The 144179-nt window shown below is 39.3% G+C and overlaps 1 protein-coding gene across 4 annotated transcripts; it reads left to right on the top strand.

Annotated features, from left to right (window-relative positions):
- Nucleotides 1-76186: 76186 nt before the first annotated feature.
- Nucleotides 76187-126127, top strand: LOC149127953 (zinc finger protein 717-like). Of its 4 annotated transcripts, none has more exons than XM_089327381.1 (4): nt 76187-76889; nt 101406-101522; nt 101766-101858; nt 104305-105491. In XM_089327381.1, exons 2-4 carry the CDS (start codon nt 101453-101455, stop codon nt 104781-104783), a joined length of 642 nt encoding a protein of 213 aa, XP_089183507.1. In that variant the 5' UTR covers nt 76187-76889; nt 101406-101452; the 3' UTR covers nt 104784-105491. The 4 variants fall into 4 exon arrangements, 2 of the variants coding, with proteins under 2 accessions (XP_089183507.1, XP_089183506.1); XM_089327380.1 differs by having other exon boundaries at nt 76191-76885; XR_016230131.1 differs by lacking the exon at nt 104305-105491 and adding an exon at nt 125755-126127 and having other exon boundaries at nt 76201-76885.
- Nucleotides 126128-144179: the final 18052 nt, after the last annotated feature.

The following is a 144179-nucleotide window of genomic DNA, read 5'->3' as shown; positions in this document are numbered from 1 at the left end:
CCCATAACTTGGGCTGTCATTGGCTGGTTTCCAAGGCCCAATATCAGGAATCTTGATCACAAGTGATGCAGCCAGGGTTCAAGTCAATGCTCATATGGGATCACAGCACTGCACTACAATACTGGTCCCTTCATGGGATCTTGGAGATGAATGCAGGCAAACTCTCATATCGCTAGTAGAAGGAAAGTGAGGTTCAGAAAGCCATGAGTTGTCCAAGGCCTTCAGCCTGCAACAGGAGAGGAACAGGCTGGAAGCAGTGTCACTGAGCCATAACCAGCTGCATATCAGGACAAGATTCTTTTACACATATTCCATTTTTGTTTTCCAGTAACTAGTATATTTTTTTCTTAGAAAAAGTTACTTTTATTTATTTGAAAGTGGGAGAGATAGGAAGACAAGGGTAGATCTCCCTTTTGCTGGTTCATTCCTCAGATTTCTTGCCTCTAGATTTATGAAACAAAAAAATACTGTGTTAATGTCACAGTTTGTGGTCATTTGTAGTGGTAGTTGTAGGAAATTAGGGTACTTGGGAAGCCCCTGTTATGTGGAAACTCTCCCAAGGAATGGTGATTCACAATTTATGAGACAGAACTTCAGGCCTTTGTGTCTTCTCATCCCTCAGGGATGTAAATTAGGCTGTCAAATTCTCCTTGTCAGCTTTCTCAGAATTGCATCAAAATGTTTTCTGCACCAGTGGATTGTTGGACATCTTCTTTATTTTCCTAAAAATTTTCATTTCTCTGTCTCAACACATCAATGGAGCAGGATTAAGTTGATGGAGGGAGGAATGGGAACTGCTGTCAGTGTGCAAATCTTGCCATTTTAAGCACTGAGCTCAGTTTCTTCTATTGATACACCATTTTCCAGAATCTGTTCCTAAAATGAAGCATTCACAGCTTTTATTCTGTCTTTCTAGAGCACTAGTGATGCCCAGACAACCTCAACAAAAGCCCTCAATATCCTCTAGCTTATTACTGGATGAAACAATGTTGTTAGAAGAGTTTGATAGAACAGTGAATCTGATTAACAATTTCTTGACTAACAGCTCTCTATGATGCCCTTTCAGGAGCTGTGCTGAGGAAGACGGATTGGCTCCAAAACATATTTTCAAGGTGACAATGGACCACATGTTTTATGTGTCTATAATAAAATAAAGGTAAACATACATGGACTTGCTTATAATTGCTATGCCAAATGCCCAATCCTATCCCACTCCTACTTATTTTCTCTGCTTTTCTATTTAGCATTCTCTAATATTGATATTTGCTTATTAAATAAAATCTATATTGTTACTAATACTAAATAAGTACTTACTTAACATAGTTATTGTCCATTGAGTAGAATGAAAATTCCAGAGTTGGACTTTGTTCATTGGTTTATCACTAGGATTTAGAATGGTGCATGGAACCAAGCTGGCACTGAGTATCTATTGGTTAAGAGAATGAGGCAATCATTGTCACCATCTACAGTGACTCAATAGGATACAGAGTCTATATGCTACCAGACTTGGGATGATATCACAGGCAAAGGAGCTTAACTGAATATCCCAGCCTTATTTTCATTTTAAAAATAAGTTACATTTCAATGCCATCTCACTAGTCCCAGTGATCAATTTATGTTCACAATTGATCATAATGATAGGACTAAGAACCAAAGGGATCACATAAACAAGAATAGTGTCTGCAAATACTAGCTGATAGGATAAAAAAGGGAGAGGGATCCAACATGGGAAGTGAGATACACAGCAAACCCATAGAATGGCAAATGTCCTAAACAGCACTCTGGCCTCAGAATCAGCCCTAAAGGCATGCGGATCTGGCTGAAAAGCCCATGAGAGTATTTCAGGCATGGAAAGCCAAGACACTCTGGCAAAAGATCTCTGTGAGTGAGATCTCAGTGGAAAGAACAGGTCTTCAAAGAAGGAGGTACCTTTCTCTGAAGGGAGGAGAGAACCTCCACTTTGACTATGACCTTGTCTAAACAAGATAAGAATCGGAGAACTCAGAGGGCTTCCATATCCTTGGAAACTCATGACTGGAGCATAGGGAGATTACTGATGCCATAGACAGGAGTGTCAATTGGTAAAGTCAACAACAGGAGTCACTGTGCACTTACTCCTCATGTAGGATCTCTGTCCTTAATGTGCTGTGCATTGAGATTTAATGCTATAACGAGTACTCAAACAATATATTTCACTTTGTGTTTCTATGGGGGTGCAAACTGTTGAAATCTTTACTTAATGCATACTAAACTGATCCTCTGCAAAAAAAAAAAAAAAAAAGAAAGAAAGAAAAAAAAAAGAAATTATCAACTCCCAACTTGACTCTCACTGGGATTAAACATGACAATAGGTCTGATCTGATTTCATCATCATTTAAAAAAATCATCTATTATTTTTCACTTTATGTTTCTGTGTGGGAGTAAACTGTTGAAATCCTTACTTAATGTATACTAAGCTGATCTTCTGTATATTAAGATAATCGAAAATGAATCTTGATGTGAATGGAAGGGGAGAGGGAGTGGGAAAGGGGAGGGTTGTGGGTGGGAGGGACGGTATGGAGGGGAAGCCATTGTAATCCATAAATCGTATTTTAGAAATTTATATTCATTACATAAAAGTTAATAAAATAAATAAATAAAATAAATAAATAAATAAATAAAAAGAGAGAGATTTACCACGCATAACCTGAGGGTGTCACCTTTGCACACCCTTAACCAGGAAGAACCAAGCAGAGCTCTCAGGCCGCACCCATCTCAAGCCTCCAAGGCTCCTCCAACAGCAGGCAGTCCACTTAACACGGACACAGTATAAAATAAAAAAAAAAAAACGCACAGTGACGCAAGAAAAATTAACTATGCCGAGTAACAAACACAGAAATAGAGGGAGCAAGATCAACGATGACACTATGATGCCTCCAAATAAGCAAAACACCCCAAGCCAAGAGTATGAAGATGATGAGATAGAAGAAATGCAAGATACGGATTTCAAAAAATTTATGATAAGAACATTTAGAAGTTTTCAAAAGCAAATCCTTGAACTACAGAAATCCTTAATGGACAAGATTGAAAATCTCTCTCGTGAAAATGAAATTTTAAGGAAGAACCAAAATGAAACTCAGAAACTAGTAGAACAGGAAAGTGTGATAGTGAAGAGAAATCAAAATGAAATGAAGAGCTCAATAGATCAAATGACAAACACATTAGAAAGCCTTACAAACAGAATGGGTGAAGCAGAAGAGAGAATATCGGACTTAGAAGATAGAGCACAGGAAAACATACAGTCAAACCAAAGAAAAGAAGAGGAAATTAGAAACCTAAAAAATATTGTTGGGAATCTACAGGATACTATTAAAAAAACCAACATTCGAGTTCTAGGAGTTCCTGAAGGCATGGAGAGAGAGAAAGGATTGGAAGGCCTTTTTAGTGAGATACTAGCAGAGAACTTTCCAAGTTTGGAGAAGGACAGAGATATCCTAGTACAGGAAGCTCATAGAACCCCCAATAAACATGACCAAAAGAGATCCTCACCACGACACGTGGTAATTAAACTTACCACAGTGAAACATAAAAGATCCTAAAATGTGCAAGAGAGAAACGTCAGATTACTCTCAGAGGATCTCCAATCAGACTCACAGCTGACTTCTCATCAGAAACCCTACAAGCTAGGAGGGAATGGCGAGACATAGCACAGGTGCTAAGAGAGAAAAATTGCCAGCCCAGAATATTATATCCTGCCAAGCTCTCATTTGTGAATGAAGGTGAAATAAAGACCTTTCATAGCAAACAGAAATTGAAAGACTTTGTGGCCACTCGTCCGGCCCTGCAAAAGATACTTAAAGATGTGCTACACTCAGAAACACAGAAACACGGCCATCAATATGAAAGAAGGGAAAGGAAGAACACCTACCAGTAAAAGAGCATGGGAAGCTCAAAGCATATACTAGAAAATATTTCCGGGAAAATGGCAGGGCAAAGTCACTACGTATCAATAGTCACATTGAACATTAATGGTCTGAATTCTTCAGTTAAAAGACACCGTTTGGCTAACTGGCTCACAGAACACAACCCAACTATTTGTTGCCTACAAGAAACACATCTCTCTAACAAAGAGGCATGCAGACTGAAAGTGAAAGGTTGGAAAAAGATATTCCATGCCAACAGAAACCAAAAAAAAGCAGGTGTAGCCATATTAATATCAGACAAAATAAACTTTAATACAAAAACTGTTAAGAGAGACAAAGAGGGACACTATATAATGATTAAGGGTTCAATTCAACAGGAAGATGTAACTATTATAAATGTATATGCACCTAATTACAGGGCACCGGTCTATTTAAAAGATATGTTAAGGGACTTAAAGGGAGATTTAGATTCCAATACAATAGTACTGGGGGACTTCAATACTCCACTCTCAGAAATAGACAGATCATCCGGACAGAAGATCAACAAGGAAACAGCAGATTTAATTGACACTATTGCCCAAATGGATCTAACAGGTATCTACAGAACTTTCAACCCCACATCAACACACTTCACATTCTTCTCAGCAGCGCATAGAACCTTCTCTAGGATTGATCACATACTAGGACATAAAGCAAGTCTCAGCAAATTTAAAAGAATTAGAATCATACCATGCAGCTTCTCAGACCACAGCGGGATGAAGCTGGAAATTAGCAACTCAGGAAACCCCAGAAAGTATGCAAACACATGGAGACTGAACAACATGCTCCTGAATGAACACTGGGTCATTCAAGAAATCAAAAGAGAAATCAAAAACTTTCTGGAAGTAAATGAAGACAACAACACAACATATCAAAACTTATGGGATACAGCAAAAGCAGTATTAGGTGGCAAATTTATAGCAATAGGTGCCTATACCAAGAAATTGGAAAGGTACCAAATAAATGAGCTTTCAGCGCACCTCAAGGACCTAGAAAAACTGCAGCAAACCAAACCCAAATCTAGTAGGAGAAGAGAAATAATTAAAACCAGAGAAGAAATTAACAGGATTGAATCCAAAAAAAACATTACAAAAAATCAGCCAAGCGAGAAGCTGGTTTTTTGAAAAAATAAACAAAATTGACACCCCATTGGCCCAACTAACTAAAAAAAGAAGAGAAAAGACCCAAATCAATAAAATCAGAGATGAAAAAGGAAACGTAACAACAGACACCACAGAAATAAAAAGAATCATCAGAAATTACTACAAGGACCTGTATGCCAGCAAACAGGAAAACCTATCAGAAATGGATAGATTCCTGGACACATGCAATCTACCTAAATTGAACCAGGAAGACATAGAAAACCTAAATAGACCCATAACTGAGACAGAAATTGAAACAGTAATTAAGGCCCTCCCAACAAAGAAAAGCCCAGGACCAGATGGATTCACTGCTGAATTCTACCAGACATTTAAAGAAGAACTGACTCCAATTCTTCTCAAACTATTCAGAACAATCGAAAAAGAGGGAATCCTCCCAAATTCTTTCTATGAAGCCAGCATCACCTTAATCCCTAAGCCAGAGAAAGATGCAGCACTGAAAGAAAATTACAGACCAATATCCCTGATGAACATAGACGCAAAAATCCTCAATAAAATTCTGGCCAATAGAATACAACAACACATCAGGAAAATCATCCACCCAGACCAAGTGGGATTCATCCCTGGTATGCACGGATGGTTCAACATTCGCAAATCAATCAATGTGATTCACCACATTAACAGACTGCAGAAGAAAAACCATATAATTATCTCAATTGATGCAGAGAAAGCATTTGATAAAATTCAACACCCTTTCATGATGAAAACTCTAAGCAAATTGGGTATAGAAGGAACATTCCTCAATATAATCAAAGCAATTTATAAAAAACCCACAGCCAGCATCCTATTGAATGGGGAAAAGTTGGAAGCATTTCCACTGAAATCTGGCACCAGGCAGGGATGCCCACTCTCACCACTGCTATTTAACATAGTTCTGGAAGTTTTAGCCAGAGCCATCAGACAAGAAAAAGAAATCAAAGGAATACAAATCAAGAAGGAAGAAGTCAAACTATCCCTCTTTGCAGACGATATGATTCTGTACTTAGAGGATCCAAAGAACTCTACTAAGAGACTATTGGAACTCATAGAGGAGTTTGGCAAAGTGGCAGGATATAAAATCAATGCACAAAAATCAACAGCCTTTGTATACACAAGCAATGTCATGACTGAGAAAGAACTGCTAAGATCAATCCCATTCACAATAGCTACAAAAACAATCAAATACCTTGGAATAAACTTAACCAAGGACGTTAAAGATCTCTACGATGAAAATTACAAAACCTTAAAGAAAGAAATAGAAGAGGATACCAAAAAATGGAAAAATCTTCCATGCTCATGGATTGGAAGAATCAACATCATCAAAATGTCCATTCTCCCAAAAGCAATTTATAGATTCAATGCAATCCCAATCAAGATACCAAAGACATTCTTCTCAGATCTAGAAAAAATGATGCTGAAATTCATATGGAGGCACAAGAGACCTCGAATAGCTAAAGCAATCTTGTACAACAAAAACAAAGCCGGAGGCATCACAATACCAGATTTCAGGACATACTACAGGGCAGTTGTAATCAAAACAGCATGGTACTGGTACAGAAACAGATGGATAGAACAATGGAACAGAATTGAAACACCAGAAATCAATCCAAACATCTACAGCCAACTTATATTTGATCAAGGATCTAAAACCAATTGCTGGAGCAAGGACAGTCTATTCAATAAATGGTGCTAGGAAAACTGGATTTCCACGTGCAGAAGCATGAAGCAAGACCCCTACCTTACACCTTACACAAAAATCCACTCAACGTGGATTAAAGACCTAAATCTATGTCCTGACACCATTAAGTTATTGGAGAACATTGGAGAAACCCTTCAAGATATTGGCACAGGCAAAGAATTTCTGGAAAAGACTCGGGAGGCACAGACAGTCAAAGCCAAAATCAACTATTGGGATTGCATCAAATTGAGAAGCTTCTGTACTGCAAAAGAAACAGGAGAGTAAAGAGACAACCGACAGAATGGGAAAAAATATTTGCAAACTATGCAACAGATAAAGGGTTAATAACCAGAATCTACAAAGAGATCAAGAAACTCCACAAAAACAAAACCAACAACCCACTTAAGAGATGGGCCAAGGACTTCAATAGACATTTTTCAAAAGAGGAAATCCAAATGGCCAACAGGCACATGAAAAAATGTTCAAGGTCACTAGCAATCAGGGAAATGCAAATCAAAAGCACAATGAGGTTTCACCTCACCCCGGTTAGAATGGCTCACATACAGAAATCTACCAACAACAGATGCTGGCGAGGATGTGGGGAAAAATGGACACTAACCCACTGTTGGTGGGAATGCAAACTGGTCAAGCCACTATGGAAATCAGTCTGGAGATTCCTCAGAAACCTGAATATAACCCTACCGTTTGACCCAGCCATCCCACTCCTTGGAATTTATCCAAAGGAGTTTAAATTGATAAACAAAAAAGCTGTCTGCACCCTAATGTTTATTGCAGCACAATTCACAATAGCCAAGACCTGGAACCAACCTAAATGCCCATCAACGGTAGACTGGATAAAGAAATTATGGGATATGTATTCTTTAGAGTAGTATACCGCAGTAAGAAACAACGAAATCCAGTCATTTGCAACAAAATGGAGGAATCTGGAACACATCATGCTGAGTGAAGTAAGCCAGTCCCAAAGGGACAAATACCATATGTTCTCCCTGATCGGTGACAACTGACTGAACACCAAAGGGGAAACCTCCTGAAGTGAAGTGGACACTATGAGAAATGGTGACTTGATCAGCATAGCCCTGACTGCTGATGGACAACTTCATACATTATCCCTCATAGTATTTTTTTTTGTCTGTTCTACTTGATATGACTGGTTTAATTCTGTAATTATCACACAGTTATTCTTGAGTGTTGAAAATTAACTGAAATGTGATCCCTGTTGAACGTAAGAGTGGGAATAAGAGAGGGAAGAGATGTGTAATTTGGGGCATGCTCGGGCTGACTTGCCCCAATTGGTAGAGTTGGAAACATACCAGGGGATTCCAATTCAATCCCATCAAGGTGGCATGTGCCAATGCCATCTCGCTATTCCAGGTGATCAATTTCAGTTCACAATTGATCATAATGAAAGGACTGAGAGTCAAGGGGAGCACATGGGCAAGTCTAGTATCTGCTGACACCAACCGATAGAATGGATAAAGGGGAGGGTGGTCCATCATGGGAAGTGAGATGCTCAGCAGACTCATAGAATGGCGGATGTCCTAAATAGCACTCTGGCCTCAGAATCAGCCCTGAAGGCACTCGGATCTGGCTGAAAAGCCCATGAGAGTATTTCAGGCATGGAAAGCCAAGACACTCTGGCAAAAAGATCTCTGTGAGTGAGATCCCAGTGGAAAGAACAGGTCTTCAAAGAGGGAGGTGCCTTTCTCTGAAGGGAGGAGAGAACCTCCACTTTGACTATGACCGTGTCCAAACAAGATAAGAGTCGGAGAACTCAGGGGGCTTCCATAGCCTTGGAAACTCATAACTGGTGCATAGGGAGATTACTGATGCCATAAACAGGAGTGTCAATTTGTGAAGTCAACGGCAGGAGTCACTGTGCACTTACTCCTCATGTAGGATCTCTGTCCTTAACGTGCTGTACACTGAGGCTTAATGCTATAACGAGTACTCAAACAGTACATTTCACTTTGTGTTTCTATGGGGGTGCAAATGATTGAAATCTTTACTTAATGTACACTAAACTGATCTTCTGTTAAAAAAAAAAAAATTATCAATTCCCAACTTGACTCTCACTGGGATTAAACGTGACAATAGGTCTGATCTGATTTCATCATCATTTAAAAAAAATCATCTATTATTTTTCACTTAATGTTTCTGTGTGGGAGCAAACTGTTGAAATACTTACTTAAGGTATGCTAGGCTGATCTTCTGTATATTAAGATAATCGAAAATGAATCTTGACGTGAATGGAGGGGGAGAGGGTGTGGGAAGGGGGGGGTTGTGGGTGGGAGGGACGGTATGGGGGGGAAGCCATTGTAACACATGAGTTGTACTTTGGAAATTTATATTCATTAAATAAAAGATAAAAAAATAAAAAATAAAAAAAATGTTAAAAAAAAAAGAAATATTTACTTAAGGTATGCTAGGCTGATCTTCTGTATATTAAGATAATCGAAAATGAATCTTGATGTGAATGGAGGGGGAGAGGGAGTGGGAAGGGGGGGGTTGTGGGTGGGAGGGACGGTATGGGGGGGGAAGCCATTGTAACACATGAGTCGTACTTTGGAAATTTATATTCATTAAATAAAAGATAAAAAAAAAAGTCTTAGAGACTTTCAAAGAAAAAAAAAATGAAACTCAGAAAATAGTAGAACAGGAAAGTGTGATGGTGAAGAGAAATCAAAATGAAATGAAGAGCTCAATAGATCAAATGACAAACACATTAGAAAGCCTTACAAACAGAATGGGTGAAGCAGAAGAGAGAATATCAGACTTAGAAGATAGAGCACAGGAAAACATACAGTCAAACCAAAGAAAAGAAGAGGAAATTAGAAATCTAACAAATATTGTTGGGAATCTTCAGGATACTATTAAAAAAAACCAACATTCGAGTTCTAGGAGTTCCTGAAGGCATGGAGAGAGAGAAAGGATTAGAAGGCCTTTTTAGTGAGATACTAGCAGAGAACTTTCCAGGTTTGGAGAAGGACAGAGACATCCTAGTACAGGAAGCTCATAGAACCCCCAATAAACATGACCAAAAGAGATCCTCACCACGACACGTGGTAATTAAACTTACCACAGTGAAACATAAAGAAAAGATCCTAAAATGTGCAAGAGAGAATCATCAGATTACTCTCAGAGGATCTCCAATCAGACTCACAGCAGACTTCTCATCAGAAACACTACAGGCTAGGAGGGAATGGCGAGACATAGCACAGGTGCTAAGAGAGAAAAACTGCCAGCCCAGAATATTATATCCTGCCAAGCTCTCATTTGTGAATGAAGGTGAAATAAAGACCTTTCATAGCAAACAGAAATTGAAAGACTTTGTGGCTACTCATCCAGCCCTGCAAAAGATACTTAAAGATGTGCTACACTCAGAAACACAAAAACACGGCCATCAATATGAAAGAAGGGAAAGGAAGAACACCTACCAGTAAAAGAGCATGGGAAGCTCAAAGCATATACTAGAAAATATTTCCGGGAAAATGGCAGGGCAAAGTCACTACGTATCAATAGTCACATTGAACATTAATGGTCTGAATTCTTCAGTTAAAAGACACCGTTTGGCTGACTGGCTCACAGAACACAACCCAACTATTTGTTGCCTACAAGAAACACATCTCTCTACAAAGAGGCATGCAGACTGAAAGTGAAAGGTTGGAAAAAGATATTCCATGCCAACAGAAACCAAAAAAAAAGCAGGTGTAGCCATATTAATATCGGACAAAATAAACTTTAATACAAAAACTGTTAAGAGAGACAAAGAGGGACACTATATAATGATTAAGGGTTCAATTCAACAGGAAGATGTAACTATTATAAATGTATATGCACCTAATAACAGGGCACCGGTCTATTTAAAAGATATGTTAAGGGACTTAAAGGGAGATTTAGATTCCAATACAATAGTACTGGGGGACTTCAATACTCCACTCTCAGAAATAGACAGATCATCCAGACAGAAGATCAACAAGGAAACAGCAGATTTAATTGACACTATTGCCCAAATGGATCTAACAGATATCTACAGAACTTTCAACCCCACATCTACAGACTTCACATTCTTCTCAGCAGTGCATGGAACCTTCTCTAGGATTGATCACATACTAGGCCATAAAGCAAGTCTCAGCAAATTTAAAAAAAATTAGATTCATACGATGCAGCTTCTCAGACCACAGCGGAATGAAGCTGGAAATTAGCAACTCAGGAAACCCCAGAAAGTATGCAAACAAATGGAGACTGAACAACATGCTCCTGAATTAACACTGGGTCATTCAAGAAATCAAAAGAGAAATCAAAAACTTTCTGGAAGTAAATGAAGACAACAACACAACATATCAAAACTTATGGGATACAGCAAAAGCAGTATTAGGTGGCAAATTTATAGCAATAGGTGCCTATATCAAGAAATTGGTAAGGTACCAAATAAATGAGCTTTCAGCGCATTTCAAGGACCTAGAAAACCTGCAGCAAACCAAACCCAAATCTAGTAGGAGAAGAGAAATAATTAAAACCAGAGAAGAAATTAACAGGATTGAATCCAAAAAAAAACATTACAAAAAATCAGCCAAGCGAGAAGCTGGTTTTTTGAAAAAATAAACAAAATTGACACCCCATTGGCCCAACTAACTAAAAAAAGAAGAGAAAAGACCCAAATCAATAAAATCAGAGATGAAAAAGGAAACGTAACAACAGACACCACAGAAATAAAAAGAATCATCAGAAATTACTACAAGGACCTGTATGCCAGCAAACAGGAAAACCTATCAGAAATGGATAGATTCCTGGACACATGCAATCTACCTAAATTGAACCAGGAAGACATAGAAAACCTAAATAGACCCATAACTGAGACAGAAATTGAAACAGTAATTAAGGCCCTCCCAACAAAGAAAAGCCCAGGACCAGATGGATTCACTGCTGAATTCTACCAGACATTTAAAGAAGAACTGACTCCAATTCTTCTCAAACTATTCAGAACAATCGAAAAAGAGGGAATCCTCCCAAATTCTTTCTATGAAGCCAGCATCACCTTAATCCTTAAGCCAGAGAAAGATGCAGCACTGAAAGAAAATTACAGACCAATATCCCTGATGATCATAGACGCAAAAATCCTCAATAAAATTCTGGCCAATAGAGTACAACAACACATCAGGAAAATCACCCACCCAGACCAAGTCGGATTCATCCCTGGTATGCAGGGATGGTACAACATTCGCAAATCAATCAATGTGATTCACCACATTAACAGACTGCAAAAGAAAAACCATATGATTATCTCAATTGATGCAGAGAAAGCATTTGATAAAATTCAACACCCTTTTATGATGAAAACTCTAAGCAAATTGGGTATAGAAGGAACATTCCTCAATATAATCAAAGCAATTTATGAAAAACCCACAGCCAGCATCCTATTGTATGGGGAAAAGATGGAAGCATTTCCACTGAAATCTGGCACCAGGCAGGGATGCCCACTCTCACCACTGCTATTTAACATAGTTCTGGAAGTTTTAGCCAGAGCCATCAGACAAGAAAAAGAAATCAAAGGAATACAAATTGAGAAGGAAGAAGTCAAACTATCCCGCTTTGCAGATGATATGATTCTTTACTTAGATGATCCAAAGAACTCTACTAAGAGACTATTGGAACTCATAGAGGAGTTTGGCAAAGTGGCAGGATATAAAATCAATGCACAAAAATCAACAGCCTTTGTATATACAAGCAATGCCACGGCTGAGAAAGAACTGCTAAGATCAATCCCATTCACAATAGCTACAAAAACAATCAAATACCTTGGAATAAACTTAACCAAGGATGTTAAAGATCTCTATGATGAGAATTACAAAATCTTAAAGAAAGAAATAGAAGAGGATACCAACAAATGGAAAAATCTTCCATGCTCATGGATTGGAAGAATCAACATCATCAAAATGTCCATTCTCCCAAAAGCAATTTATAGATTCAATGCAATCCCAATCAAGATACCAAAGACATTCTTCTCAGATCTGGAAAAAATGATGCTGAAATTTATATGGAGGCACAAGAGACCTCGAATATATAAAACAATCTTGTGCAACAAAAACAAAGCTGGAGGCATCACAATACCAGATTTCAGGACATACGACAGGGCAGTTGTAATCAAAACAGCATGGTACTGGTACAGAAACAGATGGATAGACCAATGGAACAGAATTGAAACACCAGAAATCAACCCAAACATCTACAGCCAACTTATATTTGACCAAGGATCTAAAACCAATTGCTGGAGCAAGGACAGTCTATTCAATAAATGGTGCTGGGAAAACTGGATTTCCACGTGCAGAAGCATGAAGCAAGACCCCTACCTTACACCTTACACAAAAATCCACTCAACGTGGATTAAAGACCTAAATCTACGTCCTGACACCATTAAGTTATTAGAGAACATTGGAGAAACCCTTCAAGATATTGGCACAGGCAAAGAATTTCTGGAAAAGACTCGGGAGGCACAGGCAGTCAAAGCCAAAATCAACTATTGGGATTGCATCAAATTGAGAAGTTTCTGTACTGCCAAAGAAACAGTCAGGAGAGTGAAGAGACAACCGACAGAATGGGAAAAAATATTAGCAAACTATGCAACAGATAAAGGGTTAATAACCAGAATCTACAAAGAGATCAAGAAACTCCACAAAAACAAAACCAACAACCCACTTAATAGATGGGCCAAGGACCTCAATAGACATTTTTCAAAAGACGAAATCCAAATGGCCAACAGGCACATGAAAAAATGTTCAAGATCATTAGCAATCAGGGAAATGCAAATCAAAAGCACAATGAGGTTTCACCTCACCCCGGTTAGAATGGCTCACATACAGAAATCTACCAACAACAGATGCTGGTGAGGATGTGGGGAAAAAGGGACACTAACCCACTGTTGGTGGGAATGCAAACTGGTCAAGCCACTATGGAAATCAGTCTGGAGATTCCTCAGAAACCTGAATATAACCCTACCGTTCGACCCAGCCATCCCACTCCTTGGAATTTATCCAAAGGAGTTTAAATTGACAAACAAAAAAGCGGTCTGCACCCTAATGTTTATTGCAGCACAATTCACAATAGCCAAGACCTGGAACCAACCTAAATGCCCATCAACGGTAGACCAGATAAAGAAATTATGGGATATGTATTCTTTAGAATACTATACCGCAGTAAGAAACAACGAAATCCAGTCATTTGCAACAAAATGGAGGAATCTGGAACACATCATGCTGAGTGAAGTAAGCCAGTCCCAAAGGGACAAATACCATATGTTCTCCCTGATCAGTGACAACTGACTGAACACCAAAAAGGAAACCTCCTGAAGTGAAATGGACACTATGAGAAATGGTGACTTGATCAGCATAGCCCTGACTGTTAATGAACAACTTAATACATTATCCCTCTTAGTATTTTTTTTGTCTGTTCTACTTAATATGACAGGTTTAATTCTGTAATTATCACACAGTTATTCTTAAGTGTTGAAAATTAACTGAAATGTGATCCCTGTTAAACATAAGAGTAGGAATAAGAGAGGGAAGAGATGTATAATTTGGGACATGCTCAAGCTGACTTGCCCCAAATGGTAGAGTTAGAAACATACCAGGGGATTCCAATTCAATCCCATCAAGGTGGCATGTACCAATGCCATCTCACTATTCCAAGTGATCAATTTCAGTTCACAATTGATCATAATGAAAGGACTAAGAGTCAAAGGGAGCACATAAACAAGTCTAGTACCTGCTAACACTAACCGATAGAATAAATAAAGGGGAGAGTGATCCAACATGGGAAGTGAGATACTCAGCAGACTCATAGAATGGCAGATGTCCTAAATAGCACTCTGGCCTCAGAATCAGCCCTAAAGGCATTCGGATCTGGCTGAAAAGCCCATGAGAGTGTTTCAGGCATGGAAAGCCAAGACACTCTGGCAAAAAGATCTCTGTGAGTGAGATCCCAGTGGAAAGAACAGGTCTTCAAAGAAGGAGGTACCTTTCTCTGAAGGGAGGAGAGAACCTCCACTTTGACTATAACCTTGTCTAAGCAAGATAAGAGTCAGAGAACTCAAAAGGCTTCCATAGCCTTGGAAACTCATGACTGGAGCATAGGGAGATTACTGATGCCATAGACAGGAGTGTCAATTTGTAAAGTCAACAACAGGGGTCACTGTGCACTTACTCCTCCTGTAGGATCTCTGTCCTTAATGTGCTGTACATTGAGACTTACTGCTATAACGAGTACTCAAACAATATATTTCACTTTGTGTTTCTGTGGGGGTGCAAACTGTTGAAATCTTTACTTAATGCATACTAAACTGATCTGTAAAAAAAAAAAAAAAAAAAAAAAGAAGAAGAAATTATCAATTCCCAACTTGACCCTCACTGGGATTAAACATGACAATAGGTCTGATCTTATTACATCATCATTTAAAAATATCATCTATTATTTTTCACTTTATGTTTCTGTGTGGGAGCAAACTGTTGAAATCCTTACTTAATGTATACTAAGCTGATCTTCTGTATATTAAGATAATCAAAAATGAATCTTGATGTGAATGGAAGGGGAGAGGGAGTGGGAAAGGGGAGGGTTGTGGGTGGGAGGGACGGTATGGGGGGGAAGCCATTGTAATCCATAAGTCGTACTTTGGAAATTTATATTCAGTAAATAAAAGTTAAAAAAAATAAAATAAAATGTAGTAAAAAAATTACTGTTTTCCAAAAGTTAAAGAAAAATTAAGATGAAATCTAGGGGCTGGCACCATGGCACAGTAGGTTAATCCTTGTCCTGTGATGCCAGCATCCCATATGGGTGCCAATTCAAGTCCCGGCTGCTCCTCTCCCAATCCAGCTCTCTGCTGCAGCCTGGGAAAGCAGTATAGGATGACTCAAATACTTATGCCCCTGCACCCAAATGGGGGACCTGAAAGAAGATCCTGGCTCCTGGCTTTAGATTGCTGCAGCTCCAGCTGTTGTGGCCATTTGGGGAGTGAGCCAACTGAAAGAAGATCTTTCTCTCTGTCTCTTCCTCTCACTGTCTATAACTCTACCTCTCCAATAAATGAATAAATTCTTTAGAAAAAGAAGAAATCTATTTATAATCCTATATATTTCTCTCAAAGCAATCCTCTTTATAAAATAAATTCCTAATGTTGGCTTTTTTAAAAATATTCTATTTATTTGTTTGAAAGTCAGAGTTACACAGAGAGAGGAGAGGGAGAGAGAGAGGTCTTTCATCTACTGGTTCTCTCCCCACCTGGCCACAATGGCCTGCTTTTCCAGGCCACAACAGAGATCTGGGTTGGAAGTGGAACAGCTGGGACTCGAACTGTCACCCACATGGGATGCTGGCACTGCAGGCGGCAGCTTAACCCACTATGCCACAGCACCAATCCCTGCTTATGTTTTTAATTTGAAATAATTAAACATGAAGAGCCAATTTTCCATCACTCTGAAGGAGTGATGGGAGTGTGATGCAGGAATGTTACTCTTCAAGGTCTAGCTGAGGAATGGGTAGAGCTTCAGAGACTGTCCATGAGAAGATTGCCAGGAAGATGGTCACAATCCTTCAGCCTGAAGGAGTCTTCAGATTTCACAGTATGATTGTAATAGATGCCCACATAGCACATTATTTAATGGGAGGATTGGGCACTTCCGATCTTGGATTACACCATCACTGAAGAGGCAAATTGTAGTCTGGGGTATGGGATTGGATTTCTGAACAAGAGAACAGGGAACACCTATATCAGATGGTAGCTGGTAGAGCTGTGTCCTGCAAAATAAGATATATGAGGACTGGAAAAATTGGGAGTACATTTGATTTGGAGACAGGAATAGAATGAAACCCCAAAGATGTGTATGCAATGTGCTATGGGAGAAAAGTATTAAGTTTTAATTTGAAATTTAAAACTGATGACAAGAATATGGGGTAGAAAATTGTCGGGGGTGGAGGGGGGGCTCATAATGAAATACCAGATCTCCCGTAGTTGAAGAAAAAGTAACGTGGATTTGTTAAAAGAGATCCTTAAACATGCTATAGACTCATATAGCATAGGACAGTAAACACGGCTGGGCTGCCCTTGTTGAGAGCCTCAGCTCAGAACTTCACTACTATCTCAGTTCAACTAAAGAGCAGGGAAGGCCGGCACTGTGGCTCACTAGGCTAATCCTCCACCTTGCGGCACCAGCACACTGGGTTCTAATCCCGGTTGGGGTGCTGGATTCTGTCCCAGTTGCCCCTCTTCCAGGCCAGCTCTCTGCTATGGCCCGGGAAATGCAGTGGAGGATGGCCCAAGTGCTTGGGCCCTGCACCCCATGGAAGACCAGAAGAAGCACCTGTCTCCTGCCTTCGGATCAGTGTGATGCGCCAGCCACAGCACGCCAGCCGCGGCGGCCATTGGAGAGTGAACCAATGGCAAAAGGAAGACCTCTCTCTCTGTTTCTCTCTCTCACTGTCCACCACTCTGCCTTTCAAAAAAAAAAAAAAGGCAGGGTAGAGGGTCACAGAGGAGGGTGTGTGGTCTAAATGCCAAATGGCCATGGCACAACTGTGAGAGCAGAAAGAGATTTCAGTTACTACCTTTTAATATCTAAACCATATTCTTAATGTAAGGATCCTGTTAAATAAAGCAGACAAGCCACGCTTCCTGTCTTGTTAAAACACACTAGCATTTCTCTCAAGTAAATGAGCAATTTGGAGGATGGAAGTGAATCTCTGTTTTAAATGCTATAATCATGAGCTACTCTAGAGTTAAGGCAACATATCGTCCTGCTTCTCACCATGAATTTATTAGGTGCTCTTATATAAGTTTCTTGTTGACTTTTAAAAGAAACTTCTGGTTTTGGTACTTACATACTTATGTTGTCAGCTGTCGGAACAGACACTGATATATGTCTCTCCTCCAGTGCAAATTATTTAGTCATTAGATAATTACTTTCCTCGGGAGTGCAGTTGGAGGAGCCAACCAGTGCTCTGTAGCTCTTTAATAAGTGGAGCAGACTTTTTTAAAGTGCTTATTTCTAATTATGAAATGTTTTAAATAGCAATAAAATGTTTTAGATTACAGAAATAATGTACCATTGCCCCTCGATATACATGGAGTTGGTTCCAGGAGCCTCCTAGATAATGCAGATTTACTGATGTGCAAGCTCTTTGTATAAAAAGGCATATCATTTGAATTTGGCCTGCATATATCCTGTGTATTCTATAATTCACCTCTAGATTACTTTTAACACTGACTACAATGCAAATACTATGGAAGTAGTTGTTCTACTTTGTTGTTTAGGGGTTAATGACAAGAAAAAGGCTTGTACATATCAGTACAAGCACAATTCTTTTTTCATATTTTATATCCTCAGTTGGTTGAATACACAGATGTGGATCCGTAGACATAAGGTGTTGACTATACAAACCACGCACAAACATATGGGATGCCCATATATGAAAAATGCAAACATGTTTTCTTTTTCTTTTAGATTATTTCTTTATTTAAAAAGCAGAGTTAAAGAGAGAGATCTTCCATCTACTGGTCCAATCCCAAATGGCCAGAGCCTTGCCAATCCAAAGCTAGGAGGTATTCCAAGTCTCCCATGTGAGTGCAGGTGCCCAGGTACTTGGGCCACCTTCCACTGCTTTCCTACACCCATTAGCAGTGAGCTGGATCAGAAGTGGAGCAGCTAGAACTTGAACTGGAGTCCATACATGATTCCAGTGCCACAGGTGGCAGCCTAAGTCACTTTGCCACAGTGTTAGCTCCAACACACACACACACACACACACACACATATATATTCTATAAAACAATGTCTCAGGGACCAATATTGTATAGCAGATAAATGCTTCCACCTGCTATGCTGGCATCCCATATGGATGCTGTTTTGAGTTTCAACTGCTCCACTTTCAATTCATCTCCCTGCTAATGGCCTGGGAAAAACAGAGAAAGATGGCCTGTCGGTCCCCGTCTTCATGGAGGAACGACACAGGACCCTGCGCTGTTCTTTTGTCTGCTCGGCCCTCCCCGGGTTTGCTGCTGGTTCTTCCCGGGTTGGCTACCGACCCTTCCACCTCCGTGGAAGGGCGGTTCCCCCTGCCACATTCCCCACTTCTGCGGGGGAGTGGCACACTGCCGGCCGGCTCTCTCGGGGGCTGCACAGGTGTTCCTCTTAGATGTTCCCCCTAGATGTTCCTGGTGCATGCCGTCTCTCTCCTCCTTTATAGTCCTCCTCCGCCAATCCTAACTCGGCTGCCCACATGCCGAGTATGCTGCTCTCCTCCAATCAGGAGCAGGATCAGCTCCTGGAGGTCATCACTCAAGTTGACAAGAGGCAGCTGCGTAGAAGCTGTTTTCTTCTCTCCCAGCGCCATATTGTGGGAGAGCAGATGCATAGAATAAGTCTTAATTCCAGTAACTCAGTCCAGTCCGGGTTGCTCCCCACAGATCCCCCTTTCTTTTTATTTTTTTGGCGTTGATACACGCCTGTCTTCAGTGTCCCGTGGCACACACTCTGCTCTGCTTGCTAGAGTTGCCCACAGGTGCTTACAAGTCCTACCAATCAGGCAAACCGAATCCGGGTCCTCTCTTCACCATGTTGTGAGGAGGTTTTTAGGCGCTGATGCGTGCCTGTGTTCGGTGCCCTGCAGCGCATGCTCTGCTCTGCTAGAACTGCCTGCAGGTGCTTACAAAACCTAGCAATCAGGCAAACCGAATCCAAGCCTTCTCATTGCCGTATTGTGGGGAGACTTATTGATGTTAATTTGTGCCTGTCTTCGGTGACCTGCGGCGCATAAGCTGCTAGCCACCCGCAGGTGCTTATCGTCCTAATCAGGCAGACCGAATCCAAGCTCTCTCATTGCTGTGTTGTGGGGAGGCCTTATTTTTCTCTATTTCTCTATCTCCAGGCATTCCTATTTCTCCTATTTTACTTCTATCTACCAGCATTCCTATTTCTCTCATTTTACTTCTAAACTTCTGTTTCTCTTATCCCTGCGGCTTCCCGGCGCCCGCCCCAAGGCTGCTTCTCGGCGGCTTCCCGGCTCTGAGCCGCTTCAGCCCGCGCTTCTCCCATCTGCGCGGCTTGGCTTCGCGTGCTCCGCGGTCTCCATGCCCTTCACGCCCGCACCACAGCCTCGCGCCAGCCCCGCGTTCCCTATCTATTCACACCCCATGCTCTCTCTGCACGTGGTGGCTTCCGCGAATCACACAGCGTAGCTCACGTTTCCGCTGCCGGCATTCAGTCCAAGTTCCCCGGACTAACCTGGCGAATTCCAACCTGGCGGCCCACGTCTCTGCCTCTGGTTCCAGATTTTCGCCTTTTGCTCCCCGGGCTGACTTGAAGAATTCCAAGCTGGCTTACGTCTCCGCCTCGGCCTGCACTCGCGGCTTCATCCTCCCTAACATTTTTCTCTACCCGGTATGTTTCCCTAAGTTTTCTTCCAACAATATTCCTCCCTCATTTCTCCTGGCCTCTCCCCACAGTCCGTATCCAAGTCTAAGTTTCTTATAGGTTTCACTTTCACTTTCAACCTGCAGTCCGTATCTGAGTCTGTTTCTTCTTGCTTTCACTTTAAATCCTAACTTCTTTCCCACAGTCCATATCCGAGTCTATGCCTAGGCTTTCGATAGCTTCTTCCGGCACCTTTTTCATCCGGCTTTTCCCTAGGCTCTTTGCTAGTCTCTCTCTCCGGTATTTTCCACTTCTTCCCGTTTCTTCCCTCCTAAGTTTGCTATCCGAGTCACGGCACCATTATGTCGGTCCCCGTCTTCATGGAGGAACGACACAGGACCCTGCGCTGTTCTTTTGTCTGCTCGGCCCTCCCCGGGTTTGCTGCTGGTTCTTCCCGGGTTGGCTACTGACCCTTCCACCTCCGTGGAAGGGCAGTTCCCCCTGCCACATTCCCCACTTCTGCGGGGGAGTGGCACACTGCCGGCCGGCTCTCTCGGGGGCTGCACAGGTGTTCCTCTTAGATGTTCCCCCTAGATGTTCCTGGTGCATGCCGTCTCTCTCCTCCTTTATAGTCCTCCTCCGCCAATCCTAACTCGGCTGCCCACATGCCGAGTATGCTGCTCTCCTCCAATCAGGAGCAGGATCAGCTCCTGGAGGTCATCACTCAAGTTGGCAAGAGGCAGCTGCGTAGAAGCTGTTTTCTTCTCTCCCAGTGCCATATTGTGGGAGAGCAGATGCATAGAATAAGTCTTAATTCCAGTAACTCAGTCCAGTCCAGGTTGCTCCCCACAATGGCCCAAATATTTGGGCACTTATCACCCATGCGAGAAAACTGCATGAAGTTTCTAGCTCGTGCTTTCAGCCTGGCTCAGCCATGGCTATGGCAGTCATCTGGAAAGTGAAACAGCAGATAGAAAATTTCTCTCTCTCTCTCTCTCTCTCTCTCACGTGCGTGCGTGTGTGTTGTGTGAGTATAACTCTATCTGTAAGTTATTTAAAGGTTATTTATTCAAGAGGCAGAGATACAGAGAAAGGGAGAGACATGGTGGGGGGAGAGGGAGAGAGATCTTCCATTCATTCACTAGCTCACTACTCAAATGGCTGCAACAGCTGGAGCTGGGCCTATCTGAAACCAGAATCCAGGAGCTCCTTCAGGTCTCCCTTCTGGGTGCAGGGACCCAAACAGTTGGGCCATCTTCTATTGCCTTCCCAGGCCACTGTTCAGAGAGCTTGATCAGAAGAGGGGCAGCTAGGATCTGAACTAGTGCCCATGCTGGTGCTGCAGCCAAAGGCTTAATCTACTACACCACAGCATAGGCCTCTCTCTGTATCTCTTTCTCATAAGTAAATTGATCTTTACAAAAAAAAAAAAAGAAAAATGAAACTTTCTCATGAAAATAAAAAACAACTAATGCTTTACCCTGGGCTGGCATTGTGGCACAGCATGTTAAACTTCTGCTTTCAATACAGCATCCTTATCAGAGTGCCAATTCAAATCCCAGATGCTCTGCTTTTGTTCCAGTTTCCTGTTGATGTACTTTGGAAAGTAGCAGAATATTGCTTTTATATTATAGTAATTGCCACCTATGTGGAAGACTTTGTTGAAATTCTGCTCCTGTCTTTAGGCTAGCCCAGCCCTAGATATTGCTGTAATTTGGGGGGTGAATCACTGTGGAAGCACTCTCTCTCTCTCTCTCAGTGTGTGTGTTCCTCCCTTTCAAATAAGTATTATTTGTAAAAAGCAAAAGACTACCCATCTGCTTCCCCAGAGTTACACTTCATCCTGAAATAGACACATGTCCTCATAATTACTGTGCATGTTTAATTTTACTAAATAGGTATAACTAACTTGTATTAGTTATTTATTGCTGTGTAACAGTCTTCCCCAAAACATAGCAGCTGTTTGCCACCCTGCACTGTTCCTGAGAGTCAGGGATGGATGAGTGGCTGGGATGGTTGAATGGATGACTCTGGCCCTGGGTCTACAGAGATCACTTCTATTTCCTAACCTATTGGCTGGAAGAAATGCTCCATTCCTCATCATGTGATCATCAGCACAACTGCCTGGATATCTCCAAAACAGGGCACTTGGTCATCCCTTAGCAAGTCATCTCAGAGACAGTGCAACTGAGCATCAAAGACAGAAACTATCATTTTACTATAATCAAATATTGAAAGTGACAGCCACCATGTTTGCCATATTCTGCTGGCTGCACTGGGCAAACATTTTGCATGTGGGAAGGAACTAGAAAACCTAAACACCAGCAAAGAGGGTTCTTTGGGAGTCACTGTGTAGCTGTTGATTTTGTTATTAAAATTAGATTTTCTTAACATATGTTGCTATGAATGCAAGATCATTTGTTTTCACTGCTGTGTCGTAGCCCATTGTATGAATAGAACTATATTAGGTATTCTGTCTGTATTGACTGATTTGAGGGTGGTTTCTATTATTTGCAGTTCTAAATAGCATTGCAATGAACAGATTTGTGTTGTGAAAGGAATTTTCTTTTTTTTTAAGATTTTTATTCATTTATTTGACAGGTAGAGTTACAGGCAGTGAGAGAGAGAAAAGTCTTCCTTCCATTGGTTCACCCCACAACTGGCCACCATGGCTGGCTCTGTGCTGATCCAAAGCCAGGAGCCAGGTGCTGCCTCCTGGTCTTCCATGTGGGTGCAGGGACCCAAGCACTTGGGTCATTCTCCACTGCCCTCCCGGGCCACAACAGAGAGCTGGACTGGAAGAGGAGTAACCAGGACTAGAACCCGGCGCCCATATGGGATGCGGGGACCACAGGAGGAGGATTGGCCAAGTGAGCCACGGTGCCAGGCCCGAAAAGAATCTTCAGGAATTGAAAACTTTAAGTGATTTAGTATGTCAGTTTTCAGCATTACAACTGTCACATTTTACTTCAGAATAATTAGATCACCAGAATTATATAGGAATTTCAGTTCCTTCAAACTATTACCATATTTGCTTTTTTTGCTATGCTTTGCCAATCTATATGTGATAGAGTGTCCTGTTTCAGGTGGTATTTTCAAGATCACATATCTTGGGATATGTTTATGGGATGCTAAGATTATTCTCTGAAGATGAGGGTTTTTGTTAGTCTTATGTATGGTTTTCTACTTTTTTACTGGTATGTATGGGTTTCTTGAGATATTAATCTTTCCAGGTTGTATCTTTTAATTACTCTGAGTTTTCTGTTTATCTGTTTTTGGTGTTTTTACTTGCATCTTTTTAAATTTAGTATAATCAATCCCATCTTTCTTTCATGACTTGTACTGTTTGCCTTAAGAAATTGTCTGAATCTGAGAAAATATATTTTTTATAGATACAATATATTTTTTCTTATTTTCTCCTAAAATGTGAAGTTTCTAAGAACACTTGATTCTCTCAGAAATATTTGTTGAGGGCTGGCGCCGCAGCTCACTAGGCTAATCCTCCGCCTAGCGGCGCCGGCACACCGGGTTCTAGTCCCGGTCGGGGCGCCGGATTCTGTCCCGGTTGCCCCTCTTCCAGGCCAGCTCTCTGCTGTGGCCAGGGAGTGCAGTGGAGGATGGCCCAGGTGCTTGGGCCCTGCACCCCATGGGAGACCAGGAAAAGCACCTGGCTCCTGGCTCCTGCCATCAGATCAGCGCGGTGCGCCGGCCGGCCGCGGCGGCCATTGGAGGGTGAACCAACAGCAAAGGAAGACCTTTCTCTCTGTTTCTCTCTCTCACTGTCCACTCTGCCTGTCAAAAATAAAAAAAAATAAATAAAAAATAAATAAATAAATAAATAAAAAGAAATATTTGTTGAGTTTATAATGTTCTCCCTTATTTTTCCAATATTTTATTATGAAGATTTAATATATAGAAACCAAATATCATACAGTGACATTCTGCATATCAGCCATAGATTTAGGAATTTCTAACATTTTGCTGTGCATCAGTTGGTGTGTGGGCACATTTTTTGGCTGAACTATTTGCAAATAAATTGGAGGCATCCTGACATGTATATCAGTATATCAGTATCCATATTAAAATATGGACAGTCTCTTAAATAAGCACAATATTATTTTTTTGGACATAAAAGCATAACTTTATTTTTTTATGCTTTTCGAAAACTTTAATAAACACTGAAAATATTTTACATGTTAATGGGGGAATACTACATGATGTTTCAACACATGTCTATACCATATATTCAAACAGGGTAACTTGCTTTTCTCCTTACAGAATACTACTTTTTTACTACTATATTTCAAATTCCCATCCCACTTTTTTTGTAGAGCTTAACTTATTTCACCCTTTGCATTTTTTTAACTTTTATTTAATGAATATAAATTTCCAAAGTACAGCTTATGGATTGCAATGGCTTCCCCCCATAACATCCCTCCAACCCGCAACCCTCCCCTTTCCCTCTCCCTCCCAGCTTCCATTCACATCAAGATTCATTTTCAATTCTCTTTATATACAGAAGATCAGTTTAGCATATATTAAGTAAAGATTTTAACAGTTTGCACCCACATAGAAACACAAAGTGAAAAATACTGTTTGAGTACTTGTTATAGCATTAAATCACAATGTAGAGCACATTAAGGACAGAGATCCTACATGAGGAGTAAGTGCACAGTGACTCCTGTTGTTGACTTAACAAATTGACACTCTGGTTTATGGCCTCAGTAATCACCCTAGGCACTTGTCATGAGTCGCCAAGGCTATGGAAGCCTTTTGAGTTCACCAACTCTGATCATATTTAGACAAGGTTGTAGTCAAAGTGGAAGTTCTCTCCTCCCTTCAGAGAAAGGTACCACCTTCTTTGATGACCTGATCTTTTCACTGGGATCTCACTCGCAGGGATCTTTCATATAGGGTTTTTTTTTTTTTTTTTTTTTTTTTTTTTGCCAGAGTGTCTTGGCTTTCCATGCCTGAAATACTCTCATGGGTTTTTCAGCCAGATCCGCATGCCTTAAGGGCTGATTCTGAGGCCAGAGAGAAAACAGACTTCATGTTTTTTAGTACCAGACTGTTTTGATTGTAACTGTCCTGTAGAATGTCTTAAAATCTGGTGTTGTGATGCTTCCAGCTTTGTTTTTGCTGTTTAAGATTGTGTTTGCTATTTGGTGCCTCTGTGCTTACATCTGAATTTTAGCATTACTTCTTTAGATATGAGAAAATGTCCATGGTATTTTTATTGGAATCTCAATGAATCTGTAAACTTCTTTTTCTAGTATGGACATCTTGGTGACACTAATTCCAATTTTTTTTTCTTCTTCTTTTTCTTTCTTTAAAGTTTTTATAAATTTCACATCCTTGGTTAAATTTATTTAAAGCTTTATAGATTTGAAGTAGCTACTCTGAATGGTAGTGATATTTATGTTCTTTCTCAGCTGTGGCATTGTGTATTCAAAGGCAATTGATTTTTTTTAAGTTTTTATTTATTTTTTTGACAGGCAGAATGGACAGTGAGAGAGTGAGACAGAGAGAAAGGTCTTCCTTTCCGTTGGTTCATCCCCCATAATGGCCGCTATGGCCGGTGCACTGCAGCCAGCGCACTGTGCCAATCTGAAGCCAGGAGCCAGGTGCTTTCTCTTGGTCTCCCATGTGGGTGCAGGGCCCAAGCACTTGGGCCATCCTCCACTGCCTTCCCAGGCCACAGCAGAGAGTTGGACTGGAAGAGGAGCAACCGGGACAGAACCAGTGCCCCAACTGGGACTGGAACCTGGGGTGCCAGCACCACAGGCAGAGGATTAGCCAAGTGAGCCACTATGCTGGCTGGCAATTGATTTTTGAGTGCTGATTTTATATCTTGCAACTTTACCTAGCTCTCTTATGAGTTCCAATAGTCTCTTAGTGTAATTTTTTTGTTCCTCTCTATATAGAATCATGTTTCCTGTAATGAGGGAGAGTTTGACCTCTCCTTTCCAACTTGTGTCCCTGTGATTTTTATTTCATGCCTAATGGCTCTGGCTAAAATCTCCAGAATTATATTAAATAGCAATTGTGAAAGTAGGCATCATTATCTGGTTTCAGATTTTAGTGGAAATGATTCAATATTTCTCAAAATCAATATAATGTTGACTGTGGGTTTGTCATAGGTGGCCTTGATCCTCATGAGGTATGTTCCTTCTGTGCCCAGTTTTCTTAAGGCTTTTATCATGAAAGGATGTTATATTTTATCAAATACTCACTTTGTATGTATTGAGATAATCATGTGATTTTTGTTCTCAACTTGTTAATGTGATGTATCCTATTTATTGATTTGCATATGTTTAATCATCCCATATGTTCCATATAAATGATGTGATTTATTGTTGGATTAGATTAGCTTGTATTATATTGAGAATTTTTACATATATTTTCATCAGGAATATGGAAGTATACTTCTCTTTCTCATAGTTTTTCCTTGTTTGGGAATTAAGGTGATGCTTCCTTTTTTCTTTTCACATCCCTGAACCAGTTTAAGTTAGTTTGGCTATACCTTTTTCAGCCATGTTGAATCCAATCAGGAGTATGGAATTCTTAAGTAGAAATTTGAACAAACAAGATTTTTACAAATAAAATCCTTATGTTTTCTTTTCATGAAGCATCTTAATGTAAAAGCTCAGTTTCTCCTTGATATTTATCTATCTCCAAGAGTGTGACAGGCTATCACTGAACTAATTAAAAGCATAGTTTATAACTTGTACTGTAGAAGAAATATGGAGGCCGGCACCGCGGCTCACTAAGCTAATCCTCAGCCTTGCGGCGCCAGCACACCAGGTTCTAGTCCCAGTTGGGGCACTGGATTCTGTCCCAGTTGCCCCTCTTCCAGGCCAGCTCTCTGCTGTGGCCTGGGAAGTGCAGTGGAGGATGGCCCAAGTGCTTGGGCCCTGCACCCCAAGCTTTGAATAGTGGCTGCTCACATTAGCTAGTGAAACAGCTACCTAGTGTTACCTTGTCTAGGGAGGGAAGATGTCCTAAGTTTTGCTTTTGTAAACTCCATTCACAAATCTGTCCTAATGAATCTGCCCCTGGTATCTCTTTTACAAACATACAAGACCCACCAACCATTGAAACTGGTCCTAAGTCAGGTACGCTTAATTTAACTCTACCAATGTTGTAACAGGTAAAGCATGATGCTTCTGAACCTATAAATATTGTAATAAATTTGGGATTGTTGCTCATTTTTTCAGGAAATTATTCCAGCTGAGCCTACTGGCATTATAAACTGCTTGGATTCTCTACTGTCTCTGATGCTTGTTTGAATGAGGGATTTTCCCACCCCAGGTTTCTGTAACAGTACATATTACAAGTTATAAGAGCTGGGCTTAGTAACCAGAATCATAAATCTTCTCCTTCTGAAGATCCATATTTCTTTTGAAAAGAGGAAATGAAGTGGCCACTTTCTTTGAAAATGAAAAATAGTGACCAAAAAGAAATAGCATGAAGTCCTTAAATGATTTCCTGATAGAGTCAGTAAGACATATTTCTTCATTGAAAACAACTTTCAGAGGGTTTTTGATCAGAAGGAAATCCCAGGTTGCTGACGGCAGCAGGCTCAGAAAGCAGCAGCTGCACTGACCCTCTGGTAGCATTGAGTGTCAGGTATCTGATTCGAATCACCTGATTCTGGCTTCCATAGGAACAGTTCACTAACAGCTAAACACTCTCTGGAGAGGAATAAGTAATAACATGGGAAGTGACAAAAAGCACCTACTGGGTGAAATAGAACAAAATAACAAATCTGAGTCTTATGCTAGAAAGATTTTTGTATGTCATGGTTCTAAAATGAGAAAAAGTTAATAAAGTTATAGAAATCATAAATTATGTATTAATGGTAACAATGATTATAACAACTGATATTCTGAATATCAGAATAAATATAGTAGAAGGATTAATTTACATGAAGGTGAATTGAGTGATCTGATGAGATGTCAGTTTAAAAGAGTAAATTTAAAAAAAAAATCCTCCAAAACCGAAACTTGCATTAAGAAAAAAAGTGCAATAAACTATTAGGACTTGATAGTGCCTGATCATGACAAAAGACAATCTACTGTTACAAACTGAAGGCAATAAATAGAACTGTATGATTTATATGTCCAACAATTCAGAATCTGTAAAATGCATAATTTTGGAAAATAAAAACTTTGGGAAAATTTTCTCAACTATATCTGGAAATGAACCATGACAAATTATTACAGTTGTATAACTCTGATGATTTTGTTCCCAAATTTACCATGGGGATAATGAAAATTGCACATAAATAAAGAAATATAAATCACTGTAGTATACTGTCATAGTACACAGTATATTCCTAGGAAATATACTAAACTATATGAATTTACTGCTTGGTGGAGATCCTCAGTTTGATTATGGAGACAAAGGAGAGAGAGAGAGAGAGAGAATCTTGCATGTATAGATTCATTCCCCAGATGGCGGCAATGATTGGAGCTGGGCTAATCTGAAGCCAGGAGCCAGGAGCCAGGAGCTTCTTCTGGGTCTTCCACATGGATGGTAGGGGGCTCAAGGACTTGGACCATCTTTTGCTGTTTTTCCAAGGCACATTAGCAGGCAGCTGGACCAGAAGTGGAGCACTCAGACTCAAAACAGCACCCACGTGTGGTACCCAAGTCGCAAAGAGCAGCTTTATGCACTATACTAAAATGCTGGCCCTAAGATCCTCATTTTTAACTTTTCTACAAAGCAAGTAAACTTCAACAATTACTTGAGTGTTTAAATAAAAAAATACACTTAAAAATGTAGCTTAATTTCTCTAAGACTTTTTTAACAAGAATATCAATGAAAATTTTAAGTTATTGATAACAGTTTAAAGAAAACACCCTAATATTTTTTATCTTTTATTTAATGCATATAAATTTCCAAAGTACGACTTATGGATTACAATGGCTTCCCCCCATAACGTCCCTCCCACCCACAACCCTCCCCTTTCCCACTCCCTCTCCCCTTCCATTCACATCAAGATTCATTTTCGATTATCTTAATATACAGATCACCTTAGTATACATTAAGTAAGGATTTCAACAGTTTGCTCCCACACAGAAACATAAAGTGAAAAATAATAGATGATTTTTTTAAATGATGATGAAATCAGATCAGACCTATTGTCATGTTTAATCCCAGTGAGAGTCAAGTTGGGAATTGATAATTTCTTTTTTTTGTTGCTGTTTTTTGTTTTTGTTTTTGTTTTTGTTTTTGTTTTTTTACAGAAGATCAGTTTAGTATACATTAAGTAAAGATTTCACCCGTTTGCACCCCCATAGAAACACAAAGTGAAATATACTGTTTGAGTACTCGTTAGAGCATTAAGCCTCAATGTACAGCATATTAAGGACAGAGATCCTACAGGAGGAGTAAGTGCACAGTGACCCCTGTTGTTGACTTTACCAATTGGCACTCCTGTCTATGGCATCAGTAATCTCCCTATGCTCCAGTCATGAGTTTCCAAGGCTATGGAAGCCCCTTGAGTTCTCCAACTCTTATCTTGTTTAGACAAGGTCATAGTCAAAGTGGAGGTTCTCTCCTCCCTTCAGAGAAAGGTACCTCCTTCTTTGAAGACCTGTTCTTTCCACTGGGATCTCACTCACAGAGATCTTTTTGCCAGAGTGTCTTGGCTTTCCATGCCTGAAATACTCTCATGAGCTTTTCAGCCAGCTCCGAATGCCTTTAGGGCTGATTCTGAGGCCAGAGTGCTATTTAGGACATCTGCCATTCTATGAGTCTGCTGAGTATCTCACTTCCCCTGTTGGATCACTCTCCCCTTTATTTATTCTATCGGTTAGTGTTAGCAGGTACTAGACTTGTTTATGTGCTCCCTTTGACTCTTAGTCCTTTCATTATGATCAATTGTGAACTGAAATTGATCACTTGGAATAGTGAGATGGCATTGGTACATGCCACCTTGATGGGATTGAATTGGAATCCCCTGGTATGTTTCTAACTCTACCATTTGGGGCAAGTCAGCTTGAGCATGTCCCAAATTATACATCTCTTCCCTCTCTTATTCCCACTCTTATGTTTAACAGGGATCACATTTCAGTTAATTTTCAACACTTAAGAATAACTGTGTGATAATTACAGAATTAAACCTGTCATATTAAGTAGAACAGACAAAAAAAAAATACTAAGAGGGATAATGTATTAAGTTGTTCATTAACAGTCAGGGCTATGCTGATCAAGTCACCATTTCTCATAGTGTCCATTTCACTTCAGGAGGTTTCCCCTTTGGTGTTCAGTCAGTTGTCACCGATCAGGGAGAACATATGGTATTTGTCCCTTTGGGACTGGCTTACTTCACTCAGCATGATGTGTTCCAGATTCCTCCATTTTGTTGCAAATGACTGGATTTTGTTGTTTCTTACTGCGGTATAGTATTCTAAAGAATACATATCCCATAATTTCTTTATCTGGTCTACCGTTGATGGGCATTTAGGTTGGTTCCAGGTCTTGGCTATTGTGAATTGTGCTGCAATAAACATTAGGGTGCAGACCGCTTTTTTGTTTGTCAATTTAAACTCCTTTGGGTAAATTCCAAGGAGTGAGATGGCTGGGTCAAACGGTAGAGTTATATTCAGGTTTCTGAGGAATCTCCAGACTGACTTCCATAGTGGCTTGACCAGTTTGCATTCCCACCCACAGTGGGTTAGTGTCCCTTTTTCCCCACATCCTCACAAGCATCTGTTGTTGGTAGATTTCTGTATGTGAGCCATTCTAACCGGGGTGAGGTGAAACCTCATTGTGGTTTTGATTTGCATTTCCCTGATTGCTAGCGACCTTGAACATTTTTTCATGTGCCTGTTGGCCATTTGGATTTCGTCTTTTGAAAAATGTCTATTGAGGTCCTTGGCCCATCTCTTAAGTGGGTTGTTGGTTTTGTTTTTGTGGAGTTTCTTGATCTCTTTGTAGATTCTGCTTATTAACCCTTTATCTGTTGCATAGTTTGCAAATATTCTTTCCCATTCTGTCGGTTGTCTCTTCACTCTCCTGACTGTTTCTTTGGCAGTACAGAAACTTCTCAATTTGATGCAATCCCAATAGTTGATTTTGGCTTTGACTGCCTGTGCCTCCCGAGTCTTTTCCAGAAATTCTTTGCCTGTGCCAATATCTTGAAGGGTTTCTCCAATGTTCTCTAATAACTTAATGGTGTCAGGACGTAGATTTAGGTCTTTAATCCACGTTGAGTGGATTTTTGTGTAAGGTGTAAGGTAGGGGTCTTGCTTCATGCTTCTGCATGTGGAAATCCAGTTTTCCCAGCACCATTTATTGAATAGACTGTCCTTGCTCCAGCAATTGGTTTTAGATCCTTGGTCAAATATAAGTTGGCTGTAGATGTTTGGGTTGATTTCTGGTGTTTCAATTCTGTTCCATTGGTCTATCCATCTGTTTCTGTACCAGTACCATGCTGTTTTGATTACAACTGCCCTGTACTATGTCCTGAAATCTGGTATTGTGATGCCTCCAGCTTTGTTTTTGTTGTACAAGATTGCTTTAGCTATTCGAGGTCTCTTGTGCCTCCATATGAATTTCAGCATCATTTTTTCTAGATCTGAGAAGAATGTCTTTGGTATCTTGATTGGGATTGCATTGAATCTATAAATTGCTTTTGGGAGAATGGACATTTTGATGATGTTGATTCTTCCAATCCATGAGCATGGAAGATTTTTCCATTTGTTGGTATCTTCTTCTATTTCTTTATTTAAGATTTTGTAATTCTCATCGTAGAGATCTTTAACGTCCTTGGTTAAGTTTATTCCAAGGTATTTGATTGTTTTTGTAGCTATTGTGAATGGGATTGATCTTAGCAGTTCTTTCTCAGCCGTGGCATTGCTTGTGTATACAAAGGCTGTTGATTTTTGTGCATTGATTTTATATCCTGCCACTTTGCCAAACTCCTCTATGCGTTCCAATAGTCTCTTAGTAGAGTTCTTTGGATCCTCTACGTACAGAATCATATTGTCTGCAAAGAGGGTAGTTTGACTTCTTCCTTCTCAATTTGTATTCCTTTGATTTCTTTTTCTTGTCTGATGGCTCTGGCTAAAACTTCCAGAACTATGTTAAATAGCAGTGGTGAGAGTGGGCATCCTTGCCTGGTACCAGATTTCAGTGGAAATGCTTCCAACTTTTCCCCATACAATAGGATGCTGGCTGTGGGTTTTTCATAAATTGCTTTGATTATATTGAGGAATGTTCCTTCTATACCCAATTTCCTTAGAGTTTTCATCATGAAAGGGTGTTGAATTTTATCAAATGCTTTCTCTGCATCAATTTAGATAATCATATGGTTTTTCTTTTGCAGTCTGTTAATGTGGTGAATCACATTGATTGATTTGCAAATGTTGTACCATCCCTGCATACCAGGGATGAATCCGACTTGGTCTGGGTGGATGATTTTCCTGATGTGTTGTTGTACTCTATTGGCCAGAATTTTATTGAGGTTTTTTTTGTCTATGCTCATCAGGGATATTAGTCTGTAAGTTTCTTTCAGTGCTGCATCTTTCTCTGGCTTAGGGATTAAGGTGATGCTGGCTTCATAGAAAGAATTTGGGAGGATTCCCTCTTTTTCGATTGTTCTGAATAGTTTGAGAAGAATTGGAGTCAGTTCTTCTTTAAATGTCTGGTAGAATTCAGCAGTGAATCCATCTGGTCCTGGGCTTTTCTTTGTTGGGAGGGCCTTAATTACTGTTTCAATTTCTGTCTCAGTTATGGGTCTATTTAGGTTTTCTATGTCTTCCTGGTTCAATTTAGGTAGATTGCATGTGTCCAGGAATCTATCCATTTCTGATAGGTTTTCCTGTTTGCTGGCATACAGGTCCTTGTAGTAATTTCTGATGATTCTTTTTATTTCTGTGGTGTCTGTTGTTAACGTTTCCTTTTTCATCTCTGATTTTATTGATTTGGGTCTTTTCTCTTCTTTTTTTAGTTAGTTGGGCCAATGGGGTGTCAATTTTGTTTATTTTTTCAAAAAAACCAGCTTCTCGCTTGGCTGATTTTTTGTAGTGTTTTTTTTGAATTCAATCCTGTTCATTTCTTCTCTGGTTTTAATTATTTCTCTTCTCCTACTAGATTTGGGTTTGGTTTGCTGCAGTTTTTCTAGGTCCTTGAAATGCGCTGAAAGCTCATTTATTTGGTACCTTTCCAATTTCTTGATATAGGCACCTATTGCTATAAATTTGCCACCTAATACTGCTTTTGCTGTATCCCATAAGTTTTGATATGTTGTGTTGTTGTCTTCATTTACTTCCAGAAAGTTTTTGATTTCTCTTTTGATTTCTTGAATGACCCAGTGTTCATTCAGGAGCATGTTGTTCAGTCTCCATGTGTTTGCATACTTTCTGGGGTTTCCTGAGTTGCTAATTTCCAGCTTCATTCCGCTGTGGTCTGAGAAGCTGCATCGTATGAATCTAATTTTTTTTAAATTTGCTGAGACTTGCTTTATGGCCTAGTATGTGATCAATCCTAGAGAAGGTTCCATGCACTGCTGAGAAGAATGTGAAATCTGTAGATGTAGGGTTGAAAGTTCTGTAGATATCTGTTAGATCCATTTGGGCAATAGTGTCAATTAAATCTGCTGTTTCCTTGTTATCTTCTGTCTGGATGATCTGTCTATTTCTGAGAGTGGAGTATTGAAGTCCCCCAGTACTATTGTATTGGAATCTAAATCTCCCTTTAAGTCCCTTAACATATCTTTTAAATAGACCGGTGCCCTGTAATTAGGTGCATATACATTTATAATAGTTACATCTTCCTGTTGAATTGAACCCTTAATCATTATATAGTGTCCCTCTTTGTCTCTCTTAACAGTTTTTGTATTAAAGTTTATTTTGCCTGATATTAATATGGCTACACCTGCTTTTTTTTTGGTTTCTGTTGGCATGGAATATCTTTTTCCAACCTTTCACTTTCAGTCTGCATGCCTCTTTGTAGAGAGATGTGTTTCTTGTAGGCAACAAATAGTTGGGTTGTGTTCTGTGAGCCAGTCAGCCAAACGGTGTCTTTTAACTGAAGAATTCAGACCATTAATGTTCAATGTGACTATTGATACGTAGTGACTTTGCCCTGCCATTTTCCCGGAAATATTTTCTAGTATATGCTTTGAGCTTCCTATGCTCTTTTACTGGTAGGTGTTCTTCCTTTCCCTTCTTTCATATTGATGGCCGTGTTTTTGTGTTTCTGAGTGTAGCACATCTTTAAGTATCTTTTGCAGGGCTGGATGAGTAGCCACAAAGTCTTTCAATTTCTGTTTGCTATGAAAGGTCTTTATTTCACCTTCATTCACAAATGAGAGCTTGGCAGGATATAATATTCTGGGCTGGCAGTTTTTCTCTCTTAGCACCTGTGCTATGTCTCGCCATTCCCTCCTAGCCTGTAGTGTTTCTGATGAGAAGTCTGCTGTGAGTCTGATTGGAGATCCTCTGAGAGTAATCTGATGATTCTCTCTTGCACATTTTAGGATCTTTTCTTTATGTTTCACTGTGGTAAGTTTAATTACAACGTGTCGTGGTGAGGATCTCTTTTGGTCATGTTTATTGGGGGTTCTATGAGCTTCCTGTACTAGGATGTCTCTGTCCTTCTCCAAACCTGGAAAGTTCTCTGCTAGTATCTCACTAAAAAGGCCTTCTAATCCTTTCTCTCTCTCCATGCCTTCAGGAACTCCTAGAACTCGAATGTTGTTTTTTTTAATAGTATCCTGTAGATTCCCAACAATATATGTTAGATTTCTAATTTCCTCTTCTTTTCTTTGGTTTGACTGTATGTTTTCCTGTGCTCTATCTTCTAAGTCTGATATTCTCTCTTCTGCTTCACCCATTCTGTTTGTAAGGCTTTCTAATGTGTTTGTCATTTGATCTATTGAGCTCTTCATTTCATTTTGATTTCTCTTCACTATCACACTTTCCTGTTCTACTAGTTTCTGAGTTTCATTTTGATTCTTCCTTAAAATTTCATTTTCACGAGAGAGATTTTCAATCCTGTCCAATAAGGATTTCTGTAGTTCAAGGATTTGCTTTTGAAAACTTCTGAATGTTCTTATCATAAATTTTTTGAAATATGTATCTTGCATTTCTTCTATCTCATCATCTTCATACTCTTGGCTTGGGGTGTTTTGTTTATTTGGAGGCATCATAGTGTCATCGTTGATCTTGTTCCCTCGATTTCTGTGTTTGTTACTTGGCATAGTTAATTCTTCTTGCGTCACTGTGCGTGGTTTTTTTTTATTATTATTTTATACTATGTCCGTGTTAAGTGGACTGCCTGCTGTTGGAGGAGCCTTGGAGGCCTGAGATGGGTGCGGGCTGAGAGCTCTGCTTGGTTCTTCCTGGTTAAGGGTGTGCAAAAGTCACACCCTCAGGTTATGCGTGGTAAATCTCTCTCTTTTTATTAATTTATTTATTTTATTTATTCAGGGGGTAAGTAACGCCGCACGGCATGGCTGTGCAGAATTGATGGTATTTAGCATCCAGTCTCTGGGTTCTACCCCCAGAGTCCGTTTAGGCTCCTCTGGACTCCCACTGGGTTGCCTAGGCTACTGAATTGTAGTGACTCAGTTCCTTAGCTTTCCGCTTTTGATATGTAAATCCAGAGAGGGGGCCTGATCTTTGTCTCTTGGGAATTCTTCAAGCCTTGCAGCCTTGCGACCTTTGCAAGGTTAGGGGGAAGAGAAACCCTGAAGCTTTTTTTTTTCTTCTTTCCGGTAGTGAGTTTGTTGCACTTTCTGGCCCCCCTCTAGATTCTGACACCCGTTTCCCCACCAATGTCTTGGGTTATTGAGCTCACCTCCCCTTCCATCGCCATTGTGTGGACTCGGAGCCCTGGACGTCCCAAGTCTCCCCGCTGTTGTCTGTGTGGCACGCACTCCCCTTGGAGCACTGGAACGCAGACCCTGCGGCTTCCGCGGCTCGGTCCCGCGGCTCGGCTTCCGCGGGGTGGGCGACATTGTTCTCCCAGTAGGTCCTCCGATTCACGGCCACTCGATCCAGAAGAGTTTCCTCTGCAATATTTTCCTGGTTCTTTTTTCTGAGGCAACCGTAACTCCCCTTTTATTAAACTAAATTTTCCTGGACTATCGGTGCGCGCCCTCACTATTCCGCCATCTTGGCTCTGCCCCTCCCTAATTTTTTTTTAAAAATCTGAATTGTAATGTATAAAATCTGCCCATGAATAATTTTATAGTTGTCCACTTACCATTTCATCTCATTTCTTTTTTTTTTTTTTTTTGACAGGCAGAGTGGACAGTGAGAGAGAGAGACAAAGAGAAAGGTCTTCCTTTGCCGTTGGTTCACCCTCCAATGGCCGCCGCAGCCGGCGCACTGTGGCCGGTGCACTGTGCTGATCCGATGGCAGGAGCCAGGAGCCAGGTGCTTTTCCTGGTCTCCCATGGGGTGCAGGGCCCAAGCACCATCCTCCACTGCACTCCCTGGCCACAGCAGAGAGCTGGCCTGGAAGAGGGGCAATCGGGACAGAATCCAGCGCCCTGACTGGGACTAGAACCCGGTGTGCCAGCGCCGCTAGGCGGAGGATTAGCCTAGTGAGCCGCGGTGCCGGCCATTTCATCTCATTTCTAAAAATATTATAAATATGTAAGTGCTTTGATGAACTTGAAGTTACCATGATAAAATTAAATGAGCATAAAATACAAGTCTGTACTTAAACTTTATAGCATTTCTTAACATTAGTGCATCCTATAGTACAAGATTCATTGACATTTTATATTCATAAATGGGAATTGGCTTTCAGAAGAACTTTGGCTTTTTAATGAATATAAATTTGTAGAGGGGCCGGCGCTGTGACACAGCAGGTTAATGCCCTGGCCTGAAGCTTCAGAATCCCATATAGGTGCCGGTTCTAGTCCCGGCTGCTCCTCTTCCTGTCCAGCTCTCTGCTATGGCCTGGGAAAGCAGTAGAAGATGGCCCAAGTCCTTGGGCCCCTGCACCCATGTGAGAGACCCAGAAGAAGCTCCTGGCTCCTGGCTTCAGATTGGCGCAGCTCTGGCTGTTGTGGCCATCTGGAAAGTAAACCATCAGATGGAAGACCTCTATCTCTCTGCCTCTCCTCTTTTTGTATAACCCTGACTTTCAAATAAATCTTAAAATAAATTTGTAGACTGGAAAGTACCATTTCAGGCTCCAGTGTTCAGAAGGCCTGGAAATTCTAGGCATGCTTACAGGGTCTGGTTTTCTAATTCTCTGTTAATAAGTTGATAATTATGCCATGTCAAAAATTGTCAATTGGTGACACTTTGTTGTTTTGACAAGGCTCAAAATTCTAGGAGTTTAGTAACTTCATGAAAATTATTTTTCCTCTAGATATATTGGAAATATGTAATCCTATGCATGTACTATCTGTTTGAAATGAGTCTCTGTCTCTGTCTCTGTCTCTCTCTTTTTAGTTTCCAAGATAACAGGGCAATGCATTGATTACTTTTGCTTTTCTCTATCATCTGCACATTAAAGAGTGAAGAATGTCAGTATTACTGTTATGACACTGTTTTATGCAATTTATTTGTCATCAGAGAAGTTAAAAAACCACTCTGAAGGTTTCCCACTATTTCAGATATGCAAAACACTTTATTAACTATTATATTTATGTTTTCTTTATCTAGCATTTAGCTGATTTTAACTCAAGTGTGTGTCATTATACTTCTGATTTAAAGGAGAAACACTTCCTCTAATTGCTCAACTTTGGATAGTCTATAAAAGGGAAACAAAAGTTTTACAGGATTATTTCAGAAGCAAGTGATAAATGAATATGTAATGGAATGGTATGAAATTTTATCTTTTGTAAAACTGCTTGCTCTCCATCAGCTGACCTATCTTAGTTCCAGCAAAAGGGCAGTGGTCAGAGGCCAGGTTCTACGGCAGTGTGACATAGCTGTTAGCATGATTCCAATCTGTGTTGTTTCTGGAGTGTGAGACCCTCTCTCTGTTTATGATAAGAACATATGTCTTCTTCTGAGGATAACATAGCCAGCATATAGAAAAATGGGCTTTTTTGCCTCATGTGCAAGCTCTCTGTATAAGAAATGCATTTGTAGTATCACTCTCCAGAGCATCTGGATAGGTAAAGATTTCACAGACGTGTCTTACACTTACACAATTGTTTAGTATAGAAGTTTAAAAATTAATGTACACTTTGAAATATATGGATGATTTAAAAACATGATATTTGTGCAGTATTAGATATACTTTTCACAAATTAGTTAACAAAAATTAAATTTCAAAAAGCAGTTTAGTTTGAAAGAATATGAAAAGAATGGTGATATCTCAGAAGTTGAGAGAATTTGGGAAGTGAAAGTATTGCTGTTTTTGAGTAGAATTATATAGGTTTTATTCATGAAGTGAAATTTGATTGAGGACTGTGAAATCAGATTTATGGTCCCTAAACCAATGACTTCTTAAAGTGATACTATCTTCAGTTATACAAAAGAATGACAGGGAATATTATACTAAATGCAGATTTCTAAGTTCTGAGTCAGTCCCACTGAACCTAACATTCTATACAGGGAGATGTAAACTCTTAATTTTAAGGTCAGACACCACAGAAATAAAAAGAATCATCAGAAATTACTACAAGGACTTGTATGCCAGCAAACAGGGAAACCTATCAGAAATGGATAGATTCCTGGACACATGCAATCTACCTAAATTGAACCAGGAAGACATAGAAAACCTAAATAGACCCATAACTGAGACAGAAATTGAAACAGTAATAAAGGCCCTCCCAACAAAGAAAAGCCCAGGACCAGATGGATTCACTGCTGAATTCTACCAGACATTTAAAGAAGAACTGACTCCAATTCTTCTCAAACTATTCAGAACAATTGAAAAAGAGGGAATCCTCCCAAATTCTTTCTATGAAGCCAGCATCACCTTAATCCCTAAGCCAGAGAAAAATGCAGCACTGAAAGAAAATTATGGACCAATATCCCTGATGAATATAGACACAAAAATCCTCAATTAAATTCTCTCCAATAGAGTACAACAACACATCAGGAAATTCATCCACCCAGAACAAGTGGGATTTCTCCCTGGTATGCAGGGATGGTTCAACATTTGCAAATCAATCAATGTGATTCACCACATTAACAGACTGCAGAAGAAAAACCATATGATTATCTAAATTGATGCAGAGAAAGCATTTGATAAAATTCAACACCCTTTCATGATGAAAACTCTAAGGAAATTGGGTATAGAAGGAACATTCCTCAATACAATCAAAGCAATTTATGAAAAACCCACAGCCAGCATCCTATTGTATGGGGAAAAGTTGGAAGCATTTCCACTGAAATCTGGTACCAGGCAGGGATGCCCACTCTCACCACTGCTATTTAACATAGTTCTGGAAGTTTTAGCCAGAGCCATCAGACAAGAAAAAGAAATCAAAGGAATACAAATTGAGAAGGAAGAGGTCAAACTACCCTCTTTGCAGACGATATGATTCTGTACGTAGAGGATCCAAAGAACTCTACTAAGAGACTATTGGAACGCATAGAGGAGTTTGGCAAAGTGGCAGGATATAAAATCAATGCACAAAAATCAACAGCCTTTGTATACACAAGCAATGCCACGGCTGAGAAAGAACTGCTAAGATCAATCCCATTCACAATAGCTACAAAAACAATCAAATACCTTGGAATAAACTTAACCAAGGACGTTAAAGATCTCTACGATGAGAATTACAAAATCTTAAAGAAAGAAATAGAAGAAGATACCAACAAATGGAAAAATCTTCCATGCTCATGGATTGGAAGAATCAACATCATCAAAATGTCCATTCTCCCAAAAGCAATTTATAGATTCAATGCAATCCCAATCAAGATACCAAAGACATTCTTCTCAGATCTAGAAAAAATGATGCTGAAATTCATATGGAGGCACAAGAGACCTCGAATAGCTAAAGCAATCTTGTACAACAAAAACAAAGCCGGAGGCATCACAATACCAGATTTCAGGACATACTACAGGGCAGTTGTAATCAAAACAGCATGGTACTGGTACAGAAACAGATGGATAGACCAATGGAACAGAATTGAAACGCCAGAAATCAACCCAAACATCTACAGCCAACTTATATTTGACCAAGGATCTAAAACTAATTCCTGGAGCAAGGACAGTCTATTCAATAAATGGTGCTGGGAAAACTGGATTTCCACATGCAGAAGCATGAAGCAAGACCCCTACCTTACACCTTACACAAAAATCCACTCAACGTGGATTAAAGACCTAAATCTACGTCCTGACACCATTAAGTTATTAGAGAACATTGGAGAAACCCTTCAAGATATTGGCACAGGCAAAGAATTTCTGGAAAAGACTCGGGAGGCACAGGCAGTCAAAGCCAAAATCAACTATTGGGATTGCATCAAATTGAGAAGTTTCTGTACTGCCAAAGAAACAGTCAGGAGAGTGAAGAGACAACCGACAGAATGGGAAAGAATATTTGCAAACTATGCAACAGATAAAGGGTTAATAAGCAGAATCTACAAAGAGATCAAGAAACTCCACAAAAACAAAACCAACAACCCACTTAAGAGATGGGCCAAGGACCTCAATAGACATTTTTCAAAAGACGAAATCCAAATGGCCAACAGGCACATGAAAAAATGTTCAAGGTCGCTAGCAATCAGGGAAATGCAAATCAAAACCACAATGAGGTTTCACCTCACCCCGGTTAGAATGGCTCACATACAGAAATCTACCAACAACAGATGCTTGTGAGGATGTGGGGAAAAAGGGACACTAACCCACTGTGGGTGGGAATGCAAACTGGTCAAGCCACTATGGAAGTCAGTCTGGAGATTCCTCAGAAACCTGAATATAACTCTACCGTTCGACCCAGCCATCCCACTCCTTGGAATTTACCCAAAGGAGTTTAAATTGACAAACAAAAAAGCGGTCTGCACCCTAATGTTTATTGCAGCACAATTCACAATAGCCAAGACCTGGAACCAACCTAAATGCCCATCAACGGTAGACCAGATAAAGAAGTTATGGGATATGTATTCTTTAGAATACTATACCGCAGTAAGAAACAACAAAATCCAGTCATGTGCAACAAAATGGAGGAATCTGGAACACATCATGCTGAGTGAAGTAAGCCAGTCCCAAAGGGACAAATACCATATGTTCTCCCTGATCAGTGACAACTGACTGAACACCAAAAAGGAAACCTCCTGAAGTGAAATGGACACTATGAGAAATGGTGACTTGATCAGCATAGCCCTGACTGTTAATGAACAACTTAATACATTATCCCTCTTAGTATTTTTTTTGTCTGTTCTACTTAATATGACAGGTTTAATTCTGTAATTATCACACAGTTATTCTTAAGTGTTGAAAATTAACTGAAATGTGATCCCTGTTAAACATAAGAGTGGGAATAAGAGAGGGAAGAGATGTATAATTTGGGACATGCTCAAGCTGACTTGCCCCAAATGGTAGAGTTAGAAACATACCAGGGGATTCCAATTCAATCCCATCAAGGTGGCATGTACCAATGCCATCTCACTATTCCAAGTGATCAATTTCAGTTCACAATTGATCATAATGAAAGGACTAAGAGTCAAAGGGAGCACATAAACAAGTCTAGTACCTGCTAACACTAACCGATAGAATAAATAAAGGGGAGAGTGATCCAACATGGGAAGTGAGATACTCAGCAGACTCATAGAATGGCAGATGTCCTAAACAGCACTCTGGCCTCAGAATCAGCCCTAAAGGCATTCGGATCTGGCTGAAAAGCCCATGAGAGTATTTCAGGCATGGAAAGCCAAGACACTCTGGCAAAAATAGAAAAAAAAAAACCTAAATGAAATATCTCTGTGAGTGAGATCCCAGTGGAAAGAACAGGTCTTCAAAGAGGGAGGTATCTTTCTCTGAAGGGAGGAGAGAACCTCCACTTTGACTATGACCTTGTCTAAACAAGATAAGAGTTGGAGAACTCAAGGGGCTCCATAGCCTTGGAAACTCATGACTGAAGCATAGGGAGATTACTGATGCCATAAACAGGAGTGTCAATTTGTAAAGTCAACAACAGGAGTCACTGTGCACTTACTCCTCATGTAGGATCTCTGTCCTTAATGTGCTGTACATTGAGATTTGATGCTGTAATGAGTTCTCAAACAGTATATTTCACTTTGTGTTTCTATGTGGGTGCAAACTGTTGAAATCTTTACTTGATGTATACTAAACTGAACTTCTGTAAAAAAAAAAAGAAGAAGAAGAAGAAGAAATTATCAATTCCCATCTTGACTCTCACTGGGATTAAACATGACCATAGGTCTGATCTGATTTCATCATCATTTAAAAAATCATCTAGTATTTTTCACTTTATGTTTCTGTGTGGGAGCAAACTGTTGAAATCTTTACTTAATGTATGCTAAACTGATCTTCTGTATATAAAGAGAATAGAAAATGAATCTTGATGTGAATGGAAGGGGAGAGGGAGTGGGAAAGGGGAGGGTTGTGGGTGGGAGGGACGTTATGGGGGAAGCCATTGTAATCCATAAGCCATACTTTGGAAATTTATATTCATTAAATAAAAGTTAAAAAAAAGGGAAATGAAGAAAAAATTTCTATGAAATGTAAATCAAAGATCAAACCAGTTAGTATAATAATCTTATAGAAGCCAGTACCTAGATATATTCTATTGAAATTTTCATACATTGATGGCAAATATAATCTCATAGAAATCCAGATAAGTTAAAAATGTTTTATATAGAAAGTTGAAATATCAGGCAGGCCTAAGATGCCTTGGGAATATAAGTACATGTTGGTTGTCAGAACAACATGAAATTTGATGGAATGCATGACTTCATCGCAAAAACTCAGTCAATTTGGCTGCAGGTTTAAAAAGTACAACTGATTTTATTATAGGATGTGATGGTAATCTCAAAGACAAGATAAAAAATGGATACTTATGAAGTAAAATATATTGTAGTTAAGTGAGTAGAAACGACTAACTCAGTGGAAGAAATAGATTGAAAAACAGACATAAGCAACATGGGTGAAAAATAGACCAATGAGATTCATTTAAAAAAGGAAATTAAAAACAACACTTAAACTACTTTAGAAATTAAAGGAATACTTAGAATCCCATATATCTCTATAAAAGGTAAGCAACATATTTCCTGGCCTGATGGTGAGGCCATATGGGGACTGAAACAGCAGATGGAAGATCTATTTCTCTCTGTGTCCTTTCTCTATGACTCTGCCTTATAAATATATCAAATAAACTTATTTTAAAAATATATCCAGTTACAAGATTAATATTCAAAGCAGTTATATTTTATTTGCAATTAATGAATTCATTTTAAAACCAAACCAGTGCAATTACCATAGCAAAAATGTCCTTTATATGTGCTGAAAACACTGACAAATACATCAAAGAAAGTGCAATATGTCACAGATACAAATTCATGTATGAGAAAGTTCAATATTGCTAAAATGCCAATTTTTTCCCAAAGTACACTAATTTACAGATCCAAAACAACTTCAGTTGAAATGACGTAGGATTTAATGTGAGTATATATTGACAGTATGATTCCAAAAACAATACAGAAAAACCCTAAAAAGCAAAATAAAAATAGATAACAATCAATTTGTAAGTGAAGCTGAATTTAAGGAAGACATTTGGTACTTGAAAATGTAAATTTCCTAAGAATACATCAAGAGAAATTGTGATGTTCTTCATAGATTCATAAACATTAACACACTTTATCTCCTTATAGACATTTTGAAATATTTTATAGATAATATCTTAGGCCCTTCAGGATGAAGAATACCTTAGGGCAATTCAAACAGAAAGTTGTAATTCAATTCTAGAGGATGTAAAATCTGAGATTAAGGCACTAGCCCATTCTGTCTTGTAACAGCTCATTTTCTACCTACTGAAAGTCGTTATATGTCCTCCTATCATGGGAGTAGCCAGAATTTTCCAGCGCAGCTTTCATAACATCAGATTCAGGACCTAATAGCCCCATAAAGACACAGCTTTTTCAATATTGTCATACTGGGTATTGAGTTCCAACCTGACATTAAAGACATAGCCACCTGCAGACTGAAGCCAAAAAATAAAATGAAATCTAAAGAATCATATTGCCTGGAAACAAATAACAATGTAGGAGAACTCAGAGTTCTGATTCATAGGACTGATCAGAAATTCTGATAACAAAATACTGCACTGTATTACATCAAAGCTCTAAATGCTGTAAAGTTGGAGTATGCAATATTATTTACAAACCTTGAACCCATGAAAAGAGAATAAGGGTATGGATTTGCAAATTCAGATGCTTATAAAGTTTAATAAAATGGTATTGTAGGTATTTATATTGCAGTGTAGCAAGTTAATCTGTTCCTTCTGAGGTTAGCATCCCATGTAAGAATGCTAATTTGAGTTTACAGCTGCAGCATGCTTACGATCCAGCTCTTTCTGAATATGACATGGTACATGATCCCTTTGTTAATTTGAAAAACTCAAGTAAATGAAGGGAATGCTTCTGATCATGCTATTTTGATGAGAATATAGTTCTCTTTAGTTCACAAATGATTTTAAAATCATTTAAAAACAATTAACAGTTATCACAGTATTGGTCTTAGGAGTATTAACAATTCAGGTATAGAATCCTTGCTCTAAGCTTTCATCTAGCTTCTCTCCTTTGCTGCATTAAATTAAGTTACTGGGCTGGTGTTTTAGTACAGCAGGTTGGGCTGCAGCCTGCAATGCCAGCATCCTATGTGAGTTCTGGGTTGTGTCCTGAATGCTCTGTTTGCAATCCAACCCCCAGATTATGTGCCTGTGAAAGAAGCACAAGAAGTCCCAAGTTCATAGGCCCCTGCCAGCCATGTGGGAGTCTGGCCCACTGCCAGTCCTTTTGCCACTTGGGAATGGATAAATAGATGAAAGATCTCTGTCTGTCACTCTATATATCTCCACTTTTTTAAATAAATGATTCTTTTTTTAACTTTTATTTAATGAATATAAATTTCCAAAGTACGAATTATGGATTACAATGGCTTCCCCCCATAACGTCCCTCCCACCCACAACCCTCCCCTTTCCCACTCCCTCTCCCCTTCCATTCACATCAAGATTCATTTTCTATTCTCTTTATATACAGAAGATCAGCTTAGTATACATTAAGTAAGGATTTCAACAGTTTGCTCCCACACAGAAACATAAAGTGAAAAATAATAGATGATTTTTTTAAATGATGATGAAATCAGATCAGACCTATTGTCATGTTTAATCCCAGTGAGAGTCAAGTTGGGAGTTGATAGTTTCTTTTTTTTTTTTTTTACAGAGGATCAGTTTAGTATGCATTAAGTAAAGATTTCAACAGTTTGCACCCCCATAGAAACACAAAGTGAAATATATTGTTTGAGTACTTGTTATAGCATTAAATCTCAATGCACAGCACATTAAGGACAGAGATCCTACATGAGGAGTAAGTGCACAGTGACTCCTGTTGTTGACTTTACCAATTGACACTCCTGTCTATGGCATCAGTAATCTCCCTATGCTCCAGTCATGAGTTTCCAAGGCTATGGAAGCCCTCTGAGTTCTCCGATTCTTATCTTGTTTAGACAAGGTCATAGTCAAAGTGGAGGTTCTCTCCTCCCTTCAGAGAAAGGTACCTCCTTCTTTGAAGACCTGTTCTTTCCACTGAGATCTCACTCACAGAGATCTTTTGCCAGAGTGTCTTGGCTTTCCATGCCTGAAATACTCTCATGGGCTTTTCAGCCAGATCCGAATGCCTTTAGGGCTGATTCTGAGGCCAGAGTGCTGTTTAGGACATCTGCCATTCTATGAGTCTGCTGAGTATCTCACTTCCCATGTTGGATCACTCTCCCCTTTATTTATTCTATCGGTTAGTGTTAGCAGGTACTAGACTTGTTTATGTGCTCCCTTTGACTCTTAGTCCTTTCATTATGATCAATTGTGAACTGAAATTGATCACTGGGACTAGTGAGATGGCATTGGTACATGCCACCTTGATGGGATTAAATTGGAATCCCCTGGTATGTTTCTAACTCTACCATTTGGGGCAAGTCAGCTTGAGCATGTCCCAAATTATACATCTCTTCCCTCTCTTATTCCCACTCTTATGTTTAACAGGGATCACATTTCAGTTAATTTTCAACACTTAAGAATAACTGTGTGATAATTACAGAATTAAACCTGTCATATTAAGTAGAACAGACAAAAAAAATACTAAGAGGGATAATGTATTAAGTTGTTCATTAACAGTCAGGGCTATGCTGATCAAGTCACCGTTTCCCATAGTGTCCATTCCACTTCAACAGGTTTCCTTTTTGGTGTTCAGTCAGTTGTCACCAATCAGGGAGAACATATGGTATTTGTCCCTTTGGGACTGGCTTATTTCACTCAGCATGATGTGTTCCAGATTCCTCCATTTTGTTGCAAATGACTGGATTTCGTTGTTTCTTACTGCGGTATAGTATTCTAAAGAGTACATATCCCATAATTTCTTTATCCAGCTCGGAATAAATGATTCTTTAAAAGAATTGGGTGACAAACATTTCTTTTGAATTCACAGTCAAAAATAATGATAATTGTCGTAATATAAATCAAGGAAACACCACATCATATGAGTTTAAATTTCAAAATAGGTACCTTGTTATGAAAATAGGCTTTGGGGCTTCTAAGGACTTTCTGAGGCACTGAGCATGGGGATGTAAGGGGTTTGAGATATGAGAAGTTCAGGTGTTCATGAGTGCTTCATGTGCACAGTAAGGAATCTAATTGGCTATGTTAGAGGGTGCATTCAAAAAGGCTAGATCCTTGAAATGAGGAAGAAGAGAAATCTTCTGAATTTGGAATAATACAGTGATAAGGACAATAGATTGGGGGCCCAGATTCACAGTATCTATTCAATGGACTTCAAGAGACCTTGGGGAGATTCATGGAAGGTTGTATTTGCAGAACTATCTCTAGCGTGATGGCATTGATTTTGTGGGAGATAAAGACAATGAGTTCTTTAAGGATATGTGAACCAGGAGAATGAGAACTATAATAGGGATAAAAATGTCCAATGGGATTCCAAATTAACCCTTTAAGTACCTATAACAGAGTCCTCCACCTAGTGTCGTGATTGAGATTTTTGTTCAAATAATTATACACCTTAATGAGGTTTAATCTTTTTGGGCTGGTTTCTACCTTTTGAGAGTTATTTATCCAAAAGCAACAAGTTTTCTTGAACAAGGCAGAGGTACCCCACCTGCCTTAGCTTATAGTGTTGAGGGTACAACAATTTTTTAAAGATTTATTTATTTATTTGAATGTTGGAGTTACACACAGAGAGAAGGAGAGGCAGAGGCAGAGGCAGAGGCAGGTGGGGGAGAGAGAGAGAGGTCTTCCATCCTCTGGTTCACTCCCCAGATGGCCACAACAGCCAGAGCTGTGCTGATCTGAAGCCAGGAGCTAGGAGCTTCTTTCAGGGCTTCACATGGTTGCAGGGCCCCAAGGGCTTGGGCCATCTTCTACTGCTTTCCCAGGCCACAGCAGAGAGCTGAATTGGAAGTGGAGCAGACGGGACTCAAACTGGCAGAGGGCACAGCAATTTTACAAAACTACCTTTACCAGGGAGTTGAGACACTTGTGTGGTGCCTTGATTTCCTTGACCATAATCTCCTAGGATGCCTAGAATTCTAAGGAGAAATGTCAGCCAGAAATATCCTTGAAGCATTTCCCTTTTGAGCCCCACTCATTTCAAGGCTGGGTTGTCCATCACCAAAACTCAAAATCCACCAGATGAGAATTGCACATAAGAGGGGACTTTGGCAGACCTTTTAAACCTCTGGTTAGTGAGAAATTGAGAAAGCACCCCAAGTTGGAGAATGACCCAAAAGTTGGGCCCTTTATAAAAAAAAGATCTCTGGAATAACAGAGGCCACCACACATTGTCCCTTCCACTAGGATGGCAGGGTGCGATATACATAGGTTCCACAGAGAAAATAGAACATGGTACTCAATAAGGTGACCTCTGCTGAGATATGGAAGTATTTTGTGTAATACTTTGTAGATATGACTAGACTCAGAAGCAAGATAGGATGAGTTTGGTTGCCAAAGACAAGGTTCCTACTGGAGAAAAAAAAATTCTTCAAGGCAAATAGGGGGATTTTCCCTTGAGTGTGAGGAGCTTCCCAAGCCCGTTTCAGGTGATAAAAGTAAAGAGGCAGATTTTGGGGAGATAAAAATGGGACTGTTGTTAGCATTAATGGCCATACTCATTCACTGGGAAAGTTAACCCAGGTGATGACATTGGATGGATCAGAAGACTCACTTCTGGAGGACTGTGAGATTATTTTTGGTGACATTGTATGCCTCATTTTCCCTGATAAAGGAGAAGTAGGATATTCCTCTAAGTCTGTTTCATTTTCCTTTGGAATCCATTGGGGTCCTGGGTTATAATTCCTGGGATCCACTGGTACTCAAGTGATTGATTACAGTAAGTCATATTAAGAATTCCCAAACAAGGGCCTGTGCTGTAGAAATGAGAGAATCAAAAGTCAGTGTAAGCATGAGAGCAGTTTCTTGCCTAGAAGGGAAGTGAACCTCTCCTGGTGGAATGTATAACCAGATGCCATTCAGAGGAGGGATTATCACCTTTAGTTGGAACAAATTGGTGCTTTGTTATATACCCTACCAGATGTCTTCACTAATCATTTTGCCCACAGCCCTGAATTGGGAATCAGCAAGGTATCTACTTTATTTTATGGGCATAACCAATAGTTAGAATGATTTTCTATGGTGGTCACCTTTTCTAGCAAAGGAACAACAGGTTGGAGGTCTGTACTGATCTTAACTGAAAGGAATAGGGATAGGGAGATTAAAAGTAGCAAGTTAATATCAGAACCAGTAATGTCAGACATCCTGTGAGGAAAATTAGCCCAAGGATGGAAGAATTTTTTCTGTTAGGATTAGTAGATGGCATCTACTTACTTGACAATTATTTGAAGAGATATCTGAGGCCCTCTATTTGTTCAAGAGACTGGAGATGCTCCATTGTGGATTCTGGAAATGTGGCACTATTGTTGGTATTGGTCTCAGAGTCCACTGTGGCTGTCCAGGATTTTATCAGTAATTGTAGGTCCATGAGTCAAACCATACAAGCTTGACTGCAGTGGGGGTGCTTGAGGAGGCACTCCAATGGAGAGCTGCAGGGAAACTTGGACTGGGTGGTCCCATCTGTGGAGAGAGAACATGTGAATGAGTGACACTTAGCATTCCCAAATCACTCATCCTTTCTCTTGGTCCGGCTATATGTCAACAGCCTTATTGAAAAGAGGAATAATGCATGACTCTAACTCCCACCTGAGATGACCCCCACCAGTTTTGAGGACTTAGCTGCACAATACCCATATATAGTGTTCAGGAGTCATCATTATTCTTTACTTCTACCACATCCTACTTTTCCCACCTCACTGATAAATGTTCCATGATAGATAGCCTTGTTGAGGGGGTCTTTGACCCCAAGAAATTGAAAGAAACCTATGAGTGTTCTTTTGTTCTCTCAGTGCCATTTATGGCTAAGAGTTAGCATGAATCTGACATGAGTCTGACTCCAGATGGAGGACGGGAAGAAACTCTCCTTGTCTTCAGCAACAAAATGTGTGTCAGGAAAGAATCACCTGGTTCTTGATTGCTTTCAGAATAACAATAAAGAGAGTTCAAGGTTCAATGCCTTTTTTTTTTTTTTGAATGAGCAATAAAGAGGAACAAAGGTCTCTGACTCATTGGAGACAAGCATTACAGAGAGAGGCCCCAAAGCTGTGTGTTTTTTGAGAAAGTGGGGCCCTGTGTCTTAAATGGGGATTTGTGGTTTTTTTTGATTCATTATTTTGGAATGATGTTAACAGCATGGACTTTGTGGCTTGTGAGGATTAGTCTAAGATACTGACGAAAAATACTGAGTGGGGTTGTGGTAGTAGTTCAAGTGTCCACATGTGCTTCCTGAATGCAGGACAGAATCTAATTGACACATTAAGGTATGTATGCAAACAGACTAGGGACTTGAAATCAGGAGGAAGAAGGGAAGTTCACCACCCACAGAAGAAAGAAGAAGCTTGTCACTGGGACCCCCTATCTATCCCTTAGCCTTACAACAGCACTCATATACATATTTTCTCAAGACCTTGGTTAGTGAACTCTTTCATCCTCTGGAAGATGTATATTTGAGGAGGAGTTTGAGCTTATATTGAGTTTATATTTAAGTTTATATTGATACTATTACATCTTTGCTTTAAAATTAAGTAGGATGAGTTAGTATGGATTTATGTTCTTGCCATTTATATGTATTTATTTGTAAATTAAATTGACAAATTTCATTTTAAAACTTTTAGAAGTATTTTAGAAGTATTTTGCAAAATATATCCTTTGCTTGAAAGTTGATAAATTCTATAAAATTACAAATTTATACTCACAAAATTATAATATTATATATAAGGTTATATGTGAATGACTTTTAATTTTTAAATCTTTTTTTCAAAATTATTTGAAATGCAGTGGCACAAAGGGGGAGACACATACATGCACACATACAGAGAGAGAGAGAGAGAGAGAGAGAGAGAGATTTCATCAACTGGTTCAGTACACAAATGAATGCAATGACTGACTCAGTCAGACCAATTCCAGGAGCCTGGGAACACATCTGGGCCTCCTGTGTAGGTGTCAGTGGTCCAAGTATTTCGGTCATCTTCTTTTTCCCTCATTACCAGGGAGCTTGATTGGAAACAGGTCTGACAGAACTGGAACATGTACTCTGATATGGACTATTGGTAATGCAAATGACAGCTTAGTCCACAGTGCCAAAATACAAGCCTAGCTTATTTTTCTTTTTATTCTTTTCTGCTGACTTCTTTTTTAAAATAGTAAACAAATTTCATGTATTTCAATACACAGATTTAGGAACATAGCAATACTTCTCACCCTCCCTACCCTCCCCCATACTCCCTCTATTCTTCCTCCTCTCTTTTTTATTAGCTTAATTTTAATTGTGAGGTTGACAGTGACCTGCCCATTCTAGAAATTGTCTAGCTAATTTTGTGTTCATAAATTTTCATCTGCACTTAGAATCTGTTTTCCTGCTCATTTTCAGATGACCTTTACTTACTTTTGAGGAATTTTGATGTAACTAAGTTTTTTTTGAAATCCCCCAAAACACAATTTTCAATACAAGTATCTTTAAGTCTAATATTCACCAGGAGTGATGGCATTCGCTATATAAGAGTTAGAGTGATTTTGCTTATATTTTTTATATGTGTAAATTTAATCAATAATTCTAACCATTTCCCATATAATTGTTTCTCAGTGTTATTGCTATTACCATTTTTACCCAGTTGTACTCACAGAAATACCAGGATCATTTTATATTATTATGTGCATTCTATTTTTAATTCTAATTATCCTCTCACTTTGTTGCATTCCACTGTAAATAAATGTCCCTGTAAAATAAAAATTAAGCTTTTGCAAAACATGATTAGGGTTTTTACCACTTTCATTTTTGTTAATAATGTCAATAAAAATTTGTAAATCAGCTAATGATGTTTTAGTTGCACATTTTCTGAAAGTTGGATATAGGATTCATTCATACTTTAAATGATATATGTTCTTATTTCATTTTTTTTTATTTGTAGAAACACCAAATTGAAATTGGTATTTAATTTTTCTTTTTTTAGTTTTTTTTCTTTTTGGTTAAGATATATTTATTTATTTGAAAGTCAGAATTACATAGAAAGGAGAGGCAGAGAGAGAGAGAAAGAGAGAGAGAGAGAGAGAGAGAGAGAGGTCTTATTTCTCTTCTATCTGCTGGTTCACTCCTTAATTGGCCACCACAGCTGGAAAAATTAGTATTGAATTTTTCAAAACATTAAATTTAGACACTGATATGCTTAGTTTATTCTATCAAGTTGCAAGAATGGTTCTCAATTTATGTTCCTACAGCTTTCTACTTTGTAAATGAAATTTTAGGGATTTTTAAAAATATTTCAATTATTTGGAATTTTTGGACATATCTGTAGACATTTCTCTTTGTTACTAATAGCAATAAAAATATAATATTTAATATATCTGAATCATTTCTAGTTTGTGTTAACTTCCATGTATAAGATGAATAATGAGTAATCTGTCTTATGCAAATTCTGGCAGAGGGGACTTGGGCTGATTTTCATCTATGATTTCATATGAGATTATCAATGACATGGTTACTATGGAAGCTATGCATGTTATCTTCTCATTCACGACTTTGCAGAAGTCACTAGGTCCTACTGTCATAATGTGTGTTGCAAGATCACATATATATCATATTTACACCCTATATATTATTTATTATTTATACTACATATTATGTATATGTTACATATTTATCCTAGCCACACAAACACATTATTCTGTCATTTTCATTATGATGTCATGAAATTACTCAATTTCCATAAGATACACTATCAACTTCCATGTACTTTGTTTCTCAGAAATGTGCTGGAGCAGTCTCATGTTCTGTTTCTAATTTCTAATTTTTTTTCTTTGAAGCTTTAAAAGCTAATTTTTGGAATTTTCAAAATAGTAAATTAAGACCTTCTTAGATTCATGAGTATTATTTTAAACTGTGTGATGCTTTCCTTATTTCAGGTCTTCTAATTTTTCTGTATTTTTTAAAATGTAAATTTGTAGCTATTTTTCCCACATCCTCTAAATATGCTTAGATTTAATTTTTATTACAATATTGTTCATTTGTATTTCCAGAAACCATAATATATTGTGCATTATAATTCAACACATTAGTATGACTTTCATTTTATTTTTGAATTTATTCTAATAACCATCATTTTTTATATTTATTAAGAGCATGGCTTATGCCAATCTCAGGACAAGTTACCTGTGGGCACGTTGGTGTACTTTATCTTTCTAATGTCATCAACTTTCTCTATATTCTGCCACTTATATTACAGTGTTCAAGAACAACATTGCACAGTCATCTAGCATCAGTGTCATCTTTCTCCTTTGTAGGTGATATAGATGATATGATTGTGGACTCTTGGATCTCTACATTGACATTTGATTTTGGAAGCTATATAACAAGTTTTTTTGTGTGTTATATTTCAAATATGTTCTGTTAATGTACTTAAAATATTCTTGATTTAAGCTCTCTGCCAACTGTATTTTCTTTTGTGATTACATGAGTAAGTCTCTTTATCACAAAATCCATGAATACTTTGTTACTTATGCTCTTGCTACAAGAGTACTCACTTCCACTCAATATCAAAATGCATGTATAGTCCTGAAAATACTTGTCTTCCTATTCAGCATGCTTATGTTGAAGTTATGAAATGGCCCATATTTCTTTCAGTTGTCTAACTCCTTCTATGATTGCAGCTTTGGAAACTTGTGCAACAATGGACATTTTGAGATGTTCAAGTTAGTGTATTCTCTCTCTCTATGTATATATATATTTTTTTTTTATTTAGATTATAAAAATTATAAAAATGTCTGTATCAAGGTTAGCCAAAATGTTAGCCAAAATATTAGTGCATTAGACAGCATGATCTTTTCTTGCTTTGAATTCTTGAAATATTCATGAGTATTTTTCAGTGTAACTCTAAAAGTTTTATTCATCATAAGATTGTAACATTGATTACAGATTCTACCAAGTTCATATTTACAGTCTATAATCAAAAATTGAATGCCAGGATGGAGCCGTGGCATAGTAGGCTAATCCTCCTCCTGTGGCACTGGCATCCCATATGAGCGCCGGTTTTAGTCCCAGATACTCCTCTTCCAGTCCAGTTCTCTGCTGTGACCTGGGAAAGCAGTGGAAGATGTCACAAGTCCTTGGGCCCCTGCACCCAAGTGGGAGACCGAGAAGAAGCACCTGGCTCCTAGCTTCTGATTGTTGCAGCTCCAGCCGTTGCAGCCATTTGGAGAATGAACCAATGGGAGGAAGACATTTCTCTCTGTCTCTCTCTTTGTAACTCTACCTCTCAAACAGTTGGATGAGACCTTTATTTATTTATTTTTTTGACAGGCAGAGTGGACAATGAGAGAGAGAGAGACAGAGAGAAAGGTCTTCCTTTGCCGTTGGTTCACCCTCCAATGGCCGCCGCGGCCGGCGCACTGCGGCCGGCACACCGCGCTGATCCGATGGCAGGAGCCAGGAGCCAGGTGCTTTTCCTGGTCTCCCATGGGGTGCAGGGCCCAAGCACCTGGGCCATCCTCAACTGCACTCCCTGGCCACAGCAGAGGGCTGGCCTGGAAGAGGGGCAACCGGGACAGAATCCGGCGCCCCGACCGGGACTAGAACCCGGTGTGCCGATGCCGCTAGGCGGAGGATTAGCCTAGTGAGCCGCGGTGCCGGCCATGGATGAAACCTTTAAAAAAATTAAATGCCTTCTGTAAAGTGCCTATTTTTTTATTTTGTTATATATTTTATTACTGCCACCTGAGTAGGTAATTCATATACTAGTTTATGACAGACCTAGCTCCAAGAAAGTATATTTATTTTGGTTTGCTTTATCATTGGTCATCAATTTGCTGGAAATGCTGGAAGTCATCCTAACAACTGTCCAGTTTTCAGGATTTGAGCACATTCTAGGTCCAGAATCATTCTCATCAGCAGCAGATACATGCTGCAGTTTTTCTGGAGATTCTTGGAATTGTTAATTAACATCTGCTTTTTGGGAACTTTTCAAAATTCATTTCCATATTGTGCTGTAATTTTTACAGTTTATTCTAGATACAGTTTTTACCAAATATGCATGTGTATGCTTGTCTTTTATTATGGCTCACCATACAATAATATTGTTACTAAGGGCAATCACAGCAGAGTTTTACCTAGCCCTGTATATCAGTTATATTTTTATTTTATCTTTCATTGTATCACTTTAACTTGTGTATATCATCACTATCCACATGCATGCCATTCTTACACTGTGCACCTATAGCACCTATGGTCCTTTATTGAGACATTTACATTGTGTTGTCATGAATCGACTCAAAACTGTTCAAGTTGTCCTCACAACTTCAATCTTCATGGTCTGTCATATAATTTGGTGACAGTACAATCTTTACACTTTTTTTGAAGATTTATTTATTTATTTGAAAGGCTGAGTTACAGAGAGGAAGAGGCAGAGAGAGAGAGATAAATAGAGAGAGAGAGGGGCCGGCGCTGTGGCTCACTAGGCTAATCCTCTGCCTTGCGGCACCGGCGCACCGGGTTCTAGTCCCAGTTGGGGCGCCGGATTCTGTCCTGGTTGCCCCTCTTCCAGGCCAGCTCTCTGCTTGGCCAGGGAGAGCAGTGGAGGATGGCCCAAGTGCTTGGGCCCTGCACCCCATGGGAGACCAGGAGAAGCACCTGGCTCCATCAGATCAGCGCGGTGCACCAGCCACAGCGCGCCAGTCATGGCAGCCATTAGAGGGTGAACCAATGGCAAAGGAAGACCTTTCTCTCTGTCTCTCTCTCTCTCACTGTCCACTCTGCCTGTCAAAAAATAAAAAAATTTAAAAAAAAAGACTCCACTTCTAAAAAAAGAGAGAGAGAGAGAGTGGGAGAGAGCGCTAGAGAGAGAAGTCTTCCATCTGCTGGTTCACTTCCCAGTTGGCAATAATGGCCATAGAGCTAGAAACTTCTTTCATGTCTGCCATGCATGTGCAGGGGCCCAAGGATTTGGGCCATCTTCTATTGTTTTCTCAGGACATAGCAGAGAGCTAGATTGGAAGTGGAGCAGCCAAGATTCAAATTAGCACCATATGGGATGCCAGCACTGCAGGCAGCGGCTTTACCTGCTATGCCACAGTGCTGCCTCCTCTTTACACTTTTGAGGACACATATTTGCTTCAAAGGTTGCTTTATTTTCAGATACTCAAAATTGGTCATTCGCTTTAAAGGGCCCATACCTTAAATTGAGGCACTCTTACCTTAGCTTCAAGATTATTTACTTAAACTGGATAAGACTTTCTGGATTTAAGCACCTGCAATTTTTTGTATTTTTCAATGTAGGTTTATGACCATTTTTATCTATATCCATTACATCTACTTGTGACTCTGTTTCTGCTTCTAATAAATTTTCCATTAGCAGACCAGTCAAAACACAATGAATATTTTTCATGTTGTATTTGAGTTTGCTACTACCATCTGAGTACATGGAAAATAATCTAATTCAAGCCAATTCTAGCACACGAAACTTCAGGCTACCTTGCCTTGCCTGATTGTTGTTAAAGTATCATCTGTGTAGATTCTGGAAATGTCCAAGCAAATTTTATGTCCATAGTATCCAAGCACATTCTAGGGTTAGTTCTTAGACTTTATGTATTTTTATGTTATAGAATTTAAATTCAACTTTTTGCTTTGGAAATTGAGGTTAATTTTGTTTTTCTTTGAATTAATGTTTTTCTTGTGGATTTGCTCTTCTTTTTACAATGACATACTTTGAGTTTATTTTATAATCACAAACTTAACAATAGGCCAATCCCAGCCATATGAATATCATTGTGAGATCATCATCACTGACAAAATTCTATAGGTGTCCTGGCAACTTTCTGGTACACAGGCAGAGTGGACAGTGAGAGAGACAGAGAGAAAGGTCTTCCTTTTGCTGTTGGTTCGCCCTCCAATGGCTGCCACGGCCAGCGCGCTGCGGTCAGCGCACCGTGCTGATCTGAAGGCAGGAGCCAGGTGCCTATCCTGGTCTCCCATGTGGGTGCAGGGCCCAAGCACCTGTGTGGGGCCCCATGGGCTGGCCAGCCATGGGGTCCCCATGTCAGGGTTTGATCTGATAGCTGTCATTGTGTCTTTATTGCAAGGCGGATGTTGCTAGTTTCAGTTAGGGCAATGCTTTCCAGCAGTTGGGACTTTCCAGAGAAGTTGAGTCTGTCTCATAAACAACAAGATGGCGCCGAGGACTGTGCAGTAAGCCTGCCTACTGCATGACACTTCATCTGATTGGCCCAAGGACGCGTGCACACCACTTGAACAAGCAGCGGATTGGAGTGTTCCGTGCATGGACTAGAGCCCGCTAGCGATTGGTTGAATTTCGTATATAAGCTGTGTGTCCAGGAAGGAGGGGGCTTTTTTCTCTCTCCTCTCTTCCTCCTTTCATGCTTTCTCTGTCACTGTTATTTTCTCAATAAAAGTCTACTGAAGACCAATAAGCTTCGAGCAATGTTTTTCCTTTGCGGGCAAGGGAACGGCACACCTGGGCCATCCTCCACTGCACTCCCTGGCCACAGCAGAGAGCTGGCCTGGAAGAGGGGCAACTGGGACAGAATCTGGTGTGCCGGTGCTGCAAGGTGGTGGATTAGCCTGTTGAGCCACGGCGCCGGCTCTCAGAGTTCTCTTAATCAGAGGTTATCATTCTCTCTCCTCAAGGTAACACACACATGTACACATATTTGTAAAAATAATATACACAAAATCATATGTATGTATTTCTTAATTTTTGTTGTACTCTGAATCATTGAATATTCAGTTTTTTGATGATTCAAATTTTCTTCTATAGATCTAGATACTGGTACACATTATGACATTTTGACAATTATGTAAGGGCAAGGATCTTGACCTGGTTTTTAATCCTACAATTTAATTTCTGGTTTATTTAATTTTAGAGATTGTTAGATAGGTGAATGCAAGCAGGGTATGAGCTACAATATGATGTTTTATTTATATTACTGTAATGACAAGAGAGTGCGTTATTAAGGGACTCTGAACTATACCATTCCGATGAAAAGTAAGTTATACAAATTTTGAATGTGTAACTCTAGATTAAATATATACACTTTTATGTTTTCTGGTTATTGGCATAATTTTGTTTTATTTGCATACTTTTTTCTTATTTTCTATTTTTAATTTATATGTAATGGACTATTATTTACAAAAATCCCTTATATGTGCTGGTCACATTTTTATTGTTATTTTCAAATAACTGAATTCACAGTAATGTAATTATAATTATTTTGTAACAAGTATACATCTTTTGCATATTTTGTTTTATCTTTGAGTTTATTTTTCCCACCCGTGTATATGAAAAGTAACCCAATGGAAGCCTATCCTAGGAATAAACCTATTAGTATGTTGCTTGGCTTTTAACATTGAAAGGCTATCAGCCTACTCAAAACTTTGTTAATTTTCTTTTTTTTTTATTTAGTAAATATAAATTTCCAAAGTACAGTTTATGGATTACAATGGCTTCCCCCCCCCCCATAATTTCCCTCCCACTCGCACCCCTCCCATCTCCTGCTCCCTCTTCCATTCCGTTCACATCATGATTCATTTTCAATTGTCTTTATATTTTGGCCAGTTTTATTTTTATGGTTGATCAAAGGCACTTCTAGCCCATATTATTATTCTACCTCCAGATTATATATTTTTAATTTTTGGTGGTTTATATGAGTGTAAGTAAATCATTGGTTCTTGATATATTCAAAGTGTAGATGTAAATGTATCTTTTATTTAAGGTTTTTTTATATAAATGATATAGTGTTTTCATTCTCATTGCTTTTTATTTCATTTCTCAAGTTAAGTGCACATTTAATAGATGTTGGTTCACCCAATTCTCTTGTATATGTTGTGATACTATTATTGCTCCTTCATTATTGACTACTGCTACTTCCAGTGACTAGAATTTAGGTTATATAGAAATGTACATTTCTAGGTTGTGCATTGTTTTAGTTATTGTTGTCTTTTAATTGATTATTGTGACCTGTTTATATCATCAACATCCTATTATAAGGCAGGTCTACTACTATATTTAGGCCATCTTTGCTGATTTTTTTTTTTGTGACATCAACAAGGTAGAAATTATCTGAATTCTTTTGCATCTATTTCATGTCCCCATATTTTCAAAGCCTTCTTGACCCACAATTCTCAATTTGCAGGGGAATTTCCTGGTTGTTCAGAGGACTATAAATTTTTGAACTTCCTAAGTGTATCTGTAAATAGAAATATCTTTCCTTGAGATTTGCATAATTTCCAAGATCTTTGTATTATTTTCATTCATTTATCCTTATTTCCCATATGAAATGTACTTTAACAGATTCCCTTAAATTTTCTTATCACTTTGTTTTCTCTCCTACAAGATAACAATTCTACTAATAGTAATCACCCTATAATTTACACTCTAGTATGAGGAATATTTTCATCTTTGCTTTGGATTGGAATTTATGAATATTGCCCAATTATGTCATCAAATCATAGTATGTACCAGTAGTAGCACTGTGAATATTTGGATAAATTTGTTCAATTTTTTATTGTCTTTTCTTTTCTTTTCTTTTTTTTTTTTTTTGACAGGCAGAGTGGTGGACAGTGAGAGAGCGAGAGAGACAGAGAGAAAGGTCTTCCTTTTGCCATTGGTTCACCCTCCAATGGCTGCCATGACTGGCGCGCTGCGGTCAGCGCATCGTGCTGATCTGATGGCAGGAGCCAGGTGCTTCTCCTGGTCTCCCATGGGGTGCAGGGCCCAAGCACTTGGGCCATCCTCCACTGCTCTCCCTGGCCAAGCAGAGAGCTGGCCTGGAAGAGGGGCAACCAGGACAGAATCCGGTGCCCCGACCGGGACTAGAACCCAGTGTGCCAGCACCGCAAGGCAGAGGATTAGCCTAGTGAGCCATGGCGCCAGCCCATTGTGTTTTCAATTCCTTTAAAATTCTGAAAGTAACAACTACTTTTTATATTCAAAACTTCTCAGAGCCATCTAGGTCTGGGTACTATTTTATTCTTTCAAGGATTTTTTCTAACTCTGTATGGATTTTTATGGAATTATATATCCCACTGATGTTGAAATTTTTAATAGTACACTTTTAGATGCAGGACTTGTTTCTTTAAGATTACTTGGGAAGGAACATGATATTTTGTGGAATTTAGTTCCTGCAAAGTTTATATGATTTTTACATGTCATATTAATGTAAACTTAATTATTATATTTGCTCATATTTTATTTGTATTCACCCATTTTCCTGAAATATACAGTTTTCACTCACAGTTGCCTTATTTTTGTCATTACATTTACATCTCTTTTTTTTGCCTTTGAATTCAATGCTATCGTCAATATATAATTTCAGTATATCTTCTTCCTAGCATCTTCAGTCTTCATAGATCTTGATTGGCTTTTTCCTTGTAGATTGACAGCTACTTAAAAAACTTTTAAGTTTCTTTGGATCTTTCCCATGCACATTATCTCTGAATGATCATACACCAATCTTCTTTGCCTTGGTTTGAGAATCACACATCTTTTTTCCAATTTTGGAGTTTTGGAAAACTCCAAATTTATTAATTACATTGAAAATTTTCAGTTTCATTCTAGTGATAGAATCTTCCCTTTAGGATTTTCTGTAATGCGACATTTTCTCTCAATGTAATTCCTTTAATACGTAATATATTGGATCTGTTAAAACTGAATAATTGAACGTAATAATGAAATCAAAAAAAGAAAAAAAAAGACTTTTAATTAAATTCCCTTGCATTTGCTTGGCACTTAGTAATTACTACTACCAAGTTACTCAGTTCTGTACAAATACTCACAATTTATACGGCAAAACAAATGGCATTTTTATTTTTCTTTGATTTTATTACTTTCACCATTGCATATCATAAGTGCCCTAGTCTAAGCAGGAAGTAAGACTACTAGTTACTGGCTTTTATTCTTTCTACAAAGTGTGCATACTTACATATCACATTCTTTTTAACTTTTTAATTATATACATTGAAAAAATCATTTATTTCATATATGCAGTTTTAAGAAAATAATACTTCACATGCTTCCCTCTTTCCTACCCATTCTCTGAACTTTCCTCCTTTTTCCTTTACTATTTTTCCCCTTAATTTTTACAATGACTCATTTTCAGTTTGTATTGCACAAGCTTAGCCTCCACTAAACAAAGAGTTCAACAAATAGTAAGTAGAAAAACCCCTGTTCCTCAAGAATATAATCAACTTTTAAGATGTTAATTTTGATCATATACATTACATTTTTAAATCACAAATCAGGGAAAGCATGATATTTGTCTTTTTGGACCTTGTCGCTCCCCCTCTTCGTGGAGGAACGACACAGGACCCTGCGCTGTTCTCTCGTCTGCTCGGCCCTCCCCGGGTTTGCTGCTGGTTCTTCCCGGGTTGGCTACTATCCCTTCCACCTCCGTGGAAGGGCAGTTCCCCCTGGCCGCATTCCCCACTTCCGCAGGGGAGCGGCACACCGCCGGCCGGGTCTCTCGGGGGCTGCACGGGTGTTCCTTCAGCTAGATGTTCCCCATAGATGTTCCTGGTGAATGCCGTCTCTCTCCTCCTTTATAGTCCTCCTCCGCCAATCCCAACTCGGCTGCCCACACGCCGAGTACGCTGCTCTCCTCCAATCAGTAGCAAGTCCTGCAGCTTGTCAAGTTGGTGAGAGGCAGCTGTGCGGAAGCTGTTTACTTCTCTCCCAGCGCCATATTGTGGGAGAGCAGATGCATAGAATAAGTCTTAATTCCAGTAACTCAGTCTAGTCCGGTTTGCTCCCCACAGACCTGGCTTATTTCATTAACCAAAGTGGTTTCTAATTGTATCCATTTAATTGCAAAGACAGGATTCCATTTTCTGAATAGAAGAGTAGTATTCTATTGTATGTGTGTGTGTGTGTGTATATATCTGTATATGTATATATATCTATAAGCAAACATATGTATATACAAGTAAACATATATATGTATATAAGTAAACCTATATAAACATAGATATGTATATATAAGTAAACATATATGTATATATGTAAATATATGTTTTTAGGTATATATTTATATATGTAAATTTGTTCATATTTAAATTGACATATATGTAAATGTGTGTATATGTAATGTATGTATATGTAAATGTATGGAGTTTCTATTATGTTGTATGTATTTACATATATGTATAACATATATACATATGTGTATAAATATATGTAATTATATATATTTATACATATATATAAACTTTTTATCCAGTCTTTAGTTTATGGCTATTAGGGTTGATTCCATATCTTAGCTATTGTGAATTGAGCTGAAAAAATCATGGGGCTACACATAAGTCTTTCATATGTTGATTTTATTTCATTTAGGTAAATTCCCAAGAATAGGAAGGCTACATCATATGGTAGGTATATTTTTAGATTTCTATGGAATCTTCATTCAGTCTTCTATAATGATTGTACTAGTTTACATTCCCACCAACACTGTTTAAGGATACTTTTTCCCCTCACATCCTTACCAGCATTTACTGGTTTTTACTTTTATTTTTGGGTGGTAGCCATTCTTGCCAGTATCACGTGAAACCTCATGTTGTTTTTTGTTTCCATTTCCCTGATGTGTGGTGATCCTGAACAGCTTTTTATGTGTCAGCCATTGGAATTTCATCATTAAAAATGCCTATTCATGTCCTATGCCCATTTCTTGACTGGATTGCTTTGCTTTTGTTGAGTCTATTGAATTCTTTATATATACTGATGGGATATTTTATCAGTTCAATGGTTTTCAAACATTTTCTCCCATTCTACTAATGACCTCTTTACTTTGTTGATTGTTTCCTTTAAGCTTCTAAGGTTAATGTAATACCATTTATCTATTTTTGCTTCGATTGCCTGTGTTTCTGGGGTCTTTTCCAAGAATTTCTTCCAAATGCCAAGATTTTGCAGAGTTTTCCTCTAGTAATTTGATGAAATCAGGTTATGGATTTAGATTTCTGATCCATTTAGAGTTGATTTCTGTATAAGGTGTAAGATTGGCATCTTGTTTCATCCTTTGGCCATGAGGGGATCCAATTTCCCAACATCATTTTTTGAAGACTGCCATTTCTTCAGGAATTGATTTTAGTTCATTTGTCAAAGATCAATTGATTATAGATGTATGGAATGATTTCTGGGGTTTCTATCATGTTGCAGTGCTCTATATGTCTATTTTTCTGTCAGTACCAGGCTGTTTTGATTATAGCTGCCAGTATTATATCTGATATTGTGTTGCATTGTTTTTGTTATATAATACTGATTTTACCATATTGAGTGTGTTGTGTTTCCATATGAATTTTAGAATCTTTTTTTCTAGATGACTGATATTTTGATTTTATTTAACTTATACAAGTATCATGTATTTCATATATACAGATTTAGGACCATAGTGATACTTTCTATCCTACCCTCCCTCTTGAACATGCTCCAACTTTTCTTCATCTTCCATTTCCCATTAACACTCAAAATATTTACAAAAAACTTTCAGTTTATTTAATGATTGCAAAATTAACCTTACATGAAGTTAAATAGCTCAACAAATAGTATGAAGAAAACAAACTACCCAAGAGACAAGGGCCGAAGCAATCATTAAATCTCAAAATGTCCATTTCACTCCAATATATTATATTTTAGGAACTGTATTAGTCATCTCAAATCATGTAAAATATAAGGAATCTATCTTTCTGGGAATGGCTTATTTCACTAAGTATAATGGTTTCCAGTTGCATCTATATTGTTGCAAAATACAGGGCTTCATTTTTTATTCAGCTGAGTAGTACTGCATAAGTTATATATTTATACCTTGATTTCTATATCCTTTCATCAGTTGATGAACTGGACACCTATGTTGACTCCACATCTTAGCTATTGTGAATTGTGCTACAATGAACATGGAAGTACAGATGATTCATATGCTGATTGTATTTGATTTTCCAAAAGTGGGATGGCTGGATCATATGGTATGTCTATATTCAGATTTCTGAAGTATCCCCGCACTGCCTTCCACAGTGGCTGGAAGAGTTTAAATTCCTACTAACAGTGCATCAGGGTACCTTGTTCACCCTATTCTCACCAGCATATGTTGTTTGCTGATTTCTTTATGAAAGCAAATCTATCAGGAGTGGTGAAACTTAATTGTGGTTTTGATTTGCACTTTCCTGATGACTAGTGATCATGAGCATTTTTCAAGTGTCTGTTGGCCATTTGAAATTCCTCTCTTGAAAAATGCCTATTCAAGGTCTTTGCCTATTTCTTAACTGGATTATTTGTTTTGTTGTTGTTTTTTAATTTCTTGAGCTCTTTATAGATTCTAGATGTTAACCTTTTATATATTGCATAGTTTGCAAATATTTTCTGTTGGTGTGTCTTCACTTTGGTGAGTTTTTTTTTTTTAGAGGGCAGAAGCTTTTCAGCTTGATGCAATCTCATTTATCAATTTTATCTTTGATTGCTTGTTCCTTTGGGGTGTTTTCCAATAAGTCTTTGCCTGTGGCAATGTCTTCATGAATTTCCTCAATATTTTCTAGTGATTTGATGGCATCAGGTCATAAATTCAGGTCTTTGATAGATTTTAAGTGTTTTTTTTTTTTGTAAAGTGTAAGATATGGTTATAGTTTCATACATCTGCATCCAGAAATCCAGTTTTCCCAGAACCATTTGTTGAAGAGACTGTCCTTGCTCCAGGGATTAATTTTAGCTCCTTTGTCAAAGATAAGTTGGCTATAGATGTGTGGGTTGATTTATGTAATTTCTATTCTGTTCCATTTCTCTACACATCTGTCCATGTGCTAGAACCAGATTGTTTTGATTATAATTACCATGTAGTATGTTTTGAAATCATTTATTGTAATGCCTCCAGTTTTGTTTTTGTTGTATAATAAATATTGCTTTAGCTACCCAGAGTCTCTTGTGTTTCCATATGAATCTTAGCATCATTTTTATTAGTTCTGCAAAGAATATCATTGTTATTTTGATTGGGATCACATTGAATCTGTAAATTGCCTTAGGTATTATGGAAATTTTGATAATGTTGATTCTTCAAACACATGAACATGGAAGATTTCTTCAATTTTTACTGTCTTCTTCTGTTTCTTCAATGTTTTATAATTTTCAGTGTAGAGATCTTTCATATCTTTGGTAAATTCATTTCTTTTTGAGCCATTGTGAATGGAGCTGATCTTAAAAGTTGTTTCTCAGCCATGGCTATGTCTTTTTATAAAATGCTATTGATTTTTGTGTGCTGATTTTATATCTTGTGACTTTACCAAACTCTCTTGTGAATTCAAATAGTCTCTCAGTGGATCCCTTATATATAGAATTATGTCATATGAAAACAGGGATAGTTTGACTTCTTCCTTTCCAATTTTTATCCCTTTGATTTTTTTCTTATCTAATGGCTCTGGCTAAAAGTTCCAGGATAATGTTAAATAGTATTGATGAGAGTGATCATCCTTCTCTGGTTCCATATTTTAGGGGTTATGCTTTCCATTCAATATGATGATGGCTGTGGGTTTGTAGTAAATTGCCTTGATTGTGTTGAGAGGTATTCCTTCTATACCCAAATTGTTTAAGATTTTCATCATAAAATAATTTAGTATTTCATCAAATGCTTTATCTGCATCTATTGAGATAGTCATGTGGATTTTTTTCTTCAGTTTGTTAATGTAATGTATCATATTTATTGATTTGCAAATTTTTGAACCATTGCAGCATACAAGGGATAAATCCCACTTGACCAAGGTGAACACTTTTTCTGATGTGCTAGATTAAGGTGATGTTGGCCTCATAAAATGAGTTTGGGATGATAGCCACCATTTCCATTGTTTTAAATTGTTTGTGAAGAAAGAATTTTTTCTTCTTTAAATGTTTGGTAAAAATCCAGCAGTGAAACAATTGAGTCCTAGACATTTTTTTTGGTGATGATCTTTATTACCGGTTCAATCTGAATTTCTTTAATTAATCTACTGAGGTTTTGTATATCTTCCTGACTAAATTTTTGTAGATTGCTTGTGTCTGAACTCTATTCATTTCTTTTAGAATTTCAAATTGTTTAGCATATAGCAATTTGCAATAATTACTTATTCTTTTTATTTGTGTGGTATCTTCTTATAACATTTTCTTTTTTCATAACTGATTATATGAATTTGGACCCTCTGTTTTATTGGTTATTTGGATCAATGGTACACCAATTTCACTTATTTTTTCAAACAAATCATCATGTCACTGATCTTTTTTTTTTCAATTTTGTCTACTTCCTCTCTAATTTTGATTATTTCTTTCCTCCTATTAATTTTTGTTTTTTTTTAAGATCCTTTAGTTTCATTGTTAAATCATTTCTTTGAATCCTTTCCAATTATTTGTGTAGGCATGATTCCTATGAACCTTCCCTGAAATATTACTTTTTCTCCATCACAAGTTTTTATATGTTGTGTTGCCATCTTCATTCACTTGCAAGATTTTTTTTACTTTCTTTTTATTGATTCTATGAATCACTGTCCATTCAGGAATATGTCATTCATTTTCCATGTGTTTGTATATTTTCTGGAGTTTCTTAAGTTGTTAATTTCTAGTGAAGAACCAAAGTGACTCTATTTTCTAACAATAAAAAAGCACCCTCTGTTTCCCATAGCAGACCCAGGTCCTCATAAAACAGGCATTCAGGCATTCCAGAGATATCAAAGCTTACCAGGGACAGCTAGCTGGGTAGACCAAGGACAGCACAGTAGAGATTGCTGAACAAAGTAACTCCCTGTGCCCAAAGCTTCCATGCTGTATGTAACTCTTTTTTCCTGCTGATGTAGCCCTTTTTTTCCTTTAAAAACTCTCCCTAACAAAGACCAGGGCCTGACTCCTTCCTCCGCTGTGTCAGTTGGTTAGATGGGGTCCCTGTCATGGCTTGTACTCCCGAATAAACCTTGCTTTTGCAGTTTGGTGTGATCGACTCTCTGGGGGTCTCTGTGGGGATCTAACGATCTGGGCACAACATATTTTTTGGTGCCCAACACTAGCTCCATTCCAAACTAATTATTAAAGATATATTTATTTGAATGTTCTGAAACTTGCCTTATGGCCTAGCATATGGGATATCCTAGAGAAACTTGAATACAATGATAGAAAAAAAATCTAATCTAAAGCTGTGTGATGAAATGTTCTGTAGATATCAATTAGGTGCTTTTGCTTCTGAATGTAGATTAGGACTGTTCTTTCTTTGTTGATTTTTTTGTGTAGTTGTTCTATCCATTGATGAAATTGGGGTGTTGAATCATGTTGTTAATATTGTATTAGAGTCTATGTTTCTCTTTAAATACATTGTCATTTGTTTTAAATAGCTAGGTTCCCTGGCAGTGGGTGCATATCCATTTATTTTAGACAAATCATCACACTGAATCCATCCCTTAATCATTAATTAAGCAATAATTCCTTTCTATATCTCTTTTAACATTTTTTCTATTACTATGGCCACTCTGCTCTTTTTTACTTTACATTATCACATAATATCTTTTTGCATTCTTACACTTTCAGTTTTTGTATATCTTTTTGTTAACGTGTGTTTCTTGTAAGCAGCAAATAGTTGGGTCTTCTTTTTAATTTGTTCAGCCAGGTTATTTCCTTTAATTAGATAGTTTAGGTCATTATATTCAAGGTTATTATTGATAAATAATGTCTCCATTCTGTCATTTTCCCAAAAATATTCCTATTTTTTGCTTTGGGTTACCTTTATACTCTTTCTAGGATATTTTCTCCCTTCACACTCTTTAATGTTGACTATCTTTCTCTGGCTCTCTGTGTAGCCTATCATTAAGTATCATTTGTAAGGCTGGATGAGTGTTGACAATTTTTCACTTTTTTGTTTGTTTTGGAAGTTATTTCACCTTCATTTATAAATGGGAGAGAGAGAGAGAGAGAGAGAGAGCGAGAGAGAGAGAGCTTAGTTGATCTAGTCATTAAAACAAATACCTAGAAGTTATATGCCAATTGAAAGAAAGCCTCTTTCCATCATTGCAGATAATTTTTGCTGAATTGATTTCAAAGGCATGAAATTAATGGTTGACAATAAAAGCTAATCCAAAGAGCATTATTTTTTTAACTTTTATTTAATGAATATAAATTTCCAAAGCACAGCTTGTGGATTACAATGGCTTTCCCCCCGACCATAACTTCCCTCCCACCCACAACCCTCCCTTCTCCTTCTCTCTCTCCCCTTCTATTCACATCAAGATTCATTTTCAATTATCTTTATATACAGAAGATCAATTTAGTATATATTAAGTAAGGATTTCAACAGTTTGCACCCACACAGAAAAACAAAGTGTAAAATATTGTTTCAGTACTAGTTATAGCATTAAATCACAATGTACAGCACATTTAGGACAGAGATCTTACATGAGGAGTAAGTACACAGTGACTCCTGTTGTTGACTTAACAATTTGACACTCTTATTTTTGGCGTCAGTAATCTCCCTAGGCTCTTGTCATGAGTTTCCAAGGCTATGGAAGCCTTTTGAGTTCACCAATTTAAATCTTATTTAGACAAGTTCATAGTCAAAGTGGAGGTTCACTCCTCCCTTCAGAGAAAGGTACCTCCTTCCTTGATGACCTGTTCTTTCCACTGGGATCTCACTCACAGAGATCTTTCATACAGGTTTTATTTATTTTTTATTTTTTATTTTTTGCCAGAGTGTCTTGGCTTTCCATGCCTAAAATAGTCTCAGGGGCTTTTCAGCCAGATCTGAATGCTTTAAGGACTGATTTTGAGGCCAGAATGCAAAGAGCATTATTTTACAAATATTTTTGAAGTAACCTTGATTTTGGTCCTCTTCATAAGCAGAGCTGATTGAAGTGGCAGCATATTCTAGCCACAATGGCAACAGTCTCTTCTCACCCATTGGTATGTCCCCCCAGGTATATTATCTACTGTAATTAACATTATTTTTTTTAACCAGGCTACACACATATATCTTCACATCTAGAACATTGATTTCATTATTATTATTCACTTCACTACCCAATCAAACACAATTCTGAGAAAATTATTTTGTTAGATCAGGAAAGATTGTCTTTGAAAAACTAATAGATAAATATTTTCCTTTAAGAAAAAAAGTATAGAAACTTCCATTTCTTTTTTGACAGGCAGAGTTAGACAATGAGAGATAGAGAGAAAGGTCTTCCTTCTGTTGGCTCACCCTCCAAATGGCAGCTACGGCTGGTGCACTATGCCAATCTGAAGCCAGGAGCCAGGTGCTTCCTCCTGGTCTCCATGTGGGTGCAGGGCCCTAGCACTTGGGCCATCCTCCACTGCCTTCCCAGGCCACAGCAGAGAGCTGAACTGGAAGAGAAGCAATCAGGACAGAATCCGGCTCCCCAAAGAGGACTAGAACCCAGGGTGCTGGTGCCACAGGTGGAGGATTAGCTTAGTGAGCTATGGTGCTGGCAAAACTTCCATGTGTTTTTTTTTTTTTTTTTTTTGACAGGCAGAGTGGACAGTGAGAAAGAGAGACAGAGAGAAAGGTCTTCCTTTGCCGTTGGTTCACCCTCCAGTGGCTGCTGTGGCAGGCGCGCTGCTGCCATCACACTGCGCTGATCCAAAAGCAGGAGCCAGGTGCTTTTCCTGGTCTCCCATGAGGTGCAGGGCCCAAGCACTTGGGCCATCCTCCACTGCACTTCCCTGGCCACAGCAGAGAGCTGGCCTGGAAGAGGGGCAACCGGGACAGAATCCGGAGCCCCGACCAGGACTAGAACCCAATGTCCCGGCGCCGCAAGGCAGAGGATTAGCCTATTGAGCCACGGCACTGGCCAACTTCCATGTTTTTAAACAGTAATTTCAAGGAGCTTTTCTGCGCAAGCAAAAACAACTTTGAAAGTATTTTCTTGATAATTAATATTAATTACCAATAATCAATTTTTCAATAATCCTATGTGTTCTTACCTCTTCTTCCTCGTTGTGAGTCCCAGTGCTGTCTTCTCTTCAGTTTCCTTCCTAGGAATAAAAATTTTGTTTAATTTGGGCAAGAAAGAGCAGGATAGACCTCTCAATAGTAATCAACCAGTAATTGACAGTTTTCAGATTTGTAGTCCGGTAATCTTGTGCTCAGAGCTTGCATTATTATGCCACATTTTACCAGTAAAAGTAGTAACCATAATTATGTGGATATAATTCTTAATATTTGTCAAATACTTATTAAAAGCTTCATATATATATATATTCACATATATATCACCTAACAGCTATGTGACATAGCTATTGATGTCAACATTTAATAGGGTAAGATAGGGAGAACTCAAGTGAAGGTTTACTGGTCAACAGGAAAGGGTTAATTTTGCAGAATCCATGAACTTTCTTTTTCAATAGACTCATGCTCCATGATCTTCATGACCTATTTTTGCTCACACTTAAACTGTCTTCAGCGTTAATCCAGGTATAATAAAACTACATTACCGAGACACATAGAGGCAATATTTAGAGAATTTTTTCCATCAAAGATAATTAGATATACAGAAGACTGAATGTTTGTTCAGGATGGAAGCATGCGATCTTCTTACATTTGATCACATATCCATTCATTGAATGCCATCAGTGCTTAGCCTGAGAAAGCTGAGCTGAAGTGTCCTGTTGAATGGGGAAAAGTTGGAAGCATTCCTACTGAGATCTGAAACCAGAAAAGGATGCCCACTCTCACCACTGACATTCAAGATAGTCCTTGAGGTTTTAGCCAGAGCCATTAGGCAAGAAAAAGAAATCAAAGGGATACAAATTGGGAAAAAGGAAGTCAAACTATCCCTATTTGGAGAAGACATTATCCTCCATGTAGGGGATCCAAAAGACTCCATGAAGAGACTGTTGGAACTCATAGAAGAGATGGGTAAACTAGGAGCACAGAAAATCAACACACAAAAATCAACAGACTTTATATACACAGATAATTTCAAGGCTGAGAAAGAACTTCTAAAATCAATCACATTCACAATAGCTTCAAAAAATTTAAGTATCTTGGAATAAATTTAACCAAGGATGTCAAATATTTATTTGATGAGAATTACAAAACTTTAAGAAAGGAATAGAAGACACAATAAAAATAGAAAACTCTTCCATGAACATGGTCTGTAAGAATCAAAATCATCAAAATGTCCATACTACCAAAAGCAATTTACAGATTCAATGCAATACCAATCAAAATGCCATGGACATATTTTTCAGATGTAGAAAACATGATACTGAAATTCAGAGGAAACACAGGAGACCCCAAACAGCTAAAGTAATCTTATACAGCAAAAGCAAAGCCAGAGGCATCATAATACCAGATTTGAAGACACACTACAGAGAAATTATCATCAAAAGAGCCTGGTACCGGTACAAAAACAGACAGATTAATGGAACAGCATAGAAACTCCAGAAATCCATCCAAGCATCTACAACCAACTTATCTTTGAAAAACAGTTAAAAACAGTCTCTTCAACAAATGTTGCTGGGAAAACTGGATAGCCACATCTAGAAATATGAAGCAAGACTCCTCCACCTTAAACAAAAAATCCTCATTAAATGGATTAAAAACCTAAATTTGTGACCAAATGCAATCAAATTATTAGGGAAAATGGGAGAAACCCTGCAAGACATTGGTATAGAAAAAAATTATTAGAAAAGACTCCAGAGGCACAATCACAGCCAAAACTGACAAATGAGATTACATCATATTGAGAAGATTCTTCACTGCGAAAGATGCAATCAGCAAAGTGAAGAGGAGAAAATATTTGCAAACTATGCAACTGATAAAGAATAACCAAATTATATAAAGAGATCATGAAGCTCAACAATGACAAAACAAACAACCCAGTTAAAAAATGGTCAAAAGACTTAAACGAACATTTTTCTTTTTTTTCAAGATTTATTTATTTGAAAGTAGGAGTTACACAGAGAGAAGAGGGCGGGGGGAGAGAGAGAGAGATCTTCATCCAATGGTTCACTTCCCAATTGGCCACAATAGCCGGAGCTGTGCCAATCCAAAGCCAGGAGCCAGGAGCTTCTTCCAGGTCTCCCACATGAGTGCAGGGGCCCAAGTACTTGGACCATCTTCTAGTGCTTTCCCAGGTCATATCAGAGACCTGGATTGAAAGAGGAGTGGCAGGGTCATGACCTGGCACCCATATAGGATGCCTGTGCTTCAGGCCAGGGTGTTAACCCACTGTGCCACAGTACCAGCCCCCGTTTTTCAAAAGAGGAAATCCAAATTGCCAACAGACACATGAAAAATCCTCAGTATCACTATCTGTCAGGTTAATAGAAATCAAAACCACAAGGAGGTTTTATCTCAGCCCCATTAGAATGGTTTTCATACAAAACCCAACAAACAACATATGCTAGTGAGGATTTGTGGGAAAAGGTACTCTAATCCACTCTTGGTGGGAATGTAAACTGGTAAAGCCACTATGGAAGACAGTATGAAAATAACTCAGAAATATGAATATAGACTTTCCATATGACCCAGCTATCCCACTCCTAGGAATTTAACCAAGGGAAATGAAATCAGCAGTTGAAAGAGTTATCGTACCCCAATATTTATTGAAACTCAATTCACAATAGCAAAGAAATGGAATCAACACAAATGCTTGACAAAGACTGGATAAAGAAATTAAGGAGTTATGTACACTATGGAATACTACACAGAAGTAAAATAAATGAAATCTGGAAGTTTGCATCAAAATGGATGAATCTTGGAAACACCATAATTAGTGAAACAAACCAGAACCAAAGGGAAAAATACCATATGTTCTCCCTGATCCACGATAACTAACAGAGTACCTAGAAGGCAATCTGCACAAGTGAAATTGACACTATGAAAAGCAAAGACTCTGAACAGCCCTTGTCTCTAGTACTGAGGAACACTATTTTCTTTTTTTTTTTCTATTTGCTGAACTCTTCTCTTAACATAGAGTTAATCATATATGTATAAAGTTAAATTAAAATATATCCTAGTCAAAAATAAAAGAGGGAATAAGAGAGGGAGGAGGAAGAGGGGTGGGGATGTGGGTGGCAGGACAGGCAGAGTGGAAAGAATCACCATGTTCCTAAAGTCATAATTATGAAGTGTATGAAGTTTGTAACTGCAAAGCTGCATAATTCTGTATACATTACCACAGATTTATTTCTAAGGGTATAGTTTAAAAATTTGACATGACACCCCAAGTCCTCTTGTGCTAAGAGGGAAAATAGCATTTTAAGTGTTAAAGTGATATCAATAGGATTAATAGGTAAAAAATAATAGAATTAAAAAGGAGTAAGGGCTCCAACATGGGAAGCAGTCCAGACAGAAGACTCATAGAATGGCAATCAATATAAGTAGCACTCTGACCTTAGAATCAGCCCTTAAGTCATGCTTGTCTGGCTGAAAGACCATGAGAGCATTTCAGGCATGGAAAGCCAAGACTCTGTGGCAAAAAGTTTCTTACATGAAGGACCATCTATGCTTGAGAGTGCAGTGGAAAGAAGTGATCATTAAAGGAGGTACTTCTCTCTGAAGTTAGGAGAGAACTTACACTTTGCTTATGCCTTTGTCTAAATACTGACAGACTGTGTGGATTCAAAAGACTTCCATAGCTGAGGCAGTTCATGTCAAGAGCCCCAGGTGATCACTGAGGTCATATTTACGAGTGTTAATTGTTTGGGCTTGTGCCATGGTGCAGTAGGTTAATCCTCCACCTGTGGCGCCAGCATCCCATATGGGCACCGGTTCTAGTCCCAGCTGCTCTTCTTCCAATCCAGCTCTCTGCTATGGCCTGGGAAAGCAGTAGAGGATAGCCCAAGTCCTTGGGCCCTGGCACCCACATGAGAGACCGGGAGAGAGTACCTGGCTCCTGACTTAAGATTGGCACAGCTCCAGTTGTTGCAGTAATTGGGGAGTGAACCAACAGATGGAAGACCTTTCTGTCTCTCCCTCTCACTGTCTGTAACTCTAACTCTCAAATAAAATCTTTTTGAAAAGAGTGTTGATTGTTAAATTAACAGGAGTCACTGTGCACTAACTTCCCATGCAGGAATTCTGTCCTCGAAGAGCTGTATTAGGGAAGTTAGTAATAAAACTTACTTTCAAAGATTTACTCCATATTAGCATATTAAGTTGAGAATATACTTATGTATCTTATAATTTAGGCCAATGTGTACAGCTCCACTGCTTGTTTTTATAGGTGCTTCATTAAAAAACAGCAAAATTGTTCCCAAAGACTTATTTTCTATAGTGTATTTTTTTTTTATTTTTGACAGGCATAGTGGACAGTGAGAGAGAGACAGAAAGGTCTTCCTTTTCCATTGGCTCACCCCCCAATGGCCACTAAGGCCGGTGCACCACTGTGATCTGAAGCCAGGAGCCAGGTCCTTGTCCTGGTCTCCCCTGTGGGTGCAGGGCCCAAAGAACTGGGCCAAACTCCACTGCATTCCTGGGCCAGAGCAGAGAGCTGGACTGGAAGAGGAGCAACTGGGACAGAATCTGGCGCCCCAATTGGGACTAGAACCCAGTGTGCCAGTGCTGCAGGTGGAGGATTAGCCTAGTCAGCTACGGTGCCAGCCTCTATAAGGTATTAAATAAAGGATATTCTTACATCTCATAACCTACTGCTATGTCTGAGTGCTCCCAAAAGATGTTATCATGCTTTTTTGGCTTTTTAATTTTTTTAATAAAAGTTCACTATGCTTTATTATATATAAAATTATATCAATATTTTTATGGTTACACATAAAATACAAATATTTAATTTTGATTTCTGTCTAATGCTAAACACAAATACATGCATATACATCTATAAGCACATGTATATATATATATATGGAGGTTTCAAAATATTCATAAAAAATTCACATTGTTTAGTGACATGTTTCCAAGAACTCTCTGAAGTCCTCTCAAGCATACATTAATGTACATTTTTTACATTTATATAGTAATGAACAACATAAAATCATTCAAATGTTAAGATATAACATAAAAAGCTAAGTACAAATTAAAATGTTTTAAACTCACTGTGTAAATATTACTCTTTACTCCAAATTCCTCTAGAAGAACTCCTTTTTATTGGACTCAAATACTGAAGAGTTCCCATATTCACACATTTGCGCCACAATTTTTATAGCTGTTGATTGTGTCATCATGGATGACAGTATTTATTGGTGAAAATTTATTAAAAGAACACATAATGATTATAAGAATAACTATTCACTTAGGCAATAAAATATTTCTCTTTTTTATTAAACTTTTATTTAGTAAATATAATTTTCCAAAGTACATTTTATGGATTACAATGTCTTTTGCACCCCCAATAACTTCCTTCCCACCTGCACCCCTCCCATCTCCCGCTCCCTCTCCCATTCCATTCACATTAAGATTCATTTTCAATTATGTTTATATACAGAAGATTGATTTAGTATATATTAAGTAAAGATTTCATCAGTTTGCACCCACATAGAACATAAAGTGTAAAATACTGTTTGAGTACTTGTTATAGCATTATTTTACATTGGACAACACATTAAGGACAGAGATACCACATGAGGAGTAAGTACACAGTGACTCCTGTTGTTGACTTAACAATGTGACACTCATGTTTATGGCGTCAGATACCTCCCTAGGCTCTAGGCATGAGTTACCAAGGCTATGGAAACCTCTTGAGTTCGCTGTCTTTGATCTTATTTAGACAAGGTCATAGTCAAAGTGGAAGTTCTCTCCTCCCTTCAGAGAAAGGTACCTCCTTCTTTGATGGCCCATTCTTTCCGCTGGGATCTCACTCGCATAGATCATTCATTTAGGTGTTTTTTTTTTTTTTTTTTTTTTTTTTTTTTTTTTTTTTTTTGCCAGAGTGTCTTGGCTTTCCATGCCTAAAATACTCTCATGGGCTCTTCAGCCAGATCCAAATGCCTACATTTCATTTTGGTTGCCCTTTAACCTAGATTTTTTAACCATATTTCCATGGGTAAATTCAATTCTAAACTCTTTCCACCTCAGCTTTCTCTTTGCAAATTGATAATACTGTCTCCAGAATTAACCTAAGGTATAATTGATACAAAGTAAGGCATTTACTCTGTTAATCTGGCCCCTAGAAGATACTTGGCAATGTTAGTCCTGTATCCAGTTTTTCTTTTCTTTTCTTTTTCTTTTTTTTTTTTTTTTGTACTTGGTGAATTAGAGGGTGGTGTAAAATAATTTGAAAAAAAAATAAACATCAACAAGACACAAATAAAAATTAAACTATGCTGTGTACACCTGTGCTGAGAGTTACATTGAAATCCTTGTCATTCATTACTTGAGAGAAGCTGTCCAGGAATAAAGCAGCAGGGGGATTTTTCTGAGGGAAGCAGTTTGTGTGAGGGAACCGGGATTTGGGACTCAGCAGCAGTGGCTCTCACTTCTTAAGATTTTGTTCAAGAAAGCAAGAACAGCACCTGACCCTTGAGATCTGTGGGGGAAGGAAGGGAAGGAGGGATGGAAACAAAAGCAAATGCCCTCTGGTTCCCAGCATGTCTCCACCCACCCCACACTGAAGCCCTAGGAGAGGGCCAGTAAGTCTATCTAGGAATGCCCTGGCCTGGACTCCATTTCCTAGAGTCACCCGGTACTCTAATGCTTTTTGTGCTCTGAACACCTGTGCATGTGAATGTGGGAGAACATGCGCATGCGCGTGCCTTTCCCCATGGCTCCGGGTTGGGAACAGATGAAGTTCATTTACTGATCAGAGAGGGCCCTGAGAGGGTGCGCTGCTCCTTCTCCCACATTCACTGGGGAGTCTTGCTCTGCAAGTGCAATTGCAGGCAGTTGGGGAGCACACACCCGCCCACTGCTTCTGTGCCTCTGCATCTGCCACCGTGGGTCCCAAGTTCCAGCGACTTCTCCTGTCCCACACTCTCTGCTTTGCTCCCTGTGTGTCCTGAAGAAAGGGGACGTGCTCCCGAGATTTTCCACGGCAAGTATGCAGAACAGGAAGGGGCATCTATGCGTGTATGGGAGAGGGGAGGGTGCGCTGGTGGGAGGTGGCTCCCAGACATTGATCAGCTCTCAGTGATCCTGGGAGCTTCTCCAGCAGAGTCAAGGCTGGGGCCCAGGTGTTGTGTCTCCCACCACCGCTTCCCAGTCTCTCAACACTCGGCCAGTTTTATGGGCTGCCAGGCTCAACGGCACAAACAGGGCAGTTGAGAGCCTGGGGAAGGAAGAAGTCCCATTCCCTACATTTAAATAAGCCCAGTTCTTATTTAGGGTGGGTCAGAGAATGCCTTGTGGCTGGGCCTCCGGCTATATCCCCTGGTAGTTCCAGCTGGGCGGGGCTCAGTGGCCCTCAGCTGGGAGCCCGAGGCAGTGGAGAGGTGGAGATGGAAGATTAGAGTAGGATCTGGCTCATGGCCCCCATGCTGGACCCTGTGGACACATCTGACAGCTGGGGCGCTATGTGTTTGGCTGTATTTCCCAGCAGCAATGTGAAGCTTGTGCAGTAGCTTAGTAGATTGATCTCTCCTCCGTGTTTAATTAACAGACTTTCAATCTGGAGCTTGAGGCCATGGAAATGTAGCTGATTTATTTTCCTGCTTTTCGATTTCTGTCTTCACCCCTTTTTTCTTATGTTATTAGGGATGTCAACTATTATTACCTGCTGCTAACCCCTTTGTAAAGTGAGAAGTGAACTGAAATTAATGCAAGTCTACCGTGTGAGTTAATAATGAGCTGCTTTAAAATGGATTTTCATAAAGTGGAGAGCTATGAAAACATAAATACAGAAAAGTAGCAATTTTTCTCTTCTAGTTCTTTACAGTCACTCAATGCTCCACCAAGCTGATTATCTTATAGTCCATATGGTTTTAACTAAGAGGGTCAGTTACTTTATAAAATTTTTTTTATTTATTTGAAAGGCAGAGTTGCAGAGAGGCAAAGGCACAGAGAGGTCTCCCATCTGCTGGTTCACTCCCTGGATGGTCACAATGGCCAGAACTGCATGGAAGTCAGGAGCCAGGAACTTCTTCCAAGTCTCCCACACAGATGCAGAGGACCAAGCATTTGGGCCATCTTCCACTGTTTTCCCAGGCCATAGCAGAGAGCTGGATCAGAAAGTGCAGCAGCCAGGTCTCGAACCAGCACCCTTATGGTTTTACCCGCTCAGCCACAACACCAGCTTCAAATTACTTTTCTTATTCTGAGTTTTGTGTTTAATCTATGACATTTTCAACATGGGAGGATATTAGTGACAGATTTTCATAATGACTGTGGTCTGTGGAAGCCTTTGTACAGGTGTTAATGTGAAGACGGGTAAGGAAGAAAAGAGAAAATATGCTCCCCTCCCCCCACAGAGATGCACACACAATACAGTAAAAGATGTGGCTTTGGGCTGGCACTGTGGCTCAGTAGGTTAATCCTCTGCCTGTGGTGCCAGCGTCCCATATCGGCACCCGTTTTAGTCCCAGCTGCTCCTACTCTGATCCAGCTCACTACTATGGCCTGGGAAGGCAGTAGAAGATGGCCCAAGTGCTTGGGCCTCTGCACCCATGTAGGAGACCCAGAAGAAGCTCCTGCCTCCTGGCTTTAGATCAGTGCAGTTCTTCTGGCCATTTTGGCCAAATGGGGAGTGAACCAGCAGAAGAAGAACCTTTCTGTCTGTTTCACTATCTGTAACTCTACCTCTCAAATAAATAAATAAAACATTTTTTTTTTAAAAAAAGAGAGATGTGGCCCTAAAAACTATTGCTATAGACTTTCAGTATAATGAAGTTTTCACTGGGTTAACTGAGTGATTCATAGATTCCATTACAGTCCTGTTGTCACCAGATTACTAATTTGTGAAACTCATTTAGCATAGTAAGGTTACCTAGGAAGTAAAAATAGAAAGGGACTCCTGGATAGAGGTTGCTAGGGTGACAGCATTCTTCCTCTCAAACCCAGTGTGTTTTTTACCTTTTCTCGCATGTACTCCCTATCACAGTGCTTGTGAGTGGACAAGCAGTGATGTGTTTCTGCTGAAAAGAGCTACTTCACACCCAGGAAACAACTGTAAGACACTTTCTCAGCAACTATGTTGTGTGTACATTAATACGAACTTGAAAACAGCCAAGAACAGGATTCCTGGACTATTCAGGATAACTGTCTGTTTGGCACATCATTCCCTGCTCTGCTATATGTTTCTGGCAAGTTCTTTAAAATTTTTAGGAGAGATATGTTTCATATGAGAGACATAATCTGGTAATGAGGCAGTGATGTCTTTAAGAAAAGGTGCCATGTGAGGAAGCAGTCTGATGGTGTCCATTCATCTTCCCATTTTTTTTTTCTGACAGGCAGAGTTAGACAGTGAGAGAGAGAGAGACAGACAGAAAGGTCTTCCTTCCATTGGTTCATCCCCCAAATGGCCACTACAGCTTGCATGCTGCACCAATCTGAAGCTGGGAGCCATGTGCTTCTCCTGGTCTCCCATGCTGGTGCAGGGCCCAAGCACTTGGGCCATCTTCCACTGTCTTCCCAGGCCACAGCAGAGAGCTGGACTGGAAGAAGAGCAACTGGGACAGGACTGGTGCCCCAACTAGGACTAGAACCTGGAGTACTGGCACCACAGGTGGAGGATTAGCCTAGTGAGCCATGGCACCAACCCATTCATCTTCCCATTAATAACTTTCATTGATGTCTACCACAGGGTGGCAGAAGGCAATCCTCCTTCTGAATTGCATCAAGCCAGGAGGATTCATCTACAGTTTATCTGAGTTTTCTTTGTATGAGGGAATAACCAAAATACTACATTGTATACAGTGTATTTTCTTTTAGATTCATTTTATTTACTTGAAAGCCAGATTTACAAAGACATTGAAAGAGAGGTCTTCCATCCATTGCTTCACTCCTCAAATGGCCACAGTGACTTGGGCTGGGCCAGGTGAACCCAGGAGCTAGGAGCTTCTTCTGGTTCTCACACTTCATTTCAGGGACCCAAACACTTGGGCCATCATCCTCTGCTTTCCCAGGTGAATTAGTAGGGAGCTATATTGGAAATGGAGCAGCCAGGTCTTGAACCAGTGCCCATGTGGGGTGCTGGCACTGCCAGGGTCTGCTTAACCTACTATACCAGTCCCATGTGCATTTTTTCAATAGGGGGAGGGGTTAATTTTTTTCTAATATGACTCTCAAAGATTATAATGTGTAGTAGATGATGATTTTGGTTATATTTTGAGTTTCATTAAATTTCTATATTTTTAAGTTAATGAGTACTAGTAGTTATTTTTTTAAAGATTTATTTATTTTACTTGAAAGTGAGAGTTACACACAGAGTGGAGGAGAGGCAGAGAGAGAGAAGTCTTCATCTGCTGATTCACTCTCCAATTGGCTGCAGTGGTCGCAGCTGTGCTGATCCAAAGCCAGGAGCAGGAGCTTCTTCTGTGTAGTAGTTATCTTATGTTATCCTTGCTTTGGATAAACAAACTCTCTCCCATCCATTTAAAATGCTTTTTAAAATAGGTTTATTTTGAGGACTGGCACTGTGGCATGGCAGGTGAGGCTGCCACCTACAGTGCTGTCATCCCGTGTGGGTGCTTGTTTGAGATCCAGCTTCCTGCCGTGGCCTGGGAAAGCAGTGGAAGATGGCCCAAGTTCTTGGGTTCTGCACCGCATGGGAGACCTGACAGGAGCTTCTGGCTCCTGGCTTTAGATAAATGCAGCTCTGGCCATTGCAGCCATTTTCTTTTTCTTTTTTCTTTTTCTTTTTTTTTTTTTTTTTTGAACTTTTATTTAATGGATATATATTTCCAAAGTACAGCTTATGGGTTACAATGGCTTTCTCCCACAATGACTTCCCTCCCACCCGGAACCCTCCACTATCCCTCTCTCCCCTTCCATTCACATCAAGATTCATTTTCAATTCTCTTTATATGCAGAAGATAAATTTAGTATACATTAAGTAAGTATTTCAACAGTTTGCACCCACATAGAAACACAAACTGAAAAATAGTGTTTGAGCATTAGTTATAGTATTAAATCTCAATGTACAGCACATTAAGGACAGAGATCCTACATGAGGAGTAAGTGCACAGTGACTCCTGTTGTTGACTTAACAAATTGACACTCTTGTTTATGGCATCAGTAATCTCCCTATGCTCCAGTCATGAGTTTCAAAGGCTATGGAAGGCTTTTGAGTTCTCTGACTCTTATCTTATTTAGACAAGGTCATAGTCAAAGTGGAAGTTCTCTCCTCCCTTCAGAGAAAGGTACCTCCTTCTTTGAAGACCCATTCTTTCCACTGGGATCTCACTCCCTGAGATCTTTCATTTAGGTTTTTTTTTTTTTTGCCAGAGTGTCTTGGCTTTCCATCATTGCAGCCATTTTCAGAGTGAATCAGTTCATGGAAGACCACTATCTTTGCCTCTGCCTCCCTGTAACTCTGCCTTTTAAATAAATAAATAAATTTTTACATGCTACACCACTGTGCTTGCCCCAAGACCTAACAGGGTTTCTGGGTGCTTATCCTGGGGTTCACTTTCAGCACTAAGCACAGTTATTCTGTGTGACTGAATAGTTCATGTTCCTTCTTATGGAAAAGTTTTTCTCATGTTCTGAGTGATTGGGCTACATATGCCCATAGTGGAAACTAAAACTTAATTTGGCATTTGAACACCCAGAGTACTGATTCCTGTAATCTTCTGAATTTAATCAGAAAATGTGTTTTGAAACATTTGGTCTATGGGTAGGCAGGGCAGTTTTCCTGGATCCCTGTGAGAATTGATGAACTGATGGTGTTTTTCTACCCCACATTATATTCTGAAATTTACTTCCTTTTGTTTTCTTAAAATAACTATATTTGTAATTTGCTTCCCCTTCTGAAGTGTTTGTGCTTCTGTCCTCCTTATAACCATGCACATTAATAGCCCTTTTCCTTCCCTTTATGATACTACAAGAATAATAGAACATTGCAGCTCTCTCCCCTGGCAGCACATCTCCCTCAGTACGTCTCTTTGAATTAGACCCTGGGTTAACTTAGCTGCACAAAAGGCATATATCTAAACCCAGTGTACCTAATGAATGAAGTCATCATAAAGTCAATATGCCTTGTAAACCTCTTATCTCTTATTTTGAAATATGTTGTGAATGTGTCTTTTATGTCAGTATCTGTAAGCTGGAGATTTTCTTAAGGCAGAAGGCTGCTGAGGGACAGCACAACTGTAGCTTTGCTCTGTTACTTTACTGTGGCTACTCTCTCACCCTCTCTCTTTATTTTATTAAGATTTAAAAATTTTATTTTAAAGGCAGAGTTACAGAGAAAGAGGCAGAGACAGAAGGATGGGGATCTTGCATCTGCTGGTTCACTCAAGAGACTGCAATGAATAATGCTGGCCCAGCCTGGAAGTCCAACCCAGTGTCCCACATTGGTGCAAGGACCCAAGTGCTTGTACCATCTGTTTCTGCTTCTCCAGTTGCATTAGCAGAGAGCTGGATCAGAAGTGGAACAGCTGTGGCTCAAACTGGAACTCATGGGGCTGGCATTGTGGCACAATGGGGAAAGCCACCATCTGCAAAGCCAACTTCCCAGATGAGCAGCAGTTCATGCCCCAGTTGCTCCACTTCTAACCTAGCTCCCTGCTGATGGCCTGAGAAAAGCAGATGACTCAAGTGTTTGGGCCATTGTAACCCATGTGGGAGACCCAGATGAAGTGCCTGGCTCCTGGTTTCTATGTGCTTCAGCCCTGGCCATTGCAGCCATTTCAGATGGAAGATCTCTCTCTTTTTTGGCATTTATCTATTTATTTGCAAGGCAGAGATAGAGAAAGGGAGAGAATGAGAAAGAGATTTTCCATCTGCTGGTGTATTCCCTAGATGGCTGCAATGGCCAGAGCTGGGCCAGGCCCAAGCCAGGCACCAAGAGCTTCATTCAGGTCTCCCACTTGGGTGGCAAGGACCCAGGTATTGGATCATCTTCTACTTTTCCAGGGCCACTAGCAGAGAGCTGAATCAGAAGTGGAGCAGCCAGGACATGAACTGGTGCCTATATGGGATGCCAGCATTGCAGGCAGCAGCTTTACCTGCTAATTCACAATGCCATCCCATCTGACTCTCCCTCCTCTCCATAACTCTGACATTTTTTTAAGATTCATTTTATGTATTTGACAGAGTTGCTGATAGAGATGGACAGATAGAGAGGTCTTTAGTCTGCTGGTTCATTTCCCAAATGGCCGCAGTGGCTAGATCTGAGCTGATCTGAAGCCATGAGCCAGTAGCTTCTTCCAGATCTCCATGTGGATATATGGCCAAGGACCTGGGCCATACTGTGCCACTTTGCAAAGCATATTAGCAGGGAGGTGGATTGGAAGTGGAGCAGCCAAGACCCGAACCAGGGACCATATGGGATGCAGGCCAGGACCTCAACCAGCTGTGCCACAGCACTGGCCCCCAAAACTCTGACTTTCAAATAAATAAATCTTTTTTAAAGGGTGGACACACGTATTGGATCCCAGCATTTTATTTGGTGGTGGCTTAATCCACTGTGCCACAAAGCCAGACCCACCCTTTATCCTTCTGATGACTTGTGTATCAAGATCTTGGTGATATCTGCTAAACAACTGTTGGTATTATGTTAGCCTCTTCTGTTTTATTTTGGTTCTGATTTGTTGAGTTTATTTTGCCACTTTTGGGTAGCAAGCTGTGATGTCATCAGTGGCTAAAGCTGCCATGTGTTAGGATGGTACTGATTCTACCTTTCTATTTCTTCAAATAGAAGTGGAAAATGAAATCCTCTCAAAACTAACATGCTACAAGTAACAACTGGAAATCAAGCTTCCTTTCTTCTCACCTAACAGACCCAGCTGGTCTCTGTGTTTCTCATTTTAGCCCAAACCTATAGATTCCTAGAGCAGAAGGAAGCTTATTTTTACAAGGAAGAATTCATAGATATGGTTATCCATTCACCTCTGAGAATTAAAGCCATAACTGCTTTTTGACTGGTTTTCAATTTGTGGTGGTGCCATCTCTCACAGGAAGACAGATTCCTCACATAAGAATACACCGAGGTGGAGAAAACTTTATGGAGTGGGTTTTCCAAAGTGAAATGGAATTCTGGCCTGGACATCCTTGAGCTTATGATCAGCAGAGTGGGGAAATTCTTAGCTATGTCCATTCACATCCTTTCCTTTTTGTTCATTGTATTCCTCCCTTACATAGTGCTCTGTGCTCTCCTTCTGTTGCACACACACAAGGAGTGTTTGTGATTGAGGCTGTTTGTGCACCACTGCAGTATCTGGAGTTGCCTTTGTCTCCATGCAGAGTGAGGAGGGGACTGCCAGCCTGCCACACAGTGTTTGGGCCCCTTGCTTCTTTACTTCAGTGCAGGAGCAGCCTTGAACAGAGTTGCACTGGGTAGTATTATTTCTTTTAGATTTGAGTGCTTGGATAGCAAAAGAAATAAATATTTTTTTGCTTATAGAACAGATTGAGGAGGCACTACATAAAGTCAGCAGCAACTTTCTTGGTTCCTGTTACATGTCAAGATGAGTCAGAATATTTAAGGCCATTTGTTAAATTTTTTAAAAAATTAAAAATATTTATTTATTTTTTTTGACAGGCAGAGTTGACAGAGAGAGACAGAGAGAAAGGTCTTCCTTTTTCTGTTGGTTAACCCCCCAATGGCGATTGCAGCTGGCACACCATGCTGATCCAAAGCCAGGAGCCAGGTGCTTCTCCTGGTCTTCCATGGGGTGCAGGGCCCAAGCACTTGGGCCATCCTCCACTGCATTTCCTGGGCCACAGCAGAGAGCTTGACTGGAAGAGGAACAACCAGGACAGAATCTGGTGCCCCAACCGGACTAGAACCTGGGGTGCCAGCACCACAGGCAGAGGATTAGCCTATTGAGCCACAGCGCCAGCCAATATTTATTTATTTGAAAGGCAGAGTTACAAAGAGAGAGAGAGATGTAAATCATTTATCCACTGTTTCACACCCCTAATGGCCACAGCACCTGGGGTTGGAACTGGATTAAAGTCAGGAGCCAGTATCTTCTTCCACATTTCCCATGTGGGAGTAGGAGCACAAGTACCATTCTTTGCAGATTTCCTAGGCATGTGAAAGAGCTGGATCAGAAGTAGAGCTGCTGTGGCCCAGGAGTACAGTGGAGGATGGCCCAAGTCCTTAGGCCCTGCACCCGCATGGGAGACCAGGAGAAGCACTTGGCTCCTGGCTTCAGATCAGCACAGTGTGCCGGCCACAGTGCACCAGCTGCAGCGGCTATTGGGGGGTGAACCAATGGGAAAGGAAGACCTTTCTCTCTCTCACTGACCATTCTTCCTGTAAAAAAAAAAAAAGAAGTAAAGCAGGTGGGACATGAACTCATGCACAATATGGAATACCAGCATCAGAGGCAATGGCTTTCCCACTCTGCTCTACCATCTTTTTTTATTTTTATTTATTTTATTTTATTTGAGTTAAAAAGATGCAGAGGCAGAGAGAGAGGGAGAAAGGTCTTCCATCTTCTGGTTTACACCCCAGATGGCTGCAATGGCTGGAGCTACCCTGAAGTGAAGCCAAGAGCTGGGAGCCTCTTCCAGTTATCCCACATAGGTGCAGGGGCCCAAGGTCTTGGGTCATCTTCTACTGCTTCCCCAGACCTTAGAAGAGAGCTGGATCAGAAATGGAGCAGCCGAGACTCAAAGCAGCACCCATGAGGGATGTCAGCAATGCAGGCAGCAGCTTTTTCTACTAGGACACAGTACCAGCCCCTCTATCATCTGTTTTATGGAAATACATATTTAAGGGATATTAGAAGGCCATTCAGGCCCTCCCTACAAAACATTTTTAAATAATGATTGGCAGTATACAAGACTGTTTCCAAAGGGAGAGAGCTGCAGGGACAGAGAGGGCAGTGATGTAGAAAGGGTATGACAAATAAGGGAAGATGGGAAGGCCAGAAGAAATCTTGAAAAGTATTTCAAAGGATAAAGTAATAGGACACAGATCATTTGTGCAAATGGCCAAAATTAACCATTTCTATTTTAGGGTTTTCCTTTTTTATTTATTTTTAAATTAGAGATAATTTCTAACATAATTTGTGATATACTTGACGCAATTTTCAGTTTTTTTCTTACAGATAAGATGTGCTTGTAAGATGTAGAGGGGCCTGGCACCTATATGGGCTCCCAGCTGCTCCTCTTCTGATCCAGCTCTCAGCTATGGACTGGGAAAACAGCAGAAGATGGCTCAAGTGCTTAGGCCCTTGTACCCAAGGGGGGACAAAGAAGAAGCTCCTGCCTTCAGATCAGTGCAGCTCCATCTGTTATAGCCATTTGGGGAGTGAACCAGCAGATAGAAGACCTTTGTCTCTGTCTCTTCCTCTCACTGTCTATAATTCGACCTCTCAAATAAATAAAATCTTAAAAAGTAATATATAGAGATGTACTGTAATTAAATCCAATGGTACACTCCTAAATATGCAATTAGCATTAAATTTTTAACTTTCATTTAATGAATACAAATTTCCAAAGTACAGCTTATGGATTACAAAGACTTTCCCCCCGACCATAACTTCCCTCCCACCCACAACCCTGCCCTCTCCCACTCCCTCTCTCCTTCCATTCACATCAAGATTCATTTTCAATTCTCTTTATATGCAGAAGATAAATTTAGTATATATTGAGTAAGGATTTCAACAGTTTGCACCCACACAGAAACACAAACTGAAAAATAGTGTTTGAGCATTAGTTATAGTATTAAATCGCAATGTAGAGCACATTAAGGACAGAGATCCTACATGAGGAGTAAGTGCACAGTGACTCCTGTTGTTGACTTAACAAATTGACACTCTTGTTTATGGCATCAGTAATCACCCTAGGCTCTTGTCATCAGTTGCCAAGGCTATGGAAGCATTTTGAGTTCACCAACTCTGATCATATTTAGACAAGGTCATAGTCAAAGTGGAAGTTCTCTCCTCCCTTCAGAAAAAAGCACCTCCTTCATTGATGAACTGTTCTTTCCACTAGGATCTCACTCACAGAGATCTTTCATTGAGGTGTTTGTTTTGTTTTGTTTTGTTTTGTTTTGCCAGAGTGTCTTGGCTTGCCATGCCTGAAATACTTTCATGGGCTTTTCAGCTGGATCTGAATGCCTTAAGGGCTAATTCTGAGGCCAGAGTAGTGCTGTTTAGGACATCTGCCATTCTATGAGTTTGCTGTGTATCCTGCTTCCCATGTTGGATCATTCTCTCCCTTTTTTTATTCTATCAGTTAGTATTAGCAGACACTAGTCTTGTTTATGTGAACCCTTTGACTCTTATTCCTAACATTATGATCAATTGTGAACAGCAATTGATCACTTGGACTAGTGAGAAGGCTTTGGTACACGTCACCTTGATGGGATTGAATTGGAATCCCCTGGTATGTTTCTAACTCTACCATTTGGGGCAAGTCTTATTGAGCATGTCCCAAATTGTTCATCTGTTCCCTCTCTTATTCCCACTCTTATATTTAACAGGGATCACTTTTCAGTTAAGTTTCAACACTTAAGAATAACTGTGTATTAATTACAGAATTCAACCAAAAGTATTAAGTAGAATAACCAAAAAAAATACTAAAAGAGATAAAGTATGAAGTTGTTCATCAATAGTCAGGACAAGGGCTGATCAAGTCACCATTTCTCATAGTGTCCATTTCACTTTAATAGGTTGCCTTTTTGGTGCTTGGTTAGTTGTCACCGATCAGGGAGAACATTGATATTTTTCCCTTTGGGACTGGCTTATTTCACTCAGCATAATGTATTCCAGATTCCTCCATTTTGTTGCAAATGACCAGATTTCATTGTTTTTTTGACTGCTTTATAGTATTCTGTAGAGTACATGTCCCATAATTTCTTTATCCAGTCTACTGTTGATGGGCATTTGGGTTGATTCCAGGTCTTTGCTATTATGAATTCAGCTGCAATAAACATTAATGTGCAGGCTGCTTTTTTGTTTGCCAATTTAATTTCCTTTGGGTAAATTCCCAGGAGTGGGATGGCTAGGTTGTATTGTAGGATGATATTCAGGTTTCTGAGGAATCTCCAGACTGACTTCCATAGTGGCTTGACCAATTTACGTTCCCTCCAACAGAGGGCTAGTGTCCCTTTTTCCCCACATCCTCACCAGCATCTGTTGTTGGTAGATTTCTGAATGTGAGCCATTCTAACCGGGGTGAGGTGAAAACTCATTGTGGTTTTCATTTGCATTTCCATGATTGCTAGTGATCTTGAACATTTTTTCATGTGCCTGTTGGCCATTTGGATTTCCTCTTTTGAAAAATGTCTGTTGAGGTCCTTGGCCCATCTCTTAAGTGGGTTGTTTGCTTTGTTGTGGTGGAGTTTCTTGATCTCTTTGTAGATTCTGCTTATTAACCCTTTATCAGTTGCATAGTTTGCAAATATCTTTTCCCATTCTGTCGGTGGCCTCTTCACTTTCCTGACTGTTTCTTTTGCAGTACAGAAACTTCTCAATTTGATGCAATCCCAAATGTGAATTTTGGCTTTGACTCCCTCTGTTCCCAGGGTCTATTCCAATAAGTCTTTGCTGGTACCTATATGTTGCAGGGTTTCTCCATTGCTCTCTAATAATTTGATGGTGTCAGGTCGTAGATTTAGGTCTTTAATCCATGTTGAGTGGATTTTTGTGTAAGGCATAAGGTAGGTGTCTTGCTTCATGCTTCTGCATGTGGAAATCCAGTTTTCCCAGCACCATTTATTGAATAGACTGTCCTTGCTCCAGGAATTGGTTTTAGATCCTTGATCAAATATGAGTTGGCTGTAGATGTTTGGGTTGATTTCTGGTGTTTCAATTCTGTTCCATTGGTCTATCCATCTGTTTCTGTACCAGTACCATGCTGTTTTGATTACAACTGCCCTGTACTATGTCCTGAAATCTGGTATTGTGATGCCTCCGGCTTTGTTTTTGTTGTACAAGATTGCTTTAGCTATTCGAGGTCTCCTGTATCTCCATATGAATTTCAGCATCATTTTTTCCAGATCTGAGAAGAAGGTCTTTGGTATCTTGATTGGGATTGCATTGAATCTATAACTTGCTTTTGGTAGAATGGACATTTTGATGATATTGATTCTTCCAATCCATGAGCATGGAAGATTTTCCCATTTTTTGGTATCCTCTTCTATTTCTTTCTTTAAGATTTTGTAATTCTCATGGTAGCGGTCCTTAACGTCCTTGGTTAAGTTTATTCCAGGTATTTGATTGTTTTTGTAGCTATTGTGAATGGGATTCATCTTAGAAGTTCTTCCTCAGCCATGGCATTGTCTGTGTATACAAAGGCTGTTGATTTTTGTGCATTGATTTTATACCCTGCTACTTTGCCAAAATCTTCTATGAGTTGCAATAATCTCTTAGTAGAGTTCTTTGGGTCCCCTAAATAAAGAATCATATCATCTGTAAATAGGGATAGTTTGAGTTCTTCCTTCTCAATTTGTATCCCTTTAATTTCTTTTTCTTGTCTGATGGCTCTGGCTACTTCTGGAACTTCCAGAACTATATTGAATAGCAGTGGTGAGAGTGGACATCCCTGTCTGGTACCAGATCTCAGTGGAAATGCTTCCAACTTTTCCCCATTCAATAGGATGTTGGCTGTGGGTTTTTCATAGATTGCTTTGATTGTATTGAGGAATGTTACTTCCATACCCAGTTTGCTTAGTGTTTTCATTATGAAAGGGTGTTGTATTTTATCAATTGCTTTCTTGGCGTCTATTGATATAATCATATGGTTTTCCTTCTGCAGTCTGTTAATGTGGTGAATCACATTGATTGATTTGCAAATGTTCAACCATCCCTGCATACCAGGGATAAATCCCACTTGGTCTGGGTGGATGATCTTTCTGATGTGTTGTTGCATTCTATTGGCGAGAATTTTATTGAGGATTTTTGCATCTATGTTCATCAGGGATATTGGTCTGTAATTCTCTTTCAATGCTGCATCTTTTTCCGGCTTAGGAATTAAGGTGATGCTGGCTTCATAGAAAGAATTTGGGAGGACTCCCTCTTTTTCGATTGCTCTGAGTAGTTTGAGAAGAATTGGAGTCAGTTCTTCTTTCAATGTCTGGTAGAATTCAGCAGTGAATCCATCTGGTCCTGGGCTTTTCTTTGTTGGGAGGGCCTTAATTACTGTTTCAATTTCTGTTTCAGTTATGGGTCTCTTTAGGTTTTCTAGATCTTCCTGGTTCAATTTAGGTAGGTTGCATTTGTCCAGGAATGTATCCATTTCTGATAGATATCCCTGTTTGCTGGCATACAGGTCCTTGTAGTAATTTCTGATGATTCTTTTTATTTCTGTGCTGTCTGCTGTTATGTTTCTTTTTTCATCTCTGATTTTATTGATTTGGATCTTTTCTCTTTTTTTAGTCAGTAGGGCCAATGGGGTGTCAATTTTGTTTATTTTTTCAAAAAAACAGCTCCTCATTTGGCTGATTTTTTGTAATGGTTTTTTGGATTCAATCCTGTAGATTTCTTCTCTGATTTTAATTATTTCTCTTCTCCTACTAGATTTGGGTGTGGTTTGCTGTAGGTTTTCTAGATCCTTGAGGTGAATTGAAAGCTCATCTATTTGGTGCCTTTCCAATTTCTTGATGTAGGCACCTATTGATATAAACTTTCCTCTTAACACTGCTTTTGCTGCGTCCCATAAGTTTTGGTAGGTTGTGCTGTTATCTTCACTTACTTACAGAAAATTTTTGATTTCTCTTTATATTCTTCTATGACCCATTGTTCATTCAGGAGCATGTTGTTCAATCTCCATGCGTTTGCATAAGCTCTAGGGATTCCTGGGTTGCTAATTTCCAACTTCATTCCTTTATGGTTTCAGAAGCTGCAAGGTATGATTCTAATTCTTTTGAATTTGCTGAGACTTGCTTTATGGCCTAGTATGTGGTCAATCCTAGAGAAGGTTCCATATACTGCTGAGAAGAATGTAAAGTCTTTAGCTGTAGGATTGAAAGTTCTGTATATATCTGTTAGATCCATTTGGGCTATAGTGTCATTTAAATCTACTGTATCCTTGTTGTTCTTCTGTCCTGTTGATCTGTCTATTTCTGAGAGTGGAGTATTGAAGTCCCCCAGTACTATTGTATTGGGGTCTAAGTCTCCCTTTAAGTCCTTAACAAATCTTTTAGATAAACCGGTGCCCTGTAGTTAGGTGCATATACATTGATAATTGTTATATCTTCCTGTTGAATTGATCCCTTAAGCATTATATAGTGTCCCTCTTTGTCTCTCTTAACAGTTTTTGTAGTAAAGTTTATGTTGTCCGATATTTTTTTAAGTTTTTTTTAATGAATATAAATTTCCAAAATACAGCATATTGATTACAATGGCTTCCCCCCCATAACGTCCCTCCCACCTGCAACCCTCCCCTTATCCACTCCCTCTCCCCTTGCATTCACATCAAGATTCATTTTCATTTCTCTTTATATACAGAAGATCAGTTTAGCATACATTAAGGAAAGATTTCAACAGTTTGCTTCCACACAGAAACATAAAGTGAAAAATACTGTTTGAGTGCTAGTTATAGCATTAAATCTCAATGTACAGCACACTAAGGACAAAGATCCTACATGAGGAGTAAGTGCACAGTGACTCCTGTTGTTGACTTAACAAATTGACACTCTTGTTTATGGCATCAGTAATCACCCTAGGCTCTTGTCATGAGCTGCCAAGGCTATGGAAGTCCCCTGAGTTCACTGACTCTGATCATATTTAGACAAGGCCATGGTCAAAGTGGAAGTTATCTCCTCCCTTCAGAAAAAGGTACCTCCTTCTTTGATGACCCATTCTTTCCACTGGATCTCACTCATGGAGATCTTTCATTTAGGTTTTTTTTTTCCCCCCCCAGAGTGTCTTGGCTTTCCATGCCTGAAATACTCTCATGGGCTTTTCAGCCACATCCAAATGTCTTAAGGGCTGATTCTGAGGCCAGAGTGCTGTTAGGACATTTGCCATTCTATGGGTCTTCTGTGTATCTCACTTCCCATGTTGGATTGTTCTCTCCCTTTTTGATTCTATCAGCTAGTATTTGCAGACACTCTTCTTGTTTATGTGATCCCTTTGGTTCTTAGTCCTATTATTATGATCAATTGTGAACAGAAATTGATCACTGGGACTAGTGAGATGGCATTGGTACATGCCACCTCAATGGGATTGAATTCGAATCCCCTGGTATGTTGTCCGATATTAAGATGGCTACGCCCGCTCTTTTGTCATTTCTGTTGGCATGGAATATCTTTTTCCAGCCTTTCACTTTCAGTCTGTATGGATCTTTGTTGGAAAGATGTGTTTCTTGTAAGCAGCAAATAGATGGGTTTTGTTCCTTAAGCCAATCAGCCAATCCGTGTCTTTTAACTGGACAGTTCAGGCCATTAACGTTCAATGTGACTAATGATAAGTGGTAACTTTGCCCTGCCATTTGCCAAATAAAAGTTCTAATATATGCTTTAATTCCCTGTGATCTTTTGCTGTGAGGTTTCCTTCCTTTACCTTCTTTCATATTGATGACCGTGTTTCTGTGTTTCTGTGTGCAACACATCTTTAAGCATCTTTTGCAGGGCTGGATGAGTGGCGACAAATTCTTTCAATTTCTGTTTGCTATGAAAAGTCTTTATTTCACCTTCATTCACAAATTAGAGCTTTGCAGGATATAATATTCTGGGCTGGCAGTTTTTCTCTCTTAGTACCTGGGCTATATCTCGCCATTCCCTCCTAGCTTGTAGAGTTTCTGATGAGAAGTCAGCTGTGAGTCTGATTGGAGATCCTCTGAGAGTAATCTGACGTTTCTCTCTTGCACATTTTAGGATCTTTTCTTTATGTTTCACTGTGGAGAGTTTGATTACAACTCTGCCCTGCCATTTTCCCAGATATATTTCTAATATATGCTTTGAACTTCCTATAATGTTTTCCTGGGAGGAATTCTTCCTTTACCGTCTTTCATATTGATGGCCATATTTCTGTGTGACATATCTTTAAGCATCTTTTATAGGGCTGAACAAGTGGTGACAAATTCTTTCAATTTCTTTTTGCTATGAAAGGTCTTTATTTCACCTTCATTCACAAATTAGAGCTTTGCAGGATATAATATTCTGGGCTGGCAGTTTTTCTCTCTTAGTACCTGGGCTATATCTCGGCATTCCCTCCTAGCCTGTAGGGTTTCTGATGAGAAGTCTGCTGTGAGTCTAATTGGAGATCCCCTGAGAGTAATCTGACGTTTCTCTCTTGAACATTTTAAAATCTTTTCTTTATGTTTCACTGTGGTGAGTTTGATTACAACGTGTCGTGGTGAGGATCTCTTTTGGTCATGTTTACTAGGGGTTCTATGAGCTTCCTGTACTAGGATGTCTCTGTCCTCCAAACCCAGGATGTTTCCTGCTAGTATCTAACTAAAAAGGCCTTCTAATCCTTTCTCCCTCTCCATGCCTTCAGGAACTCCTAGAACCCTTATGTTGGGTGTTTTAATAGTATCCTGTATATTCCCAACAATATTTTTTAGATTTCTAATTTCCTCTTCTTTTCTTTGGTCTAACTGTATACTTTCCTGTGCTCTGTCTTCTAAGTCTGATATTCTCTCTTCTGCTTCAGTGACTGTTTTTAAGGCTCTCTAAGGTGTTTGTCATTTGATCTATTGAATATTCTTTTCATTTTGATTTCTCTTCAATATCACTATTTCATGTTCTATTAGTTTCTTCATTTCATTTTGATTCCTTCTTAAGATTTCATTTTCACAAGAGAGATTTTCTACCCTGTCCAGTAAGGATTTCTGTAGTTCAAGAATTTGTTTTTCAGAACTTCTAAATGTTTTTATCATAATTTTTTAAAATCTGTATCTTGCATTTCTTCTATATCATCATATTCACAATCTTGAATTGGGATGTCTTGTTTTTTGGAGTTGTCATGATGTCTTCCTTGTTCTTGTTTCCTCTGTTTCTGCATTTGTTGCTTGGCATTGTGGAGATATTCTTGGGTTTCTTTCTTTCTTTCTTTCTTTCTTTCTTTCTTTCTTTCTTTCTTTCTTTCTTTCTTTCTTTCTTTTTTTGCTGTGGTGGTTTTTCTGTTATCTGTTATACTATGACTCCAGATTAAGTGTACTGTCTGCTTTGATGGATCCTTAGAGGCTTGTGATGGGTGTGACCAGAGAGCTCTGTTTGGTTCTTCAGGGTTTAGGGTGACACACCCAGGTTAGATGGGGTAAATATTCTCTCTCTCCTTTTTTTTAATTCTGCACAGCTGAGCAGAATTGAGGGCAGTCAGCTCTGGCCCTTGTGGGTATAATATTCCCCTGGTCTGTCATAAGGGCCACACAAAGGATCTGTGCAGTCCTCAGTGTAAGCTCAGATTTCCCTGCAATCTCCCACCAGGTTGCCAAGTTTACCAAGTTTGTGGTGTCTCTCAAGAGTACTCATGTCTCAGGCACTCCATGAGTTCTCTCACACACCCTCATTTTTTTTTCACTGTCTCAGTTCATAAGCTCCACACATTCCCTAGATCCTAGCCTCCTGTTATTTCTCACCACCAGAGTCAGGTTTTTCTGCTTGGCTGAGGGCAGGCACAGCCCTGAGGTGGTGCAGCTTTTACATATGTCCAAAATGTCCCCTGCTCTTTGTCTTGCTCACCTTTGTAAGGTGAGTGGAGAGAGAATCGTGTCCATACTGGTCCCTTTTATTTTATTTCATTTTATTTTATTTATTTTTTCTCTCTTCTAGTTAGTCTGGTAGACTTTCCCCCATGGGGTTTCAAGCCTTGTTCCCTCTAGGCTCTTCCTGCCACTTCCCCACCAGTGTCTTGGGCTACTGAGGTTTTGCCTCATCTCCCTTTCAGCGCTGGTGCATAGACTTGGCAGCTGGGGTCCTGAGCCATGGGTGACTGTGCCCTCCACATAGGTTCACTGTGTCCCTCTAGTTCTGGAAGAGTTTCCTCTGCAGTTTTTTCCCTAACTCTTCCCTGAAACTACAGTATCTCCACTTTTATTAAACTATCTTTTCCTGGACTATCAGTGTGTTCCCTCCCTATTCCACCATCTTGGAAGACTCCTGCCCCTTGTATTCTAATAGTCCTTCCTGGTAGCTCAATGAAGTTTTGCCAGGATCTCTGTAAAAAAGGTGAAACAAATTGTATTTCAGGAGAAAATTGCTTTGTGTAGCCTCACATGATTTGTAAATACCCGACACCCTAACTTCTGTCTAATGTTCTCTATCTTGCCACACTTAATTAAAAAACATTTATTTTTCAGATCCATTTCAGAAATTGTCACCAGTTCAAATAGTACTGCTGTAGAAAACTTTCCTGAGCATGTCTTCCCTTTTGCTACTAATGCTATGTTTGGAGTGTGTGACTTCAAAAAACATATCATGAGGCCAATGCTGTGGCATAGCATGTTAATGCCCTGGCCTGAAGCACCCACATCCCATATGGGCATGGGTTCAAGACTCGGCTGTTCCACTTCTGATCCAGCTCTCTGCTATGGCCTGGGAAAGCAGTAGAAGATGGCTCAAGTCCTTGGGTCCCTGCACCCATGTGGGAGACCTGGAAGCAGCTCCTGGGTCCTGGCTTTGGTTGGTGCAGCTCCGGCCATTGCAGCCAATTGTGGAGTGAGCCATCAGATGGAAAAATTTCTCTCTCTCTCTCTCTTGCTCTACCTCTCCTCTCTCTGTGTAACTTTGACTTTCAAATAAATAAATAAATCTTTAAGAAAAACAAAACGCATATCATAAAAATTTTCCCCCTTTCAGTAATTTCTTCTTGAACATATACGGTATACATGCAGCTACATAAAATTACTGTGAACTTTTATCCTGCTCTGAAATAGTAAAATTATATTAAATTAGATTTCATGCAATAATAAGCTTCTTAAAATATAAACCAAAAACACAATGACCATATATAAGCTGAAATGTGAAGAACAACCTTATGATCTCCAGATAATTTATTTGTATGAATCCCAGGACTTTTTTTTTTTAGTGTCAACGGCTTTCCTAAGGTCTAATTGATTTGCAAAGATTGTGTTTATAGGAGCTTTTTTCTAAGCTTTTAAAAAAGTTATTTGAAAATATTGTATATAGAGGAGAGACCCAGAGAGATCTTCCTTTTGCTTGTTCATGTCACAAATGGCCTCGTTGAGTAGGGCTGGGACAGAATGAGGCCAGGAACCAAGATCTTCATCTGGATCTCCCACATTGGTAGCATTTGCCCAAGTATGTGGATCATCTTTCATTGTTTTTCTCAGGCCATCAGCAGGAAGCTGGATCAAAAGCAGAACAGCCAGAAAATGAACCAGTGCTCACATGGGGTGTTTGCATTGCAGATAGCAGGTTTACTTGCTATGTGACAATGCTTGCCCTGTTTTAATGCAACTTCTAAATGAAATTTTGAAGTTGTATGCATTGTAGTTTGCATGTAATTCAACTTTCTGCCATACTTACTGATACGTATCAGCATTTGATGTAGGACAAACCAGAAAACACAATGGCTTAACAAATAGCCATTTGATTTACAGTTTTTTTATTTTATTTATTTATTTATTGACAGGCAGAGTGGACAGTGAGATAGACAGAGAAAGATCTTCCTTTTCTGTTGGTTCACCCCCCAATGGCTGCTGCGGCCAGTGCACTGCACTGATCTGAAGCCAGGAGCCAGGTGCTTCTCCCAGTCTCCCATGTGGGTGCAGGGCCCAAGGACTTGGGCCATCCTCCACTCCACTCCCGGGCCAAAGCAGAGAGCTGAACTGGAAGAGGTGCAATTGGGACAGAATCCAGCACTGCGACGAGGACTAGAACCTGGGGTGCTGGAGCCGTAGGCGGAGGATTAGCATATTGAGCCACAGTGCTGGCCCTGATTTGCAGTTCTAACTCCATGTTATGGGCTGCACTCAGCTGGGCAGTTCCTATGATCAGTTCAGGAGCAGAAATGAGAGTTTAGTCATTTGGGGAACTGATTGAGGCTTCACTTAAGTGTCTGGGGTTTCTGGTGAATCTTGGCTACATATTATCTCTCTCTTTTTTTTTTTTTTTTTTTTGACTGATAGAGTTAGTGAGAGAGAGAGACAGAGAGAAAGGTCTTTCTTCCTTTGGTTCACCCCACAAATGGCCACTATGGCCGGCACACTGCGCTAATCCAAAGCCAGGAGCCAGGTGCTTCCTCCTGGTCTCCCATGTGGCTGCAGGGCCCAAGCACTTATGCCATCTTCCACTGCCTTCCTGGGCCACAGCAGAGAGCTGAACTGGAAGAGGAGCAACTGGAACAGAACCAGCACCCCAACCAGGACTGGAACCCAGAGTACCGGTGCTTCAGGTGGAGGATAAGCCTAGTGAGCTGCAGCACCAGCCTGCATACTATCTCTTCAATAGGCAGGCCCCAGGGTTTTTCAGAACATAACTGTCAGAAAAAGAAAATCTGAGAAGGCAAATACTTTACAAATTGTCTATTTCTGGGGCTGATTCTGTGGCATAGCAGGTAAAACCACCACCTGCAGTGCCAGCATCGTATATGGGTGTCAGTTCGAGACATGGCTGCTCCACTTCTGATCCAGCTCTTTGCTGTGACCTGGGAAAACAGTAGAATATGGCCCAAGTCCTTTTGCCCCTGTTCCCATGTGGGAGACCTGGAAGAAACTTGTGGCTCCTATCTTTGGATCTACAAAGCTCCAGTCATTGCAGCCATCTGGGGAGTGAACCTGTGGTTTGAAGACCTCTCTTTTTCCCTCCCTCTTCCCTCTCTCCCTCCCTCTCTCTCTCTCTGTCTCTCTCTTTGTTTCTCTGCCTCTCCTTCTCTCTCTGTGTAACTCTTTCAAATAAATAAATCTTTTAACAAATTGTCTATTTCTATCACATTTACTGGTATCTCATGGGGTAAATCAAGTGAAATGGTAAAATTCAGGGTCTTTTTAAAAAAAAATTATTTATTTATTTGAAAGAGTTACACACAGAGAGAGGATGAGGCAGAGAGAGAGAGGCCTTCCATCCACTGGTTCACTTCCCAGTTGGCTGCAATGGACAAAGTTGTGCCAATCCAAAGCCAGGATCCAGGAGCTTCTTCTGGGTCTCCCACATGGGTGCAGGGGCCCAAAAACTTGGGCCATCTTCTACTGCTTTCCCAGGCCATAGCAGAAAGCTGGATCAGAAGTGGAGAAGCTGGGAATCAATCCAGTGTCCATATGGGATGCCAGTCTGCAGGCAGCAGCTTTACCCGGTAGGCCACAATGCCATCCCCAATCCAGGGTTTTGTGAAGGGATGAATACAGGGAAAGGTGCTACTTGGAATCATTACTGGTAAAGTGCACTGCATTAAATATACATTATGTATATTTGTTCATTTTCTTTAGTATAAAATTAATAACAGCATAATGTTTATCTCTGATAACCTCATTTATTTGAACACTCTGAACATTTCTTTTTACTTTTACATTATTATTTTGAAAAATTTGTAGATAATGCTTTCGTTAAACCAATGATAACTTCTGTTTAATCTCTGCCACTTAATATAGGTGGATGCATTTTCCTATATACTTCCATTTTTACAGGTTTATTCCTCCACACTGAAGCTGATGTTTTCTTGGTTAATATATTTATTATTCTTTATTCATTTTATCATATTATTTTTCCCACTGTTCAGTGCAGAAGGAAACCAGAGGTTTTATTTTAAGATTTCATTTATTATTGAAAAAGTTGCAGAGAGAGAGAGAGAGTCTTCTATCTGCTGGCTCATCCTCCAAATTACTGCAAAGGCTGGAGCTGAGCTGATCCAAAGCCAAGACCCAAGAGCTTCTGCATTTCCCATGCAGATGCAGTGGCCCAAGGACTTGGACCATGTTCCACTGCTTTCTCAGGACATAGCAGAAAGCTAGATTGTATATTGAGCAGGCAGGACTTGAACCAGCCCCCATATGGAATGCTGGCACTGCAGGCAGCAGCTTTCCCATTATGCCACAGTGTTGGCCTCCAGCGTTTTCTTTGAACTCCTTCCATTCACCTTCTCTCCCAGGTATGATTCTGGGTCCTCCACATGTTTCTAAGAAGAAAGAAAATTAATATATCACCTCTAAGTGTTTTTTTTTTAACTTATTCCCCAGCTTGTCAGTACTCACTTTAGGTGTTTAATCCTAGTTTATTTATTTTTTTTTTAGATTTTTTTATGTATTTGAAAGTCAGAGTTACAGAGAGGCAGAGGGAGAGAGAGAGTTTTCCATCCACTGGTTCACTCCCCAGTTTGCCACAATGGCCAGAGTTGCACTGATCCAAAGCTAGAAGTGAAGAGCTTCTTCCAGGTCTTCCACATGGGTGCAGGGTCCCAAGGACTTAGGCCATCTTCTACTGATTTCCCTGGCCATAGCAGAGAGCTGGATTGGAAGCAAAGCCACTGGGACTTGAACTGGCACCAATATGCCAGTCCCAGTATGCTAGTTAACTAAAATGGAAAAATATGGGGCCGGCTCTGTGGCTCAGTGGGTTAACACCCTGGTCTAAAGCATCAGCATCCCAAATGGTCACCAGTTTGAGACCCAGCTGCTCCACTTCTGCTCCAGCTCTCTACTATGGCCTGAGAAAGCAGTGGAAGATGGCCCAGGTCCTTGTGCCCCATCACCCATGTGGGAGACCCAGAAGAAACTCCTGGTTCCTGTCTTCAGATTGGTGCAGCTCTAGCCATTGCAGCCAATTGGGGACTGAACCAGCAGATGAAGACCTCTCTCTCTCTCTCTCTCTCTCTCTCTTTCTCTCTCTCTGCCTCTACTCTCTCTATGTAACTCTGACTTTCAAATAAAGAAATAAATTTTTTAAAAAAATTTTAAATAGAAAAATAAACATAAAATTTGTTGTCATGGAATATACAGAAATGAATGATGAATTTGGTATGATTATGAAACATTACTGTCATATATAATAATGCAGTTTGGTCTCTTGTCTTTCTGTTGCTATAGCAAAATATATATTTGTTACACAAATTGAGTTGAAACTAAGCACAATAAGCTACATTTTTGGGTCATGTTGTCTGAAACAGTCCTTATTGTCATATAGATGATGTACTGAGCAGTGTTTTAGTGCTACCTATGAAGTTAACACTTAGCATTCTGCAAGAGGAAGTTACCGAGTGTTAAAACACAAATCAGTTAAGTTTGTTTTTGAATTTTTAGAGTAATGGATTCCTTAATACCTTTGAGAAGCTGAATTGGATTCAGGAATAGGATAAGGAATGTGTGGGGTAAAGATTTTACTAGAGGCTCATTTGTTTTTTTAAGATTATTTATTTGAAAGTGAGACTTACAGAGATTGGGACAGATAGGGAGACAAAAGGTGATATCTTCTATCTACTGTTTCATTCCCCAAATGCCCACAATGGCTGGGACTGGGCCAGGCCAAAGCCAGCAGCCTGGAACTCCATCTAGGTCTCCCATATTGGCAGAAGGGTCCAAATACTCAGGCCATTTTCACTGCTCTTTCAGTCACATTAGCAGGGAACTGGATTTTAAGTGGAGCAGCCAGGACTCAAATCCTCTGTTTACATGGGATGCCAGCATTGATGATGGAGGCTTAGCCTTCGGCATCACAATTCTGGTGACTATTGCAGGTTCTTAAACAAATCTCTAAGCATGTTTCACAGTGAGTCACAAATGCAGATTGTACTGCAGACATTTCCAGGTTCTCTTTTTGGGAAAGAAATTCCATTGCTTTCACTTTAATTATGTATAATGTTATTTCAGTTGGTTATCAGTAGAATAATCATAGACAAGGGCAAAAACTAATTTGTATTCTTTGTCTTACCTATATTTCCTCTCTTACTTAAAAATATTATTAGCTTGATAGAGAAAGAAGTTGATGGACTGAGAAATAGAGAGCTTTGACACATTAATTCACTTCCTAAATAACCATACCAAACAGAGTTGGGGCAGGACTGAAGTCAGAATTGAGGAATTAAATCTAGGCCTCCTTCATTGGTGACATCACCATTGCTTCCCCAGGTCTGCATTATCTGGGAGCTAAAAACTGAAGCTGGCATTGGAAATCAAACATAGACACTCTGAGGTGGCATCATAAACACTAAGCTAAATGTCTGCCCTGCTTTTTAATATATTTTTTCTCTGACATATTGGAAATGATATGCATGGTATTTTTCTGGAAATTATTTTCTGTCCATTCCCATCATAGTTTCACTGATGGTTTCTTGCCTTTTTTTCTCAATGCTTCTACATACTTCTCCTTAACATTGCCCATTCAAGAGTCAGTATTGCCCCTCTTTTAGCCTGCTGTGCAATTCCCCCTTGACAGATGTGGCCTTTGTTATTTGAACTTCCTGTTTCCCTCCAGCTTGGGCATTTCTCACAGCCTGTAGATCATGGGTTTGACTTTGTTGAATGCTCTGCATGGCTTTCTAAACACTCAACAAGTCTAATGTGAAACCATATCCTTCCTTTTTTCCTTCATATCCATACATAATTGTCAGTGTTTGTTTTGTGACAGAGTTAATATGTTGACTGAAAGTGTAATGTTACAGGTAATGATAGCATTTGAAGACCTGGCTGTGTACTTTATGTGGGAGGAATGGCAGAAAATGAACAATGCTCAGAAAACCCTGTGATGCTGGAGACCTACAGCAAGCTCTTCTCCTTGGGTGAGTAATACCCATCACATGCCCAGTGATAACATTTTCTTGCTATTTGAGAATTAGGGAACACTTTATAATGTTTAATATTGGGCAGGATTAGAATTTGAGTCCATGAATAATCTGAATATCTACCATCTAACAAAAGATTCAAATTGGAACATTTGTTGCATAGCTCCTGAACCAACCTGTAGTCCTTTAAATAACCCAGGATAGTTATTTCACAAAGTCTTACATTGTTTCCTTTAATAGGGCACTGCACTACCAAACCTGACTTGATCTTCAAGTTGGAGCGAGGAGCAGAGCCATGGATGGTGGAAGAATGCCTGAATCAGAGCCTTTCAGGTCAGTCTGCACATAAGATACAGGGAGGCCAAGGCAGAAAGAGTGCAGATGTTGACTGGTGCTCTTTCCATGAATTTTTCTCAAGCCTTACTCCTGATGACAGCTGGTTTTGTGCATCAGACACAGGAGTTCTACAGTATTTAGAGATACCAGTATCTTTCTAACTTCTGTTCTTAGTGAAGATGTTCTTTGATTTAAAAAAATCCAGTCATTTTCTGCTATTACTAAGGCTTTTATCTAGGTTTGATACATTCCCCAAATTCTAACTTGTCCTTCTCTACACTTTCATACTTTTTACTTCATGCACTTACTAGTTCCTTCAGTGCTTGTTAATTAGGCAATGTACAGAAACTTTTTTTTAAGATTAATGTTTGGTTTTGTAATATTTATTTATTAATTTGAAAGTCAGAGAAGGAGAGGCAGAGAGAGAAAGAGAGAGAGAAAGGTTTTCTATCCTCTGGTTCACTTCCCAATTGGCTGTCATGGCTGGAGCTGTACTGATATGAAGCTAGGAGCCAGGAGCTTCTTCCAGGTCTCCCTCATGGGTAAAGGGGTCCAAGGACTTGGGCCATCTACTGCTTTCCCAGGCCGTAGCAGAGTGCTGGATCAGAAGTGGAGCAGCTAGGACTTAAACTGGTGCCTATAAGTGATGTTGGCACTGCAGGTGGTGGCTTTACCTGCTATGCCACAATGCCAGCCCCCAGAAACTTATTTCTAACTCATTGCTCAGATTGAGTTCCCACTCATGATTGTACCCAGGCATAGAACTTTCTCAGGACTGAATCAATAAATGTGAACTCTATCTTTCTTAGTCTCTTTATTTTTTTTCCTCTGTGCCTCTCAAATAAATAAGAAAATTATAATTTGTTGGAAACATTTGAGGAGTGGGCCAATAGCTGGCAAACCTCTGTTTCAGTTTGTCTTTATCGCTCATTCTGTCTCTCTAACTCTCAAATATGTAAATAAGTAAATGCTAAAAGATGGTGATGGGGCTGGTGCTGTGGCGCAGTGAGTTAACACCCTGGCCTGAAGTGCTGACATCCCATGTGGGCACCAGTTTGAGACCCAGTTGCTCCACTTCTGATCCAGCTCTCTGCTACGACCTGGGAAAGCAGTAGAAGATGGTCTAAGTCCTTGGACCCCTGATCCCGAGGGAGACCCAAAAAAAGCTCCTGGCTCCTGGCTTCAGATCAGCACAGTTATGGCCATTGTGGCCAATTGGGGAGTGAACCATTGGATGGAAGACCTTACTCAATCTTTGCCTCTCCTCTCTCTGTGTAACTCTGACTTTCAAATAAATAAATAAACCTTAAAAAAAAAAAAGATGGTCATGAGTAAGCCTCTGTGCTGTGACATCAGAAATTATGAAACTGGGAATGATACTGTGGTGCAGTGTGTTAAAGCTCCAGCCTGCAGCACTAGCATTGCATTTGGGTGCCAGTTCAAGTCCCAGCTGATCCCCTTCTAATCCAGCTCTCTGCTAATGCACCTGAGTAAGGAGCAGAGGTTGGCCCAAGTCCTTGGACCCTTGTACCCATGTGGGAGACAAGAAAGAAACTCGTGACTCCTAACTTCATCTTGGCCCAGCATTGGTTGTTGTGCCCATATGGTGAGTGAACCAGCAGACAGAAGACTTCTCTCTGTCTCTATCTCATAGATTCAAATCATTCTCCTTAAAAGTTGTCCTGCTTAAAGTACAGGCACATTTCACTCTTCTCCACCTGCAAGTAAATGATCAGTAAAACTTTTTCATGTTTATGGTTGAAATATCAGAGATGCACAAAACACACAATTTTTGTAAAAATAAACTGGAGAAAAAGGACAGGGAAAAATGGTTGCTAGGTAGTGGGTGAATATTTTTATTAAACATTTGTCCATTCTTTAAAATATTTTATAGGTATTTCATCTTTGTGAAAGGCAGAGTGATAGTGAGAGGAGAAAGAGAGAGAAAGAGGTCCTCTAATAGCTCACTTCCTAGATGCCTGCAACACTTAAGTCTAACTAGTCTGAAGCCAAAACTCTAGAATTCATCTAGTCTTCCCTGGTGTCTCATGGGTTCCCAGACACATGAACCATTATCTGCTTCCTCCCAGTTTACATAGGCAGAGGGCTGTACTGAAAGCAGAGTAGCCAGGGCTCAAACTGACACTGTTTTGAGATGCAGGCATCCCACACGTCATAGCACAAAAGTCATTCTACCATCCTTGAAAAATTCCCATAGTAAAAAGAATCATGTTTGAACATTGGGAAACCTCATGGTACAATTTAATATATTAATGTATTAAGGAGAAAAACCATATAATGGTCATAAATAAGTACCTCATACTGATTTTGTGAAAATCTTATGCCACTTGGATAACAAGTAACTTCATTCTCTTTACATGAGTATGCCAGGAGAAACAGTTACATGTGATTCAGTTACATGATTGCTTTTTTCTCATTTCAGTGGTCATGAAAAGGGATGACCTGATTAGGATCAACCAGGAAAGTCAGGACAAAAATCTGAATCGGGATTTTATGAAAAATAACACAACATCAGCTCTCAAGAGAGTTGAATTAAGAAAACCACTTAGTTTAAATTCAAGCCATATTCCAACACTGATTATTAAAAAGGGAACAAATACAGGATTGAAGCCTGAGGAATGCAGTAAATATCACACTGTGTATCCCCCCAGTGGGCCTGATAAACTACAGGCTGGAGAGAAATTTGATAACACCAAGATACCTGGAAAATCTCTCCAGTTCTGTGAACCTCTTAGTCAGCATGACAATATTCACATCATGAAGCAGCCATTTGGACCCACTGGACAAGCAAAAGTCTTCACAAGAAAGGTGTTCTGTAAATCTGAGAGGGTTCATGTGGCAGAAAACTGTAATAAATCAACTGTCATTTTTGGGAAAGCAAATCAAATAGAAAAGCTATAGAAATAGCCTTATAAATGTAATGACTGTGGAAAAGCCTTTTTCTATAAATTATACCTCATATCAAACAGATTTCACACAGGGCAGAAACCTTATGAATCTAATGAGTGTGGAAAAGCCTTTATAAACTGTATGTTATAAATCATAGCTCATATCCCACCAGAGAATTCACACCGGGGAGAAACTTCATGAATGCAATGACTGTAGAAAAGCCCTTGGCAATAAGTCACGTCTCAGAATGCATCAGAAAATTCACATGAAGAGAAACCTTTTGGACATAATGACTTGGAAAGCTTTTTCCCATAGTTCAGCCCCCATTGTACATCATCTAATTCATATGGGGGAAAACACTTTGGATATAATACATATGGAAAAGCCTTTATCCATAAGTAACACCTCATAAAACATCAGAATTCACATGGAGGAGAAACCTTGTGAATGGATTGAGTGTTGGAAAACTCCACCAAAATAACACAATATAACATCAGAGAATTTATTACATGGTGGGAATCTTGTAATAAATATGAGAAAGCCTTTTGTCAAAAGGAATACCTCATAACACATGTAGTTCAAACAAGGGAGAGAACTTAAGAATATAATGAATGTGAAGGACTTTTTCCAAAATCAACATAACCATGTGACAGAGCCTTTTGCTGGAAATTTCATCCCATACAATAGGCACTCCCATAAGGGAGAAAGGTTGGGACCAGTGCTGTGGCACAGTAAGTTGAAGCCCTGGCCTGAAATGCTGGCATACCTTGTGGGCACCGGTTCTAGTCCTGGCTGCTCTTCTTCTGATCCAGCTCTCTGCTCTGGCCTGGGAAAGCAGTAGAAGATGGCCCTGCACCCACATGGGAGACCCAGAAGAAGCTTCAGACTCTTGGCTTTGGATCACTGCATCTCCAGCAATTGCATCCATCTGGGGAGTGAACCAGTGGATGGAAGACCTATTTCTGCTTCTCTGTCTCTCTATAACTCTGTCTTTCAAATAAATAAAGTAAATCATTAAAAAAATGAAGAAGTTCAAAAATATTATTAGTGTGACAAAAAGACACTTGACAGAAATCGATCATTATACATCAGAGAATTCACACAAGGGGTTTCTTAGGAGTGTAATGAATGTGGAAGTATATTTTCATGGAATTCAGGCTTGCATAAATATGCAACTCAAAAAAGGTGGTATCCTTCAAGTGCAGTAGATGTGAAAAAACCATAGCCAGAAATTAATCATCGGTCCAGAACTGTGGAGCAGTAGGTTAATCCTCCACCTGCTATGCTGGCATCGCATATGGGTGCCAGTTCTAGTCCCAGCTGCCCCTCTTCCAATCCACCTCTCTGCTGTGGCCTGAGAAAGCAGTAGAAGATGGCCCAAGATGGCTCCCTGCACCCACATGGGTGACCAGGAAGAAGTACCTGGCTCCTGGCTTTGGATCAGTGCAGCTCTGGCCATTGTGGCCATTTGAGGAGTGAACCAACAGAAGGAAGACCTTTATCTCTGTCTCTCTCACTGTCTGTAACTCTACCTGTCAAATAAATAAATAAAAACCTTAAAAGAAAAAACAAAAACAAGAAATTACCGGAGCATAGGGAGACTACTGATGCCATAGACAGGAGTGTCAATTGGTAAAGTCAACAACAGGAGTCACTGTGCACTTACTCCTCATGTAGGATCTCTGTCCTTAATGTGCTGTGCATTGAGATTTAATGCTATAACGAGTACTCAAACAATATATTTCACTTTGTGTTTTCGTGGGGGTGCAAACTGTTGAAATCTTTACTTAATGTATACTAAACTGATCCTCTGTAAAAAAAAAAAAAAAAAGAAATTATCAACTCCCAACTTGACTCTCACTGTGATTAAACATGACAATAGGTCTGATCTGATTTCATCATCACTTAAAAAAAATCATCTATTATTTTTCACTTTATGTTTCTGTGTGAGAGCAAACTGTTGAAATCCTTACTTAATGTATACTAAGCTGATCTTCTGTATATTAAGATAATCAAAAATGAATCTTGATGTGAATGGAAGGGGAGAGGGAGTGGGAAAGGGGAGGGTTGTGGGTGGGAGGGACGGTATGTGGGGGAAGCCATTGTAATCCATAAATCGTACTTTGGAAATTTATATTCATTAAATAAAAGTTAAAAAAAAGAAAAAAAAAAACAAGAAATTAAACATCAACAAACACCAGAGAATTCATACAGCAAAATGTCAATTTAATGAATGTGAAAAAATTATTCTGCCATTAATCAAGTCACATGAAGAGACTCAGAAATGAGAAAACATACATGCATAGAAAAGTCATGTACCATACATCATCTCTCAATGGTTACCTGACAATTCACAGAAAGAAAAAATCCTATGATTTATTGTAATGGGAAATACCTTTATTATTAGGCAAACTTCCACAGAACATAGCAAGATTACAGAGAGAAGTCCCTGAAGTATAATTTGTTTGGAAGAATTCTTTGGTGGAATCACAACTTAGTAAGTATTGGGCAATTTTCATGATGAATTTTGACAGGGAGTGGTTAACCATTCTTCAGAAATTTTTCTCTTACACAACCTGCAGTTTTGGTTTTTCATTGTGAGTGAGATCAAGTATATGAACTGAACTGTGCTCTCTTGTATAAATTTTGCTAATAAATATTTACAAGTTGAGTAACAGTTATTGCAACAGTTATTTGGAATATCATCTTCATCAATTACAAAGTTATTTGTTTTATAGCCACTTTGTTGGCCACCCAGGATTCTTTCCCCACATTATTGTAGTGCAAACCAGTGATGTGACCATAGGCATATCAAGTGACACATGTTCCAGCCATAATAGTGTACCCTGGCCCTGGATAAGAAGTGTTGTGTGCAGCACAAATGAATGAGTTTGTGGTGACCTATATACCCATGAGAAATTTCAACTTATCTGTGTGCACATCTGGATTAGACTCCACTACCCAAGGTCTATTTGAATATGCAAGTAGATGTTGTCCCACACATCACCCTCATTCTTTAAAGGGACAACCTCAAACCCTATAAGTTGCAACACTCATCTGAATTTTCCTGTATTACTGAGTGCATAATGCTTTTTCATTCATGATCCCCCTTTTCTACACTTTTTCATCCTATTCCTAATTGCCTTGAGACAAGAACATGGAATGAAGTCTATCCAGATGGTACCCATTGCAACAGAGAAGCAGGAGTATAAATGTAGTACACTTTTTTAAAAAAAGATTTATTTATTTATTTATTTTAAAGTCAGAGTTACCCAAAAAGAGCAGAGGCAGAGAGAGAGATATTCCATCCAATGGTTCCCTCCTCAATTGTCCAAAATGGCCAGAACTGTGCTGATCCAAAGCCAGGGGCATCCTCCAGATCTCCCATGTAGGTGCAGGGGCCCAAGTACTTCAGCCTTCTTCTACTATTTTCCAGGCCATAGCAGAGAGCTAGATTGGAAGTGGAACAGCCGGGTTTTGAACCGGCACCCATATGGGATGCCAGCACTTCAGGCCAAGGTGTTAACCTGCTGTGATACAGCGCTGGACCCTGTAGTACACTTTTGTCTTAATTTAACTTTACTATAATTTTATAACCTTTTTTGTTGTATTATTCCCTGCTCTTACAGGTGGCCATCATTTTTATTGAAAATGTGTGTGTTTATCCCTTCCAATTTACAAAGTCCTTTCTTGATTTATATAAATCTGATTTTCATTCAGTTAATTCCTCAGAATACCCTCAGGAGGAACACTTTTACTAGGTTGCATGGCTATCCCATGATAACAGGGCTACAAATTCTATGATGCATCTAGCTGCAGTAGCTCTTTTACTTCCCATCTAGATAATAGCTGTGCAAATAATCCATTCCACCTCCATTACTACCCATGAAAAATAGCTCTTCATCCCTGTTTAAGTCCCCACAGCTTCTTATAAGTGTTCATCAAATTAAATCTTATTATAAAGAGATTTAATAGAAAATGAATGGTGTGGCTGCTGGTAGTTTCAGTGTAGGGTTGACTACATACAAGGCCATAAAGCAAGACTCAGCAAATTCAGAAAAATCAAAATCATAACATGCATCTTCTTGGACCACAATAGAATGAAGCTGGAAATCAGCAATTCAGGAATCTCTAGAGCATATGCAAACACATGGAAACTGAACAACATGCTCCAGAATGAACAGTGGGTCACAGAAGAAGTCAAAAAGAATTCAAAAAATTTTCGGGAAGCAAATGAAGATAACAACACAACATATCAAAACTTAAGGAATAGAGTAAAAGCAGAGAAAGTTCCCTCCACTGCTGAGAAAAAAGTCTATTCTGGAACTGTAGGATGAAAAGTTCTGTAGATATCTGTTAGGTTTATTTGGTCTATAATGTTGATTAAATCTGGTTCATTGTTTATTTGCTTTCTGGTTGATCTGCCCATTGCTGAAAGTGGGGTATTAAAGTCCCCCAATACTATTGTAATGGAATCTAAGTCTCCCTTTAAATCCCTTAATATTTCTTTTAAATAGCCAGGTGCCCTGTAATTAGGTGCATATGCATTTATAATAGTTATATCTTCCTGTTGAATTGATCTCTTAATCATTATGTAGTCTCTTTTATCAGTTTTTGTGTTAAAGTCTATTTTGTCTTATATTAAGATGGCTACACCAACTCTTTTTTGGTTTCTGTTGGCATGGAATATCTTTTTGCAACCTTTCACTTTCAGTCTGCATGCACCTTTGTTGGAAATATGTGTTTCTTGTAAGCAACAAATCGATGGGTTTTGCTTTTTAATCCATTCAGCCAGTCTGTGCCTTTTAACTGGAAAGTTGAGGCTATTTGCATTCTATGTGACTATTGATAAGTAATGACTTTGCCATATTTCTGTGTGTACCACATCGTTAAGCATCTTTGCAGGGCTGGACAAGTGGTGACAAATTCTTTCAATATCTGTTTGTTATGAAAGGTCTTTATTTCACCTTCATTCACAAATGAGAGCTTTGCAGGGTATAATATTCTGGGATGACAGTTTTATTCTTAAGACTTGGGCTAGATTTTGCCATTTTCTCCTAGCCTGCAGGGTTTCTGATGAGAAGTCAGCTGTGAGTCTAATTGGAGATCCTCTGAAAGTAATCTGGCATTTCTCTCTTACGCATTTTAGAATCTTCTCTTTTTGTTTCACTGTGGTAGTTTGATTACAATGTGTCATGGCAAGGATGTTTTCTGGTCATGTCTATTCAAAGTTCTGTGTGCTTCCTGTACTTGAATGTCTCTTTCTTTTTCCAAACCCGGGAAGTTTTCTTCTAGTATTTCACTAAAAATGCCTTCTAATCTTTTCTCTCTCCATGCTGCAGGAACTCCTAGAACCGGAAGGTTACTTTTTTTTTATAGTATCCTGTAGATTCCCAACAGACTTTTTTAGATTTCTAATTTCTTCTTCTTGTGTTTGGTTTGACTGTATACTTTCCTGTGCTCTGTCTACTAAGTCTGATATTCCTTCTTCTGCCTCACTGATTCTATTTTAAGGCTCTCCACTGCATTTTTTATTTGTTCTATTGAATTCATTTCATTTTGATTTCTCTTTAATATCTCAGTTTCATGTTCTGTTGAATTCTTCATTTCATCTTGATTCCTCCTTATAATTTCAATTTCATGGGAGAGATTTTCTTTCATGTACTTCATGGATTTCAGTAGTTTGTGCATGTGCTTTTGATTACTTCTATGTAATCTTATGATCAAATTTTTGAGTTCTATTTCTTGCATTTCTTCTATCTCATTATCTTCATGATCTAGTATTGAAGTGTCATGTTCTTTTGGGAGCATGATGATGTTTTCCTTATTCTTGCTTCTTGGATACTTGCATTTGTTTGGCATTTGTGGAGATACTTGTCTTTATTTTTTTCTGCTGTGGCAGTTTTTATCATTGTATTATGACTGTAGATGAATGGACTTTCTGCTTTCAGTGAATCTCTAGAGGCTTGTAGTGGGTGTGGCCAGAGAGTTCTGTTTAGTCTCCAGGGTTAAGAGTGTGCTTAAGGTGACATACCCAAATTTGGCATGTTAAGTCTCCTCTCTCCTTTTTTTAATCAGAAGGGAGTTATATTCTGTTCATTTGGGCTCTTCTCTTCAGTGGAGCCCAGTGCCTGAGTACTAGCCCCAGTGGGTATAATATTTTTCTGCTCTGTCCAAAGAACCACACAAAGGACCTGTGTAGTCCTCAGTATAAGTTCAGATTCTCCAGAATTGTCTCTCATCAGGTAACCAGGACCCCCCAAGCCTTGTGGAATTCCCACTAAGAGTGCTCAAAGTCCCAGCCACAACACAAGTCTTCTCACACACCCTCAGCTTTTTATTTTTTCACAGTCCTGCTTCAGAAGCTTCACACAGTCACAAGTTCTTAGTTCCCTGTTATTTCTCCCCACCAGAGTCAGGAGTCTCCACTTGGCTGCTTGCCAGGTGCAGACACAAGCTGGCACAGATGTTATGTATGTCCAAAATGGCTCCTGCTCTATCAGCTTGCATGCCTTGTGAGGTGATTGGAGAGAGAGAAACATGTGTGTACTGTCCTTTTTTTTTTCTCTCCTCTAGTTCGGCTGGCACACTTTCTCCCACTGAGATTTAAGCCTCATTCCCTCTAGGTTCCTGCCACATTTTTGCCAGTGGCTCAGGCTGCTGTGGTCTTGTCTCACCTCACTTTCCCATTCTGGTGCATAGGCTCTCAGCTGTTGGAGTCATGAGCTGTGGGCATGACGCCCTCCATGTGGGTCCACCATGTCCCTCTAATGTCAGTAGAATTTCCTCTGTCATTTTTTCCCTAACTCTTCCCTGAGACTACTCTATTTCCACTTTTTTAAAACTATCTTCTCCTGGGTTAGAGCAGTAAGCTCCCTCTCTACTCCACCATCCAATTATTAGCCCATCTCTATACGATTATGACTGTGTTTTTGCCAAATTACTAATTTATACACTGTATAATCAAAATTAAATGCCTTCCATAGAATGCATATTTATTTTGTTATTTAATACTGTCACCTGCATGTGTAATGAGTAACCTGATTTGTGACAGTCCTAACACAGGTACATGATGGGTACTATGGTTTGGTTTACAATTGTGTGGTCATCAACTCACTCTAAATGCTGGAAGTTGTCCCAGCAACTGTCATGTGTATAGGATTTGAGTACATTGCAGTGCCAGCACCATCATGGTCATCAGCATAGGATACATTCTTAATGTTTCTAGATGCTTCTGGAACTGTAAATTATTTTCTGATTGTGGAAATTTTCCAAACTACATATCTGTATCATACTGTAATTTTTCCATTTTATTCTGGACTGTTTTTTCACCAAATATTCATCCACATATTTGTTTTTTAATTATGGCTCACATTAAAATACACATTGTTACTAAGGGCAAAGCAAAGTTTTAACTTCCATGTGCATCAGGTTTCTATTTTTTATTTTGTCTTTCATTTTATTAATTTCATCTGAGTATGTCAATATCCACATGGAAAGCAATCTTAGCACTGCCAAGGTATGATGATTCTTTTGGGCACTTATATTTTCATGTCATGAATGCACTAAATAATGTTCAAGTTGTCTTAGCAACCTCCATCTTTATGGCCTATCAAATAATTTTAGAATGTTACATTCTTTTACCCTTTCAAGGACACTTTTTTATAGCTTCTTTATATTTGAGAATCAAAATTGTCATTCTCTTTAAAATTTCCATGCATTAGATCGAGACAATTTTATCTTGGTTTTAACATTACTGAATTCAATGGCATAAGCTTTCTTTGATTTAAGAGAGCACAAATTTTCTGTATTTAATTGTGTATTTAGAGCTATTTTTATTAATATCTGTTACATCTCCTTGTAACCTTCTTCCTGCTTCTACTAAATTTACCGTTTGTACACACAACTGTCAATATACAACATATTGAAATGAATACATGTCTCTATTTTTCATGTTGATTCAAATTTATAATTATCACCTCAATAAATAGTCAATAACCAAATTTGTGCCAATTCTGGTGCAGGGAACTTCAGGCTACCGTGATTTACTTTATCATTGTAAGGCCATCAACTATCTAAATTCTGGAAGATGTCCAAATTTTATTTTCACAGTATATGAGAACAATTTGGGGCCAGTTCCATCACTCATTAGCAGGAGATTTCATTCTTAGCCTGACAGACATTCATGGAACTTGAAATTAACCTTTAATTATGAAAATTTAAGTTAATTCTTAAATTCACTGGAGTCACTCTTTTGCACAAATATTTTAAACTAGGCCAATCCTACCCCTGTGAATCTGTGGCCATGGTGATTTCACTTTTATTGTAAGATCATCATCACCACCAACATTCTCTAAGTTGCCCTGGAAACTGTCAGGTACACAGTGTCTCAGGACCATTTTAGCCAAGGGTAATAATTCTTTCTCCCCAATGTACTATATATATGAATATATGTAACATATATAACACGCATATATTTTAAACATATATAAATTTGCCACTGTGTGTCTAGATACTAGTATATTTCTTGAAAATTATGTGGGAAAATAGTAGGAACTTAATGTAATTTTTGTCCCAGAATTATGTATGTATGTTTAATTTTAGAGGTTGGTAGACTTGGAGACACAGAGAAACAGAGATTATGAGCTACAACTTGGTGGCTTACTCTTCATTCTTATAATGATCAAAAACAAGATTATTACAGAAATCTGAGCTATTCTTTTCTGATGATAAATACACTATAAAATTTCAAAGTGTTGAAATTTATATTACAAATTATATATATGTACATCTACATTGCAATGTCACACACACACATATGATTATATATATAAACACCTTTAAAATTCTCTTTGTTACAGGTATAAATTTTTTGAATTTTAAATATTTACTTAGTTTTTAAAATTTTATTTAATATAAGTTTGATATATTTCATATATACGGATTAATGAATGTAAGTGACACTTCCCCAATACCCTCCCTCCCACACACACTCCAACCCTTTCTCCTCTTCCCTCTCACATTCCCACTTAACTTTTACAAAATCTGTTTTCAGTTCACTTAATGATTGCATAGTTAACCCTACACTAAGTAAGAGTTCAACAAGTCAGCAAATAGTATGAAGAAAAAAAATAAATTTAAAAAAAATCACTATTCCTCAATGGAAAAGACAAGGGCTGTAAACAATCATCAAATTTCAAAATGTGTGTCTAACTCCAATACGTTACCTTTTAGGTACTCGATTAGCTACCTCAGATCACGGAAAACATGATATCTGTCTTTTGGGGATTGGCTTATTTCACTAAGTAAAATGGTTTTCAGTTGCATCTATCTTGTTGCAAAAGACACGGTTTCTTTTTTTTTATAACTGAGTAGTATGCTTAGTGTGTATATACCATAATTTTCTTATCAACTCAACAATTGATTGATATCTGAATTATTCCCAGATCTCAGCTATTGTGAATTGTAGTGCAATGAACATGGAGTTATAGATAACTCTTTCATATCCTAATTTCTTTTGGTTTGGGTAAATTCCAAGGAGTGGGATGACAGGATCATATGGTAGGTCTATAATCAGATTTTTTTTTTTTGACAGGCAGAGTGGACAGTGAGAAAGAGCGAAAGGTCTTCCTTTTCCATTGGATCATACCCCAATGGTTGCTGTGGCCACTGCACTGCAGCCAGCGCACAAGCTGATCCGAAGCCAGGAGCCAGGTGCTTTTCCTGGTCTCCCATGGGGTGCAGGGCCCAAGCATTTGGGCCATCCTCCACTGCACTCCCAGGTCATAGCAGAGAGCTGGACTGGAAGAGGAGCAACCAGGACAGAATCCAGTACCCTGACAAGGACTAGAACCTGGGGTGCCAGTGCTGCAGGTGGAGGATTATCCTATTGAGCCATAGCACTGGCCCTATAATCAGATTTGTAAGATATCTCCATAAGGTCTTTCAGAGTGGTTTGCACCAGTTTACATTCCCACCAACAGTGGACCAGGGTAACTTTTCCCCCACATTCTCATCACTTTTCTCATTTGTTTGTTTCTTTTTTTCTTTTTTCTTTTTTTTGACAGGCAGAATTAAACAGTGAGAGAGAGACAGACAAAAGAGAAAGGTCTTCCTTCCATTGGTTCACCCCTCAAATGGCCGCTACGGCTGGTGCACTGCACTGATCTAAAGCCAGGAGCCAGGTGCTTCCTCCTGGTCTCCCATGCAGGTGCTATTCTTTCTTCCCTAGTTCTGACTCTGTTAAAATTGTTCCAAATTATGGAATTTGGTTCAATGCACCAGGTCTTAAATTTAAGGTTTTATTTCTGACTTTTGAAGAACCAAAGAGACAGATTTTGTGTTATTTTAAAGTAATCTATTATGTTCTCTTAATGACTCTTAAGTTATAATTGTTTAAAACAACTGAGTTTTAAAGAGGTTATGATTTGATCAAATCTGATCTATACTTTCTCATGATGTTAAGGGATCTTATTTCAACCAGATATTTTAAGCCTTCTTGTCATTTTTGACAGGCATTCAAAAAATCAAAGTTCCAAAGAATTTGGGCTTTGATATTTCAGGTTGGCTCCCTGGAAATGTCAAAAGATATATGCCTCTCATCTTGGAGAGATACCAGCTAATCAATCAGGCCACTTGGGTTATATTACAGGTACTGTCAAAATGTGAAGTCATGCTAAAGTTTTGATAATATAAAATGCCACTGATACAAATGTCTGAAAGTGAAAGTCTAATGATCTTGTGCTACTAGACATGATGGTTATCTTCATGAGAAAGGCTCAGAGGCCTAAAAGAGTTAAATGTGGGGGCATGATGGCGGAATAGGAAGGGAACACACTGATAGTCCTGGGAGAGACAGTTTAATAAAAGTGGAGATACTGCAGGTTCAAGGAATCGTAGGGGAAGAAACAGCAGAAGAAATTCTTCCAGAATGAGTGATTCACAGTGGACCTTCATGGAGAGCGTGGGAGCCCATGATTCGGGACACCAGCGGCAGACTCAACACACCAGCTTTGGAACACGAGGTGAGCCGAACCTCAATAGCCTGAGACACCAGCAAGCAACCGGAAAGAGGAGACTAGAGGGAACAACCCTGGGGGGAAAAGTTCACCAGGCTACTAGAAAAGAGAAAGAGAAAGTGACTGATACAGACACGGGTTTCTCTCTCTTTGCTCACCTCTCAAAGGCGAGCAAGACAAAGAGCAGGCGCCATCTTGGACATACGTCATAAGCAGAGCGACCTCAGGTCTGCACCGGCCCTGAGCATAGCAGAAAAACCTGACTCTGGGCGGGGCAAATTAACAGGAGATTAGGACCTAGTAAATTTGTGGTGCTACTGAACTGAGACTGTGAAAAAAGAGACGGTGGGGGAGAGAACTCACGGAATTCACGTGAGTACTCTCCAGAGAATCTACAATTCCGTAACTTTGGCAACCCAGTGGGAGACTGAAGGAGAATTTGAGCCCACTCTGAGGGCAGAACAGATTCCCTGTGTGGTGCTTGGGAAGGAGCTTCTGATATCTGGCTCCTGTGGGTATATCATTTGCCTGCTAACTACCTCCAACCTCGTTCAGCTGTGTGGAATTACTTCCCTTTTGAATCAAAAAAAGAAAGAAAGAAAGAAAGAAAGATCTACCATGCCTAACCTGGGAGTGTCACCTTTGGCACACCAAACAGAGCTCTCAGGCCACACCCATCTCAAGCCACTAAAGCTCCATCAAAAACAGATAGTCCACTTAATGTAGAGTCATAGTATAACAAGAAAAAGCACCACAGCGAAGAAATCAAATATCTCCAATATGCCAAATAACAAACGCAAAAACCGAGGTAATAAAAACAAGGAAGTCACTATGACGCCCCCAAATGAAAAAGGCACCCCAATTCAAGATTATGAAGATGATGAGATAGAAGAAATGCAAGAGGCAGATCTCAAAAAATTGATAAGAACATAAAGCAGTTCTCAAAAACAAATTCTTGAACTACAGAAATCCTTAATGGACAAGATAGAAAATCTCTCTCGTGAAAATGAAATATTAAGGAAGAATCAAAATGAAATGCAGAAACTAGTAGAACAGGAAACTGTGATAGTGATGAGAAAACATAATGAAGTGAAGAATTCAATAGATCCAATGACAAACACACTAGAGAGCCTTACAAACAGAATGGGTGAAGCAGAAGAGAGAATATCGGACTTAGAAGACAGAGAACAGGAAAGGATACAGTCAGACCAAAGAAAAGAAGAGGAAATTAGAAATCTAAAACATATTATCGGGAATCTTCAGGATACTATTAAAAAACCCAACATTCGGGTTCTAGGAGTTCCTGAAGGCATGGAGAGGGAGAAAGGATTAGAAGGCCTTTTTACTGAGATATTAGCAGAAAATTTCCCAGGTTTGGAGAAGGACAGAGAAATCCTAGTACAGGAAGCTCACAGAACCCCTAATAAACACAACCAAAAGAGATCCTCACCACGATACATTGTAATTAAACTCTCCACAGTGAAACATAAAGAAAAGATCCTAAAATGTGCAAGAGAGAAATGTCAGATTACTCTCAGAGGATCTCCAATCAGACTCACAGCTGACTTCTCATCAGAAACTCTACAAGCTAGGAGGGAATGGCGAGATATAGCCCAGGTACTAAGAGAGAAAAACTGCCAGCCCAGAATATTATATCCTGCAAAGCTCTAATTTGTGAATGAAGGTGAAATAAAGACTTTTCATAGCAAACAGAAATTGAAAGAATTTGTCGCCACTCATCCAGCCCTGCAAAAGATGCTTAAAGATGTGTTGCACACAGAAACACAGAAACACGGTCATCAATATGAAAGAAGGTAAAGGAAGGAAACCTCACAGCAAAAGATCACAGGGAATTAAAGCATATATTAGAACTTTTATTTGGCAAATGGCAGGGCAAAGTTACCACTTATCATTAGTCACATTGAACGTTAATGGCCTGAACTGTCCAGTTAAAAGACACGGATTGGCTGATTGGCTTAAGGAACAAAACCCATCTATTTGCTGCTTACAAGAAACACATCTTTCCAACAAAGATCCATACAGACTGAAAGTGAAAGGCTGGAAAAAGATATTCCATGCCAACAGAAATGACAAAAGAGCGGGCGTAGCCATCTTAATATCGGACAACATACCAGGGGATTCGAATTCAATCCCATTGAGGTGGCATGTACCAATGCCATCTCACTAGTCCCAGTGATCAATTTCTGTTCACAATTGATCATAATAATAGGACTAAGAACCAAAGGGATCACATAAACAAGAATAGTGTCTGCAAATACTAGCTGATAGAATCAAAAAGGGAGAGAACAATCCAACATGGGAAGTGAGATACACAGAAGACCCATAGAATGGCAAATGTCCTAACAGCACTCTGGCCTCAGAATCAGCCCTTAAGACATTTGGATGTGGCTGAAAAGCCCATGAGAGTATTTCAGGCATGGAAAGCCAAGACACTCTGGGGGGGAAAAAAAAACCTAAATGAAAGATCTCCATGAGTGTGATCCAGTGGAAAGAATGGGTCATCAAAGAAGGAGGTACCTTTTTCTGAAGGGAGGAGATAACTTCCACTTTGACCATGGCCTTGTCTAAATATGATCAGAGTCAGTGAACTCAGGGGACTTCCATAGCCTTGGCAGCTCATGACAAGAGCCTAGGGTGATTACTGATGCCATAAACAAGAGTGTCAATTTGTTAAGTCAACAACAGGAGTCACTGTGCACTTACTCCTCATGTAGGATCTTTGTCCTTAGTGTGCTGTACATTGAGATTTAATGCTATAACTAGCACTCAAACAGTATTTTTCACTTTATGTTTCTGTGTGGAAGCAAACTGTTGAAATCTTTCCTTAATGTATGCTAAACTGATCTTCTGTATATAAAGAGAAATGAAAATGAATCTTGATGTGAATGCAAGGGGAGAGGGAGTGGATAAGGGGAGGGTTGCAGGTGGGAGGGACGTTATGGGGGGGAAGCCATTGTAATCAATATGCTGTATTTTGGAAATTTATATTCATTAAAAAAAACTTAAAAAAATATCGGACAACATAAACTTTACTACAAAAACTGTTAAGAGAGACAAAGAGGGACACTATATAATGCTTAAGGGATCAATTCAACAGGAAGATATAACAATTATCAATGTATATGCACCTAACTACAGGGCACCGGTTTATCTAAAAGATTTGTTAAGGACTTAAAGGGAGACTTAGACCCCAATACAATAGTACTGGGGGACTTCAATACTCCACTCTCAGAAATAGACAGATCAACAGGACAGAAGAACAACAAGGATACAGTAGATTTAAATGACACTATAGCCCAAATGGATCTAACAGATATATACAGAACTTTCAATCCTACAGCTAAAGACTTTACATTCTTCTCAGCAGTATATGGAACCTTCTCTAGGATTGACCACATACTAGGCCATAAAGCAAGTCTCAGCAAATTCAAAAGAATTAGAATCATACCTTGCAGCTTCTGAAACCATAAAGGAATGAAGTTGGAAATTAGCAACCCAGGAATCCCTAGAGCTTATGCAAACGCATGGAGATTGAACAACATGCTCCTGAATGAACAATGGGTCATAGAAGAATATAAAGAGAAATCAAAAATTTTCTGTAAGTAAGTGAAGATAACAGCACAACCTACCAAAACTTATGGGACGCAGCAAAAGCAGTGTTAAGAGGAAAGTTTATATCAATAGGTGCCTACATCAAGAAATTGGAAAGGCACCAAATAGATGAGCTTTCAATTCACCTCAAGGATCTAGAAAACCTACAGCAAACCACACCCAAATCTAGTAGGAGAAGAGAAATAATTAAAATCAGAGAAGAAATCTACAGGATTGAATCCAAAAAACCATTACAAAAAATCAGCCAAATGAGGAGCTGTTTTTTTGAAAAAATAAACAAAATTGACACCCCATTGGCCCTACTGACTAAAAAAAGAGAAAAGATCCAAATCAATAAAATCAGAGATGAAAAAAGAAACATAACAGCAGACAGCACAGAAATAAAAAGAATCATCAGAAATTACTACAAGGACCTGTATGCCAGCAAACAGGGATATCTATCAGAAATGGATACATTCCTGGACAAATGCAACCTACCTAAATTGAACCAGGAAGATATAGAAAACCTAAAGAGACCCATAACTGAAACAGAAATTGAAACAGTAATTAAGGCCCTCCCAACAAAGAAAAGCCCAGGACCAGATGGATTCACTGCTGAATTCTACCAGACATTGAAAGAAGAACTGACTCCAATTCTTCTCAAACTACTCAGAGCAATCGAAAAAGAGGGAGTCCTCCCAAATTCTTTCTATGAAGCCAGCATCACCTTAATTCCTAAGCCGGAAAAAGATGCAGCATTGAAAGAGAATTACAGACCAATATCCCTGATGAACATAGATGCAAAAATCCTCAATAAAATTCTCGCCAATAGAATGCAACAACACATCAGAAAGATCATCCACCCAGACCAAGTGGGATTTATCCCTGGTATGCAGGGATGGTTGAACATTTGCAAATCAATCAATGTGATTCACCACATTAACAGACTGCAGAAGGAAAACCATATGATTATATCAATAGACGCCAAGAAAGCAATTGATAAAATACAACACCCTTTCATAATGAAAACACTAAGCAAACTGGGTATGGAAGTAACATTCCTCAATACAATCAAAGCAATCTATGAAAAACCCACAGCCAACATCCTATTGAATGGGGAAAAGTTGGAAGCATTTCCACTGAGATCTGGTACCAGACAGGGATGTCCACTCTCACCACTGCTATTCAATATAGTTCTGGAAGTTCTAGCCAGAGCCATCAGACAAGAAAAAGAAATTAAAGGGATACAAATTGAGAAGGAAGAACTCAAACTATCCCTATTTACAGATGATATGATTCTTTATTTAGGGGACCCAAAGAACTCTACTAAGAGATTATTGCAACTCATAGAAGATTTTGGCAAAGTAGCAGGGTATAAAATCAATGCACAAAAATCAACAGCCTTTGTATACACAGACAATGCCATGGCTGAGGAAGAACTTCTAAGATGAATCCCATTCACAATAGCTACAAAAACAATCAAATACCTGGAATAAACTTAACCAAGGACGTTAAGGACCGCTACCATGAGAATTACAAAATCTTAAAGAAAGAAATAGAAGAGGATACCAAAAAATGGGAAAATCTTCCATGCTCATGGATTGGAAGAATCAATATCATCAAAATGTCCATTCTACCAAAAGCAAGTTATAGATTCAATGCAATCCCAATCAAGATACCAAAGACCTTCTTCTCAGATCTGGAAAAAATGATGCTGAAATTCATATGGAGATACAGGAGACCTCGAATAGCTAAAGCAATCTTGTACAACAAAAACAAAGCCGGAGGCATCACAATACCAGATTTCAGGACATAGTACAGGGCAGTTGTAATCAAAACAGCATGGTACTGGTACAGAAACAGATGGATAGACCAATGGAACAGAATTGAAACACCAGAAATCAATCCAAACATCTACAGCCAACTCATATTTGATCAAGGATCCAAAACCAATCCCTGGAGTAAGGACAGTCTATTCAATAAATGGTGCTGGGAAAATTGGTTTTCCATGTGCAGAATCATGAAGCAAGTCCCCTCCCTTTCACCTTACACAAAAATTCACTCAACATGGATTAAAGACTTAAATCTATGACCTGACACCATGAAATTATTAGAGAGCATTGGGAAAACCCTGCAAGATATAGGTACTGGCAATGACTTCTTGGAAAAAACCCCAGAAGCACAGGCAGTCAAAGCCAAAATCAACTATTGTGATTGCATCAAATTGAGAAGTTTCTGTACTGCAAAAGAAAAGTCCGGAGAGCTAAGAGACAACGGACAGAATGGGAAAAATATTTGCAAACTATGCAACCGATAAAGGGTTAATAAGCACAATCTACAAAGAGATCAAGAAATTCCACAAAAACAAAACAAAAAACCCACTTAAGAGATGGGCCAAGGATCTCAATAGACATTTTTCAAAAGAGGAAATCCCAATGGCCAACAGACACATGAAAAAATGTTCAGGATCACTAGCAATCAGGTAAATGCAAATCAAAACCACAATGAGGTTTCACCTCACTCCGGTTAGAATGGCTCACATACAGAAATCTACCAACAATAGGTGCTGGAGAGGATGTGGGGAAAAAGGGACACTAACCCATTGTTGGTGGGAATGCAAATTGGTCAAGCCACTATGGAAGTCAGTCTGGAGATTCCTCAGAAACCTGAAGATAACCCTACCATTCAACCCAGCCATCCCACTCCTTGGAATTTACCCAAAGGAAGTGAAATTGGCAAACAAACAAGCTGTCTGCACATTAATGTTTATTGCAGCTCAATTCACAATAGCTAAGACCTGGAACCAACCCAAATGCCCAACAGTAGACTGGATAAAGAAATTATGGGACATGTACTCTATAGAATACTATACAGCAGTCAAAAACAATGAAACCCGGTCATTTGCAACAAGATGGAGGAATTTGGAAAACATCAATCTGAGTGAATTGAGCCAGTCCCAAAGGGACAAATATCATATGTTCTCCCTGATCAGCGACTACTAACTGAGCACGAAAGGGGAAACTTGTTGAAATGAAATGGACACTATGAGAAACAGTGACTTGATCAGCTCTTGTCCTGATGGTTGATGTACAATGTAATACTTTATGCATTTTAGTATTTTTTTTTGTTCTAGTACCATTGGTTGAACTCTGTGATTAACACACAATTATTCTTAGGTGTTTAAATTTTAACTGAAAAGTGATCCCTGTTAGGAATTTGGAAAACATTATGTTGAGTGAAATAAGCCAATCCCAAAGGGACAAATACCACTTGTTCTCCCTGATAGGTGACAACGAACTGAGCACCAAAAAGGAAACCCGTTAAAGTGAAATGAACACTATGAGAAATGGTGACTTGATCAGCCCTCACCCTGACTGTTGATGAGCAACTTGATATGTTATCCCTCTCAGTATTTTTTTTGTTTGTTCTACTTAATACTTTTGGTTGAATACTGTAATCAATACACAATTCTTCTTAAGTGCTGAAACTTAATGGAAAAATTTTCGCTGTTAAATATAAGAGTGGGAATAAGAGAGGGAAGAGATGTGCAATTCGGGACATGCTCAAGCTGACTTACCTCAAACGGTAGAGTTAGAAACATACCAGGGGATTCCAATTCAATCCCATCAAGGTGGCATGTACCAATGCCATCTCACTAGTCCTGGTGATCAATTTCTGTTCACAATTGATCATAATGATAGGACTAAGAACCAAAGGGATCACATAAACAAGAATAGTGTCTGCAAATACTAGCTGATAGAATCAAAAAGGGAGAGAATGATCTAACATGGGAAGTGAGATACACAGCAGACCCATAGAATGGCAGATGTCCTAAATAGCACTCTGGCCTCAGAATCAGCCCTTAAGGCATTTGGATGTGGCTGAAAAGCCCATGAGAGTATTTCAGGCATGGAAAGCCAAGACACTCTGGGGGGGAAAAAAAACCTAAATGAAAGATCTCTGTGAGTGAGATCCCAGTGGAAAGAATGGGTCATCAAAGAAGGAGGTACCTTTCTCTGAAGGGAGGAGATAACTTCCACTTTGACCATGGCCTTGTCTAAATATGATCAGAGTCAGTGAACTCAGGGGGCTTCCATAGCCTTGGCAGCTCATGACAAGAGCCTAGGGTGATTACTGATACCATAAACAAGAGTTTCAATTTGTGAAGTCAACAACAGGAGTCACTGTGCACTTACTCCTCATGTAGGATCTTTGTCCTTAGTGTGCTGTACATTGAGATTTAATGCTATAACTAGTACTCAAACAGTATTTTTGACTTTATGTTTCTGTGTGGGAGCAAACTGTTGAAATCTTTACTTAATGTATGCTAAACTGATCTTCTGTATATAAAGAATTGAAAAATGAATCTTGATGTGAATGTAAGGGCAGAGGGAGTGGGAAAGGGGAGGGTTGCGGGTGGGAGGGACGTTATGGGGGCAAGCCATTGTAATCCATAATCTGTACTTTGGAAATTTAAATTCATTAAATAAAAGCATAAAAGAAAAAAAAGAGTTAAATGTTTTGTAAAATCCTACATGTGCTTTTGAAAATACTGTGTGAAGTAAGCAAATGCCTCTTCTTGGTTAATGAGTTTATCATTTTAAACATGGCTATTTAAAGTCTTTTCCCACCCACAGTTTTGTATATCAAATTTGCTGCTCATTAAACTAAAACATTGTTGGTTCTGTTTTTAGCTGCTCTCCTATAGGTCCTGATGGACTTTTTCCACCCACTTCTATTGTATTCAATAGTTTTGAATTGTTCTGTAAACAGATGAAGTCAATAACACTACAGATTCCAACTGGAAGAAAGTATGGTTAATCAAGGTTACCAAGAACAGAAAGTAATTTTAATTGGTAATAAGAAACAGCTAAAGATTTTAGGAAACTATTACTGAAACTGCTTTATTGTTCTATCTTGTATGTTGTGTTATGTGTGTGCTCATATTGTCTGTCTGCATGGGAAAATTTATTTTGAGCTCTGTCTTAATTGGTTTATCAAGGAAAGATTGTTCATATATTTAACAGCTAAAATTAATTGAAGATACATTTGATTCATGTAACCTAATCTCTTTGTCAGATGTTTTAAATTTGTTGATAGAAACTAAAAATGTTTTATATGTTTCTGTTTGCTGTTTAAACAAGCCATATCATGTTAGATATTTAAGATACATTTAAATACATGTATTCTTAAAATTTATAGAAGGCATTGGACCTTCCAGTAAATATTTTATAAGCTATTATTTAATGGTTAAAACGACTTGCTAAGATTCCATTTCACATTGTCAGTAGGCAGTCTGGCAAGCCTTACTTTTTCCCACATTCCTCTATTCTCTTTAAGATGATCCACTGACTCTGTCCTGAGGGATTCCTCAAGATGTAGTTTGATTTTTATATCATATGAAAGGAGTGACTAACATATTCTGTGTAACAACATAGCCAAAATGAGAACTTAAATCATAATTTTACAGGTGGATTTACTTCACCATGGGATCCCAAATCCCCTTGGGCTAGATGGTGAAAGTGGCATCTTAAGTTTTAACATAATTATATATATTGGATTAAGTTTAAAAGTGACCATATTTGATTGCATTAAGTTTTAAAGTGGTCATATAGAAGGCACTAATTGTGAAAGTGATCATATCAATAGAATTAATAGGATTAAAGAGGAGTAAATGCTTCAACATGGGAAGCAGTCCATACAGCAGACTCAAAGAATGGCAATTGCTCTACGTAACATTCAGTGACCTCAGAGTCATCCCTAAAGACATTCTGGTCTGGCTAAAAAGCACACAAGAGATTTTCAGGCGTGCAAAGTCAGGACACTTGTGCAAAAAGGTGTGCCTACATGGAGAGCCTCCCTGGGTGAGACCCCAGTGGAAAGAAGTGGTCATCAAAGAAGGATGTACTCTCTTCAAAGGGAGAACTTTCATTTTGCTTCTGGCCTTCTTTGAATATTGATGGAGTTTGTGGATTAAGAAGGCTTCCATAGCCTAGACAGCTCATGTCAAGGGCCTTGGGTGATCACTGACATCACACAAAAGAGTGTGAATTGTTAAATTAACCATAGGAGTCACTGTGCACTAACTTCCCATGCAGGACCTTAAGACTATGCTTAAAAAACAGAGGGGAGAGTATGGTACCCCCACTATGAGTGTGTTAACTTTGCTTCTTTCACCTTAAAGTTCTTACAGGTCTCACCCCTTGGAGAGCCACCAGCAGTGAGATACTGGAGACCTCTCACAGGTGTAATCCAATTGCCTCTGGATTGATGGAGGATCTCAACCACCCAACAAAGGAAGGGGACTGATCCCCTCATAATGATGGGCAAATGTTTTGCTTGTGTCTTTCCAGAGATCACTCTACAGCCTGTGTGCATAGCAGCCTGAAATGCCAAACCTGAACCCAGTCTCTGAAAGCTGACCCTCTACAAACCAACTTCAGCACCTTTCCCTGAACAAGCCATTCATAGAAAGATCCTCTTCAGATCAGCTACAGCTTAAATGGAAGGGACCTTACCAGGTGCTACTGAACATGACTACCTCAGTAAAATTAGGATTAAACGTCTACCTCTCAAGTCATCACAGGTGTACTCAAAAGACATGCCTGATTATTCCTGTAAGCCAGAGATCTTAAGCAAAAAGAAAAGTAAATCCTTTGCTTTCCTCACATCAAGAGTGCTGCGCCTGAAGGCAGGCATGGTGTACCTGCCTCTTCTGATTCTGTTATTAACAATAAAACTCCTAATGTGTTCTTCTATTGTAATTCTCTATACTCAAGGTAATGGGTTTATAATGTATCACCACCCACTATCTGGGAGTCTGTAGGGTGTGGTCTTTTCATCTTGAAGGGGCACTTCACTTACAACTGGTCATGTTCCAGTTTTGCTCATACAAATTAACAAATTTATATGTTCCAGAACTCAACAAATTCTGGGAGTAACTGACCATGAATGCAGGGGACACAGATATTGGTGGTAACAAAGGTTGCTCCAGCTCACAAAGAGAATTTGTCAGATGAGATGGGCAGAGATTTCCAGACATAGGACAGGCAGGACCTGCACTACGTCCTTTATAAACAGGAAGCAGCTATAGAAGATGTGATGATTTGCTTAAAGATGTGTTATACACAGAAACACAAAAACATGGCCATCAATATGAAAGAAGGTAAAGGAAGAAAACCTCACAGTAAAAGATCACAGGAAGTTCAAAGCATATATTAGAAAATATCATTGGGAAAATGGAGGGCAAATTTACTAGTTATCAATAGTCACATTGAATGTTAATGGCTTCAACTTTCCAGTTAAAAGACACAGACTGGCTGAATGGATTAAGGAACAAAACCAATCTATTTGTTGCTTAAAAGAAACATATCTTTCCAACAAAGATGCATGCAGACTGAAAGTAAAAGGTTGGAAAAAGATATTCCATGAAAACAGAAACAACAAAAAGAGCTGGTGTAGCCATCTTAATATCAGACAAAATAAACTTTAACACAAAAACTGTTAAGAGAGACAAAGAGGGGCACTATATAATGATTAAGGGACCAATGGGATCAATTCAACAGGAAGATGTAACTATTATAAATGTATATGCACCTAATTACAGGGCACCAGTTTATTTAAAAGATTTGTTAAGGGACTTAAGGGACTTAAGGGACTTAAGGGACTTAAAGGGACTTAGACTCCAATACAATAGTACTGAGGGACTTCAATACTCCACTCTCAGAAATAGATCAACCAGACAGAAGATCAATAAGGAAACAGCAGATTTAATTGACACTACAGCCCAAATGGTTCTAACAGATATCTACAGAATCTTACATCTAAAGAATTTACATTCTTCTCAGCAGTACATGGAACCTATTCTAGGGTTGACCACATACTAGGCCATAAAGCAAGTCTCAGCAAATTCAAAAGAATTAGAATCATACCATGCAGATGCTCAGACCACAGTGGAATGAAGTTGGAAACTAGCAACTCAGGAATCCCTAGAGCATATGCAAACTCATGGAGACTGAACTATGTGCTCCTGAGTGAACACTGGGTCATAGAAGAAATCAAAAGAGACATCAAAAACTTTCTGGAAGTAAATGAGGATAACAACACAACATATCAAAACTTATGGAATACAGCAAAAGAAGTGCTAAGAGGAATGTTTATAGCAATAAGTGTCCACATCAAGAAATTGGAAAGACACCAAACAAATGAGCTTTGAATGCATCTCAAGGATCTAGAAACACTGCAACAAACCAGATCCAAATCTAGTAGGAGAAGAGAAATAATTAAAATCAGAAAAGAAATCTAGAGGATTGAATCCAAAAAAATTTACAAAAAATCAGCCAAATGAGGAGTTGGCCCAACTAACTAAAAAAAGAAGAGGAAAGACCCAAATCAATAAAATCAGAGATGAAAAAGGAAATGTTAACCACAGAAGGATCATCCACCCAGACCAAGTGGGATTTATCCCTGGCATGCTGGGATGGTTCAATGTTAGCAAATCAATGTGATACACCATATTAACATTCTGCAGAAGAAAAAGCAAATGATTATCTCAGTAGATGCAGAGAAACCACTTGATAAAAGACAAGACCCTTTCATAATGAAAACACTAAGCAAACTGGGTATGGAAGTAACATTCCTCAATACAATCAAAGCAACTTATGAAAAACCCATAGCCAGCATCCTATTGAATGGGGAAAAGTTGGAAGCATTTCCACTGAGATCTAGTACGAAACAGGGATGCCCACTCTCACCACTGTTATTCAATATAGTTCTGGAAGTTCTAGCCAGAGCTATTAGCCAAGAAAAAGAAATTAAAGGGATACAAATTGGGAAGGAAGAATTCAAACTATCCCTTTTTGCAGATGATATGATACTTTATTTAGGGGATCCAAAGAACTCTACTAAGATACTATTGGAACTCATAGAACTCATAGAAGAGTTTGGCAAAGTAGCAGTATATAAAATCAATGTACAAAAATCAACAGCCTTTGTATACACAGGCAGTGCCATGGCGGAGAAAGAACTTCGAATATCAATCTCATTCACAATAGCCACAAAAACAATCAAATACCTTGGAATAAACGTAACCAAGGATGATAAAGATCTCTACGATGAGAATTACAAAATGTTAAAAAAAAGAAATATAAGAGGATACCAAAAAATGTAAAAATACTCCATGGATTGGAAGAATCAATATCATCAAAATGTCCATACTCCCAAAAGCAATTTATAGATTCAATGTGATACCAATCAAAATACCAGACGTTCTTCTCAGATCTGGAATAAATGATGCTGAAAATCATATGGAAACACAGGAAACCTCAAATAGCTAGAGCAATCTTGTACAACAAAAACAAAGCCAGAGGCATCACAATGCCAGATTTCAGGACATACTACAGGGAAGTTGTTATCAAAACAGCATGGTACTGAAACAGAAACAGATGGATAGACAAATGAAACAGAATAGAAACACCAGAAATCAATCCAAACATCTACAGCCAACTTATATTTGATCAAGGAGCTAAAACCAATTCCTGGAGCAAGGACAGACTATTCAAAAAATGGTGCTGGGAAAACTGGATTTCCACATGCAGAAGCATGAAGCAAGACCCCTACCTTACACCTTACACAAAAATCCACTCAACATGAATAAAAGACTTAAATCTATGACCTGACACTAAAAAATTATTAGAGAACATTGGAGAAACCCTGCAATATATACGTACCGGCAAGGACCTCTTGGAAAAGAACCCAAAGGCACAGGCAGTCAAAGCTAAAATTAACAATTGGGATTTCATCAAATTGAGAAGTTTCTGTACTGCAAAAGAAACAGGAAAGTGAAGAGGCAACTGACAGAATGGGAAAAAATGGGAAAAAATATTTGCAAACCATGCAACAGATAAAGGGTTAATAACCAGAATCTACCAAGAGATCAAAAACTCCACAACAACAAAACAAACAACCCACTTAAGAGATGGGCCAAGGACCTCAAGGGATTTTTTTTAACTTTTATTTAGTAAATATAATTTTCCAAAGTACAGTTTATGGATTACAATGATTTCCCCCCCCCCATAACTTTCCTCCCACCCACAACCCTCCCATCTCCAGGTCCCTCTCCCATTCCATTCACATCAAGATTCATTTTCAATTATCTTTATATACAGAAGATTGATTTAGTATATATTAAATAAAGATTTCATCAGTTTGCACCCACACAGAACATAAAGTGTAAAATACTGTTTGAGTACTAGTTATAGCATTAATTCACATTGTACAACACATTAAGGACAGAGATCCCACATAAAGAGTAAGTACACAGTGACTCCTGTTGTTGACTTAACAATTCGACACTCTTGCTTATGGTATCAGAAATCTCCATAGGCCCTAGTCATGAGTTTCCAAGGCTATGGAAGCCTCTTGAGTTTGCTGACTTTGATCTTATTTAGACAAGGTCATAGTCAAAGTGGAAGTTCTCTCCTCCCTTCGGAGAAGGTACCTCCTTCTTTGATGACCCGTTCTTTCCACTGGAATCTCATTCACTGAGACCTTTCATTTAGGTGTTTTTTTTTTTTTTTTTTTTTTTTTTTTTTGCCAGAGTGTCTTGGCTTTCCATGCCTAAAATACTCTGGCTCTTCAGCCAGATCCGAGTGCCTTATGGGCTGATTCTGAGGCCAGAGTGCTGTTTAGGACATCTGCCATTCTAGGAGTCTGCTGTGTATCCCATTTCCCATGTTGGATCATTCTCTCCCTTTCTTATTCTATCAGTTAGTATTAGCAGACACCAGTCTTGTTTGTGTGATCCCTTTGAACATTTTTCAAAAGAGGAAATCCAAATGGCCAACAGATATGAAAAAAAATGTTCAGGATCCCTAGCAATCAGGGAAATGCAAATCGAAACCACAATGAGGTTTCACCTCACCCTGGTTAGAATGGCTCACATACAGAAATCTACCAACAACAGATGCTGGTGAGGATGTGGGGAAAAGAGGGCATTAAACCGGTGTTGGAGGGAATGCAAACTGGTAAAGCCACTATGTAAACCAGTCTGGAGATTCCTCAGAAACCTGAATATCACCCTACGATATAACCTAGCCATCCCATTCCTTGGAATTTACCCAAAGGAAATGAAATTGGTAAACAAAAAAGCGGTTTGCAGCTTAATGTTTATTGAAGCTCAATTCACAATAGCTAAGACCTGGAATCAACCCAAATGCCCATCAACAGTAGACTGGATAAAGAAATTATGGGACATGTACTCTATAGAATACTACACAGCAGTCAAAAACAATGAAATCCAGTCATTTGCAACAAAATGGAGGAATTTGGAAAACATCATGATGAGTGAAATGAGCCAGTGCCAAAGAGACAGATATCATATGTTCTCCCTGATCGGTGACAACTGACCAAGTACCAAAACGGAAACCGTTGCAGTGAAATGAACACTATAAGAAACAATGACTTGATCAGCCTTTGTCCTGACTGTTGATGAACAACTTAATAGTTTATCCCTTTTAGTGTTTTTTTTTTTGTCCTACTTAATACTATTTGTTGAACTCTGTAATTAACACACAATTATTCTTAGGTGTTTAAATTTAACTGAAAAGTGATCTCCGTTAAATATAAGCATGGGAATAAGTGAGGGAGGAGATGTACAATTTTGGACATGCTCAAGATGACTTGCCCCAAATGGTAGAGTTAGAAACATGCCAGGGGATTCCAATTCAATCCCATCAAGGTGGCATGTACCAATGCCATCTCCCTCGTCCAAGTGATCAATTTAAGTTCACAATTGATCATAATGATAGGACTAAGAACCAAAGGGATCACATAAACAAGACTGTTGTCTGCTAATACTGATAGGATGAAGAAGGAGAGAACAATCCAACATGGGAAGTGAGATACACAGCAGACTCATAGAATGGCAGATGCCCTAAACAGCACTCTGGCCTCAGAATTAGCCCTTAAGGCATTTGGATCTGGCTGAAGAACCCATGGCCCATGAGAGTATTTTAGGCATGGAAAGCCAAGACAGCCACAAAGAAAAAAAAGTAAGACTTAAATGAAAGATCTCTGCGAGTGAGATCCCAGTGGAAAGAAGGGTCATCAAAGAAGGAGGTACCTTTCTCTGAAGGGAGGAGAGAACTTCCACTTTGACTATGACCTCATTTAAATAAGATCAGAGTCAGCAAACTCAAAATGCTTACATAGCCTTGGAAACTCATGACAAGAGCCTAGGGTGATTACTGACACCATAAACAAGAGTGTCAATTTGTGAAGTCAACAACAGGAGTCACTGTGCACTTAGTCCTCATGTAGGGTCTTTGTCCTTAGTGTGTTGTACAATGTGAATTAACGCTATAACTAGGACTCAAACAGTATTTTACACTTTGTGTTTCTGTGTGGGTGCAAACTGTTGAAATCTTTATTTAATTTATACTAAATTGATCTGTATATAAAGATAATTGAAAATGAATCTTGATGTGGATGGAATGGGAGAGGGACCTGGAGATGGGAGGGTTGTGGGTGGGAGAGAAGTTATGGGGGAGAAAACCATTGTAATCCATAAACTGTACTTTGGAAATTTATGTTTATTTAATATAAGTTTTTTAAAAAATATGTGATGATTCTACACCCTTCAACATCCCTAGGACTAAGGGAATGGAGTCTCTGAAGGGGGGATGATGCAGGCAGTCATATATCATTAGACTTGAGAGCTGGAAGGCTACGCCTTCATCACACTGTCCCCAGCCCCCATGTGATCTCATGCCCCTGCTATCCCATACCTGTGCACCGCCTGCCAATTACAAAGGCCTGAAACATGGTGGGCCTGGCCTTTTTCCCTTTGCCCTTCTTTTCCTCCCTGCCCTTAATCCCCGTGCTAGGCATTCTTCAATTTAATTTAAAGCTTATTGTGGGCTGTGGCTTGTTGCCGTGCCACCCTAAGCAGAGTCACACTTGCCCTAAAACAAAAGGGTGAGATGTGGGTGATCCTGCGAGAATTTCTGCCTAGCCCATGTGGCTAGCCTGACTGATGGTGGGATGTGGGAGCCTCAGGCACATTTCCTCCCTCCCCCACCTTCTGCCAATTAGGTAAACTGCTGCTGTGGGTGGTCCAGGCCCACCTGGAAAGCTACCCTAACTATGAGACCTTCAAGCTAATTGGAGATGTATATTGGTGCCAGTGTTGGTTCTGTCCCATAGAGTTAGGGTTGCCCTGAATTAGTTATGCCCTTCTGCCTGCCCTTTGAAAGTGTACATGGTCATTAATAAAGGTGGACATGTTCACTGAAGCCTGTCCCCGGTGCTTCCTGTGGAAGAACACCATTGCCTCACTCTCCCCGATGGTGTGGGCCTCACAGGACAAGTCCACAGCTCTTGGCCTGCTGCCTGCTTGGTATGGCCCCTACTTAATTTCCAGACTTTCCTTCCTCCTTTAGATAGAGCCCTCACTCTCCTATGCATTTCTCTCACTGAATAAAATTTAAAAACTCAGCTTATCATCTGGTCTATTTGAGCCAGTATTCAGAATTTGTCTCTGAATTCATGGCAAGAACCCCCACAGATTATTAATTTCAGAAATATTAATAAGTGCTGAAGTCTCAGGGCCAAATTATGGAGTCTTTTATTTCTAAAAGCCAGTGGCTGCACAGGGGCGTGTGCTCTCCAAATCATAGTTCCCTGATAGAGCTCAAGGGTAAGCTTCTAAAGGCCAAAACCATATCTTGTTGAAGTTAATTACAAAGCCAAGCATTTGTTACAGGAGCTAGAGCAAGCAACATTATGCTTATCTCAGGGGCATTAACCAGTTTCCCAGTACTTAATGTAAATAAACTTACAGATAACCTCTCACAAGATTAGTTTTTGAGTAGCTAGCAGTTGTGGGAGTGGTTACAAAAAAATAGAGGACAATCAGGGACAAAATGGAGTGACTCTGGTCAGGCCATAGCTCATTTGCACTTGAAAATCAGTAAAACTTAGCCTGAGGAGCTGCAGCACCTCCTGCATGGACCCAGAGGCCCCTCTGACTTTGACCGTCTTGACCTCAGCATGACCCCAGCATGGCTCCCCATTCTCTGTTACAGGAAACTGGGTTGCCAGCATCACTGCAGAGAAAAAGGACAGTCCCACAGTGACAGAGGTGGAGCCTGGAGCTGGAGTCTCTACAAGGGGCAAGGACCCATGGCAGTGTGGCAGGAGTTCCCCATGTCTCACAGAGGACAGTGAGTGTGCCTCTGGTGGACTTCCTGTTGCAGGCAGAGGATTGCTCACTTGCTATCCTCACTTCAGGACTGGTTACTACATGAATCATGCTGGCTGTGAGGCCTTAGCCCCATGCAAAACTTGACTCATCCCTTGGCTGCCTAGAATTAATCTCAGACATGGCCAAGCAGGCCCCACAGCACTGCTCAGTGCATGGCATGGCCTCTGTCAGCGAGGATAGTGTCAACATAAAGAAGGCACACCACTGCCCCTGAGCCAAGCACCCAAAAGCACTTGTCTGTCCCAATGTCTGAACACCAGCCTGTTTTCATAATCAATTTCATTGTGACAGGATGAAGAAGTCAATAAAACTGGAGAAAAAGTGGGAAAAACCAATGTAATTCTACACACTTTTCAAAAGACAAAGAGGAAGAATACATCTAGACTAATCCATAATGCAAACATTATACAACTGCAATGATTGAAGAAATCAAATTTCCACATGAGCAATAATATAAAAATCAAACTAAATTTTGAGACAGGATATTCTTCAATAGGTGAATGTGTTAGGCAGGAAGTTAGGTATGAGCTTATGTGTGTGTGACAAAGGCCTCCGGACTACGTCCAGCATATGCATCTACATTATCCCGATAATGCTTCAGGGGCATCCCAGTGTTCGCATCCTGCCCTGCCCCCTTCTACCTGATAACCTGCCAGGCAGAGATCCCTGCCCCTTCTGCCTGACAAATCTTCCACAATCTCCCATATGCAGCCCAGTATCTGCATTTCAAACACCCTGCTCTGGATCCCCCTTCTCTAGGGGGTCCTGCTCACCCTTCCTCTAAACTCAGGATGGTGCCAGCTAGGCTTCCTCCTGTCTGATACTTTAAAGGGAAAACTCAGATAGGAGCTTCTTAGTATTTACAGCCATAAACTCCTTTGTTTCAGGAGGAGATGTGTAAAGACAAAGACCCATCTCCTTAAAAATCCCCAGCCTCAACTGGACTGTGCGCTCAGCCCTCTGCCTCTCTGCTGAGCCACCCACCTGGTCTGGCCAGGTGTAATCTCTCCTCTCAACATGTAACCTCACTCCTTCCCCCCCTCAGTCTCTCAGGCTCTGTCTGGAGGGGTGCCCATCCATCCTTAAGGATGTCCCTTCCCTAATAAACCTTGCTATTTTACCTCCCACTACTCTCTGTATCACACCTGAATTCTTTCTTGCACGAAGAGAAGAACCCTGCAATTTCTCCAGTAACAAATGTATGAGTAAACTGTGTTGTGTCTGAGAGACCTGAGCCTGGATCAAGGCACAATTATTTTAGAATAGGCCTCCATCTTGTAACTCGGGCCTGACCGGGCCCTGAACCCTGAAGCTCATGAATGAAAAAATAAATAAATGAACTCCCCTTGCAATAAACCACACCCCTAGCAACAGCCAATCGGCAGATAGCAGGGAGATACCTTAAGTTTCAGCTGTCTTTTCAGTCACTTAAGGTAATTGATAACATCCTGAGACCCTGCAGTTTGGCACGTACACCCTAGTGGCTCAGACCCTATACTTTAGCCAATCATTTTAAAAGGCATCAACCCCAAAAGCCATCCCACCACCTTTACTAGGTCCATTCCTGCCACTGGATGCACTAATCAATTTTAAGAGATGTTCTTTGAATTTCCTGTGGAATGAGATGATTTGCTGTTTGGTGCTAGAATGTATAGGTTGTCTCTGAAAACCCTATAAAAACCCCATTAACTGAAGAGTTGGTGCTTTCAACCAGACCAGTGGCATCAGTGGTAGTTGAAAGCCCAGCCCCAGACCTGCAATAAAACTCTCATGTGTTTTACAGCAGTATAGGCTCCTTGGTGGTCTTTGGGGACAATCAAACTAGGCATAACATATCATACAAAAAAAATTCAACTGCTAAAAGAAAATGAGCTCACAAATCATGTGGGCCATTAGCATTGAATACCACATCCTGTTTCATCAGCTTGAACTTGCAGATGAGCATCTGTGAGATGGGATAACTTCAGACAGAATAAAGTTAAGTTTCAAGATAAAGACTGGGAGCTAGCACTGTGGTGTAGTGGCCTAAGCCTCTGCCTGCAGTGCTGTCATCCCATATGGGCTCCAGTTCAAGTCCCAGATGCTGCACTTCTGATCCAGCTCTCTGCTTTGGCCTGGGAAAGCAGTGGAATATGGCCCAAGTTGTTAGGCATTAGGCCCCTGCACCCATGTGGGAGACTTGGAATGAAGCTCATCGCTTTGGATTGGTCCAGTTCCAGCCATTTGGGGAGTGACCAGCAGATGGAAGATCTTTCTTTCTGTCTCTCTCTTTGTCTATAAATCTGTCAAATGAATAAATAAAATATTTAAAAAGAAAATATAAAGTCTGCCTGATTTTGTATCACTGTTTTCTGTTGTTGCTGAGGCCTGAGGCAACTTTCCTAGTTTATCTCTGCCTGCATAGGGGGGTCCAGTCTCTATACTTCTTCAGTGGATAGGGGTGTTTGACAAATTTAACATTGTTTCCTGATTTAAAAAAATCTCAGGAAACTAAGAATATAAGAAGACTTAATCAATATGAAAGAGAGTATATATGATGAAACTCCAAAACATATTTAATGACAAAAATTAAAATACTTTACCTTTAATATCAGGAACAAGATAGTAATTTCTTTTCACTACTTTTATTCAACTTTGTAGTGAAGATTCTAGAAATAAAAAAATAAAAGTACTGAAGTTGAAAGGAAGAAGGAATGATGTCTATTCACAAATATGATCACAACATAGGAGTGAGAATTCCCCACCCTCAAACTCTCACTTGTATGCAGCTTCAGGTTTTAGTGATAAAGTTCTATTGGTACACATTTATGCTCATTGATTTATTTATCTATGGCTGCTGTCATGCTGAAATGACAAAAAAAAAGTCATAGACACTGTATTGGTACAAATCAAAATAATTTACTATAATTAGTATGAGGGTAGTTGGAGAAAGAAAACAACTGACAAGTACTGGTCTAGACAAAAATTCTGATGGCATAAGTCAACAACCTAATTAAGCAATAAGTAAGTTTAGTAAAATGAGAAGATACAAACTCAATACAGAAAGATAAAATGCATTTATATATACCACCAACAAAAATCAAAATTTTAGAATCACCACTAGTTCATTTAAAATATGAAATACACATCTGATGAAATATTGACAGACCTTTTTTAAAAAAAAAAAAAACCTAAATGAAAGGTCTCCGTGAGTGAGATCCCAGTGGAAAGATCGGGTCATCAAAGAAGGAGGTACCTTTCTCTGAAAGGAGGAGATAACTTCCACTTTGACCATGGCCTTGTCTAAAAATTATCAGAGTCAGTGAACTCAGGGGACTTCCATAGCCTTGGCAACTCATGACAAGAGCCTAGGGTGATTACTGATGCCATAAACAAGAGTGCCAATTTGTTAAGTCAACAACAGGAGTCACTGTGCACTTACTCCTCATGTAAGATCTCTGTCCTAAATGTGCTGTACATTGTGATTTAATGCTATAACTAGTACTCAAACAGTATTTTTCACTTTATGTTTCTGTGTGGGAGCAAACTGTTGAAATCTTTACTTAATGTATGCTAAACTGATCTTCTGTATATAAAGAGAAACGAAAATGAATCTTGATGTGAATGTAAGGGGAGAGGGAGTGGGAAAGGGGAGGGTTGCGGGTGGGAGGGATGTTATGGGGGGAAGCCATTGCAATCCATAAGCTGTGCTTTAGAAATTTATATTCATTAAATAAAAGTTTAAAAAAAAAGAAATATTGACAGACCTACAAAACAGCTTAATATTCAATGAAATTAAATATTCTTCTCTAAGTGGAAACATTTTATTCAAGAATCTCAGGATTCATCATTGTTAAAACATCAATTAACCTAACGTTCTTTTACAGACTCAACACAATTTCAATCTCTTTTCTGGCAAACAACCTGGTTATTTTTTTCTTTTCTTTAAACTTTTATTTAATAAATACAAATTTTGGAAGTACAACTTTTGGATTATAATGGCTTTTCCCCCCCATAACCTCCCTCCCACCTGCAACCATTTCATCTCCCACTCAATCTCCCATCCCATTCTTCATCAAGATTCATTTTCAATTATCTTTATATACAGAAGATCAACTTGGTATATAATAAGTAGAGATTTCAATAGTTTGCACCCACACAGATACACAAAGTATAAAGTACTGTTTGAGTAGTAGTTTTACCATTAATTTGCATAGTACAACACATTGAGGACAGAGATCCTACATGGGGAGCAGGTGTACAGTGACTCCCATTGTTGATTTAACAATTGACAGTCTTATTTATGATGTCAGTAATCACCCAAGGCTCTTGTCATGAGCTGCCAAGGCTATGGAAGCCTCTTGAGTTCACAAACTCTGACTTTATTTAAACAAGGCCATAATCAAGTGGAAATTCTCTCCTCTCTTCAGAGAAATGTATCTCCTTTTTTGACGGCCCCTTCTTTCCACTGGGATCTCACTCACAGAGATCTTTCATTTAGCAACCTGGTTATTTTTAAAGTAACAAGCTGATATAAGTGCATATAAAAATGCAAAGAATCTAGGATAGCCAAAATAACTCTGAAAATTTAATAAAATCAAAGGGATGATTTTAAGTGTTATAAATTTATACTAATCTAAAGTGTGCTGTTGTCATACAGAAAGCCAGACAGATGAATGGAACACAAAAGAAGTTCCATAGAAGTTCCAAACATAAACAGTGAACAGGTTTTCTACAGAGTCACTATTACAGTGCAGGGGAGAAAGTGTAGCCTTTTCAACACATGGTATTAGCACAATGAGATACTAATTTCCAATAAAATAGCTTCTATTTACAAAATTGAAAAGAAAAGCTGCCACAGATCTAACTGTAGTACTGAAAATTACAATACTTCCAGAAAAAAAAATTCATAGAAGAAAATTTTTTTTTTACTTTAAGTTAGGCAAAGGTTTCCTAGGTACAAGAAAAAATTAGTCTATAATTGAATACAGGGATAATTTATACTTAATCAAAGTCTAAAACTTCTTTTCTTCAAGACATTTATTTATTTGAAAGGCAGAATTACAGAGCGGCAGAGGCAGAGAGAGAGAGAGAGAGATTGTCCATCTGCTGGTTCACTCCACAGATGGCCACAATGGCCAGAGCTGGGCTGATCTGAAGTCAGGAGCCAATAGAATCTTCTGGATTTCCCATGTAGGTGCAGGAGCCCAAGCACTTGGGCCATCTTCTACTGCTTTCCCAGGCCATAACAGTGAGCTGGATCAGAAGTGGAGCAGCCAGGACTCAAAGTGGTACCCATATGGGATGCTGGCACTGCAGGCAGCAGCTTTACCATTTATGCCATAACACTGGCCCCAAAAACTTCATTTCAAAATACTGTTTAAAGAATGAAATTCAAAGCAAATAAAATCCTTGAAGAATATACCATGGGGCCGGCTCTATGGCACAGTGGGTAAAGCTTCTGCCTAGAGTGCCAGCATCCCATATGTGCACTGGTTTGAGTACCAGCTGCTCAACTTCTGATCCAGCTCTCTGATATGGCCTGGGAAAACAGTAGTAGATGGCCCAAGTCCTTGGGCCCTTGTGCCCTAATGGGAGACCTGGAGGAAATGCCTGGCTCCTGGCTTTGGATAGGCACAGTTCCAGCTGTTGCAGCCAACTGGGGAGTGAATTAGTAGATGGAGGACCTATCTCTCTCTGCCTCTCCTTCTCATTCTGTGTAACTCTGACTTTCAAGTAAATAAATAAATCTTTAAAAAAAGAAAAATATACCTGATAAATTAATGGTATCCATAATATACAAAGAAATTTTGTAGTGAAACACTTAAGATGCCAACAAAACAACCCTTAATTCTAAAATAGTAAACCTGTCAGAAATAGTTCACCACGGGAGAGGGAGCTGTTGTTTAGTAATGGGTTGAGCCACTCCCTACAATACTGGCATTCCATATGAGTGCTGATTTGAATTCTAGCTCCTACACTTCCAAACCAGTTATGTTAATGCTCCTGGGAGAGCAGCAGTAGATTCCACACATATTCTGACCCTGGCTCATATGTGGGAGACTTATATGAAGTGATCCTCACCAGGTAATCAGCGAGCCCTGAGTACATGTAACTTCCCACAGTGACTGCCCAAAGTCCCAGCCACACCCTGAGCCCTCCCATGCAGCCTCAGTGTTTTCACAGTCCCAGCACACAAGCCTCCCACAGTCATGAGCATCCAGACCCCCATCAGTTCTCCCCACCAAATTCAAGTTTCTCTGCTCTGCTGTTTACTAGGTGTACAGACACTGGTGCATCTATTACATATGTCCAAAATGGTGCCTGCTCTCTATCAGCTTGTTACAGAATGCCAGTTTCAGGGTGGTCAGGGAGAGAGAAACAAGCCTAGTTTGGCAGGTACACTATACCACCTAGGGCTCCTATCTGGATTCCCACCAGGATCTTTCTGCAACTTTATCACCAGTGGCATGGGCTGCTCAATTTGGTCTCATCTCCTGAGCTGCTGCTGAGGTTCTTTGCTGCTGGGTTTCTGAGTTTGCATATCCACACCCTGCACATGGGTCCACAGTTCCTTCTAATTTGTGTTGAGTTTCCTCTGCCATTTTTACCTAACTCTTCCTTGAGACTGTACTTTCTCCACTTTTTTCATAGTATCTTCTACAACAGTAAGCTCCCTCTCTATTCCTCCATCTCAATCCAATCCTTGATTTATTTTTTCTCAAGAAATTCATCAATAGGCTTTTACTCATCTGTTCCATTGTTTATTATTGGATTCAATGGCCAGCACCGCAGCTCACTAGGCTAATCCTCTGCCTTGCGGCACCAGCACACCGGGTTCTAGTCCCGGTCGGGGCACCGGATTCTGTCCCGGTTGCCCCTCTTCCAGGCCAGCTCTCTGCTGTGGCCAGGGAGTGCAGTGGAGGATGGCCCAAGTACTTGGGCCCTGTACCCCATGGGAGACCAGGAGAAGCACCTGGCTCCTGCCATCAGATCAGCGTGGTGCACCGGCCACAGCACACTGGCCACGGTGGCCATTGGAGGGTGAACCAACAGCAAAAGGAAGACCTTTCTCTCTGTCTCTCTCTCTCTCACTGTCCACTCTGCCTGTCAAAATAAAAATAAAAATAAAAAAATAATAATAAAAATAAAAATTATTGGGTTCAACAAATACTTATTGAACAACCAGTGTAGGTCCATGATAGTCACAGTGGAAATAAGCATGGCTTTTAAATTTTAAAATTTTATAATAAAAATGATAATCTGCGATAGATTGCCAATAGTTTATTTTCTAAAGTACAGATACCAAGTCCTCTCACTTTCCCTAGAGTATAAACAACTATCATATAGCACCCTGAAAAATCATAGCCATTTATGATAACAGGGTCAATGACACTGTCATATATATATAATGCTAAGGAATGGCTAAATTTCATCTTTCAAATTGCTTTTATTGGATGCATGCTTGTGAGAACAGTATTAGAAAGACTTCACCCTTAGCTCATTTTCTCAACCTTACCTCCCTCCCTACAAACTGCCCTCTCTAACTTGGATCATCTTCCCTCTCTGAAAGAGAATGCACCTGCCAACTAATGTGAAGAGCAAATCACTTCATCTCCTGTTTAGACGCTGCTTTTTGGATACTTGTGTGCTTCTACCTCCAAAAACAGCCACTCTGTTATTCAACAGTCACTGTTACGTCCTTCAACAAACAGGCACTAAAAAAAAAAAAAAAAAAAAAGACAAGAGCAATCCCACACTTCATGGGTTTTTTGTCTTCCCAGAGCCTGTAGATTAAGATTCTCATGGCTAAGATCACCAAGGATTTGGATCAAGACAGACAGCATAGAGTTCCCTATTAAAAAAAAAAAAAAAAGGTCAGGTCTTCCTGTAACACATTTGTGTTAGCCAATTAAAATTTATTAGATTATTAGATCAGCTACTTACTACGTTAGGACAAAGAGATAACATAGCACCATGGAACGAATAAGAAAATGAACCTAGGGTGCTGTTATTTTTTCCTTTTTTCATGGAGGCAGCTGGCAGTTTGAGGAAGAAAAGAGTTTGGACGAGAGTGCATGCTCTGAGCCAGCAAAAGCCAACCCCAGCTGAAAGAGTGAGGTCCACACCAAAAGTTCTTCCTTTCCAAAATTCAGAAACAAGTTTCCCAGAAACTGAGATGCCCCAGGAAGAAAAGACAGCTAAAGAATCCAGTTAGGTTGACTCCAATGAGACAAGAAGAGAAACACATTTTTCAGCATGATGCTTGAGGTATGTTCTCCATTTCATGAGGCATCTGTCCAGGGTCTGGTGCCTTCTTGGTAATGTCAGCCATCAAACTAACACCATACTTCCCCCCTAGCTGAACTGTAGCCATCATCATTCATCAGCTGGCCTCTACCCTGTTCAGCAGCACTGAAGCCTATACCCCATCCCCAAGTACTACTTCAACATCTCCAGCTTCTGTAGGACGAGAGAGACTGGTGAGCCAAACTTGACAGAAGACAAGGCACAATAAAAACAAATATGGGGAAATGTGTGATTCAAGTTTAAGTAGTAGAAACAACATGTGCTTAACTAACCAGTCCTGGTTCCAACCAAGGTCCTGCCACATGTTAGTCTGTCACAAGACTTTGAGCCAATTATCTTGCTCCTCAGCATCTGTCTCCTCATCTGCAGAGATAAAACACCTACTTTGCAGAGCTACTATGAAAGTTAAATGCATACAAAATTGGCCTTCAGAAAACAGCAATTAAAATTCTTATTTCTTTATTAAAGGACAATCCCAAATGCACGTGAGACAACAATCAGATTTTACTAGACACAAATCCTACAGTTTAACTCTAAGAATATAAAAAAAATCAAATCTGAATAACATATAGCAGCTACTTTGATGCAGCAAAATATACATGCACACACAACAGTTGTACAAATTCCCAGCTTATGAAATCAGAATTATCTAAACAAAACAGATGTTAATAACCAAAGTATATGATGAGTTCTGCTCATTTCTTCACCACAAATAAAGACCTTCCATTATGGCCCAGCACCGCAGCTTAACAGGCTAATCCTCCGCTTGTGGTGTTGGCACCCCGGGTTCTAGTCCCAGTCAGGGTGCCGGATTCTGTCCCGGTCACTCCTCTTCCAGGCCAGCTCTCTAATGTGGTCCGGGAGTGCACTGGAGGATGACCCAAATCCTTGGGCCCTGCACCCACATGGGAGACCAGGAGAAGCACCTGGCTCCTGTCTTCGGATCAGCAAGAAAAGACCTTGCAGGATGAAATCGATGTCCTAATTTGCTTTCTCTAAGTTTGGGGGTTGTTAGGATCTCTTCATTGGCCTTCTGGTGTTTCCAAAGAAACTGTTAGGGTAATTCTCAAAAGGAAAAGAACACCAAGTCAGTGGCAACTATTCCTGAAACACTCATACAGTAATAGGCATTATTACTAGAAATGCAGTGCTCTCAACAGCAGCTATCTCCTTTGGATAATTTACTACATTCAATGCTCTAAGTAGGTAAACTTACACTTCTGCTAAAAAGTAATAATTATTACTACAAGAAACAATCATAACTCTAATGGAAAATAAAATTAATTTCATGAAAGTAAATTACAAAACTTTTTTAAAGCCCAAATTTACAGCATAACCCAGTATTGTCTTTCCAATCAAAAATAATGTTAATTCTCAAGTGTCTACGCCTAAGAGATTCCCACAGCTGCCAAATGTCATCCTTTTCCAGGACTCCTAGGGAGGGAAAGGACTGGCTAAATTATTTTCAGCATGTCCTTAGTGTTTCTGTTTATTATCACATAAATTTATGATAAGTCAACTTTCAGTTCAGCATTTCAGTGTTCAGTTGTGCTAGAATATTTCATTTGTGGAACAGGTATGTAACCTAGCAGTTAAGATGCCTGCATCCCATGTTAGGGTACCTGGGTTTCATTTCTGGCTCTAGAACCTGACTCAAGCTTCCTGATAATCCAGACCCTGGGAGACAGATAACTGCTCTTGCTACCCACCTAGGAGAACTTGATTGAGTGCCTTTTCTGCTGACCTAACCCCAAGTGTTTAGGCACTCATGGAGTGGACATGAAGACTTTAGCTCTTTCATTATATCCCTATTACTCGGTCTCTATGCCTTCCACATTTAAAAAGTGAAAGTAATTCTATTTCTGAGCCATTTAATAATGAATCACATCTAACCATGAACTATAAAGCAATTGAAGTTCTAAACAGAATTCTTTTTTAATTTTTTAATTTACATAAGATCAACAAATTCCATGCATTTCATATGTTCAGATTTAGGAGCATAGTAATACTTTCCACCAACCCTCTCTCTCGCCCTTGCTCCCATCTTCCCTCTTGCTTCTTTTCTTAATTTTTCTTTCAAAATTTACAATGACATACTTTTAAAACTCCACTAAGTAAAGAATTCAATAGATATCAAGTAAGAAAACCACTGTTCTTCAAGAGTATAGACAAGGGCAATAAATAATATTCACATTTTAAAGTCTCAATTTTGCTAACATACATATA

Source organism: Oryctolagus cuniculus, chromosome 2 (assembly GCF_051225735.1).
Source record: "Oryctolagus cuniculus isolate XC-2025 breed Fujian yellow rabbit chromosome 2, ASM5122573v1, whole genome shotgun sequence".
Classification (NCBI taxonomy): domain Eukaryota; kingdom Metazoa; phylum Chordata; class Mammalia; order Lagomorpha; family Leporidae; genus Oryctolagus; species Oryctolagus cuniculus.
Note: the sequence above shows the minus strand (reverse complement) of the source record. Positions and strands in the feature narration are given on the sequence as shown.

Coding starts and splice junctions, on each gene's coding strand:
- LOC149127953 (XM_089327381.1), top strand. CDS start 101,453: ATGGCAGAAAATGAACAATGCTCAGAAAACCCTGTGATGCTGGAGACC. Junction 101,523..101,765: donor CAGCAAGCTCTTCTCCTTGG/GTGAGTAATACC, acceptor TTCCTTTAATAG/GGCACTGCACTACCAAACCT. Junction 101,859..104,304: donor CCTGAATCAGAGCCTTTCAG/GTCAGTCTGCAC, acceptor TTCTCATTTCAG/TGGTCATGAAAAGGGATGAC.